Source organism: Clytia hemisphaerica, unplaced genomic scaffold (genome assembly GCF_902728285.1).
Source record: "Clytia hemisphaerica strain Z4C2 unplaced genomic scaffold, Clytia hemisphaerica genome assembly, whole genome shotgun sequence".
In the NCBI taxonomy this organism is placed as follows: domain Eukaryota; kingdom Metazoa; phylum Cnidaria; class Hydrozoa; order Leptothecata; family Clytiidae; genus Clytia; species Clytia hemisphaerica.
Genome location: NW_027104248.1, coordinates 458277 through 600837, shown reverse-complemented (window position 1 = coordinate 600837; position 142561 = coordinate 458277). Strand labels below are relative to the sequence as shown.

Genomic DNA, 142561 nt, shown 5'->3' with positions numbered 1-142561 from the left:
TAAACCACAAGGTCTTACTACATACAAACTGTGTGCTTTTGTTTAGTTTTCGTAGATATATACACAACACATTTTTGTATAAGATAACTTGAAAATTTTAATTTGACAAAAAGACGTCTTAGCTAACTCGAAAGTTTTAATTTGGTAAAAAAATCGAGTTAGCTAAAAAATCACCAAAAAAATAGTGACCCACTCAAAAACTTTGACCCACGTCAAAAATAATGACACATGCAAAAAAATATGACCCACGCAAAAAATATGACCCACGCAAAAAAAATTGACCCACGCAAAAAATTTGACCCACGCAAAAAATATTTTGACCCACGCACCCACGCAAAAAAATGACCCACGCAAAAATATTAACCCACGCACCCACTCAACCCACGCAATTTATAGCAGACTGTCCTAAATTACAACAAGTACGGACTACTAACGAACGAAAGTTTGCGGCCGGGTTAGAAAAAAAAAATTTTTCACCCGGCCGGTTTCCGGAAACAAGAAATTTTTTTTGTTTCGCCCAATGAAATTTTTTAACTTCTTAACTTTTATTTAGCTTCAAAATGAAAAAAATTGACACCTAAAAATTTTCACACCTCTAGCATGATGACTTTTCTGCCAGTAAGGTGTCACAAAAATTGACACTTTCAATACAAATTTATTTTTTATGTCAAATATATCGTTTAAACCGTAATTTATTGAATATTTAGGATAAAATAGGCATTTTAAACTCATGCAACTTTTTTCTGAAGCCTTTGTTAGAATACAATAGCTATTTATAAGAACAAAGGAAATTTTCGGTTTTTGGGCATAAGGCATGATGAGTGACGTCATCAAAAAAAATTTTTGTCAAAAGTTACGTTATGTGGCAAGGATCTTGTGTGCCAAAAAGACCCACTAGATCAAAAGTTAAGGAGTTAAGTGGTACAGGAAAAGCCCCCCCCCCTTCTTCCCCTCTAGTTCTGAACCGCCCCTAAAAGCTTAGGTTGAATAGGGTTGAGACTCGTAAACTGGTAGAGCAGGTAAATGAACAGATTTTTGAACCTGCCACGGAGATCAAATAAATTAACTCTTGTCCGTCTGCTACCAGCTTTCCTCGGAATCACTCCATTGGTCTTTCTACCCGGTAATAACTTTGCAAACAAGGTCAGGGGTAGCAGTTGTAGTAGATTTAACAGGAGTCTCGGGTATGGTTGTATTACCTATTTTAGACCTTGATGCAGTCTCGAGAAGTTCATTTTTCTTGTTTGAAGTTTTGTCAGTTGACGATTTGGAAGCCGCATTATGGTTAGTGGTCACAGCCACTTCTTCTTAAAGTTGTAAGTTCGCTTCTTTGGAGCATAACGAGCCTTTGATCTTGCTTTTGAGCAACGACCTGCATTACCAGAGTCCTTTCTTTGTCATGTTCCAGTGATTTCCAATCAGATTTCTATAGTTACTAAGATATACAACTTGATTAGTCTACACAATAGACAGTTCCAGGCATTTAGGCCTTACTCTTACTCGAAGAGTAGGAGTTTTACGCTCGAAACGAAGGAAGATATGGCGTAGCCTAAGCTTGATCTGATTGGTGAGCTTTCCAAGAGCAAATTTTCAGAACAACTCCGTGTCAAATATCACGAAATCGAATCTACAATCAAAGGAGATATTGTGGCGTGAAATGGGCGTATGGAAAAGACCAGAGAGCGAGCTCTGCTAGAACAGACCTAAAGGCTGAAATATTTTTTTTTTCTTCAAAATTTTGATACACCATGCCTCAAAGAAATTGATTTTCCGAAAAATGCATTGAATTTCATGCACTATGAATTCGATATTCGGATTCTACGATATTCTGCTTAAGAAAGGTGTGTAATGAGTCCTGGCTTCAAAAGATTTTTTGCAAATTTTTCTTGAAATACCTTAAATACGTTCAGTCAAGGGGAATCCACCTTAATCTAATTAATTAATCTGGTCTTTAAAAGGGTCCACCGTCCTTCGAGAGTCGTTGTCCTTTCCGCCGTCCTTCGAGAGTTGTCGTTGGTCTGCCGTCCTTCGAGAGTCGTTGTTGGTCCACCGTCCTTTGAGAGTCGTCGTTGTTCCACCGTCCTTCGAGAGTCATCGGGGTTAATAAAAGGAATGTTTAATTTTTAGAGTTTTTATTATAAGAATAGTTCTACCCTTCCCGCTTTTATTTCAAACACCCGTTTATTAGGTACCCGAGAGCTCGAGAGTAAGAAGGGTTCAACTTCATGCCTGTGTATCCCAGACTTTATTTACGTTACTGTTACATGGACGCCAGAGAATACCCTGGTGTTGGCTGATCAAGTTCCCCTCTCATATATTTAGCACCATATAGTAAAGCATAAAAAAGCTGGTAATGCGCAGGGAGCGAGGTAGAGAGGGGATCAGCCTTTTCAACGGCACATCTGTAGCTTTTGGCTGTGTTCCTTAAAAGCTATACAACAAGCTGCCCCATGTACAAACGACTCCCAATGTTGGGTTTATCTCATATGTATTTACATATTTTCAAGACATACATATGACTACAGTCATACCTAGTACTAAGTAATAATAGGTACAGAACCCTTTCATTAATATGAGGGAGGGCCTTAACAACTTTCCAAAAGAAAAAAATATATATACTTTACTTTTTCAGGGTAAAAACCTTTTTCTTGATTTCAGACATGCAAATTAATAAGTAAAAAGTTTCTAAATAAGCAATTGACAAGTAAGAATAATCTCACTAATTTGAAAAAGTGGCTTTCTGGAAAATAAACACTAGTTAAACACTCTAAGTCTAAAAATGAAACATCTCTTTTTTTTTAACCCGGCGACTCTAGAAGGACGGCGGACCAACGACAACCCTCGAGGGACGGCGGACCAGCGACGACTCTCGAAAGACGGCGGACAGACGACGACTCTCGAAGGGCGCCGGACCAACGACGACTCTCGAGGGACGGCGGACCAACGACGACTTTCGAAGGACGGCGGACCCACGAATGACGATAATATTTTAAAGACCAGATCAATTAATTAGATTAAATTGAGGACGAATAAAATGAAAGAGAGGCTCCCACGATGTACCTCTCAATGACCTCTTGGTGCGACGACGACTTTCGAAGAGCGCCGCCCCGACCCACGACAACCTTTGATTTGAAAGTCGCCGACCCGACCCCACGACGACTAGTCCGGACCGGCATTATGAGCCGAACCCCCCTAATAATTTTTCGTCGGAGTTTTGACAAGCTGACGATGATTTTGCCTCTGTTATAATTCTTATTTCTATGACGTCATCAAAATGATGAAAATTGGCTAAAAAATTAGTTTTTTTTCTCGAAATGTTTCGATTTTTCAGCAATTGAGCCATCATTTTTTTGCTTAGTATTTGATCATGTGACTATAAATAAATGAACCAATCCCAAGAGTCGAAAATGGTAACGGGATCAAAAAGTATACAAATCGCAACTTGTCTTTTTATTTACAACAAAGGAAAAGTTGACAATAAAGCTAAAACAAACAATACATTAACAGACCAGGGTTTTTTATAATGACTATGATCTGACCATGCCCCATCTCATTTTCTATATCGAAACGCTTCGAAAGAACCTAAAAAAACATTTTCGTTAAGGGGCGGCACCTCATGAGGCCATTGGGGAGTGCTTTAGCAAGAACCCCGAGGTTGGAGATTCGCTTCTATTAGCACCACCCTCACATGATAAACACATTCGATAAAGAAGACCTCGTTGACTTTTTATCACTGGTCACCTTAATGAGCGAAATAAATACAGTATGAAATTGAGATACAAATGTTTGTCAACTGTTTGAAGCAAGATACAAGGTATAAAATTTGGCAAAAATTTGCGCAGTCCGCGGCAGGCAGTATTCCATGATCAAAATCTTGTTGTTGAAAGTTGTTGAAAGTTTTCTCGAACTTCACATTTTTTAAGAAAAAAGTTTTGACATCGTGCTAGAGAATTCTAAGCATTGAAGATCTATGCATTCTCGTCATTTCAATTTTTGCCACTTTTAGATATAGACAATAAATATTCCATATGAAAATCTATCTTGTATATTATAAAAATTCGTTACGAAAAGATGTCTTTGACACATGCATAAATTTCATCATTGAATTTAAAGATCAGAAATGGATTGATGAAAGCATTCGAAAACAAAATCGTATCAAAAACAAAGCTTAGTGTGTATGTAGCGTTATCCACGGTGACGTCATAAGCGACTAGAATATTTTTGACGATGGTCAGCAGGTAGATGACAAACATGCAAAGATACAACTTGTTGAAGAAAGATGCAATTTTGATGTTCTTTTGAAATTTTTGTTGTTCGTCTGCAGTGCGCTCGACCGGATGCTCCTCCCTGATAATATACGCTCCCTGGATCTTGGCGGTCGTTCGCACGAACTGCTGCTTGAAGTCTTGATACATGGAGATGTAACAGTAAGAGCAAATGGCAAGTGAGACGAGGATCAGAGCTATGACGATGCGACCGCCGACAATGGTTTTGCCACTGATGAAAGGAACTACGAAACATATGGATGAGATACTCCACACCAGTAGCAAAATCCCTGCAACAAATCTCGAACTGAAAATCTTCTCGTAATTCTTCACGTAGTGGATGCTGCAATATCTTTCCAACGCAGAGACTGCATGAGTTACCATGGTAACGAGAATGAGAACAGGGACGATGTAAATCATGAAATTGGATAATGGGCATTGATGATCAGCTGCACTGATCTGGAGAATGTGCGTTCCAAATATGGGTTGCGCGACAGCTCCGGTGATGAGGTCTGCCAGACAAATACTAAAGAGGAGTTTGTACGGGGTGATCTGAAGATGTTCGTTTTTGATGATAGCAAAGATGACGAGAAGGTTTGTGAAAGCGCAAGGGATGGCCATCACGAAATTCAGGATAGCAATGAAAGTTGATGAAGCGACGAAAGATGCAGAGAGATGATAAGTGTATACTTTCGATTGATCATCATGCGGTACTTCACACGACATGTTGTGGATGAGCGGATCCAATGTGGTGGAGAGTGGCGCCATAGTGGTGGTTGTGGAGAGTGACGCCATGGTTGTGATGGTGGTGGAAAGATTCATAATTCACTCAAATTAAGTTATCTGTTGGTGTTCTAAAATGAAAGAAACTATGAATTGATTCCAGCAATTAACCTTCGAAAATCCACTGCTATATATTAATACTTACAAATTCTTAAAAGTTATCATACCTTCAAGTTGACTTCTGAAAAAAGAAGCTGAAAAATTAGAAAAAATGTTTAAAAATTTGTTTAATTCCACAGAGTTGTCAGGGAAAACAAACGTCGTAAAATATTCATCAATGAGTTATTGATGAAACAAAATCAAAGCTTGATTTAAATGTTGAATATTGGCCCCTGGTTTTTACTTACGAAAGACTAGAGTTTTTATCTAAATCAAATTCCTCATTCATCGAAGCGTCAATTCCCCAAAACAGAGCATTTCCACGAAGAAAAGAAAAACAACAAAACGGGTTAAAAATTGATCTTCTATTTACATTAAAACAAAGAGCACGTTGAAAGATTTGAATATTTTACAATTTTTAAGGAGAAATTCTAATAAACACTTTAATTTTAATTTTTATCATTATGTACGAAAGATAATTATATAATTGCAAAATCCAATATTTTTCCATTTTCACGTCATAAAAGCAGTATTAAAATCTTTGTCCAGAAATAATGCATATATAATTTGAAAAAAAAGTCCTGAAAAAACTTTTCTCAATATAGGAGGGGAAGGGAAAAATTTACATGGTCGGTCAAGAAGTTCTACACAGTTTCGAATGCAACAATGATTAATATGATGATCACTTCTTCTTCTCTTTTTTAAATAAGGCAAGACAAATTTGTTCTACGGGCAAACCTCCAGAAAAATATCGGACGGATGGTATAGTAAAAATAAAATTGTCAAATACCATCAACCTTATGTATTTAGACCAACCTTGAGTTTTGCAAATTCTAAATCATTTTTTTTCGAATATTAAATAAACAGGGTCGGTCGGGCCCGTAGAACAATAAATTAATTTATTCTCGCCCAAAGGAGAGCTCAGAAAATTAAAAGGTTTGAAATGTATATAATGTGTGCGTAAAAACATTTTCAACCGTTAAGTGCATCCCAGAGTGCTGAAAATTAGCAAAACAGAAAATCAACATCTATTAAAATTACTTCTTTCCATAAACATTACACTAACGAAAATGCGAGGACCCATTTCTGCAGCCGCCGTGGCTGGTTTGTCCTCGATAACAAAAAATGTCTTTTTTATCGATTAATTTGATTGAATAGCAAAAACATGAGATGCAAAAATATAGCCCCAAAAATCACTTGTCTCCATTGAACGGAGATATAGAGTTCGTTTTAGCCGGTCTGTAATGTACACTCTTTTCGAGAATCCCATTGTGAATGACGTTTCTTTTCACCTGGAAATTTCGTTTCTCTTACTAGCAAAAGAGGCCCATTTAAGAGACTTGAGCTTTGGGTTCAACAATTGTTACTGTAAATCTAACAGATAATTGCGATTGGATTGCGAGTCGAAGTCCTTTCATAGTAACTTGCGTCCAATCACTCACTCATCCATGATAACACAATCGTCATCATCTTCCATCCGGCGCGGGCTATCCACCGAGCTGCTACTCATAGCGGTAGTTTCGGAACTGGTACCTGGTGGCGCTTTTAAAAGTTCGTGTAGCGACGTCGAGATTTGTTGTTTGTGAAGTAAGAAAGCGGCCGCTTGTTGTTGTGGCGTTGGTTGTGCAGAGTTTTGTTGCTGTGAGAGTTGTTTGTTTAGCAGGAGTTGTGTGAGTTGAGGAGAAGCGGCCGAGGAGAGATCAGGCTCAGGTAATGTGGTGGTAATGTTCGAAGCACGAAGGATGAGTTCCAATTCCTGAAAAAACCAAAACAATTAAGTGGTATGAGATAAAGGATTGATACGATTGATGATTCAATTGCGCCTAGTATCAACAAAAATTTGCACATTTCGACACAAGCGAAGGGTTGGCTTTTCTCCTTACCTGTACCCTCAGCAACAATTTTTTGTTCATATCTTCAAGACTTTGTGATCGATGTTCTACGTTTCTCAATCGTTCACGATCTTTCTTCAAACGGCGAATATAATCCACAGATGATTTCAAGATGGTACCTTTGTTTTGTTTCATGTCACTGGAAAGAAGAAGAATTTACAACTATTTGCCTGGAGAGTGAAAATAAATTTCCTATTAAGCCAGATTGACCAATGGGAGAAGAGTACTGATCAAAGATATTCATCTTTTGAAAAGTCAAGATCACTAAGGCATGAAATATTTGGATGGTTTCAATATAGATACCAGAATTTTCACAGAGGTTATCAACTTACTTATCGAGTTTGGGCACCAATGTTCCTAATTCCTTGATTCGATCATTGATGTTGTATCTCCTTCGACGCTCAACTGAAGACAAGTAAGAAGAACGTTTTGAAAACTTTGAAATTAAGAAAATATCTTTTACTTTAGCTTGGGGAGAAAGGGCCCCCCAGCGGTTTGCGTGAATGCGTGAATGGGCTTTTTCACTTGCGTGAATGCGAGAAAAGTAAAGAAAAATTACGTGAATGCGTGAATTGGAAAGCTTTTGCGTAGAACAAAAATTGCGTGAATTGCGAAAAAATATTGCGTGAATGCGTGAATTTGGGGAAAAAATTTGCGTGATTGCGTGAATTGAAGGTCCGCTGGGGGGGAGGGGGACTCGAGAAATGATTCTGTTAGCCAACGAATCATCAAACACAAAAAGATATCAATGCGTCGAAAAAAGGTCAGAGAGGTAACTCACTCATATTATGATTATCTTTCTTTTGGCGTTCTTTGTTGAAAAAAGTGTCCGGTTCTTCTTGCTTCACGTTTGCCGGACACGAGGACGAAATCGAAATCTGATTCGCCTGTAAACAAAATCAACAAAGAGAAAATTCTCAGAAGGTGAACATGTTAAATCAAGTTTGAGTGGTTTGAGACTTTTGAGAATGGAATGTTCCAAAAGACACTTCTTAGTAATCAGAGGGATGTAGAAATAAAACCTCGTTTATTTGTTCCGTAAACATGTGTCGGGCGTAGTTTAGGAGTGATGAATTCAATTAAATTGTTTTAAACAATTTAAAGGTTTTGTTTTTAAATAAGAGTGATATCGTTTGCTTACTCATCAATTTTAATTTCCAAGTTTTTTCACATTGAATTGACACATTATGTGGAGCAAGATTGGTTAGAAAAAGGGAAAGAAAAACATTTTTTTGCTTGTATCAGCATAATAAAACAATAGGGAGACACTGATGACTCGAACCTACACAACCATTCGGATTAATCCAAAAAACTAAGGGCTTCAAGCTTTCGGGTAGTTTTAACTAATCATATCTAAATGAAGAGTTTTACAAATGATATGACAACCCACGCTTAACAAGAAAGGTTAGCGTGAAAAGAATTAGACACGAGTTGAATTCTACACGCAATTATCGGTCACAGCCTTTCAACACTCAAGTGTAACAGGAGAGACGGGAAAATCCTAAGTTCTGAATGAATTGAAATATACTAGGGCCACCCTTGAAGAACCTTCCAATAAACGTTAATGGGGTGAAAACTAAGATGTGTGTTATGAGCGATGCGACTTATACTTTTTTAAGAACTCTTAGAGACCCTCACCTCATTTTTCTGTGTAGGATTATTCACGTAGGTATCGAGCAAGTTGTTATTGGTTGGCAGCTAAAAATAAACAAAGCAGAAAAAAAATGATTTGCGAGAAATTTTTTTTTTCACGACAAAAAAAAAGAAGTGTGTGGTTGAGAAAACAGGAAGCTCGTTTATTTGCACGGAATGGGAGAGTAGAAAAAAAGACTGCTCTTCATCAAGGAAGATATTGGAAGAGGCCGCACCAACTCAAAGCGACCACAAAATTACTTTTTCCCTTATCACCTTCAGTCAAGATAATCTTCAGTCTAAGGCAAGAAGTTCAACTTGATTTTTCTAAAAAAAGCGATGTTTTGTGAAATTGTTTCGGGAGTATTACAATAGAAATCTCTTAGGAATTCCTCGAGGAAATCATATTGTAATACTTCAGAAACAATCCCAAATACATCGCTTTTTTAGAAAAATTAAAAACTCCGATAAGATTAATTGAAAATTGAAATTCGTGAAAAAAGATGGCTTACCGTTGCCGAAAAAATGTTCAGGTCTTCGCTAGAAACAAAAGAGAATAAAGACAATCAGTCAATTTGATACAGTATGTAAATCGATGACACGAAAATAGAGAGGGGTGTGCGAACATGAACACACATAATCGCTTGACATGGTTGAGATGTTCAAATTGAACAGAACATAAAGTGTTAGATTTCAAAATCTGTAATGACAATTGCACATTACTGAAACTCTCAAAAATTGGTTGAGAGAACAAGTCCATCATAATATTTTCTAAGAAGTTGACTGCTGATAGTTCTTTCATTAAAACAACTGGTTTATCGTATCAGTAATCTCAATGCTAACCAAAAGCCTATTAAAAATAATATAAAAGCATATAAACTATAAAGAGCCGTCATAAAACAAATTTCAAATTTTTTAAGTAACTGAAACTCACCTAAATAGATCTTCGAAGAAATCATTGGACTAAAAAAAACACAATAACAAAAAGTTAATTAGAAATGTGACCTAGAGGTTGGTCTGAAAGGATACCCTAATCCAGCTTGATTTTTTAAAGGATGACGTTAATTAGAAAAAAGAGAGGCGCTAAGGAAAGTTAATGACGTACAGAAGCAGCGCACATTAAAACCATCTCGATCCACCTTGGTTACACCTTCCCTTTAAATATCTTTCAAAGACGCGTGTTCACCATTAAAACGTTTTGAAAGTCAGATTAAGAAACGCAAACCGGCCCCCCTTTCCTTCGTTCATGAACAAAATGTTTTAAAATGTCTTCTCAGGTTACATTTATATTGTTCAAATTACGAAATTATTTCTTTCAATGCCTCTCTCTTCATGGTATATGAAACTCAATTGGTCTCTGCTTCTTTCATTTTAAAGGCGACCCAAAAACACTCAAGTTTTATGTAACCGCAACATTCAACAAGGTTCGCAATTTTTAACGTTATAACCGACTTGGAAACCCAAACACAAATCACATCATTCAGGCCACATCAAAAGATAAATTGATCATCAAGTTCCATCGACTAACAATCCAATCAATTATGATTAAAACTACGAGTATCAGTTTCTCGTTGGAAAAGCTTTCAAGGGAAATTAAAAAGATTAAATTATCAAACATAGACATTCTTCTTATGCAACAAGTGCTTTTTGATAATTCAAGATATAGGCAAAAAAAGTGGTGAGTGTTATAAAAAGTAGCAGTGCACTTAAGCTGTCTACATAACATTGATAAAGGATTCTTTAGAAAAAGCCTTATGATGCTTATTATAAGTTAGGTAGAAAACGTAAAAATAAGACCACATACAAAATCAAAAACCCTTACCTCTCCACCGCTAGCGACGGAACTTGCGGCATCCGGGCTGTTCGGTGACATTGGATTACCACCAAAACTGTTCATGAAGCTTGGTGAGGAGAACTCGGATGAGAAGTTGTAGTTCTGTTGAAGAGCGGTGGGTACGGAGACGGGCATGTTGGTGCTGAGTTGGGTGTTCTGCTCTAAATATTCGCGAACTTGTCTCTTCTGTTGTTGCTTCAGGTAATAGCTGGTTGGGTTCTGAAGCTTCGTTTCAACCTTCACAATGAAAAGCACCATTTAGTAAAACTTTCTGATCACAATCCGTTTAAAATAATTTTTATTATATTGTGGTAGTACTAACACGCAGTATAGTAGGTTTCATCGAAAAACCGTAATGAAGCAATTGTATGATCGCGACAAGTTTGCAATCAAAACAATGCGGTTTTGGTGCTTGGCTTTGTTCAGGCGTGCTAATTTTGAATCCTTCTTTCTTTCTATGTGCTTTATTTGTGTTTTCCGATGTGTATACAAACCAACTCCGATCAATCAACTACTGTACACTATGCTTTGTGGCTTGTGTGAACGATTCAATACAAAATGTTCGTGCAGAGGTAGCTTGAAACCTGACTACCTGTACAAAGTCTCATATAGCAAGACGACTCGAAAAATATTTGTAAAAAAAGTGAACTTTTATACAAAAACAAGACAAACAAAACGTAGAAAAAATTTGATCCAAAGATAGCCAGGCATGCTTCAACAAGTGACACGCATTGAAAGTATAGTATGCCAAAAGTTACTCTCTCTTTTTGAAAAAAAGGACTTAATTAGTTTTTTTGATTTTCCTTGATATTCCCTACAGAGTTTTCCTCTTTTCTTAGAGCTGCTTTTTTATTACGTCTGACCAGGTCATTGGAAATACCTTTTTCTGAACATATAAAAACGCAAGCCTAAGGTTCCATCCATGCAATAAAACTAAAGGTAGTCTTTTATCAATTTCTTATAGTAAAACACTACATAGCACATGAAATAAAGGTATAAGTCGGTAGATTATGGAATTAAGATACAAGCTTTTCCTCTTCGTGACCTGATCCAGGAAGTCATTGCATTGAACGCACCCAAAACAATTGATTAAAAGAAAAATCCTCGAATGAACAAAGGCATGTCCTTAATGAAAAAGAAAGTATTCTGTGTGGATGCAGGTTCAAATTTAACTTTTCGACCCTCTGCTGCAGCCTTTGACCGAAAGTTGTTCAGCTTACAACACAGTATTGTGATCACAGAACAAAATTTATTATAATCATCATCTGTTGAAGAAGTGGAAGAAAACCATGTGAACCATATTGTTATAAGAGAAAGGGATGAAAATCTTACCTTCAAAACACTGCTTGGTAAACTCATCGCTGGCATGTTAGCCTTGATGCCTTTGTTTTGATTGTTGACAGTTCTTTGTGTTTGGAAGCTGACAGGGTTAGAGTTGTTAAAGAATCTTTGTTGCTGCTGTTGTGGTTGTTGTTGCTGTTGTTGCTGCTGGATGTTTTGTTGTAAATGTGCAGTGTTTTGTTGCTTCATGAGGAAAGTTTGTTGTTGTGGAAGTTGCGAACCCTTCATTTGCTCCTTGCGCTCTACTTCCATGATGCGCTCTCGTTCAAGAGCTTGTTTGAAGTTGGTGCGATTCATGATTTCCATGGTTTGCATATTCATGGCTTGGTCGTCCGGATCTGGCTTGATCTTCACATCTGGGTCCATCAAAAAGGACGGATTCTCACTACAGAAGAAAACCAAAAGAAAAGTCGAAAAATCCCAAGTTTACAAGTTGTAAGATAATAAATGTCTAGATAGATTTCGAGCACCATGCTAGATACCCATTCTATGGAGTTAGGATTGATCAAAATTCACAGATTTTAACGTGTTTCTAAATTTAAAAACATACCCTGGATAAAATGCTGAATAATAAAAATATCCTCACTACTGGATAAATATATTTACGTACATAGTGAATGTTTGTCGAAGTGTATAACTGTAATTTAACATGTTTTCTTTTATGTAAAAATTGCATATAGATCCTTTCTCTCTCAAAAAAAGTATAATTTCAAATGTTTTCGACTATTTTTATCAAAATGTAAAAATAGAGAGAAGGAATATTTATAAGCATAATCAAACATATTTCATGTTTTTAATCTGATAAAATCAGTTAAGCAAGCTGCTTAAAAGTCTTACTCTGACATCAAATAGAAATATTATTTTTACCATTGACTCCACGTTATACACGAATATGAATTCATTTTTAATTTGATACAAACAAATAATCACAACAAGGAAAAGGATTTCATTATCGTAGCCAAGTAATAATATTTAAAAATCAAACCAAATACTAGTCAATTAAAATGTTTAAATGCTGTATCCCTTTGCTTTTCTTGATTTAAGAATATGTAAGAGTAATTAATTTCGGAATTCACATTGAAAATTCATTTTGATTTAAGAGCACTTTTCTTTTCGACTGAATTAATTGGCTACTTCCAATTCGTAATACAATTGGATCTTTTGTTGCAGTAATGAGTTTAACAGGTTAACGCATTAAAATTTTTGTTTTACTATGATGAAGTGAGAGAGGCGAAGTTGATTATAAGGCTAGAAGATTGTATGTCCTGACAGCCATTGTAAAATACACTTGCAAAATAAAATTAAAAGATTTTGCATAATAAAAAACTCATGAAAGAGATCTTCACTGGTCACAGTATTTGATAAAAATATTATTGTAATAGACAAAGTAGATTTTATTTGAGGAACAAGAATCAGGTGACTCGGTTATCTTGATCACATGTGAGGTTTAAAGAAGTTCAGTTTAAATGCGAGAAAACACTTCAGTTTTAGTTGTGCCTGTAAATTGGATGGATGGTGGGATTGCACTTGTAACGTTTCTGTTTAGCGTAAGCAAAGATTTTTATGAGTTAAACACGAGTTTAGTTGATGATTATTTTAAGGTTTTGTCATTTTTGTATTACATATTGTATTATGAAAATATTACTGTTACACATCCACAATGGAAACACATTTTACAGAGTTATTGCGAGAAGTAATAAGTTTCTAATTTTAGAATATCTTAAATGTTTAGAATTTTTAGAAATGTTATTTACTTTAATTAGGATTTTAAAAGTCTTACTTCCATAGGCAAGTCATTATCTTTACTTGGATGAGTTTATCTAAAAAAAATTATGTAATATAAAGATTAGTGTTTATGTCAAATTCGTAAAATGGATATAAAATTTTTTTATCACCTTCATCACTCAAAATGACTTTAAAAGTCACCCCACCCCTTTGTAAATTTGGGAATTTTAAAAGGCCAGTTAAATCAGGTTAAATAGAGAATTTAACATTTTTAATATTGAAATTGAAAATATTACAAAGTTTTTAGTGGTTTGATAAGTTTCTTATGTAAGGAAACTCTATGATATGAAGATGAGAGTCCATTAAGTTACTATAAACACTACGCATGGGCGATATTTGTAAGGTGGTGAAATGTGTAAAAAGAGAGACACATAAATAAGGATTTATAATTTAAATGTCAATAGTAAATTTCTAGGTCAATATACACGTTTAAAAAAGCAGTGCATTCAAACCAACGGAGCAATCCAATTAAATTTAGCCCCTAATGTCTAGCCAAAGAGGCAGAGTTTTAGTTATATAGAAAATTGTAGAATTGCTCTTATTTCCAGATCAATATCACTTTTTAGTAACTTTAGTGGGTAGGGCTTTTTGTCAGAATACAAATGTTGGTTTGATATTCTTTGTGGCAACATAAATATCCAATGCTTTACTTTGATGAAAGGAAGAAATGCAGTTGATACAGTTGGCATGGGTTCTATACCAGGATAATTGTCCATTCTAGGACAGGAAATTCACTGCACATGCTATTGAAAAAAAGCCATTGTCTATTGGTTGGTGACAAAGTAGGGAGAACAATCAAGATGATATATTGTATCATTATAGGTTGGTTCCCCCCTTGAAAAGTAAGCCTAAGAACCTCTTCAAACATTTCAAAAAGTTGCTTTTTAAAATATCAACTTTTGTTTAAAAAAACTGAGATTTTAGGCTGATAGATTTGCTGTGCTGAGAGCAAGAGTTTATAAAAGCGCACCCGAAAGTACTCATTTTCAAATTTTGAGATAACAAGATAATTGATCTTTATTTTTTAATTATTTTGCAATAGAAAGTTGAATATGAAAGTTAGAAAAATCATTTATGCTAAAACGTTTCCTTCCTGGAAATATAAAAGTTTGAAGAATTATTTTTTTCAAAAATCCTGTTTTGTTACTGCATCACACACGAGTCTGTGCCACTAACTGGATCGGGAAGATTCTTCTGAAATGGGAAGAACCTTCCCGAACGGTTCTATAAAACCTGTTGCCTGTGCCCCATTTGGCAGTGTCAGGGAAACACAACAATGACAGAGGGGAAGGGGGGGGGAGATAAAATTCGGATATTTCTTCTGTTCTTCCTGAATAATTTTAAATTGTGTTAAATAGAGGTTTTTTGCAAAAAAAAGGAGAAATACAAAAGTTGTATTTGTGACTGCTATAATTCACATACTTCCAGAAATGAAAATAAAGGGATAATAATAGTTGAATACTATCCACTGATGATCCGCGGCACTATCGTAAAGCTAGAATCGCTTAGCATACTCTTCACTTGAGAAAATGATTGACAGATTAAAAATTTTTCACCCGTGAGGGTTTTGCTGGTTTTCTGTAGGGGTGGCTTTTTTCAACTCAGCTTAAACCTCAAACTGCGCAAAATGGTAGATCTTAGCTGTAACAGATCATTTCAATGGAAGTTGTTGGAATGTTTACAAGGTTTTTGGCAAAAAGTCCATTGTTTGATTGCCAAAGGATGAAAGTGTTGTCATTAATTTTGTTAGATCTGACAAATTGATGTTTGTGAGTGCACTTTATAGTTTTGATTCCCATTGAAGAATAATATTCTGGTTTTCATGTTACTGGATACTGTTCTAGAGCTTTAAGCTAGCCTGTCAGTCATTTTGTTTTATTTCATTTCCTCAATAATGAAAGTAACCCCAATTGACCGCAGTTTTGAAAAAGATGAAAAAGATAGTGTGGTTTCAAAAAGATAGTATCCTTTTAGCAAAGATAGCTGAGAAATTCAGCCTACACTGCACTGTTTACATAAAAAAATTCCACTAGTGTACCAGACTTAACGTAAAAACAGAATAGAGACAATATAGGTTGGGTATTAATTAAGATACAGGATCCTGGCACAAAATTCTATTGACTGTTAAACAATTGTTGAAATCACATAATATTATTGTTATGATATTGGAAGTGCGCAATCTGATTGGCTATCTTATCAACAGCTTTTTTGGCAAGAAATTCAAACCAAATATAAACAAATTCAAACTGGGTCATAAATACCAAACCCTCACTGAGTAGCTTCTGATGGGATTATTGCTTAGGCGGTGTAAGTTTTGGTTCTTAGGAGTATGGATCTCCAGATTATAACAAAGATAGTATCGTTTTGGGAAAGATAGTATCATTTTATCAGACGGTGTCAATCAATACACCTTTCGCGTAATTCAAACTTCTCAGAAATGTCCTGAGAAAATGTGCGCTCCACCGTTGTGTATAAAATTGTTTGGGAGGTAAACAAACTTTTTCAGCTTCTAACTTTTGATAGCTATCTTCTTTTGGCAAAAGATTTTCAGGGTGGTGTAATATCATGAATAGATTAAACATACTAAAATTTGGACGCAACCCTGCCTTTCTAAAATATGGTTTGCATTCGCTCACATTAATAGATGTTTTAGTGAAGACGACAGTCTTTTGAATAACTTATTACTACACATACATTACTTATGACTACACATGCATTACTTATTTCCCACAGCCAATAAAAACATGATAAATCATCTTGTATTTAGGTAAACCTACGTAACTGCTGTGAAGTAATTAGTTATTCAAAAGACCACCGGTGCGTTCGGCAAAACAACTATCCCTCTCGCCTCATAATATACTTCCGTGCTTAGCTCTACGTGATTTTCCAATGACGTATTGGCATCTGTCCACGCTAAAGCTCTAAGAGGAGTGGGCTAATTTATTGTAATATCAATCTTATCAAATATTATTGTGATAATTGAATCTCAATCTAACGTAATTTGAATGCAATCGAACACAATCAAATTTTACCCAGTAAAAAAGTATCCTTTTACGGGGCCCCCCAGCGGTTTGCGTGAATGCGTGAATGGGCTTTTTTGGTTGCGTGAATGGGCTTTTTTGGTTGCGTGAATGCGTGAAAATCGAAAAAAAATTGCGTGAATGCGTGAATTGAAAAAACTTGCGTGAACGTGAAAATCCATATTTCTATTGCGTGAATGCGTGAATCTGCCCTGTTTTTTGCGTGAACGCGTGAATTTTTCCTTTTCACAGTTTGTAGAAAACCCCAAGGTGCGCACCTATCCCGTAATTCAAGGGATGCCAGGTGAAGGTGCACAAAAAAATCAGTAACTTTCAAATTCTCTATCTTATATAACGATTCATGATTTAGATGCGCTTTCTAGCAATCTAGACACCTTTTTTTGCTCCGGCCAAACATGTATTGGCCCTCGAATCTTAAATAACTCTAATTTGCCCCCTTGAAAGTGTTTGTTTAAGATAAAACCATGGTTATGCATGATGAGTGATCCAGGGCCAGGGCCAGCCAGGGCTAGAGCCACTGGGGGCAGGAGGCGGCCATGACTTCACCACGTTTTTGCAAATAAAAAGAAACTTATTTCAAAGAAATTTTTACCCATGATGTAGACTTTCGTTTAACCTGATTTCTTGGCAAAATTAGTCTGAAATGGAGTCGTATTTAAGCACATCAGAGGGTTAAAATAGAAATTTTCTCCTGTCGGCGCAAAACATGGTTGCGCCTCCTTAGTCACTGTGTTTTCGGCCCCTCCACGTTAGGAAATTAATTCGCGAGCCCTGATTAAAACCTTTCTTTTTAAATTCTTTTGATCGCTTTGCTCGCAACAAATGTTCATTCTTTTACCTTATTTTAAGCTATCAAGCAATCGTACCTTGCCTCTAACGAATTTAGACTACATTCTTTTTCAATGGTTTTAAAGAGAGCATTTTTAGCCAAACGCGAGTGACAAAAATGCTAAAATTTCCTCTCTGCGTAAATCATGGTTGCGCCTCCTTACCCCTGAGCAAAGCATCATGGTGTCATCCTCGAGTTTGTTTAAGCTATTTTATGTACAAAAATTTGCCTGCGGCGCATATCTTTTCACTTACTATCGCGATACGTTAACTGCAGAAGCTTCACCTTTTCCAAACGATCGTGACAAGTTAGAAGAATCAAATATTTTGCGTGATGGCATGTAATTAAAGTTGAAAAATTACGTAACGCTTTCTATTTGGGGGCTTCTTATGACGCTACCAAAAAACACGGTGTTTTATAGTCAGGTCTACAGGAAAAAATCACTACTTAGCTAAGTTTTTCTCAAGTGCATGACCAGATCCGGTCGAATAATATCTCGAGTACAGCCTTGTCATACTTTTTTATGCACATCGAACGTTTTACTCCATAATGGCGGAAATTACGTAAATTACGTAACTTAGCGAAATGTGCAAGACCTCTATTTTTGACATTTTCTCCGATTTTTTCTGAAAATTTCCCCGATTTCCCAAAAAATTGGGTTTGCGTGAATTTCGAGAAAAACTTGCGTGAATGCGTGAATTGCGAAAAAATTTTGCGTGAATGCGTGAAATTTGAGTCTGCTGGGGGGGCCTCTTTTACAAAAGAAAGTGTTGTTTTAAACATAGTATCTGTTTCTGCTTTGGTGCGTGTGCCATAATGAAGATCCTTTTTACTGTATTTAGGGGCTTGGTTTTAGCTACATTTCATTTCCAGTTTTCAGAGCATGTCATGGCTGCCCCCCAAGGAAAAATTATAGGATTGAAATCCTGCCCTTAAACTTTGTGTACCCACCCAGAAAGGCTGCTAAAAAACCAGATAGAAAAAGTAACAAAATTGGCCAACTTTCAGTGATTTTGCCCCTGACACCAGAAAATTATCAAAAATTTGCCCCTGCCCTTGAAACTGATACACACTCTGCCCCCGAGATCTCAATGATTTCTGCCATACTCTGCAAACTGGTTTCATTTAATCACAAAATGGCATGGGAAGACTGGCATTCTAGCTAGTTTGATTTGTGTTGAAAGAAGATTCCTTACCTAGATCTTGTCAAACTTTTGGCTTTAATTTCGTATCCCTGTTGCTGATGATCGTTTTCTACTTCTTCAAAAATGTCAAAATTGTCAGAATTGTCAAAGTCAAGATCAATCCCAGATTCTGATAACATTTTTAGACTGCATTAGATGGTGGCGACAAAAATATTCTGTTCTATGTATTAACCAGAAAAAAATGTACAAATCCCTAAACATCCAGTGATCTACAACAAAAGTTAGCTGCAAGAGTTAAGCGTTTTCAGTGTTGTATTTTTCTTCCCACTTTTCAAACCACGCTCCGAAGCATTGTCCGTCCTTTTGGTTCTTAGAATGTTTATCGAAATGCATTATGGACATATAACATTACGTCATAACGCTATCACAAATTTTCCCGTAAAAAAGACTTACCTGGTTTCTACGACATTGCGACGGTTTCCATAATAGTCTATGAACATCTTTTCGATTTTTTTCGTTCTTCCTCAAGCAAGTCTTTGAACGATCCCTTTGGAGATTCTATTGACAGTAAATTTATCTAAAAATATTTCAATGTTTAAATATTGGTAATGCTGAGTCTAGAAACTCTGCAAAAGTGAGAGAGTTGCGAAACCTCTTTGAGAAAGTCCGCGTCTAAAGTTCGCTAGTAAACGCTGATGACCAAATAAGGAAACCGTATCCGGGTAACTAAGAAAACGATTAGTGGTTAGCAACGAAAGTCGTTGAAGGTATGAGTCACTAATTATGCAAGTAATTTGATGCAAGGTTTGTCTGCATGCTAAAGTTTTACTTCTGTTTGTACGATCCAAAAGGAGAGGTAAATATATTCAGAAATAAATTTGTTTTTGATACTCAAAACTTTTAAATGGAATTCCTTTTTTAAGCACATCAGACATACAACGGTCAATATTCTAGCTTTGGGTATAAAATGAGTTTTGATTGCCCGAAAGCCACTGTAGGAGAGTATTAATGTTTTTTAAAATAAAACGCAGCACAGAATTCGATTCATAAATTAGTGTGGCTTATCACTTTTTTCTTTTGGTAATAAAAATCAATATTTACAGCGTGTGGAAACATATATGTACAATATCCCTTATTACATAATAAAATCAATGCTATAAAACAGATTCTGAATAAACTGATTCGTCAAAAAGGTCCAACCGAGTTGATAAATAGCTGAAAATAAAAACACAATCGTTCAAATAATATACCCTATAAAATGTTCACAATAAAACACGATGTTTCTTTTACTCAATGCAAGAGCTAATACAACTCGAAGACGAAAAGTCGTATAACTTAGTGATAAAGGATTATAGATCGAAGCAATATTTCACGCAGGGTTAAGTATCCGGTGTGAGAAAAGTAATATCATAAACATTGAATTATAACAACAGGTCATCTCACAAAAGAAGGAATTGAAATAACTGGTTCATGTTGCTTTAATCCGCTGCTTTCCATTAAAAGTGTATTCGTCTATGGGTAACCACCCAAGTCATGGCATACTACTATTCATTTCTGAATCGCTGAGAACATGAAACGTAAAACTTACTCTAGAAGCTTTGAGACGTTCCGCAAAATAACAGAGAGCTTCGGTTGTTCGATGCTGGAAGAGGCGAGGAGTACAGGTAGTTTTACTGAAATTTAAAGAAAGAGAAAGTTTTAACCTAGCCCAAAATCTGGAGGGAACGTTTTACATTACTCAGGCAAGGGTCATAAACACGAGACCAAAAAAATCTTCAAAATACCCTTCACAAAGTCCGTGTTTAAACAGAACAACTCCCCCTCATTAGACAATGAGTGATTTCGCACAGAAGGAGTGGAACTTGAAACTTGTTGTTGTTATTTTTGTTGTGAAAAAAATGCTGATCTCATTCATTAGATGAATTTTTGTGGCCTGATTTTTCCAATTCTAAGAACCGTTGGGCTGAGAATCACGAGCCCAGAAACTAAGACTAAAAATCGATATAATTTAATATCAAGTCAAACAGACGACCTAAAAAGGTCTTAAAACAACATCACCATCTATTTCGCAAAGACTTGTTAAAAAAATAGAGGGTCTTTCCCTTAGACCTGTTTAATGATATTACCATAGTATTTTTGATTAGTTACTCTACAATAGATGTCAGTGGTAATCAGCTTAAAATCTAAGAAGAACACTCTTACCAAACAAGCGTAAAAAGTGTTCGGGTCCGTAAACTTGCATGGGCGTGGTCTTTTTGTCGGTTCCGATGGGATACATCATAAAAGAATGGTCTTTAAATGGTGGTTGAACAGGAGGGTGTGGCATGTCTGTTTGCACGGTTAAGGGCTTCAACAGGTCCTGTATAAGGTAAATAAACGATTTTCATAAGAAGGGAATAGTCCGATTCAGCCTTGATAGCTATTTCATACACATCTGTACACATGTTTTTTTATAAGCATAACGTTTATAAGCATATACAGGCTCAGTTTTGGGTACCTAAACAATGGCTCTATTGTTTGAGAACAAGAGAATGGTAAGCATAATGCGAGCCTGATATAGGGGCAGACACTTGCTTATAAAAAAAACATGTAAGTAAGTTGAAAGGTCAACGGGTCAAGTTTGTTTAATTCAAACTTAAGCGCTGTAATATCTACTTATACTGTATTGCACAATCCCTCTCTTTGAAACTACAAAATCTGGTGGAAAATAAATGAAAATCGTACTGGCTGTGGTTCTTCTTTGACCACTTCGTTGTTTTTAGGAGGAAGCGACCACGGTGTAATTGAATCGTCAATGATTCGTTTCAATGCTGGTGCAGATGGCGGTGGCGGAGGTGGCGTATTGATGATTTTAGGTACACGTGTTGATCGTCGCAGACGACTTGCGGAGCCTGATAAAAAGAGAAAAGCATTGTCAATTTTCACCATCGGATTGTATAGTAACAAAACAAAAATCCTGTTAAAGAAATCAAATTTATTTTCCATGGTTGAAAACAATGAATTCAATGCCGTAGGGAATTAATGATAAATATCTAACCAGTGTCGTCATCCAATGATATCAGACGGACTTTAATAACGATTTGAAGGATCCAGATATCTAATTTCTGAGGTTGATACGTACAGAATCTTCTGGCAATTTAAAAGCAAACATATCAACCTCAGAAATTAGATATCTGGATCCTTCAAATTAATGAATGAATTTATACCAGAACCCTGCTCATCAGCCGATTCTTTTTGTTCGATCTTAATCTCTGTTTTTATCATTTCTTCTTTGACCTCTTGAGAGCGTGAAAGACTGTTCTGTCGCAATGACCTGGTTTCTCTCTTCGTTGGTCGTTCTGACGAGTTTTCACGTAGAGGGGTGGGAGGGTCTACAGGAGACATTGGTGAAAGCGGTGTTTTACTTGAACCAGAGTCTGTGCGTTTCCGTTTGGCTGAGTCCTGTTCTATGTTCGATTTTCGACGACTTGGGCGGCCGCGCGGCCTTGGGACCACTTTTTCACCGACCAATGATAGAGGTGCATCTTCACTGAAAGAACTTGAGCGAGAGTTAGAGCGAGATGATTCTTTTGAAGTCGTCGCTTTTTCCATGGCAACAATTGATGAAAGTTTCGGGGATAGCAAAGGGGTTACGGGCGGTGTTGCGGTGTGAAGGGCGATCAAATGAGGCGGTGGCTTTTGAAGCGGAAAAAACTTCAAATATTGTTCGCGTTCAAAGTTATACAACAACAGCGTGTTCAAGTAGAAGTTAAAATAGGTGGTTAGACCGTCGATCAGTTCCTCAACGATGGTCAAACTGAAGAAAGAAAAAATCAGACGAGTTCAGCAGAAATCTATTTTCCTCTGGAATGACGTCACTCACCTAAATGGGTGATTACTTAATTCAAAACTATCAAGGTTGTTTTAATTGTTAAAGACATCAAGCAATCAAAATAGAATAGCTATTAAAAATTAAATCTTATAGCTGGCACAGTGACAAGATGATTTGTCTACATTTAGCTCTTAATTGGTTTGATAACTCATTAAAACGAAGCTTCAAGCGGAAGCTTAAAACTGACAACATTTTTGCAAGAATTTGCAATTGCGGACGAAAGAGAGCAATCATGAAAAAAGAGATTTGGAACTAACTTATGATTCATTACATTTAATTACTTTTAGTTTTGGTATGATTCAGCACAGTTCAGCATGATTTTAAAAAAGCAAAGTACTATTTTTAGAGCAAAGTCCAATACAACTCCGGAAAACTTCTCCTTCTAAGAATTGCAATTAGAACATGGCGTCTAGATTACGAACGCCATGAAGTAAGAAGCTTAACAAAATGTCCTTTAGAGTAGAGTCACTACCACACTTCTCTGTACCAAAGTGTATCTCACGTTTATCGCTTCGTAGAAAAGACAATGACAACAGACCCTCCACGGCAATGAATTTTGAAATAAGCCGTAGATACTGGGTTTGTGTACAGACAACTACCATACCAAATCATTAAAATACAGTTTCTATAAGAATTAGTAATCTTAATAATTTAAGAATCGCAAGGCTCGAATTTGCAAAAAAAGATAAAACCTCAAATATTTCTTTCTTCATTTAGAATCTTTCAGTTTTCCATTTTATCTTATAATTATCTTATTATATCTTTCAATGGCTTAGCCATTTTTGGGATTTGAAACTATTATTCTTTTTCCTTCCGGTTAAAATATATTCTGACTATATTCTGATTTATGTAAATCTTGTAATTATGCTAGTAGTCGTTATTCGACCGCAAACAGGACTTATTGAACGATCGTTTTCATCCACGAGAAATTACCAGGAAAATCTGGGAAATTTGATTTAAATAGTTTTTACCTAGTATCCTTTTCTTCAGGTTTTTTGATGATCTTTTTACAATGTTCGTAATAATCGGACAAAATGGTAGCCACTGAAGGAGTCCGGGGTAAGTGGATGAGCTAGAAGAAAGAAGAAAAAATAAGGTTCGACATAAAATTGATCATTTTGAAGGGTCGATAATTTGGACTAGTATAGATATCAGGATAACTCTTTTGCAATAAATATCCAAAGCTATCAAGTATAGAAACACTTCAAAATGCTTCGTAGGATTCCATCAGTACCGAAAGAAATACATCCGGCACATTACCTTGGTAATGAGATCCGATAATTTTTTTATACCTTTTTCTTGCGTTTGATGTTATAGCAATCATCTTCTAGCTTATTTGCCAACACTTTGGGAATATCCAATGAAACAGGTGGCAACTGGATCACCTTGATCTCTTCCTGAAAACGATGAACGTGTAGGTAAAAAGTGTGGCTGTCACTTTTCCTGAATTCACTAAAAAAATTTGGGGTGAGACTTCTGGAACATATTTTGCCCGTGGGTTAGCAAGGGGATACTATAGCGTCTCTTAGGGAAAATTGTTATTAATTGCTATTACTCCCGTTTAAATAAAAGATTACATAAGATTATGTAATGGTAAATGGTACTTGAAAATGCTTCATATTTCAGAACCAAAGCAAAACAAATTAGGGTCGCTCAGTGAGTGGTTTCTATATGCCTCTGTCAGAAATGACAAAAGTTAAATTTTCGTGTGATGCATTTTATTCACATGGCAATGGTAGCAGAAAATTTGGGTGGTTTTATGGTTACATGTTAACAAAATGGGAAAAAGTGAGATCGTTGATCAATATTGGTCTAAATGTGGTTTCAACTCCCCCCTCAGAGGCGCTTTTCATATTACCATCTAATTCCGTTAGAAAACAATGTTTTGAAGTACCTATAAAAATCGATTCTTCTTGCGAGTTAAATTAACATGAAAGAAGCTTGACTTATCTGATATTTCGATGGCGGTTAGCTAAAGCTCTAAAGGAGTTGGCTAATTTTCAATCAGAGAGGACGGAATGAAGAATGTTATTTGCATCCCCAGTCTGGCTCAAACAGCCCTTGAGCGTAAGTCTGATTGAAGATATGTTGGTTTGACCCGACAAATCCCAAAAACGAGGGCTAGGGTCCTCGAAAATGTCGACCAAAAAAAAAATTTTTTTTTTTTAAACATTATTATTTCCTTGATCTCCAAAAATATTGGTTCTTCTTACAAGAAAAGTGTTAATGCATATGCTGTGTGTATAAAATACCGGGTGCGCCACAAAAAGTGAATTTTCTCAAAGTCTGAAAATTTAAAGATAACCAATCTTTTTTCATTGGAAAGAAGAAAGATAAACTTAAATTTTGATGGGTCATTTATAGAATTTGGTTCATTAGATCAAAAGTTATGCTCAATTGAAAAAAAAAGTTACTTTCAGAAAGTGCTCGAAAACGTTAAAAATCGACGTATTAAATTTTTAGTTTAAATTTGGCAATCGCAATAGCCTTTACATGATTAAGAGCATTTTTGAGTAACTTAACACATGAATTTTGAAATTGAAGGGTCGAAAGGGTTTTAAATCTTCATCAAAATCAATTTAATTTATTTTTACCGAAATTTTCCTCAGATTTTTGGTTCTAGACTGGATAAAGTCTATGTAAGGCTGGATCTACCTCGAAACCCATATTTGATGTATTTTTATGAATTTCATCAGATTTGTTGGCCTTTTTCGACGAATTTTCTTCTTTTCATTGAAATTCAACCTTCCTTTATATAACAAAAGGTCATTTAGAGAGCTAATTATCATTTTTAATGACTGAAATGAAAATACTGATGTACTTACTGATTTTTAACGTTTTTGAGCACTTTCCGAAAGTAACTTTTTTATTCAATTGAGCATAACTTTTGATCTAATGAATCAAATTTAATAAATGACCCATCAAAATTTAAGTTTATCTTTTTTCTTTCCAATAAAATAGGAATGGTTCTTTTAACGTTTTTAGATTTTGAGAAAATCAGTTTCAAAGAGAGAAACTTTTTTGTGGCGCACCCGGTATATAAATAACTAACAACTCGAACAGATACGGGAAAAATAGCCGAAATAGTGGTCCTTCTAGGTAAAATTCAAATGACATTGACGGGGTCAAAGGGATGTATTTGAAGTATTTATGATGATGATTGATGGTATTTTAGGTATCGTGTTACAAAGAGGGCTTATATTTATCCCGCTCAAGTATCAAGGTCACGCAAGGCGTCTCTGAAATAAACGAGAACAATAATTGATAAAGAGGTTAACTTAGCCAGCTAGCTTACAGGTTTTTTTGTGGATAGCTAGTCACTTTAACAAAAAAAATTCTCCCGTCGTGGAAGTTGAGCAAAGGTGACTTTAACCTCTAAACAAAGCGTGCAAAGAGAAGTAGTTTTTTAACAATGTGATGGTGACGTCAACTAGAAAACCTTGTTGCAGCATGAAAGGCTTATTAATAGAAAATTCACTGTTACAAATCTTGTGAAGGGTTCTGACACCCACACTACTTCTCAAGAAGGTGACTAAAGACGTTCTGCATGCTTACTAAAATCGCTAAAAATTGACCAAAGTATACAATTAGGATAATCCTCATTTTCGAGTTTGACTCACAAATGGTTTCGTATCTTGAATTAAGAAATACAATGTAAAACTAGTGAATTATCAAACTGTCGTTCACAATGTTTTAGTAAAGAAGCAGTGTTTTGTTGTAGATTAATAGTCATCAGAGAAACAAAAAATGCGGTCAAACAAAACGACATTCATGTAATTGATTACCTCTTTCTAGAAGATTGACCAGACAAAATCTCATAGTTTCCTTCCGAGTCTGGTCATTACCCCCATACCCTTCATTTCCCACCCCCTTCCCCTTCAGTTATCCACTCACTTCTTTCCTGACCTTTTGGTATAGGGAAACGGAGACTGTTACTTTATTTGCAGACTTTAAGTGAAGGTTTGTGTGCAAGACTGTAGTTTATTGTAGATCTCAATGCAACTATTAATGACTAAATTGACATCCGATGCACCCAAGATAAAGTTATTACTGAGTCCAATTTTCAGCAAAATCGGAAAAATTTCAATGGTATTTAATATTGATAGACCACAAAAACCATATGCAATGTGAGCTTGAAAGAATTATGGACTTTGATCAGCGCAGAATAGATCTCATCGGTATCAAAACTAAACATTTCACGACAAGTTCTTCCTGTACATGAGATATTATCCGATCTTAAGTAGATTGAATTCACGGACGAATTCCTCAAAGTCAAGATGCATCCAAATCAGACCAGGAATGCGAGTATGAAGATCTCATTTCGAAAATTTGGCCATTCTTCAGCTGTAATGATATTCTCAATAGAGTCTTGCAGCTCTTCTCTCCAACCATTCTAAATAGCCACTCCAAAATTGGCATTTCAGAAACTGACACTGACTGTTACGTATCGTCGTCAACTTGAAAACAATCTCTCTGCTCTTAAACCGATTTTTGACGTCAAAAAACAAATCATGGTATGAAATTGAATTCAAAATATTGAATTCAAATCTCTTATTTTCAATTGTCTGTCTTGTCAGAAATGGTGCTATGTGTGGGAATGCCCCAGCCATAGTTCGTCCTAATTGCAGACATCATTTATAACGGAGAACTCTAAAATGCATGATAGACCTTTTATTCCTCGCCTCAATTTCAAATCCCAAATTGCAGCTTTTGGGCAGCTGTTATAAAGAACTTCGGATCTTGGTCTATCATCTTTTTGTTTTGCAAATCATCTCATGTCATGGCATGATATTTTTTTTCTATATTTATATTGTATTAATATCGTTTCAATTATATATTTTGACTTCATGTGTAACCTCTCAAAACGCACACTTGTAGTCTCGCGGATAAGGCATTTCCAAATTTTCATTGGGACTTTCGTGGATAACACCCACATTTGCGAAATTTAATCTTCACGAAAATTTAACCCATTAAAGTGTACAATGAATGCAAGAAACCAGACTAAATTAAATTTCAGACATTGCTGATATGCATCTTTGAGCCAAAAAATCAGAAAAGACTTTCCCGGGATATTTCCTCCAGATTAGGTTTTCTCACATTTTATTGTTGCTTTATATCAGTAGGGAAGCAAGAACAGCTCAAGAACTTAAATAAAACATGGTTTCATCCATGTTTTCCCGTCTCCCCTTAAACAGTAAACTACCCCATTTCTCCCCACTCAATTTGGAATTAATTTTTTACTGTGCCCTTATTTCCTAATCCCCCCTTAAATCTTCTTTTTCTATTCTAAAGTGCCCCTTAAATTTTTTGAATAAAATACACATGGAATTTATTACAGACATGACCCCTGGCATGCGAATCAGATAGAAAGAACTAAAAACCAACACGCTTTGTATTACAAAAAGCTGACGCACTTTATAATGGAGGGAAATTTCCATTCAAAACAAAACTTAGAGATTTTTCTAAGATTTCAAAACCGTTAAGACAAGAAATATAACAGAATGCAAAGGTTTTAGTTATATACATGTATGTGAAGTTGTCTGACATACCTGGAAAATCAGTAAGATGAGACATTTGAATCTCTTTTTGGGGCAATGGGTTTTTAATTTTCCTTTTTACTATGAAAGTTAAAACATTCCATGTCTAATCTTCTTTTCATAGCTGATTTATACAATATTTAAAAATTTCGTTGGTTAAAAAAGTCAATTGATTATTTTTTCAGCCATGTAAAGTTTTTCATTTGTTTGTATCAGGGAGATTACCAAAAGCAGGGTTATGGTTTCTCATAGTCATAACCCTGGTTTTAATGATAAATATTAAGCGACCCATGATTAGGACATTCATTAATTTTCAATTTTAAGTGTTTAGAACTGAACCCAGTTTATTTTATTTATTTTAGGAAATTTTGGATCTAAATCTCAAAATTTCTCTGTTTTAAATGTATAGTGAAGCAATTTACAGGGCTTTTTACGAACCCCTTTTCATGGCATTTAAATTTACATTTTATTACAAAGTGTGTCAGCTTTTGGTATTACAAAGTGCAGCAGGTATTGCAACTGTGGCATTTATTACAGAGTGTGTCATTACAGGGGCCAAAAAATCACCCAACATTATTGGGCGACAGAGAAAATTTTCGAATTTTCACTCTTAGTTTACTATCTTAAACGGTATATTAGGTATATTTAAGAAGAAAAAAAACTTTGCAAGAGTATGAAAAGAGATTTGGATTCACATGAATTACTCCCCCCTTAAATTCAAAATTACTTTTTCTTTGGTCCCCTTAAACATGAATCCCCCCTCATTTCTGAAAATTTCAAGAATTTTCCCCTTAAAATTTTGCCCAAAATTCAAGGCTGAAACCATGAAAAACCCCTCCCCCCATTATCATTGGTTGTTCCAGTCATTTTTAGATAGTTCTGGCTTACAAAAACTAATTCATCCCAGAGTTTAACCCTTCCAAATCTTGAAGCCTCAATACGTTGAAAATTATGTACACCCCACTAACCTCGACCTCAGGAGTCTGTTTGTCAGATTCTTCTTTCTCTTCAGAAGGGCCGTTGGAGTTTTCACCCTTGGTAATTTTTCTCTTCCTCTTCTTTGGTCTATGAACAGAAAGAAATGAAAATTCTTATTCAATAAAAATAATTCCCACTTTGAAGAAAACAGAAATTAACTCACAATTTATTGCCTCTTTAGGCTGGAATTTAATTAACGGAAAACTTTTATGGACCTACCTGGCTGATCAACAGAAAATATTAAATTCAAAATAAACAAAACGACAGAAAAAACTAATGAGAAAATCTCAGGGAATTCCCCCCAAAAAAAACAAAGCGAGCCTGTCAGAACACCAAAGTCCAGATGAAAGTAACTTTTTTTTTATTTTCTAAATATAAAGCAACCCTCTGCGTAATATTAGTCTTTAAGTAGACAATTTACATATTGGGATGCTTAAATTAATTCAAAGTCAAGTTTCAAGTAAATAGTTAAAATGTATACTTGATTGCTTCTTTCAAGAGTTTGCTTTGCATCCCTCGACCTGCTTCATTATCTTTCAATATTTTGTCTTCAAGAATCCATCGATCCCAACTGAAAATAGAAGCAAAAGCTTTATTTCTTTATTTTCTCGAGCTATGAAGTACTTTCGTTTTCAAAACTTAGAACTTTTCTAAACTTGATAACGAAATTTTCAGACCATGGTTCTGACCTTTTTCTTAATCAGCATAAAATTTCTGATCGATTGGTATATAATATGCAGGGTTTTAAGCTCAAAAATATTTTTCTTAGGCTAGCAGAGCCTAAGAGCCCATGTGACGAAAGAAAATTTTGAATCCGCCATTATGGATTTCGAAATTCATGTAGACTAAAAACTTTTCCTGAATTTTATTATTTGAACGGTAGGCAAGACCCTCCGAAAATTTCAAGTAAACTAAGTAAGCCAATCAAATGTTACAGCCACGCAAATCTGGAACCAAAAGTAGTCATTTCAAAAAATCGAAATCGAAAGTGCTTCATATCTCCAGATAACGAAATTTTCAGACCATGATTCTGACCTTTTTCTTAATCAGCATAAAATTTGTGATCGATTGGTATATAATATGTCTATGTTTAAAGTCAAAAGAAAATTTTTTTCAAGCAAGAGGGCTAAAAAGGGTTGAAAATCTAAAATCCGCCATTATGGAAATTTGTGCCTGATCCAAATAACGCCACACACGTTTTCTGACTCTTCAAGGACTATACTTTCATGATCAAAAGAAAAAATGACTATACGCCGATGCGCATACGGGACCTAACTCAGCCCCTAGAGTACATGGTTTGTCACTGATATTTAAACTTATTTATCTGATTTGCATGTTTTGCACAGTTACAAGTAGTGAGAGTAAAATGATTAATTTTTTTAAACAAGCTTACCTTTTATTCCATCCTTGGAAATGAATGTAATACTCGTTGACTTTTTTCCCTTTATCATCTTTTGTCAAATCGATATCCAATACCTACAAAGACACAGAAAAATTATTAAAGTTGAAAATGGAAATTATTTTTTAAAATAAACTAAAATCATATACCTTAGTCCTCTTAGTCCCATTAATATTTGTGTGCTTCTTATTTTTGCACAAAGTATGTAATCAAAAGGCGTAGAATATGTAGAAGTATTTTGAGCGCTCTTTTTAAGAATAAAGTCCTCTATATCCAGAGTGTCAGGCGTGATGTTTAACCTCCATTAAAAAAAAGTTTCAAACATCTGATTGCAAAGAAAATCTACTTGCTGCTTGTTTTATTGCACCCAAACAGATTTATGGTTTCTGATTGTTTTGATAAAATAATGCGTTCCAAACAAAAACAAAAAGCTTATAATTTTTCAATTGCTCTTGGAATAAGGTAGATGTTATTATTTTTTTCCTTTAATAACAAAATGTTTTCATTGCCTTGCCTGGGAATACAAGAAAAGTCTTTGGCAAAAGTTTTTATTGAGTCTTTTTGCAACAAGCTAATAGTGTACATCTTTTTAAATCATACTAGTAGCTTAGAACCTTGGCTAGTCCTCCATTAAGGTTCTTGGGTGTAAGCTATATTTTAAATAAAAGTAAGATAAATTCAAATAGTTTGCTCCTACCTTTGCATCATAAAGCACCTTGGCTTTCATCGGGTCTGGTTCATAGCATAGCACCAACTCATCAATAGTAAATTTCCCTTTTTCTTTCATTGACCTTTTGTCATCCATTTATACTGTTTGTTTTGCCTCTAGATTATCAGATGATCAATAATCAATAATAAATGTGGCCTAAACGGGCTCAGAATTTATAGTGCATTGAAGGTAAAATTCTAGTTCACTTTTTACTTTAAACTGCAAAACTTAAATCATGTCAGACATTTTTTGAAAGAACAGTTTTTTAAGAACGTGGTACCTTAATTTTTACCAAAAAACAATCAAAAATAAAAGATAATAAAACAATGGGTTATGTAAAAGAAAATCTGTATGAATAGTGACACTAGGCAGTGTATTTAGTTTCAATATTGCTAAGTGTGAAAACTACAAAAGGTGCATGTACAAAACAATATAATCTGATGCAAAATAAAAAATAATATAAAAATGTTTACATAACACAATATTTCTATCTTCTCTTTTTTTAATTAGTAAGCCTTCTCTTTAAATTATATTCCTTTCTTTTTTAATCAACAACATCATCTATCACCATCAGTAATACTTCTTATCACCATGTGAGTTTTGATACCAACTTTTCCCGGTATGGTTATCTTTGTAAAAACCTGTTTGTGAGTTGTTTCCAGTTGGTGCATAATAGGAGGTTTTATAAGACTGTCCAGTGTTTGAATCTGTTTTGTTGTTGCTATAGTAATAGCTACCATCATTATATGAGGTGTATTGATTCCCTTGAGGATTAAAACCTTGGTTGGTTATTTGTCTTTTGCCATTGCTTGACATTTTGAATTTTAACCTTTAAAATATGATTCTAAAATATAATAGAGCTTGAATTATGAATATTTTGAGCACCCTGAGACTCTTCTGTATCTATGCACTAAAGAGCTTTTTAGGAAAAAAGATCAACCCCACCAAATTCTTTTTTCCTTTATTTACAGCAGAACAAAAGTGATTGAGAATCTCTGCAAACCTTTCTCAAAACAATAATGTCATGTTAAATAATTAATTGTTTTTTGAAGTCTATTTGTTGGTCATGCCATTATTAGTTTCTTGATTTGAAAATTTTACTTAACATTTCTCAAAATTGAGAAAAATTTGCCCACTGGCAAATTTAAAAGAGGCCTAGCACACCAAATTTATGTATTAATAGCCGTAGTCTGTATGTCACTTTGTCTGTCTGTCTGTCTGTCTGTCTGTCTGTCTGTCTGTCTGTCTGTTACCTTCGTTTTTGCAGTGTTTTTGTTGATAGAGCCTGGTTTAGACTTTGTTCGGTCTATGTTGGCCCAGCTAGCTTTAGCGTACTGGACCTTTCATTAGCATTCTGCCCGGTGTCAAGTGTGTAACAAATTACTAGGCGATACGCGTTTTCAATTCAAGCACAGGCTACATATAGTCGAACGTGCGCAACGCACTGGGCTCAACTTCAGTGGCTTCAAATCATTCATAGGACCAATTGTAGAACCCCAGATATTCACCCAATGAACAAGTGTGCCAAACTTCAACCAAATCCGATCATTTTGGAGGCCTGTAGACTGCTCCAAAGCTTTAGCCTCGTTTTGGCAAAAAACTCGTTCCCAGGCCCCAAAAATCTAAATTTTTGAAAAATGCAAAAATCACCCCCAGATATTCACCCAAGGAACAAGTGTGCAAAATTTCAGCCAAATCCAAGCATTTTTGAAGTCTCCAGGCTGCCCTAAAGTTTTAGCCTCGTTTTGGCGAAAAACTCGTCCCTAGACCCCAAAAATCAAAATTTTCAAAAAAAGAAAAAAACACCCCCAGATATTCACCCAAGGAACAAGTGTGCAAAATTTCAGCCAAATCCAAGCATTTTTGAAGTCTCCAGGCTGCCCTAAAGTTTTAGCCTCGTTTTGGCGAAAAACTCGTCCCTAGACCCCAAAAATCAAAATTTTCAAAAAAAGAAAAAAACACCCCCAGATATTTACCCAAGGAACAAGTGTGCAAAATTTCAGCCAAAGCCAAGCATTTTTGAAGTCTCCAGGCTGCCCTAAAGTTTTAGCCTCATTTTGGCGAAAAACTCGTCCCCAGGCCCCAAAAATCAAAATTTTCAAAAAAAGAAAAAAAAAAACACCCCCCAGATATTCACCCAAGGAACAAGTGTGCAAAATTTCAGCCAAATCCAAGCATTTTTGAAGTCTACAGGCTGCCCTAAAGTTTTTGTGACAGACAGACAGACAGACACACACACACACAGACAGACATTGTCAGATTGTAGCTCAACTGAAGTTGAGAATTGTGAAAAACTTGATTGGCTGAAACATATCTCTTTAGAACATGATTGACAGAATAAAAAACAATTGCAATCGTCTTCATTGGTTAAAAACATAAAAGGAGAAAATACAATTAACTACTAAAACTATAAGAATATAACAGATGTAGTACGTTTTAGGAATTAAACATTGTGATTTACACAGAAATAACCATAACAAATCTTCTCTTTAGGAAGATGTTCTTTTAAAAAAGTTGTTTTTTACATTTCTCTATCATGTGAACAGTTCAGTTGTTCACGTCTTAGGAACAAAACATCTCTGTATATAACATTAAATATTTTAGATTGTTTCTCATTGATGCAAATAAGAGATAACCGAGTGGTCTAAGGCGTCTATGGCTTGTACTAGTGACTCCAGGTTCAAACCCCCTCTGCTACTGAAGTCTTGTTCAGTTCATATTTTTATTTGCTGGGCCTTCATGCCTTCTGGGCTTCTTGTTTTGAAATTAAACACCCATCTACATTAGGCAATTTCTGACCTGACTTTTTTCTCTTTTCCTTTTTGAATGTAATTCAAATTCTTTTCAAAACAAAACAAAATCGTTTTATACAAAATTGAGAAAAGAACAAATCTAAAACAAAACTTTAAAGATCAAAAAGTTATGAATAAGGCTAAAAAAGAAAAACTTGAAATTCACAGTCTTAATTATTTTTTGAATTTGCTAAAATTACCTTCTGGTAAATCAAATATTGTAGTTTTTTATAATTGTAAAGAAATTTCACTCAAAGATCACTTTCATCTCGGCCCTGTTTAATTTCTAAAATTGGCTCACAAAATTTTGATGATTTTCATACAGTACAAGTAGGTGTTGACTCCTTTGTACGAGTGAGAGTAGATTTTTGTTATTCAATCCCGGGTGAAAATTGTTTATGTTGGTTAGGGTCAGGATCAGTTAGGGTCAGGGTTGGAGTTCGAGAGCCAAAATAGGGTTGGGAGTAGCACTCTAGGACCTAGTAAGGATATCCCTAGGGTTGGGGCTAGCCCTGGTATGTCAATATATCGCTGTGTCAATTCAAGACTGACTTAAGTTCATTTTTTTGAAAATTGACTTAAAGACATATCTTTTAACCCCCTATTTCAGCATGCAGGCTTTCCAATTCAAACAAGCAACATGCTGAATGGACCTACCTGATGATGAAACTTAAATAGCAATAAGGAGAAAAACAATCATTAAGAAAATATAGCGGTTAGCGAAAATGCATTAAATTTCATCATTGATTATTGATGGGGGGGGGAGGGGTTTAGGGAAAAAAGAAATAGAAAGTTCCGGTTGCAAAATTGCAAAAGTTTTATTGACAATTGAATCATGCTTGATGGTGGCATTGTTATCAATAATTTTTTTAAGTGAAAAAACAAAGAAATATATGGAAAAAGCCCAATTCAAATCTGCAAAAACAGCGATTTTCGGCATACTTCCGGCATTTTCGGCCGGAAAAACATGATTCTCAAAAATCCGAATCGGCCACACTTAGGGCATTGCTGATACACATCTTTGTGCAAATATCGAGAAAAACGATTAATGAAATCTCGATACTATCGACATTTTTGGCCGAAATTTTTTTTCTTCAAAACTAATGATAAAATCTCGAGAAAATGCGAAAAAAAACAGTTTTTCCTGCATATTTTCGGCATTTTCGGCCGGAAAATTTTTCTTCGAAAATCGGGCTCTGTCACATTTAAGGCATTGCTATTTTGCATCATTGTGCCAACAATTAGAAATAACTAATGAGCCAATCCTGGTAAGCCAAAGCTGGTAACAGATGGACAAACGGACGAACGCACGGACGGACATCGGTGAATTTATAGGACCTCCAAGGTAGGTCCAAAAAGATAATTTAGAATGTTCCATAATATCAACCATAAACAGCCTTAAGCCCTGAATTTTAGGGTAAAAAGAAGCCTTGTGTCCAAATTTTATTTTTCTATGGAGCATCAACATGAAATGTGTAGCCTTTTAAGGCCAACACATCTGGTTGATGGACTTGAAAGCTTGATTTTAATTATCAAAAAAGAAGGAAAGGTTTAGGAATATTTTGTAATTTTGGGCTTATCTCTAAGTATTTAAGGGTGAAAGGTTGATGGCAAAGTTGTTTTATGGGGTTGGTAAAGTTCACCTTTGAAGATTTGAGAGTTTAGAAGCACATTTTGACAGACTTGATCCTTAAATGGTAGATCAGGAGGTAAAGATCTTGATGAATGTTTGTACTATCCCCATGAAACTTTCCAAAAACCAAGATTTCATTATCTTAGTGGGCTCATTTTCTCTTCAATCTTGAGCAAAAATTGTTGTTTGGAGCAACATTGTCAAGATTTTTAGGATTTTAGAGCTAAGACTGACTTTGAGCTAGCCCTAATCTTTAAAAGAAAGGAAAAGGTTCCAACTTCTGATAAATTCTTGAACTATATCTATAGGATGCTTTAACAAAATAAAGAATCAAGTATCAACGGGTACTCATTTTGGGCAAAAATTTCAGCCAAAAATGTACTTTTAAGTCAATTTTACAAAATTAAGGGGGTCAGGGGAGTTAGAAGCCGCCTTTGAGTGAAATTTCAGCCTCTATAAGCTTTCGAAGAGTACCATATTTGATTTTCCTAGAAACCTTTCTGGAATATGTGATGAGGAATCATGATTTTTAGATAAAATTTACTTTCTAACTGCCAATTACTGGCTGCAATAGAATGACCTCAGCTCTGGTCAAAAATTTGAAAAAAAAGCCTTTTTGGCCCAAAAAAGCACATTTGACAACTTTTTTCACGTGGCTTCGTGGCCTAGTGGTATAGTACAAAGCTTCTGAACCGAAGGAACTTTTCATATGTGGGTTCCAATCCAATAGAAATAGAAACACCCGTACGAAGAAGCCACGACCGTACAAGTACCCCTATTGGAAAGTGAAGTGAAGGAATTTTGGCAAATTAGGTGAATATACATACCTAGAAAATCTGCAAAAAAATTACTTTTTATCATTCCCGCTTGAAGGCGAAATTAAACTACTCTTGCCAAATTTGATTATTTTTAATCTGTCTCACCCTTTTGTTTTCGTCCCTGTGTATTCCAGGCTTTATTTACATTAGTCATTAGACCGCAATCACAAATATATCTTCATTTTGCGCCCTCGTTTGGTCTAAAAAGTGAGTCGGTCGGTCGTAAAAATTTTCAAGTTTTCTTAAATTTGGTCTGTGAGGTGGTTAAAAAAAGGCGTTAATTGAGGCGAAGAAAAAAATGTTCGATAGCCAGCCAGCCAGCCAAAACGACCACGTGTTTTAGATGGTTTCAATAGACCTTTTTGCCTTTCCACCCGCCGTATTGAATTGTGTGCAAAAATTATGGTGGCCGAAAATTATTATATATTAAGTGTAATCTTGTAGAACAAAGATTAAATTTGCTTCTTTTGAAAACTAACAATAATCAAATTCACTCAACTCTTAGAACAAGCACTTCAAAAAACCATAACATTAGACATAAACTGAAGCTTAAAAATCACCCGCGAAGGTACAAAAATATTTTTCTCCTGGGAATAGAACCGCCAAACGATCAAATCAAAACATTGATCTAAACCCGCTGAATGTGTGACGTCATAATTACTGCTTTCAGTTCGCGTGTTTTGAAAGTTTCAGTGTGTACTCGTCTTGATGGAATTTTTTTTGTCTTTTTAAAAGAACAAATTTCTAAAAGGCTTTTGTTGTTCTGTGAATATTTCTTTTTGGATTAAGAAATTCCATCTTTTATTGTTCTAATGATTATAATATTTCTTTATAAGATGCTTTGTTGCCTTTTTAATCTTTGTGTAAACTTGCATATGTTTTGCATATTTTATTTTTCCAACTAAATCCAAATGCGCTAGAAATCGCTCGCAAATTATTGGCAATGATAACATTTTTGAGCAAAGGAAACATCAACGCAAAAAATCCAACAAATTTACTGACTCTCCAACTCAATACTACCGTAAGTTGGCCTAATATCGACATCCCTCGTCTAATTCCGACACCCTTTTTTAGAGACAGGAATAATATGAAAGCTTGAATCACTGATTGAAAAAGAATAATTTCTCTCTAACCATTAAGCAAGGAAAAACAGTTTCAACCATTCTATCAATTTCAGCTGATAAAAAAGGTGTCGAAATTAGAGGAGGGATGTCGACATTAGACCAAGTTACGGTACTCAATTTTCAAGAGTCGGTCAGGTGACTCGAAATAAAGATATTTGTAATTGCCGCCTTACTGATATGATAGACACCAGAGAATACCCTGGTGAAGGCTGATGCAAGCTCCCCCTCTCCTCAAGGGGGAAACTTCACAAAACATCAAAACAATACGTCACAAAGCATTCTGACGTTACAAAAGTTACACTGGACTTTTTTTTTTTCTTTTTTTTTCTCAAAATATCATAACATCTATTACAAAATAACCTATCGCCTGGCAATGTAACCTGTAGGAGGTTTTCAAAGCCGCCAGGGAAATATTATATGTTTGGTAACTATGTACATGTTTTTAAGGATATGAACAATAAAAATAGCTTTTTAACAGCTACAACTGATAGATAATGTTGGATAAAAAGCGTCATACGACGAAAAAACGAAAACAAAATATACGAATATGTTAAGTTTGAACATAAAGAACACAATGAAAGTGTTACGGTAGTAAAAGTTTAGAGCTCGGATACTTGGTAAAAAAGTAAAAGTAAAAGTTTACTAGCTATCATCAGAGTTTTGAAGATTGCGTTTTAAATGTGTAGTAAAGGATTCAATTCAATGGAAAAGGTATCACGAGTGAGGTGACAGAAATTGTTCCAAAACTGCGGAGCATAGAAGGAGATTGGTAAATTAGCATTACAAAGATGAATATTATTAAAGAGACCATGATTGTCTGCGTGTCTAGTCCCATGCATGTGGTCTGGACGATTAAATAAGCAATGCAATGAGGTTGGGAGTGTTTTATCTTTGACATACGAGTAAATGAGTTTACAACATTGCATGATATAGTTTGTTTAGATTTAGAGGTTTAAAGTCATCAATTCCATCAGGATTATGTTTATTTATATTATGTATTATTTTTTCGATTATATTAGATATAGGAGCTGTTCCCTTCGTTGAAGGTGACCCCCGTGAAGACAGTCCATACTGAATTTGTGATTGAATGAAGCTGAAATATAAAACACGGTTGATAGAGTTCGAAACCAAATAGTTTACCTGCAATGCAACGGCTTTAAAAAATGAACAAATGAATTTTTGACGTTTTGTTTTTGGATTATGTTATCTTATGTCTTAAATGGACAACGCCAGGGTATTATCTAGCGCTATAAGCAAGCATAACAAAAGCTGATAACACACAGGGAACGAGGTTGAGCCTGCAGCCTGGCCCTGGGATACAACAGGAATGATTAAAAAAAACACCTTGTTAAAAAAAATTCATGTTAGCAGAATGGCACTCACGCCTAAATCATGGGTATTTGAAGTTCTGGAATGGTCAAAAGAAATCAGTTTACCTTTCCTTTCCTCTTTATCATGTTGGACATTGAGCTGAAAGTGAAGAGTCTGCAAGTGAAGCTTCGGCTTCGGCTTCGCGGCACCACACAGAGAAGTGATTTGATTAATGGCTTTTATCACTTGAAGGTCAAAGTGTATAAATTCTAGACTTTGAATGGCAAAATGCTGAGTTTTTTCAACAAGATCTTTTATGAAAGATGTAAAAAGGGTGAAAATCTGCTGTGATGTTTGAGATTTTTATTCTTTTGAAGATAAAAAATGTAAAAATTGTCAAAAAGTCAAAAGTAATCACCAAAAGTGGAAATTAAGTTTACTATGCTCTAAAGTCAGAATCCCGATTATTGAAGCCATACATCAGCACTACCCACGAGTTTCAGGTGAAGATTTTTATTTTTCTTGTTCGAAGATTCCCACACCATTTTTCTTATCAAATTTATCACGGCAGTGGACCATGTTTAAGAAGTAAGTAGAAATGTCTTTTCTTTGGTCTTTATGTCCTTATTATATTTATTCATATCTTACAGTAGGAAAAACCTGGCGCCGCCGCCGGACCGCAACAAAAACCTGTTTTCTGGAAATCCTATCCTATTCTTTTTTTTATGATGGGGATCAAGGCTCGAAATAACGATTTCAAGTGGGTCGGACAAAATGTCCAATCAGGGTTGCTTTAGCTTGAAAATTTTGATTTTTGGGTCGAACATGAAGCTATTTGGGTCGGACAATGTCCGATGTCCAACCGTGTTATTTCGAGCCCTGGGGGATGGATGGCTTCAAAAACATATAAATGCATAGCTGTGAACTCTCCTTTAATAGTCAAGACAAGACTCCTGAATCTGGAAACTTTTTCGTGAATGTAAAATTTGCTCCAAAATCTCCTGGATTTTTGAGATTTTTAATCATGGTTTTCTGAAAAAATCTGGAAATTTTCCCTGATGATTTTTGAATATTATTTGGTCAGTGACCACCTATCGATTTTATCAGTGGTCAAATACCGTAAGTTGGTCTAATATCGACATCCCTCGTCTAATTTCGACACCCTTCTTTAGAGACGGGAATAATATGAAAGCTTGAATCAGTCAGGCGGCAATCAAAAATATGTTGCGTTCGGGTCGTCCGACCGACTGTTTATTTACAAGAAAACCCGATTCGGAAAGTCGGTAAAATCGTCGGGTTTTTTTGGCACTGTTCGCAGGTTCGGATCTTTCCCATAATGGCGGGCACGGGCGAACGGAGCATGTCTTTGAATCATTTTTTTTTTACTTAACCCACATTGAGTCCCGTTCAAGTTTTTTCATGTACCCTTATTGAAAATTTCATGTCAAAATTCAGCAACGCGGTAGGGCCAATACCCTGGGGGCCAAAAATAAGGGCCACTTTAAGGTTAATACATGCGCGCGCACATTTAGTTTGGCAAATTAAAGATGGCGGCATAAGATTCTGTTGATTGCCGACTTGATTCATCGGGATTTACTAGATCTTAAAAATTCGACAAAATTTACTAACCGACCGACCGACCGACTGGATTTGAAGATGTTTTAGGGCCCGAATGGAACATATTATTGATTGCCGCCTGAGGCTGGAACTTCGATTTTTGAGGATTACGATTTTACCAGCTTTTTAGCGATTTTTGCCTCGCTAACCCAAATCTTGCAACCTCTTTACCTTAAAGAAGATCAAAATTAGAGTTTTTCAGCAATCCGAAAAAAATGCATAGCAGAAATTTTTTCATTTTCACAGGATCGATTGTCAACAACAAAATACATCTTTTGGTCTTTGGGTTTGTTTCTGACGTTTTTCCTTCAAAGAATATTAATCACTTTCCTTTTCCCCTTGAGCGTGCGAGGAAAAAATGATTAGCTCGCGTTCTCGCGCGGACGAATAAAAATGAGGCGGCAATCTTGCAATGAGGGTGCTACTTAGTTTTCGCCCTATTTTGCGCCCACGATAGAATGGTCCAAATACGGGGGTATTCTAAATGATAAACTATGTCGTTCTGTAAGTGTTTATTTTCTGAGAGATACAAATAGTGTATTGAATAATTATTAACTTATTGTTTTAAGTATTTTTGAGTGCAAATTTAAATATATAGTTAAATAAAAAACAAATGATAGCAGTTCTGTTTTTTCCTCAAACCTCCGGGAAAAGTTTTTTTGCCGACTTAGCTATTTTACAAATCTCGGAAAAGAACTCCATTAGGAATTCGGATACAGAACCTGATTGGTTAATTTCGGAACGGCTTCAAGAAAGTCATAATGGCAGATAATTTTAAAAGTTTCTGAGGAAATGTGTGTAATTTATCAATGTTGATGGCTTGTTGATTCCTTAAAGAAAAAAGATAACAGGTATAGCTTTTTCTAATCCTGGAATATCGAGGTTCCAGCTACACTGTGAATCATTGATTGAAAAACAAAGATCAATCTCTTAGCACTAAGCAAAGAAAACAGTTTTAACTTTTCTATCAATTTCAGCTGATAAAAAGGATGTAGAGATTAGAGGAGGGATGTCGACATTAGACCAAGTTACGGTAGTCACTTGGCTCCAAATTATGGCATTTTCTTCAACCATTTTTTATTTGTTCAGTCATTTCGATTACTTTTCGATTACTTTTGTGATCATTACCGTGAAGTTGGGTAACTTGCATCAGTGGAGGGAAACTTGCATAGCCCTCAAATGAATGACCTGGCTGGTCATTAAAATACAAATCAAAATAAAATGGTAGAATAGAGCTGCGAGCGGAGCTGCATAATTCAATTGTTTTGACATTTTGCTGCTTTGGTTGGTCAGTCATTTGATGGCTATGCAAGTTTCCCTCCACTGATGCAAGTTACCCGACTTCACGGTATTGAAATACAGACTGCATGAGAGATAAAAATTTCCAAGTGAAATCCGAAATCTTAGCCCGGTTTTCTGATTTTCCTAAATCAGAAAATCAGGGAAACTTCTTTCCAAAAACCAGGATATCAGCAAAACATTTTTGCCGAAATCGGAGAATCGAGGAAATATTTTTTATATTTCAAAAATGCGTGAGATAGCGTGAGAGATCAAGTTTTTTTTTAATTGCGTGAGACAATGTTGAAAGTTGGTCTAATATCAACATCCCTCATCTTATTTTGACACCCTTCTTTAGAGATGGGAATAATATGAAAGTTGGAATCACTGATTGAAAAAGGATTTTTCCTCTCTTATCACTAAAGCAAAGAAAAAAGGTTTCCGCCTTTATTATTTTCAGCTCAAAAAACTTCCAAAAAAAACCCAGCATTTTTTAATGAAATTAACATTTTCAAAAAACTATGAGAAATTGATAGCTAAAAATAAAAACTGCATTTTTGAAAGAATGAAACATTTTTTATATTATGTATTGTATATTAGTTTTCTCAGTCCATTTTCTTTTTCGTTCTTTACCGTGCGGACATCTGCACAGCATTTCAGACTTTAGGTGTCAAACCAGGTTCTGAGTGTACTTTTTGAAAATTTGTGTTTTTTGGTACAACATATTGATACTTGCCTTTTGTCGTTTGTCTTGTTCTTGTCTCTTTGAACAGGCTAGCTCTAAAGCTCTAAAACAGCATCTAATAACATGAAAACCAGAAAATGATTCTTTGATGGGAATCAAAACTATAAAGTGTACTTACAAACATCAAGATGTCAGATCTAAGAAAATTAATAACGGCACAGTCATCATTGACAATAAAAAAAAGGATTTTCCGTCAAGGAGTCTTGTAAACATTCCAACAACTTCCATCGAAATGATCTGTCACAGCTGAGTCTACCATTTTTAACACGGTCCGAGGATTGAGCTGAGGACGCTCGCAGAACACCCGCGAGCTCCCGCGCTGGTGAAAGATTTAATCTGGCAATCATTTTCTCAAGCGAAGAGTACGCGAAGCAATTCTAGCTTCACGATAGTGCTGCGGATCATCAGTGGATATTATTCAATCATCATTATCCCTTTATTTTCATTCCTAGAACTTTTGCAAAAAAAGAAAAAATAGAAAAGTTGTATTTTTTACTGCTCTATTCACATACTGAATTTGAAAGATCTTCTATGTGGCGTTTTTTTGCAAACTTCAAAAAACTGATTTTTGTCCCGTCTTTGCAGGACTTTCGCTTAAGTGCTTGTGTGCATAGGGTACAAAGTCCAAATATGCGTTTCCCGTAATTTTTGTATGAAGAGTTAGGTCCATACTGTTGAACTTATTTGTTTTGTCTGTTGTTTAACCTTTTTTGTTTTTTTTGTATTTGAATGCAAGTTTTTGTATATTTTTTTATGTTTGTTAGTTTGTTTGGACTGCGGGTCTGTTCAGGGTTCCGGAATCTGGGGAGGCTGAGTGTTGGACGTCCTTAAAACATGTTTAAAGCCGCTGGCCCACCTGTCGCAAGTCGGGGCTGGTTGGGGACTCCAGATTACATTATAATTTTTGTTGGGCTTTTGGGTAGTTTTTAGTGTTTGTATTTGTGTGATTGCTGTGTTTATATTTCTACTTAGCTATTTAAACTAAGTCCCTTTTTATGTTTCATTTTAATTTTATTTAGTATTTTCAACATTTAATCTCCTTTAGGTCAGATCTCTGATCTTTATATGAAAAAATTTGATCTGAGCCAGTTTTGAAAACTAATTTGATGATCAACTTCCCAAGAAAAAGATCTAGGTGGAGAGTGCAACCCCGGTTAGGCTATTTTTCTGGACCTCAAACACTGACTCATTTACATGTGCTGAATTATTTTTACTTTAGCATTTAGTTAAGTCCTAAGAAATCGAAGTGCTATCTTGGGAATTTGGTAATTGGTCATTTTGGTCATTTCTAGTTTTAATAATTGTCTTGGGATCTTGAATTTGATTCAGGTAACTCTCATCCTTGTTGTTGCAAATACATACTGTAGATGATTGATGTCGTTTTTTCTGAAAGCTTGATTTCTTAGTGTGACTGACTTGAGGAAACCCAGGGCAAACGCACACAAAATGGCCGGGTAATTACTTAAGGTCATTCTTATGGTTGGCGCTTCTTTTTGTGGTTTAAGGTCAATGTTTTTGGTTTTTCTTAAAGATATCTATATGTAATCAATTGGTTATCTAGGTAATCAATGGTCCCTTCTTGGCATCCCCCCAACCTTTAAAAATACCTATCCCCCAAAGATTTTGGACAAAAATAGCTAACAAATATATGTAAAATATCTTTAGAGGGAGAAAGCGAAATAATAAACTTCTTTCTTATTTTTGTCTCAGACTACTCATAACAGAAAACTTCCTTTCATGAAAACCAAATTTCATAACTGGAAAATAATCTACAATATATATGTAAGCCCCCCTTTAAACTATCCCCCCTTCCTTGCTATCCCCCCTTTTCATGAAAATTTCTGACCCCCCTTCTTCATTTTTTCGGAAGGTGTCATCCCCCCTTAAGAAAGTGGGGTCCGAACAATGGGCTAAAGAAGTCACATGCTATTTTTAGAAAGGCATCGCAGTGTCCGTTGGTGGCCAAAAAGGGCATTTTTTCTTGTGTTTTTCCACTAAAAAGGCTTTTTTGACCAAAGTTTTAGTGATTTTAGGAGAAGCGCCTAATAGCTGGATACTAAAAGGGCTGAAAAAAGCTTGAAAAATGGCCTGAGTCATGCAAATTGTTTGTTGACTTCAAACCAAATGTTTCATTTTTCCATGAACTTTGAACGCTTCTGATTTTTATTATTCTACTGTGTTACTCTGGTTAGCCTGCAATCTTGGCTTTCCAGCAACACTGAGACTTGGGCTAGACGGCAAATTAGTAAATGCTGAACGTTTATTTAAAATTTATTGATAATTGAACTTCTGTAAAAACCAGGAAGAATAAAATTGGCAGCCAAACAATGGAGTATATACATGAAAAAGTTCACCATCAATGTTCTTTATGTTCTGAAATACATAATGTAAATTGGCCTAATAGACCTTTTGTAGGACACAATGTCATGTTGAATATAATTAAAAACTCCACTGACTCCAGCATCAAAACAACGATAAGAAAATATTAAGTACATGCATTTACTAATCATGCTCTCGATTGTTTTTTTTCAGCTTGAATTTAAATAAAAAGTTTGGGTTTTAGGGTCAAGGTGAAGTGCTTCAACAAGTCTGATTTTTTTTGTCATAGATTTGTTGCGAAAGATGAAATCTCTGGAACAAGTCAGTTGAAGTCATCAGTACAACGTGGCATCAGAACAAAACTTCAAGAACACTACCCAAACATACAACCTTATATTGATGAAATCCTCCCAAAAAAAGAAAGCATTGTCCTTGTTAAATGGTATGCAATTAGAAATTGATCAAAAAGTTTTTTCCTGAAAGATTTTTATCTAACTCTGATAAACCTGAATTTGAGGCAAAATTCAGAAAAGATCTTTTTTGTTGGACCTACCCCGGTGGAGGTCCTATAAATTAACCGTTGTCCGTTCGTTCGTTCGTTCGTTCGTTCGTTCGTTCGTTCGTTCGTTCGTTCGTTCGTTCGTTCGTTCGTTCGTTCGTTCGTTCTTGAGCTTTTCTCGAGATTGGCTCATTCATTATTTATGATTTTTTGCACAAAGGTGCTTAACTATAAACCCTCGAATGTGACAAAGCCCAATTTTGGGAGAAAAAAATTCGGGGGCAAATTCCAGCCAAAAAACGGCTAAAAAAAGGGTTTTTTGGACTTTGTTGAAAACTGGATCATTAATCTTTCCTGATTTTTTGCATGAAAGTAGGGTATTACCATCGGTAAAAGATGGTTGAAGCAGATTTTCACTAAAACATTTTCTCGCCTCAATAATTGAATCTATATTCATAAAAATCACTATTTATAAGCATGCATCAATGTTCTTAGCCAAATTTTTCAATTTTTAGATGAGATAGATATTCTTTTCCTTCCAATTCCCTTCCTTAATACAACCCCAATGGGCACGGGGTACAATTAATGATGAAAACAAACGACAAATTTTAATAAATCGTCACTATTTGTGTTCCGAATGATTGTTTTAACGATATGTGTTAAACCTTTAAGTGCTGATCTTTTTTTTTCACAACTCGACCTATTTGGTTAAAGGGTTGAATGCATAATCAGGTAGGTCCATAAAACCGTCTGTTACCAGCTTTTCTCAGGATTGGCTCATTAGTTTTTTCTGATTTTTTGCACAATGATGCAAAATCGCAATGCCCAGAACGTGACGGAGCTCGATTTTTGAGAAAAAATTTATTTGGGCAAATTTGGGCCAAAAACTACCTAAAAATAGGGTTTTTTGGACTTTGTGCAAAATCCTGTCATTACTTTTTTCTGATTTTTTGTACAAAGATGGAGGGCAAGATTCTCTAAAGAATGGCTGAAGTGGTTTTTCCTGGAAAATTCTTATTCGCCTTAAAAAACGGATTTTCGTATTTTTGGGGAAATTCCCTTAAACCAAATAAGAAAATATAGCTTTTCTCAATGTTGACTCGTTATTTTTTTCTGATTTTTTGCACAACGATGCAAAATGGCAATGCCTAAAATGTGTCGGAGCCCGATTTTTGAGAAAAAATATATATTTTGGCAAATTTGGGCCAAAAACTGCCTAAAAATAGGGTTTTTTGGACTTTGTGCAAAATCCTGTCATAACTTTTTTCTGATTTTTTGTACAAAGATGGAGGGCAAGATTCTCTAAAGAATGGCTGAAGTGGTTTTTCCCGGAAAATTCTTATTCGCCTTAAAAAACGGATTTTCGTATTTTTGGGGAAATTCCCTTAAACCAAATAAGAAAATATAGCTTTTCTCAATGTTGACTCGTTATTTTTTTCTGATTTTTTGCACAATGATGCAAAATGGCAATTCCCAAAATGTGAAGGAGCCAGATTTTTAAGGAAAATCTTTTTGGGCAAATTTGGGCCAAAAACAACTTAAAAGGTTTTTTGGGCCTGAATGGTTTAAGTGATTTTCGTATTTGGGGAAATTCCTTTTTACCATTTTACATTATTCAACACACAAGCTTTATTTTTCCATTCTGAATTTCTGAATTTTTGTACAATTATTGTCACTTTTTTCTTATTTTCATCTGATGTTTATCATTAGGTAGGTCCATTCAGCATGTTGCTTGTTTTATATTATTTTTGTTTATCTTTTTATTCAATGTCATTTATCCTTTTTTCTCCAATGTCAGTCTTACTATAGTCTAGCAAGCTAGACGACTAATTCAGACATATTAGAAATAAAGCAAAAAAGTAAATTTTAGTCGTCTAGAAACCTTTTGTGCACTAACTCCAAACAAAAAAAAAGTGTCAATATCGCAATTAAAATTTTTTCCCGCTCAAAAAAAGTTCTTGAAAATAAAATGTGTGTGGATTTGTGTGTTAAAAATATTTCATTTGAGTTGATTTTATTTTGAGAGTTTGTTGTTGCTTGATAAATTGTTTTTTCGCTACGCAAGTTTCTGCGTAGCTAGGCCCGGTATCTATAAGGCTGGAACACCGGATTCTTCCAGTCGTTTATACAAACTAAATCCCGTATCATTATTTGTGTTTATTATTAGTATTACATGCATTATAAACGACTCCAGTCTAGTCTTACTATGCTTACATGCTTTATGCCTGTAAAATTTGTTTAAATATGAAAAGAAATCTCTAGGTGCATTTTTCAAGAGACAAAATTCTCGGCGGGACAAACTTCCTAGAAACATTATTATCAACACCCCTTGGCCTTGGATATCGGCTACCTACCGACAGCCAAGAAAAACAAAGGCTGAGTTATCGGTCAATTACTTTAATTGGATAAACTTTCGCGGGATTAAATTTCGCGGATTTCGCGAATTTGTTTGTCAAATAAATACTATTTGAATGGTCACTTGCATCAAAGAGGCGCAAATGTGTACTTCAACAACCAGCATGTATGATCACAAAATCGTGAAAATATTGCTACCCAATAGTGCCACCCGCAAAATTAAGTCCCCGCAAAAGTTTTGATTTTCGCCGATAGGCCCAACCGCGAAATTTAATCCCCGCGAAAGTTTATCCCATCTCAAAAAGACTTACAAGGAGTTTTAAAAATTCACTCTTCCTTTTGTTTTTAGTAAAGAACACATCGAAATATTAGCAGTAAAATCACAGCTGGTGTTTTTCAGACAGCGTGATGGTCCTTGGATACCAACTTTAAGACTTCTTCATAAATGTATGTGAGTGTTTTCTTTTTGGATGTATCCAACAATTTCACTTTTGTTATAAATCAAAATGCCACTTTTCTCATGTCTTTTGTCTCCTTGTCAAGGCTTTGGTATCAAATTTTTTTTTTAGCAAACCACACGACTGCAAGTACCTCAAAGGGTGTTTTAATGTTTCATCACGAATAAATTTATCTCTTTATCTCCGTTATTATTCTTTTTTTAGATCCATTCTTACTAACACATGAACAAGTGGATAAAGGGGCAATCCGCTTCATATTGAGTGGAGCAAATATTATGTGTCCGGGCTTGACGTCACCTGGTGCGAAAATGACACCAGTTGAAAAAGACACAGTAGTTGTATCCTTTCATCATTCCACATAAAATTAGTTTCTGACATTGAAATTTTCAATAGTGTCTTGAAGTTAGTCAAAGTTTAGCCATACGAATTTGAAGTCGGTGGGGCAATTAGAACGCTCTACATCAAAATTTGAAAGTTATGGAAACTTTTTTTGGACCACCCGGTTTATTTCTTGTTTTGAACATTTTATGAAGAATTTTTGCTTTACTTTTTACACTCTTAAAATTGTTTTAAAACATCTATGTTACAAGCACTTTATGAATTTCCTTAACTTTCGTTCATTAAAACTGAAGGCCATAATGGCAGAGGGAAAAAAACACGCTGTCTGCATTGGCTCGACCAAAATGAGCACGCAAGAAATGTAAGAATCTTTTTGACGCATTGTATCAGTTCAGCTCTAGACAGGAAACCCGTCCTGTATTTTCATATACAGGACGGGTACGAGTTGTGAGGCAGATTTCTGCCTCGAAAAACTTTACAGTTGGAAATTCGAACTTAGCGCCGTCCTCACTTACTAAAATAAAAACCAAATTTCAGAACTTGCGATTTCTCTAAGAAAGTGTGACCAGTAAAAGAATAACAAAATTTGATTGGCTATGTTTTCAACCGTCATTAGGATCTGGGAAATTCAAACTCAGTCCAAACCATGCTATATATTTTGCCATCAGTATATAAAATAAGCAATCATAGCATTGATCTCCAGGCTAGTTCAGTGGATTAGTTTTTTCGGTTCTTCGAAGGAAAAACGCGCTATCTGTTGATATTTATCAGTTTTATTTCTTTTTACAGAGCGGAAAAGAATAAAGGCATAGGGGTGGATAACGTCCATTATCTTAATGATGGATTATGGGTAATGAAAAACCTGGACAAATAGAAGAAGTATCAAATTTCGTTTTATTTATTTTTCAAACAATAATTTTTTTGTACATTCTTATTTGAAATTTACAAATACTTACAAAAAACCTAACCGAATTCTTTCTCTTTCATTATGTTACTGTATTCACGTGCATTCCACCTACTTCCACATCTACAGTGCGTCCATAGAAAAGGGAAATAGAATTCGATATAAGAGAAAAGCTTTGCTAATTTGCAGATAATTCAACAGAGCCTCGATGCCTTGAACCTGCATTCGAATTAAACAGTGTGTTAGGGAAAGGTAATTTGTTGTGGAGATTCTTCTCAAAGTAATGGTTTCTTTAAAAAAAACATAGCTTTGGGAATTAAAAATGTAATAGTACTTATTACACTGATGGCTCTAATACACGACTATCTCACAGACCTTTTTTCCCCAGTGGGATAAAGATTTCTATGGAAATCTCAATGGGGATTGGAATTCTATATTCTCCAAGCTAAAAATATCCAGTGGGAATGGTTTTCGAGTGCAATTTTTTATATTGAATCTCAAATGGGGATGAAATGCAAGTCAATTTCCCATTGGGTTGAAATTGTAGGATCAAGGATAATGACCTACCTACGAATTCCTTTCCTTTTTATAATACGCACTATCTAAAGGCATCTCCAAAAATATCCGTTATATAGGCTGATTCTCAAGGACTTAAATGTGTACATTTCGACGAAAAAAACGAAAAGAAATTTCATAAGAACCGTTTAGAATCTTCATTGAATTTAAACAAAAATTTTTTTTATTTTTCTCGAAGCTTTTCGGTGTTCATACCATCATCAGGATCCTAAGAATCTGTACATAATGTCATAAAAATCTTCATTGCTTTTGTAGGAGTCTGAGTCCAAAGTTTGAACACGAACATAATTAAAACTTCACTTTTGAGGGATGATGTCTGAAGTAGAACTCACTTTTTTTTATTGTCTACCCTTGTTATCATGTAACCAACATCAAGGAATACATAAGAAGCTCCCCACACAGTTTTAATTCTCTTCGAAGCTTTCCTATTTCAGAGTATAATACAAAAATGTCACCAATGATTAGTCGCTGGATCAAGAGCTGCTTCAAAACTATTTCCAATTTGATCCGCAACTCAACGAAGGGTTAAGAGGTGAGTGAATAAAATACTCTTTTTAAGAACCAGCAAATTTTTTTTGAGGATCGGCCGTTCTTATTTCTGTCACACTTTTAGCCTTTTTAGCCCTATGTTCTTATTCTGTTCAAATTAAAGGCAAATTTGGGTTATTTGTGGCTTAATTTGCCGTTTGTCCCTTAATTTATCGAAAATGCAACCATTCTATACTTAGGGTTTTTCTTAAATTGTTCTTATTTTTTGGCATTTTTGAGCCTCACTGTTCTTATAAAATTGTTCTAAAAAGAAGAAGAGTGCATTCAAAATAATTTTCATTTTATTTAGTCTCTGACCTTCTCAAAGCATGCTACAAATTCTTCAAGAATTTATACAGTAACTATATTATGAGCAACACATATATTTGCAATAAGAATTGGTTATTTTGATATATGACGTAGGCAAGTCAGTAAGTATTACTAACTTTTCACTGATATTTTTCATTTCTTCTTCTCTTCTGATTGAAGCGTCGTGATTTGTTCTCTTCTTATTTAGCTCTCATACGTAAATTGTTGAAAAATACAACTTTTACTAAAGTACGGTAATCAAAAGCCTTAAAACAAAATTCACAAATAAAATCTTTTTTTCAAAGAATAAATTTCCTTTTTTTATAGAGACGGGCTCTTATCTGATCAGAAAAAAAAACGAAGAAAAACGGGACAATCTCATGAAGTTTCATCTGAGGAAGGAATTCGAGATGAACATTTTATGCGTTAAATTGTCAATTTTTATTTTGTGAGATTTTTTCTTTTGTAAGAGGTCTGGTGACGAGGTTTGTTACTTTAGTACTAGCCTATACTAGACGTCACCCGCGTTTTTTTTACGCAATTAACGTCTATTCCACTTTGCGACTTTTTCGAATGTTTTGAGCCCGGGTTTTCGGGCTCTAAACATTCGATTTTTTGACGTCACTTTTAACTATCGAAGCTCCTGCAGTAGCAAAATAATCGAATTTGCGTCAAAGCACTTGAAAGGCTTCTATTTTTCGAAAATCGTCAAAGTGGAACTCACTAAGAAACGAGATAAAAAATCCCGGTTTTTAGTGAGGTGCTCGCTACTTTAGTACTATCTTTTCGTTGGATTGCGCAAATTCCATCTCTTTATTTACTCAACAAGAAACTTTATCTGGTCGTAAAATTTTAACCAACTGTGAATTATTTGATCATATCTGTATACATATTATACGAGTGAGAGAAAGTGTACTTTTGGGGGGCTTTTGTATATATTGGCACTCTTTGTTTGCTGTTGTACGTTTTAGTTCAAATTTGCCAAAAATTCTTGATGAAAAGTATTACCAGTTTGTTAACAAGGAGAATTGTTACGAGGTTGATTTAAAATTTGGTTGATTTGTTTTAGAAATCATTAAGGATTTCTTGACGAGCTATATATTTATTGCACTTTGTTGTCCTTAAATGAAGGAGACCGGCGAATTGCCGTTTGGGAAACTCCAAAATCTTGAATCAAAAACGACGCGGTGGAGACCATCCAATCTTTCGTTTTCGTGGCCCAATTAAACTAGAAAGTCTTTCGTACCGATGTACTATTTGATATTTTAGTAAACACCCATGGTAATTTTAGTATTCGGTACCCTTTCAACCAGGGGGTGTTAACACCCCCTGTTTCAACACAATGGTACATTTTTTGCTATTTTACAATACTGTTAATAAACACCCTTGTATCAGATGAGATTTTAGTACTGATCGCTCTGCCACCCCTGTTTGATAGAGACTATTTTATTTATTTCGTTCGTTTTGGTGTCCCGTGTATTTTGATTAGGTGGAACATTTAGTCACCTATTAGTACCTTTGTTGGTTCAAAAACATTTTAATAAATGTCTAGCCTTTATTATTGCTTTTCCCCATTCTGAACTTTCGACTGTACAAAATGGCCTTGATGACGTCATTATTTATTCAACTGTTGTTTTAGAACGATACTGTAAATTTTCTTGAAATTTGATTTTCATGTTAACGTCAGTTTGGTCAATACAAAGCTTTTCTTTGAAAGGTGTTGATACATTTTTTGTATTCAGGTTGCAAACGTCTGAGAAAAGAGTAATGACAAAGAAATCTTTTGAAAAACAGTTTCAGAAGTTCCTGAATTCAAACTTGGTAGGACCCCTTTTGTTCCACGGATTTAAGAAAACAAAAATGGTTTATCACTCAAACATTGAAAAATTTGAACAGGAAGTTTCAAATGTAACAATTTTTATTTTGTTGAACGTGGTGTTGAGTTTCAAATTCTTGAAAAAAAGTCCTCGGTGAGGAGGATTTCTATTTCATGTTTTGTTGATGTACCTTTTGTACCTTTGACCATAGGTCTGTTTCACATCAAGCTGTACACGCTGTATAATAAGTTATTGAACATTTGAACATTAAAGCGCTGCATGTTTTATCGTGACAATATCAATATGGGATAAAATTTCATGGTCATATATCGTTCACCAAACAATTTCAGCGATTTTGTAAATTTTATTAAAAGTTTGACGTGATGTTTGAGACGTGCTTTCGCCATTTCACTGTGAGGATCAAATTTTCTTCCAGCCAAAATTTGAGATTAAGATGTAGTTTAATGCCTCTCTATTACTAATACTTAAAGAATCGTCCAAGGTATTAGCCAGGGATCATGTTCTTTCGTTGGACAGGCACTGTCAGTTTGTATTTTGAAACAAAACAACACGAGTGGTCTGTTTTAATCACTCTAAGGTCACTGTTATGGCACTTGGGACAATTTTTCTTTTTATTTCTTCTGAAATTGTCATCTAGAACTGACAGTTTGGATTGATCCACACAATTTCTTGTATGTTTCTTGCTAGAAACTTTCGATTTAGTTAGTGCCAAAGAAGTTGGGTTGTTTTCACTGCAGTAGATTTGAGTTAGTATTTTCGGTCTCTTATTCACTTGGTTTCTTTGTTCACTTTTTTTGGGATTCCACATAATCTCGAGGAGATAGAAGTGGAAGGATTGGATATAAAGAGAATGGATGGTGTCAGTCTCACGTGATGACGTGATAGAGACTTTTTTGCAGCGTGATTACGTGATTTGGTAATTTTTTCTTCGTGATTGCGTGATGAGAGGTCAATTTTATCGTGATTTGAAAGATTTTTGAGTCGTGATACGTGATTTTGACTTTTTCAAAAGGATGCGTGATTGTCCAATTTTTTTGTTGATTTGCGTGATCGTGATTGAAGACAAAAAATTGCGTGATATCGTAATCAGAGTTACCGCTGGGGGACCTCCTATAGGGTAAAGTTATAGTTTTGTTTTAGTTGTTCGATAAAACATAAGAATGATAATTTTTGTTGTCGCCAAGCGGATGTTTTATGTTGCAAATCGGTGGTTTTTTAATTCTGCCCCTTTTGGAGGCCGTTTTGACCACAGCTCTGTTGAATGCAGTTTGTTTGCTTGGTTTGAGTAAACGAAGTTTGTAGCACACTCAACTGAGGATGGAAGTAGACGCGATTACCATCTTTATGTCTCTATTCATGAGATTCCACTCCTTTCCACACGCCCTTATTTACTTTTTGGTGCTTGGTGTTCGGATAGTGGTTTTGATGTTTGTTCTTGTGAACAGTGTAAGTAAAAGACACTCGTTTCCTTCTCAGATTGACTGTGTGTGTTTTTGTTTTTCTGTATAATCGTTTCCGAGAGGAGACTTGGATAATTGTCGCTGGTAGTGGTAAGCTCTTTTCTGATGATTTCTGATGAGTGGTAAAAAGGATAGATATACCACGAGGATTGGTTGTGATTGTTCCTACCTTTTTGATAAAAAGATCATCAGTCACATACTCACAATTTCATTGATAAAAAATCTGCACTTTTGCCGACGAATATTTTCAGCAAATTTTTCTGATAAAGTACACTTTTCTTTGAGCCAATAAAATTTTTCTAAGACTCGGCTGTTCTTATTTTTTTTGGAACTTTGAGCCTAAAATTGTTCTTATCCTGTTCTTATTTCCAATTTTTTTTTTACTTGAAAGGGTGTATTTTAGGTCGTTATACCCAATTTTACTACTTTCACCTGCTTTCCACCCCTAAATTGCTTGAAATTGAGTAATTTAAGGCTCAGTTTTTTAATTGTTCTTATTTTTTGGTGATTTTGAGCCTCATTGTTCTTATGAAACTGCTCTTATAAAAGAAAACAGTGTCTGATACACGAGTATGAATGCGACGGTTTTTGTTTTGAATTGCGAAGAAATGAGACATGTGATGGTGATAAAATTTTACCTTAACGAGGTGAAAGATATAATATATCGTTATATTTTTGTTAAGTGGACTTTTTTTCTCTTGTTGTTTTTATCGATATTTTTTGGCATTTAATTGATGGCATTTTCGAAAGTATCACATTTTTGAGATGTTTTTCTTTAAAAGTCTCTGACCAGTTCTAAATGATGAATCACACAGTTTATTTGGAATTGCGAAGAAATGAGAGAAGAATTTTTTGAAAATTTCGTCGAGTTTTCTAACTTGATTATGATTATTATTTTGTTTTGAAAGAAAAAGGGTAAGTATTTTGAGAAATAGCAGGGTTGAAATGGCCAATCATGCTGCTTGGAATTAAATATCTCACAATTCTCTTCTTTTCAGAATAAAAAAAATGCTGTATTGCAATTCGGTTAGATGATTCCGAAATTGCTGGCCAGTGAATTTTCTCCTAAAGTGAAAGCTTACAATCTGATTGAAGAAAATATTTTGAAACAAAGACTTGATGTTTATCGTCGCCAAGAGAAAAACAACTTGAGAATGATCGAGAAAGATTCGAAACGATTTCAAGAAAAACTTTTACAAACTTCCCTTAAAACGAGTGAAGGGTTCGAGTACGGCGAATTGACAGACGAACTTTTAATGGAGGAGAAAATCACAGAAGCGTCGAACCATCAACATCATAAACAGAAAAACGGAAAATTGAAAAAACGACGCAAAAAGAAATCGAAAACGCGAGACACTGCAATAACACACGAGACTTTTATTTATAAAAGCGAGCAAGAAATGGAAAATTCAGTAAACGAAAAACGATATCGTAATTCGCATGGATTTTTACCAAAATTGAACAATATTAGCGTCAACGCTGAGCCAACGAAACCAGCTAAATCTTCAGACAATTTATCGCTGCCACCAATATTGGGGGCTTCTCTGACTTCCAGTGTTTCATTGCCAAGTTTGAATAAATTCAACAAATATGGGAAACTCCAATGACAGAAATACGTTTGACTTTAATTGTTGGTGGAGATGACATTTTTTTAAATTGCGGAATGCAGTTTTGGAAGTTTTTAAACCTCATCCCGTAGCTTGTCATTTGCAAAATCTCCAAAGAAATGCCTCCATTAGCGAAAAAAGCGTTTGATAGTTGGCTTTTACTCTCGGCTGCCTAGTAATTAAGGGAGGAGGGTAAAGAAGAAGAATACAGGTGCCAAATAAACGGCCCCCCCCCGCTTGTTAATTTTTAGATTTTTTTCCAACCCCCCGGACGTTATTAGGACCCCCCCGTTTATCAATTTTTGAAAAAATTCCCAGCTCCCAAAAGAAAAGTTTCTTGTTTTACTCTAAAAAGCCTAAATTTAGTCCATTTTGACCCTTTTTAGGGTTTTTCAAAGTCCATTTTCCACCCCCCACCCCCCCCCCCCCCCCCCCCCCCCCCCCCCCCCCCCCCCCCGGTAATTAGGTCCCCCCCGTTTATTTGATTTGAAAATTTTTTCGAAACCCCCCCCCGTTTATTCGAACCCCCCCGTTTATTTGGCACCTAAGAGTAAATGCACAAAAAGGAACTTTTAAAAACGTTTTCCCAGGAATTAAATGGAAAATTTCAAAAAATCTACGGGGACGCTTATTTCATTAGAACCCTAGAGTGGATGTCAAATTACGAGAAGTGGAGCTTATCATTGAAAACCAGTTTTTGGTTTATTTTGAAAACTTTAGGCGTACAAACTTTCGCGAGTAAAAACAAAAGATTTTTTCGTCAAATTGGCGAGAGAAAAAAATGTCGTAAATTTCGCGATTTTTTGACTTCGCGAAAGTTTCTGTTCGCGTAAGTTTGTACACCTAAATTGATGATTTTAATTGGAATATGTTCTTGAGAAAAGTTCGCGGCCCAAACAGTATGATACTTTTGTAAATAGGATATTATGAATTTTCTCTCAAACTTTCTCTCAAAGAGAGGGAAAATAAGTAGGAGGTGTAAATAGATGTAATGAAATCTTGTACGAAATGAAACGACTCCTCTAAACGGTTGAAAAGGAATTTCACAAAGCGTCGACCTTTTGTTTGAAAACGAGATGATATCAGCAAAGGATCAGCTTAACATTTTAACCTTCCCTTGTTACAAAGAGTGTCTTTGCCATCCAATTTCATAACAATTTCGTTCTCAGTCCCTAGTTTTAAAGGGTTTTCCACTGACTCGAGGAAAAACTTTAATGTGAAGTTTTTCGTAATAAAAAAAAACAGCTGACACGTGAAATCTCTTGCAATTTCAATAATATTGAAACCGGCTCGACAATATGCTAATTATCATTCATCCCAGTATAAAGAGCTCGAGCTCAGCCCAAAAAATCTAGTCTTAAAAAAACTGAAACGCCCAAGAATTCTGGCAAATCGGACCATGCTTGAAGTATTTGAAGTTGACAGGGGATCAAATTCCACTTGAAATCAGTTGAAATTAAACCCGCTGTCGGACCATTCCGTATCCACAACTTTGAGCTCTCGTAGCTATTTTACTTACAATAAAACTCAGAATCTTAATTTTTGAATCAATCTGATTGGTTTTTGATTGAGCAAAATCAATCAATCAATGATCAGAAATAGAAAGAAGAAATTAAGTACAGTACCGTTGGTCAGTGCTTCTCTACCACATTTATCTTATACTTGCAACTAAACCTGGGCGGGGGAGGGGTACTTTGGCGAAAATAGGTTCTGGGTAAAATTAAAGCCCGAAGGGTTTCGAAATCAAAGTTACATGAATTTTGAGTTCACACAGGAAAAAGTCATCAAATCACACCAGTGTGAAAGTGAAAATCACACCGTGTGAAAGTATACATTTCACACTGCTATCCCCACGCGTGGGAATCGGTTCGTTTTTACGCCGGTGGGAAACGCAAAATCACACCCCTCAAAATCACACGTGTATAATTGAATTTCCGACGTGGTTAACGCAGGATCACATGATTTAAACATTGTGTGCTGAATCGAACAATACACGTGTTAAATCGAAAATCCCATGTCGAATTTCGTACTTCAGGCCCTCTCTCCTCGCGTGTTAAATTGAAAACCCCACGTCGGATTTAGCATTTTACACTCGCTTATCTTATCGAAAACCACACGCCGAAATTTTGATTCCCCAAGTCTTTGGAAAAATAAATGGCTTTTATTTGTATTTGATAAATTGTTAAATGTATTCGATCATTCGTGAGCATTGGCTCAATAGCTCCCATTCGTTCTGTCATGTACTTGCGCTACTTTGAGAATCCCGGCACTTTTTTCACAACAGTGGAGTTGCACTAGAGAGCCAATTTAATGACCTCGAACCTAGGCTGCTGGCATCCACTAACGGATTCATGCTCCTTATAGAGGATGCTTGATAAGCGATATTTCCTTTGTCCAGAGATTTGCCGCCTTTAGCCGATATACGGCTAAAGACATTTTTAGCTGGCGAGTGTCTACAAATATAACATTACGTAATGTTTACATTTTCTGTGAGGCAATGAATCATAGACTGGAAAATATATTTGGATTTCGAAAAAAAAGTAGGCGGAAGGAAGTTTGCTTCTTTTTCTTCCCCTTTCTTGTTTAATGTGGAGATTTTGTAAAAGATTAGAAATTAAATTTATTGAATTTAAGTGCCCTGATGTATCTGCTGTCTCCACGGGAATAAGGCGGGTTCGTGGAGGTCAAAATTCTTGCAACGTTACAAATCATTTTCAGAAGCTCGTTTTGGGCTCAAACGAAGCGAATAACTTATTAGAATAAGATTCAGTCTAGGCAGATGTTTTTTCATTTTGAAATTTTGCGTAATTCGCAAAAATCCTCAATTTTGCGCTATTTTGATGACGTCATAAAAATTGAAATTCAAATAAGTTTTGATAGAATCATCAAAATAATTTCAAACTTTCACCAAAGATGCATTGCAATGCAAATTTTCAAAAAATTTTCAAAAACTTTCAAAACCTTGATGAAGTCAGCATTTTTTAAGGATTTTGATTTTTTGCCTTAAAAGTGATGACGTCATCAAATTTTATAAATTTTTTTATTTAATTCTGAAAACATTAATAATATGCATCTTTGGTCAAAATTTGAAATTATTTTGATAATTGTATCAAAAGTTATTGGGATTTCAATTTTTATGACGTCATCAAAATAGCGCAAAATTGAGGATTTTTGCGAATTACGCTAAATTTCAAAATGAAAAAAACATCTTCCTAGACTTAATCCTATTCTACTTAGTCATACGCTTTGTTTGAGCCCAAAATGAGCTTCGGAAAATGATTTGTAACGTTGCAAGCATTTTGACCCCGCCTTAATCCCCCGGAGGTGTGCACCAACAAAATTTTGCTTCATAAAACTACATTTTGATGCTTGAATTTGGACTTGTATGAGTGTATATTTTTTTAACAAACTGGATTCTTTGATCACTTTGGCTCCAGATAATTGTTTTGTCAGTTCTACAGATATGTTGCAGATTATTTCAAGGTATTTTAGTTATGTATATACAGTACATTTTGGGGGTTGTATTGAATATTTCTGACATTACTTCTTTATGATTCTACAAAAGGGAGTGTTGTTGTTCCCTTGTTAAATGTTAAAACAAACAAAAAACTTTTCTTCAGCTTTGGCATTCCACTTTTCGATACTGTGTGGCCTTTGTGTTTAACTTTTTCATGTACTTAGCTTCAATCCTTTTGAATAGATTGGAGTGTTTTTGGTTGTTTTCTTTCACTTTTTTGTTCATATTTGTATTTTTGAGCTTCGACCGAAGAGCTGAAGGAAAAGTTTTGATAAATTTACAGACCAGATATCTTATAAAAGCAAAAGTCAAAAATAAATCTACAGACTGTACAAAATGCGCGCATCAAATTGTTTTTTATCTTTCTTTCTGTTTTGTTTTTCTGGTCTGGGATTCGAATTTCGAATGTAAAAATTCTATTGAAAACGTTCGAAACGGTCGTCTTTGCGTGCACATCAATGTCAATCAAATTATTTACTCGCTAAGATTCTGTAAAATACATCGAATTAAAAAAAACCGAATCGGAAAGCGGTTGGTAGATCATTAAGCAGACCTATACTACCAGGGGTTTTGTAGAGGTCTGCGATTCAGACTACCTCGAACCCGTCTCACCGATCCACTGAGCCCTTGCGACGCAAGTCCATTGCGAACGAATGAGGCCGCCCTTGCGGGACGCCTCACCTTTAGCGTTGTGTTCGCACTGATCGAATACACTCTTATAATGTTATAATTTGAATGCAAACTGAACAGTTTCGGCCCAATTTTCACTAGTGGTTTTCTTTACGCATGCGTAGTACAAGGGTGGGAATTGTACCTTCCCACCGTGTTAATTTGACTTTCCCACCCGTGGGAACTAATGACTGCGATTTCTTGTTTCTATCTTGTCCTTCTACGTTTTTAGAGTTTTGTAGTGTAAGTTTTATACTTCTTGGACTATAGTTGCCAGTGTTTGACAAAGTGTTAAATTGGATTTCACACGCCGAAAATTTATAGTGTATAACATACTGAAAATTTTTATTTGCCTGCGGAAATTAGAATTCACACGTGTGATTTTGATAAAGCCTTTTCAGTGAAGTTTAAAAGTGTTAAATTGGATTTCACACGCCGAATTTAAAAAAATAAAAATAACTATTTGAAAAATTCCGCGGTGTGATATCGGAAATCACACTGCCAAAACAATCACACCTTATCAGTTAATAAAATCACACGCAAAAATTGATTTTTGAAAATTACGGCGTCGGAATTTAAGTTTTCCCACCCGTGTGATCTGATGACTTTTTCCTGTGTCATGCGGAGGTGTTGCTCCTAAAAGGGTCGAGGTATAATTTGCAAAAATTTATCCGATTAGAGTTACTCCAAAGACAATTTCATGTGCGATAATAAAGCTTAAACTTTGTATCAGATGTTATTCGTGTATCATAGAAACGAGGACTATTAAATATAAAGTAAAACAACAAGCAATTACTTCTCAGTTTAGTTTACAAAGTTTAAGCTTTATGGCACAGTGTGCGAGGTTTGTTCCCGTTGCTTTCCTATACCAACGAACAGCTCAAGCAGAGACAACACCTACAGGATGAGAGAGCAAAAGAACAAATAAAATGTTACGCAATCATTTTCTCAAAAAGAAACTCGCAAAGATAAGACTTGAAATTTTAATTTCATTTGCCAGAATATATCAAATATTAATGTTATACATATAAGTCGTTAATATTTATTTATTAGCTTTCTCTCATTGAAAATGTCTGACGTGAAAATATTTTTCATAATCGCAGTTTGAGCAAAGACCGAAAAAAAATCAATTCAAGATTTCGCGAGAAACAGGAATCGCACCGAAAAGTACCTTCGTGAATATATAAAGCAAATTAAAGGTATAGATTGTTGGTGGAATCGAAATTTGCCATTTCTGAATTCGGTAAATGTTTCGAGCAAACGTGCAAAATTAAAATGTTTAACTCAACGAAAAAAACCGTTTTTGTTCAATGTTACAAACTAGAGTACAAGTTCATTCTGGAAGGTTGGCATTACACTGCATTTTTCACAATTTCAGTTCTGTATATCTTATTGGCCATCCCAACAGTAATTGTCAATTTGGCGACACTCAGCGTTTTTTCATCAAAGAGATATCGCAAATTACCCTCAACTATTTTTATAATAAACAATACTGTTGCTGATCTTCTGACTGGGATTTTAGCGATGCCGCTTGGTGGCTCCAATCTGTTCGTCATCGTGTTGGAGAAAAAAGTTATTTGCGTTTTCTACGCCGCTACAATTTTCGTGGGATTCGTTTTTTGTGTTTTCTCTTTCTTAACAGTTTTTTATATTACCGTGGATCGATTTTATGCAATTTTCTACCCGTTCAAGTATTCGAGTAAAGATTGGAACTCACTTTTTCTCTGGATCAATTTATTTTCCTGGATTATGACGGTCTGCCTCGTGGCTTCGAGTTTCCTATTCAAAGGATTTCGACCAACTATATTATTTCTATCAGTACAACCCATTATTGTGACCATAAATGCTATTTTATTGCTGCTTGTTTGGCGAACTATAAAACGAATTCGAAAATCGGACCTCGGAAAACCACACCAGGGCATCGAAACCCAGGACGACACGACTAACGTCAGCCCAGAGCGAACAGCAGTAAAGAGGGAACGTTTAAAAGCTCAACAAGAGGATCGGAGAGCGACAGTAATGACAATTTTAATGCTAGTTTCAGTCGTGGTATGTTATCTCCCTTACTTCACGATCGCCATGTGGTGGGCGGTGGATGAAAACTCTCCCAAAATGACTTACACTTTGGGCGGCATCGCCCAATTTTTGGCGCCCGTTAAAGCATTGGTTAACCCGCTTCTTTACGTTTACACTATGAAATCTGTGAGATTGAAAATTAAGAAAGCAATATTAAGGTCGAGAATTGGTACCTTGGAAGATGGAAACACAATAAATTTCACTCGACCAAACAGTAATTTGTAACATTTTGTCAAAAAAAATCATTTCTTTGAAAAAGAATGTTTGAATTTTAATTTTGATATTGTTGTTAGAACGTTAAAAAAACTAAGCGATGTCAATAGTCTTATAAAAAATCAGTGTAATCTGAAATTTATGATGAAAAAAGGAAGATATCTTAAAAAAAACAAGAGGATATAAATACAAGTGGGGAGAAAGTTATTTACAATAAAATACCATTCAAGTGAAAGCTAAAGTCCCATTTTTTCTCGCACTGCTTTCCAGTTGAAATCTTCTGGTAAATTATCGAAATAATTCATCAGTTCATAAGCCTCATTATAATCCGCCTGTTTCGCACCTGAAAGAGGAATAAAAAAACCGAATTATTCCCTCAAAAACCTTTACATCCCCTTGAAACCTTACTTAGCTAAATCCTTCGTGTTGAAACATTTAACATGCTTCGATTCTAACGAATTACACACCCATAAACTTTTTAGCCTACTGTACTGTACACGTTTTTTATGAGTACAAACTATTTAAGATCATATAAGGCTTCGGTGGCCAAAATATCAAATATCAAGAACAGGTTAAGAACATTTGAAGGCTTTGCGGACTTTAAAACACCCGCTTTTTTTAAGAAAATTGACAGAAATGCTTACAAAATGGTCAATAAGAACATGCTAAAACATTTTTAGGCTTAAAATTCAAAAGGACGAACAAAAGCTTCAAAATTGTTGGATGTTCTTATAAAAAACGTGTACAAAGAAAAGAAGAATCTTTTTAACTTTTGACCCTAGAAATTTTACTTCTGGTATAAAGGTACTTTGATGGAACTATTTGATGGAAATTTACAGTACATTTATAGCGGAAATAAAGTTTCTAGGATAAAAGGATAAAACGTTCAACTTCATTTTTCAAAAATCTTTTGAATTTATTTTTCTCTAAAATTAGAGTGTTATGAATTGTCTTTTTGGTTTACACCTTGATTTTTAGCGGGAAAACTTACATGTGCAAGGTTTGATGTTGAATTCATGAGGTTCTTCTGGCGATAAGAGCTTTTTCTGTTTCCTCTTTTTCTTCTTCTTCTTAGCTTTCTTAACGACCGGTGAAAGATCAACTTCGTTATTTTGACTTTGCACGGCTTCTTTCCCTGAGGTATTCTGTAAGTTTTCAATATCTATCTCATTCTCAGTTTGACTGTTCTCTGATTGGCTGCATCTCAATCTACTGGTGGACGATGATTGGCTGGTTTGACTTCCATTTGCAGCAGCAACAAGTTGTTGATCGAAATCATCGAAACTATTTTCGTCATCCTCATCCTCAGGGAAAGGATACACGATGTTTGATTGATTGATCTGTGATTGGCTGTTCTGTGATTGGCTGTTACATGATTGGCTGTTCTGTGATTGGCTGTTACTCGGTTGGCTAATCTGTGATTGGCTTTCGTTCTCATTCGTGCTTTGCGAGTTTTCTTTATCACACGTGGAAGTTAAGATGGGTTGCAATGTGTTACTTGGTGAATAAATGATCGAGTCATTATCATTATCATCATCATCATCATCTTCGGAAAGACTTTGAGTCGCATCTTCGTCTAACAGGAGATTTTCTTGTGAAGAAGGTTCTTCCTTGATTGCTTTTTCCAATTCCTTTGTTTCCCCATCACCTAAAAAAGTAAGCTTTTTTTATCACCGAAAGCTCACACAAGAATGAAGGGGACGAGATGGAGTTTTTACAAGCTCTTATTTGATTTGGTTGGTCGTTAACCAGTAATAATAATTCAATTTTGTTGCTTTTTCTAAAGAACGCGTCATTGTTATTACTTTAAATGACCAATTATTAAAGTATCTTATATAAACTCCATATCATCTGAAATAAAGAGGGAAAGACAGGATAATCAGCTGAGAGTTTTCAAATTTTTCAATAATTCATTTAAAAAAAATTCTCGTACTAAAAAGATGGAGGTCGAAATACCGTGACAAAAATCTTTTCATCGACTAATTTCAGCACTAATACATTATCAACGCTTTGGCCTAATGTCTAAAACCACTGCTTTGGCAAACTCAGACAAAGTTCAACCCTTGGAAACTCAAGCCCAACCCTCTTGTTGCGTTAGGGATTTATTAATGTATTGAAAAAATTACCGTCCGACTTATTACTCGAACTTCCACCAATCGATTTGCCATCTGAAAGAATAAAATATTTACACAAGCAAAATAAAAAAGTACCGCACCTGATCTCAGACTTCATCTTTCCATACTTTTTCCATTTTCTTTCGGTTTCGATCTCTTTTCATTTTAATATTGGGTTCCTATTCGCTAAATCTGTTTTAATTGTTCTAGTAATGTGTCTCTAGTGAAATTGGTTTGTTTTGACTTTTGTCTTTTCGGATTTTGGGTTGTTAAAATTCATTGGTCATTTGATTGTTGTCATATGATGTGGGAAAAGTTTTGTAGCATTTTCTAAAATTTGATTACCTCCTTCAGATATTAGGTTTCAAATTAAGGCCAGTAATATGAGTAACAGTACAATTTAATTCAGTTTAGAAGAAGAAAAAAAACGAGATATGAATATACCGATGGAATTCCTTGGTGATTGGTCGAAAGGATCAACAGATGAGGAAGAATACAATTTCTTTAAAGTCCTTTTCTTCGTCTGCTCCTCAAACTTCTTCTTTGGTTTGAGTGGAGGTGGTGCTTTTACCAAGTCTATTGGTGAATCTGAAGGACGAGAAAAAATATCATATATATTATAAGAAGTGTTTTGAGTTTAACTTGCGAAGAAAGGACTTCGAACGGAAAATAAGATGTGTACCTCTGCTAACGGCATAAGCAACTGTCGAATTTCCTGAAAGTGCAAAAAAAAAAAAACTTTTAAAAGTGAAGAAATGTTTCCAAAACAACTTGTCGAGATCAATTTAAGCAAGAGAAGGGCCAACTAGAGTTCCAATGAGGGGACAATGAGGAACTTTTCCGAAAAGAAAATAGTGGGAAGATAAAGGTTTTGTTTTGTTACCAGAACTGCGAGTGATGATAGTTGGTCGATGTGTAACTCGATGTTCCAAATGGGAATGAAAGCGACTCTTCATTGATTGCCACGTGTGTGACGTGATCTAGAACAATCAAAAGCTGGTGTTGAAAGAATGGTATTCCATTCAGATGAGCGATTTCTGATATTCATTATAAAGGAGAGTAGAAGTAAACATACATAGTGGGCAGAGGGGTATCAGGCCCCCTTAAAAATGGCACCCCCTCTTTTAGCTCACCCCCTCTCAAAAATGAAAATTCCTCGACCCCCTCTTTTTATTTAACCCCCCTCTTTTTCCCAGGTTTAAGTTCAACCCCCTCTTTTTTCGACCTTTTACGCACAAACTCTTACAATCTCTAACTATAATTTCAAGGTTATTAAATTCAAATGAATGGAAATATAATGATTGTTGAGAAATTTAAAAATGAATGGAAAATACTCTTTTGCAAATTGCCAAATCTTCCAAGTCCCCCCTTAAAAATCAACCCCCCTTTTTTGTCCAAGCCACCCCTTTGATTTGAAATTTTCACAAGCCCCTCCTTCTTTTAAATTCAGCGAAATTCTCAACCCCTTTTTCAAGGGGCCCACTATGATATTTGTAATTTGGAGGGAGTCACTGCAATTAGGCTTTCCAAACCATTGCACATTTTCGTTTGACTTTGGATTCAAGCAGACCTTTTTCTCCTCCATTTGTTTCCAAATGAGGTTTCCACCGGTGGATCCATCGGAGCCATACTCTGTTTGATGTGACGTCACGTATTCAATGATCGCTTCGTCCTCTTCTTTCGTGTACGCCTGCCGCCTAGTGGTGGAAGGGCGGGTAAACTATTCTTTAAACTATGTTGTGTAATTTTCAAACTTGACGAATAAAACCTTTCCCTTTTTAACCAACGAATGGAAAAGCTTTAAAGAGTAAAGTGTAGTTAAAAAAGACTTACGCTTTTCCGAAGAGGTTTTTGTCAACTTTCATTTTGCTGGATGAATTTGCTGGTCTGGACAAACTAAAAAAGAACGAAATACCAGTGTTTAGTATGGGTTTTGAAATTCCAAAAAGTAAATGACGACAGCTTGTCAAAACAGGATTCAAGCAGAGAAAACTTGGCTTTATCTTACTCATAAGTTTCGATGTGTTGCAATGTTTTCCGCTCGATCGACAGTTGAATAAAATCTGTGTGAATTCCACTTTGACCGTTCTTAACATCTGTTAAACTAAAAACAAAGAAGACATAATGTCAACATTTTGAGGAAAGCTACTCTTAGGTTCCAAATAAACGGGGGGGGGGGGAGGTTGGAAAAATTTTCTAGATTTTAATAAACGGGGGGGGGGGGGGGGGACCTAATTGCCGGGGGGGTTGGAAATTGTACTTCTGAAACCCAAAAATAAGGTAAAAATAGGCTAAAATCAGGCTATGTAGAGCAAAATAAGGGACCTTCTCTTTGACAGCTGAAAATATTCTTAGAGATTAATAAACGGGGGGGGGGGGGGTCCTAATAAGGTCCGGGGGGGTTGGAAAATTTTCGAAAAATTAACATGCGGGGGGGGGGGCCCGTTTATTTGGAACCTAAGAGTAATGAAGATGTTGCTGCTGTATCATGAAAAATAATTGATGAACACACCCCCTTCTCACAGACCCACAGGAAAAATAGGCCAAAATATCGTCCCCAGTGGAAAGTTTTCCTCCAATTTTTGTCCCCATTTAAAAAAATCAAATAAACCAATCCCCACTGCAAAATATTTACTATTTTTTCCATCCCCACTGAATTTACTGACTTGAAAACAAAATAATTGAAATCCCAAGCCATGAAAAATATGAGAACATCAATCCCCATCGAGATTCACTACACGTTTTTTTTTTTTTAAGAAACTAGTTTTACCAAGCAGCCTCAATGTTTCTTAAGAAATCGGCCTTTTGAGTCTTAAATGTTTCTTACATGTTTCTAAACTGTGTCAAGCTTAAAGGACGCATGTCGATAATACAATAGTCTAATTGACTAATTTACGGTACTTTCATATCTTCTATATTGATTTTCTGACTTTCCCAAGTGTTTCTAACTGTTATGTATGTATATTTCTAACCTTGATTGGAAGGTAATTTTAAAAAAACCGAATTAAAAAATGTTATTTTCTCATTCTCAGGCTCAGCATGTTTCTTAGATGTTTCTTAGTTTTTAGGCATTCTGAGCCTCATGTTTCTTAAAAGTGTGTTTCTTAAAAAAAAAAAAACGTGTACGTTATTTTTATCCCCACTGGCTAGAAAAATCCTACCGGGTCTGTGAGAAGGGGGTGTACGAACTAACATTTGTCATGCTTTGTTGCTCAATTTGTGGAAGGATTGAATGTTAGTCCAAGCAATGACGTTGCATGAATTGAAGTACATTGGAGTAGGAAAAAATAAATAAAAACGTTTCAAAAAGATTACTTGATGTGTTCGACTTTTTCCCCAGCTCTACAAAATCGTCCACCATTGTCCTGTAGAGAAAAAGAAATTTGGAAAACTTTAAGTTTTAAATTTACAGATTAAAAATCTCTCTGAACTCTTGGGAACAAGCAACCGAGTAAGCAACCATACCAGAATGAGTTTCTTGATCATGGCTTTGTTTGGTCCTGGTTGCATCCGAAAGACAAGTCCATCGAATAATTTGTTTACAGTTTTGTCTGACATTTTTAACTTTTTCTTTGTTTTGCACTAAGAAGAAAAAGGGATAGACATAAGTATTTACCTATTTTCAATCCTCAATGGGCTGTTCCATTAAAAAACCATACAGGGCATGGAGGAACCTTTTCAAGGCAAAAAACCCCTTGGAAATTTTAAAATAACTTGGAAAAATGAAAAAACACCCCCTGGAACCTTTTCTCAGATTACACTCTGGAGATGTTCGTCCTCCCCCCCCTGTATGGATATAAAATGAAATGGCCCAATCCCGCCTCGAAATTGATTGATTTACCATTTAAATAATAGGTAGTTTAAGTTAAAATTGTTTATTTCTTTGAATTCAGTGATCATAATGATATATCTCATACCCTAAATATTTTACGTAAAATCATAAATTAAAAGGACCCTAACTTCCTAAGTTAAAAAGTGAAATAAAAACATTTACAAATTTGGTTATAAAAGTGCTTTAACAACTGAACGAAAAAATGTACATATTATCCATAAGAAATACATAACGCCTGTACCCTAGTCTGAATCTACAAAACCTCTATAAGGAGCACGAATCCGTTAGTGGATAAAAGCAGCCTACCTGTACAAGTATTACATTACAATGTTAAGCGCAAAATGGAATAGCACTTATTGAATGCATTTGCGGCGTAATTAACAAAATATAAATTCTTTATGGCTACGTATGATTATAATTTATCAAAAATTTTAATATTTTTCATTTTTCTTTATATTACATTTCTTAAAAATCTTGCGTAAAAATCATTGATCGATCATCTGGACATTTTGTTGGAGTCACGACTCAGCGGCTTCAAACCTAAAAGAATATAACATGAGTGATCATAATTACCGTAAATCCTCGAATAAGCGCCCCCCGCGCCCCCTCTAGGGCAGGGAGGGGCGCTTATTCGAATATTGTTATTGATTGAATAAGATATTGAGTAGATACTTGTGTCTTAAAAAGAAAGAAAGCGATTAAGAATAAAATGTTAGAAATTGTCAATTGGATTTTTCCAATTTTTCTTTTATTCACCCTTTTTTGAAAAATCACCTCTTTGAAACAGTTAAGTTTAAGCAGATTCCGAATTTGTTGATATACAAATTTCTGAAATAAAAAATATAAGCGCCCCGCTTGAATAAGCGCCCTGCTTGAAAAAGCACCCCTTAGAGCCTGAAAAATCAAATAAGCACCCGGGAGCTTATTCCAGGATTTACGTGGACAGACAAGGCACGTGACTAGTTTAGAAGACTAAAGACCAGCGTTAACAAGTCGACACAAACATACCGACAGAAACATGCAAAAAATACAAAACAAAATTTTCAGGAGGTATTCGTGAAAATAAGTACCTTTACTACTATCCGGTCTCGAGGGTGAAATCGATCGCGTTAAGGGCGGAACGCCTTCATTTGAAGAGGCAGTCGAGCGTGCTGATGAAGGATTAGAGTGAACCTCAGGTGTTCGAGGGATTTTCGGGCGTGACGAGAAGCCTTTCATATATGTTTTCCTGCAAAATAAAGTGGTGCAGCACAGTTTTAAGATTCAATAATAAAACCAAACGCATGCCAGCACATCCTGTTAAATCATCGTATTAAATCGATGTATAATGTACAGTATGAAAAATTTGAAAAAAAATCAGACTTACTGCCCTTTCTTGGGTTTATCCTGAAAAAAAGAACAAAATATAAAAAGGTTGTAGTAATTTAAATGGAGATTAAAAATCATTCGAAACAGAAGAAGGGTATTTTCTTGCGTTATGAATCAAACTTTTGAAAGCAAAAAAAAGTAGTATTTTCTGTTCTATCGAAGGAATTAACTTACCGAAGATTTTTCTCTTGAGCCAGATCTTGGCGATGCTTCGTCTAAAAAGCCAAAAATGAATTCACTTATAGTCACTCTCTGTACAGGTAATTCAGCTTTTCTAAATACACCTTTTCGACCGTAGCCGCCAATTGCCGCGCGGGCATTTTTTCCCATTAAGGGCTCTGACCATAGAGATAATAAAAAATAGATGGAGTAACAACTTTTCTGTAATAGCCAGAGAAGTCATAAACTCTTTAGAAATTTCTTTCAAATCGGCCTCCTTTGATTACCAATCCTTGATAGCAAAAATCAGTCAAGATATAGATTATAAGAACTAAAGTAAAGTTATTCTGTCCAACGAAACCTCGTACTTTTAGGTAAAATGCGAATTTTTTTCGAGTAATAATTTCTTTATAGTTTTAAAAGAAGTTTTTATTTTATCGGGAAACTTTCGAGAGGTAAACTTCTTCAAATTTTGCGAATTCTTTGTTGTTTGTGGAAGGTTCTTTGCTATAAATATCTTTAGATCTAAAAGAGCAGCTGTCTCAAAATTTTGATAGAATATAGTTAAAAGATTGGCATTAGTAAATATGTAAAAATTGACAAAACTTGCCGAGGATTCCCTGAGCAGCGAACATTTTAAATTCGATGTTCTGTGCTTATCTTGCAAGGTTTTTGGCCCAGCGCTAGCGATAGGGCCTTTCATTTGCAACTCTGTCCGTCCTTCCGTCCTTCCTTCCGTGTGTCTGTCTGTCCTTTTTTAGAGAACCGGCGCTTAATACCAGTACCACACTTTTTGCCGTCTGGACAGGGAAAAGCTTGCTAAAGTCGGGTACTGGCTAAAAAAGATATATTTTCTGATTTCGCGCTCCTTAAACAACAAATGTTTTCAAACAAAACAAGATGGCGGTCGAAGCGAGGAAATTGATTCGTGTTGATTCATACTTTCTTGAACATTTTCTTTGCTTTAGAGACTTTCAAACCAAAGAAACCTTCTAGTGATTTTTCTTTGTAAACCTTTTTCAACATTCTGTCATATCTTATAGTTTTTGCTCAAGTTTTCATAAAGCTTTAGGGCTGAAAATTCTTCCTTAAATCACTGTCATTTTAAGTTTCTTGTTTTCAAAAAGACTTTATTTTTAGGAAATAATGGCTTCTAATATAGAAATAAATAAACTGAAATGTGTAAATTCAAATAAGACACAATGTTGCTTCTGGATCTGTCGCTGTTAAACAACGGTCAGTACAGTGACAGTGGGACGTGGCATGATTTTCAAACTCGACAACGTACTCGACACAGAATTATTTCAAGTAAACTGATTCTGGAATTTGTTAATGGACACTAAAATGGAGTTAATGTGTAAATTGGAACAAGATTGGAACTTTTTCCATGATGCTACGTGTGAAAATGGTTATTTCTGGATCTGTCTCGTTTAACGATTGGTGGCTTGATTTTTTAAACTCGCAACACAGAATTATTTCAAATACCGATTATTAATGGATTATGGCAATGGAGACTAAAACGCAGCTCATGTGTAAATTTGAACAAGATTGGAACTTTTTCCATGATGCTACGTTTCCCTGTTCTAAGAAATGAAGAAAGGGAGAATTATCCTTGTTGACTTATTTTTCATTGTGTTTTGTTCGACGCAGTAAAATTTTAAATCTTTTGGCCATCCCTTTCCTGGGGGAAATTTGAAATCTTGTTAAACATTTTTTGGAATTTTTAGAAATTCCGAAATTCGCGAAAGTCGCGCGCAAAAATTTCACTTTTGCTGGGCCTTCACGCCCAACGGGCTTCTTGTCTTATGTTTTATAAACAAAACTGTCATCACACAATGAACAAATTAAAAATGTAGCGTGATTCTATTCAAATTCTCTTCGACTCAAGTATTCCCATGAGCGAAAGCAAAATTAATGGCTTTTTCCCAAAGCAACAAAGCAACAGTTTGCTATCAACGATACAATACAATAGAATAGTAGGAGTGGTATCTTCATCTATATTTTTATTACCTCCATGCTCTGACCATAGTCGGAAAATTGATTTTAGTATTTGGACATAAAAGTTATGTTATAGGTTCTTTATTAACACTTTTAACAAAGGTCGTGTTCACACTGCAAACCTTACTTAATTAAATCCATTACCAACAAACAAAGAGATTTATGATGGATGAATACACTGGTTTATTACAGTTCTTTGTAGGTTCACGAGATCTATTATAACACGGTAATTGATCTTGCTTAAGGCTTCTCATTGGTCGATTTTTATTGAGAGTTTCGATTTCACCTGTGATTGGTTGATATTGGTATCCATACATCACTTGAAATCCGCAAACATATTTTTTCTAATGGTTTTACTCATTAACTGCATTCATCTTAGACATCAACAACACCGTTTGCACTATTTCTAATTTTTTCCTCAGTTCATTCGTTTTTGAAATCGTAAAACTTTTTGTTCACTACACACATTCTTTGTTTATGCTTCCTTAATAAAATCTTTTGTTTTAAGGGAAGCCTCTACCCTACCCTTAAGACAATAGAGCCTACGACTCTTAATTAAGGAAGATCGATTAAAAATTACAATACTACGCGTTCGACTCTTTGTTAAATGCACGTTCTGTATTGTAGTCAACAAAAGATTCTCCTAACTACATTTTTATTAAGGAAGGTCTGTAGTGTGAACACGACCAAAGACTTGCCTTATAAATCGCTTTTTAATCAAATCCCTTAAGAGTAATTAAGAATTTAATTGCAAAAATAACGCTATGAACTTTAAAAAGACGTTAATAATATGTGGCATTCTTTTATAAAAATTGCTAAGTTTTAATGGGTAATTAACCTTTTTGTTTTGAAGTTTTTTCAAGCTGTTTGCAAAGAATTGAACTGTTTTAAATTTTTCGGAAAAAAATTCTAAATTAATGCATTAAAAGTTATGGCTGTTTTTCTATAAATAATTGGGATGAAAAATTGGTCAAAAAGCACTATTTTCAAGAATTTGAAGCAAATAAGCTTTTAGAAAAATTTTCCGAAAAAATAATTTTAGTTCGATAAAAGATACACCATTTACCGCAAAAATTTTCTCAAAATGTTTTTTCTTCGCCGAAACTAAGCTCTTCAAAGTTGAAATACTCTTCTTCGCGAAAGTCTTCATTTTCTTCTTCATCAAATTTTCTCATTGTGAATTTTCAGACTTGAGAATAATTGGCCTAACATAATATGTATAACATGTCACAGTTTTGTTAGCTACATCAAGTAGAAATTTATATTTTGTAAGTGGCAAATATTAAAAGTTCACTATGGTCAGCGTCCTTAAACTCGATCCAATCCATTTTTGACACCTTTTTCTATTGTCTATAGGTGCGAAAAAAGACTGGGACGATTTTAGGGTGGTAACACGGACAAAAAATACTCGCGCGGCATTGGCGGCTACGGTCGAAAAGGTGTATTCTAAACACCTAAAATTAAACTTGTAAATAAATAATTTCTCACCAGCAGGAGTAGTTTTTCGCGCTCCCTTCCCTGAGGACGTTCGTGGTCTTTCAAACGAGATAGTCGGATTCATATCCGCACCTCCGACGTAAGATACTTAAACGAAAAATGAAATAAGGATTGATTGAAGCGAATTCTATCCGTTGTAGCAATGCTAACGTCCGTGTAATATACTATTATGATATTGTGATATGACATTGTTGTATATTATAAAACGTAATATGTTGCGCGGCGCAAAATAGAGTCTGTGTTTAAGACATTGAGCCCCTCCGACTATTTTTCGCCCGAGCGGACAGATTTTCCGTCCGACTGCTAATTTGCGTGTTTGAGGTTATTCTTTATTAAACTATAGCATAGTCTATATCTGTTGTAGTGTGTGGCAATTTCTCCCGAACTCCTGAAAAACGTACACATTTCTAAAACCTTACTTTGATGAATTCCAATTTATTAAGGTGCAGCAAAATTTGATCTATTAATCGACTTACTAGATTGGTTATTGATTGAAGATCTGTTTTGAGCTCTGGATGCAGGTGTGAGCGGTCGCGTGTACGGTAAATCGGGATCTAAAGACTGAAAGGCAAAAACCCGGTGGGAATCACTTAGGAAAAAGGAGGGTACGGGTATGCGCCACCCTTAAGGGCAACCTTTTCGACCTTCAAAATTTCAAGCAAAATAGTCCCAAGAAGGGTCATATGATTTAAAAAAAATTCGGGTTTTCCTTTAGTTCGATCCCTTTAAGGATCAGGTTTAGTCCCTCCAAGGTCCCACCGCCAAAAGTCAGGTGGCACATACCCGTCATCTCGTAAACCTAGTATCTCACCCTGGGGAGAAAACATGCTGTTGGTTGCTTCTTATAGAATAAAGTTTAAAATTTGGCATTGTCGAAAGCCAACCTTTTCAATAGGTGCTGTGTTGAACAAAGACAATTTCACACAAAAAAGAATGAATGAATAAAAAAATAAACGAATAAAAAAATTACGCTTTTGATCTTCTTCGGCTTCTTGCTTGGAGAATTCGATGAAATGGACTGAAAAAATTATTTAATAAATTATTATTAGATTATTAGATTTTATATTTTATTGTTGTTAACAGGTCACCTCACACCTAGGGGCTGGTTTCTTAAAAGTACAATAAAATTCGTTTTCCAACAAATATTCACAGGTAAAAAAAAGGACAGGTTGCTGTTACGTTAGTGTATCTTTGTTGGAGGAGATCTTCACCACTCTGTTCATTTTTCATGGCGCTGATGGTTTCTGGTTTGTCCAGTTCGGCTTCCACAGCGTCCCCTTCCTGTAGAGAATTGAATGAAACAAGTCGACTTAGAGTCGAAAATTTCGCACATTGCACGATTATTCATAGATGATAGATAGATCATAGAATGAAACAATAATATTAAACGACTGAAGTTGGTTATTCTTGCTATTTTTGGTCATTTTTGGCTGTCTTTTAGGCCTATTTTTATCCAAGAAAGATACGAAAATCTGAAAAATATTAAGACACTGGATATGGATGGAAATGCAAAAAGATCAAAAAGACCAGCCAGAAAATATCTGAAGTGACTCGGGGACAAAAAACTCTGACTGGCGAAAAAACACACATGGACTACACAAAAAGTGAAAATCAAGTCGTATCGAAAATGACCATAAAGTGAAAGTTTTCCTAAATTTTAAAAGCTCAAAGTATATATTTTGCTATATTTTGGTCATTTTTGGGTGTTATCGTCCTACTCCACAGGGCTCGTAACTTTTTATCTCAATATAACATACGTAAAATTTGTGCAGAGATTCAAAATCCTCTATGTTCAAACGGTCATAGCAAGCAAGAAGTAAGAATCTTCCTTTTTCAACCTTCTTTCACTTTTCTTCATATAATTTCTCAATACACGTTTTTTTTTTTTATAAGGAACACGTTTATAAGGAACTCGAGGCTGAAAGTAGTCCAAAAAATAAGGAATTGTTAAGGAACTGCTCAGGCTAAGAATAAGAAAATAAGTTCTAAGGAACAGTAAAAGTAAGAGTTTTCACTTGAACTAGCTATGTAAATAAGGAACTCAAAAGGAACTTTGAGGCTGAAATTTTCTGTAAAAATAAGGAACTCCAGGCTCAGAGCAAAGTTAAGGTTCCTTATATAAAAAAAAACGTGTACTTAAAAAACTTTTAATCTTCTAGATTATTCAACCCTAATAATTATCTTTCCAACGATGATGAATAACTTTTTACTTTATAAATGGGTCCTGAGAAGATGATTAAAAAGTAAAGTATCCACATACCTTAATGACATTAGATACAATACTACCTCAATCGAACAAAATCAAATACAATCAACTTTGGCTAACCTGATAGCAGCTGTGGAGTTTTCTTAACGCGACACGCTGAAGCTCTAAAGATCGCTAAAAACTCTGTATAACTGTATATTTTCGCCCACGTCTTTAGAGCTTCAGCGTACTGGGCCAGAAAAGACACAATCTGTTATCAGGTTAACTTTGCAGGCATTTATTTTGGCTGTTACATTGAAAAAAAAATATGAAACAGGAGTTTGATTTTGCCAGTAAGGGGTATTTTTGGCAATATATTACTAAATAAGAAAAATGACTCAAAAAAGCACAAATTTGAAAAAATAAATGAAATATTTTTGATTGGCTGTAAATGGGTGGGAATTAAGTTGGGATTTCAGGACAATTTTAAAGGGGTTTATCAGATGATTTTTTATATTTGGCTTAGAGATACCTTTTATGGTCCAGAGAGACACCTCTAAATCTTTTGAACCGATTTTTTCCCAAGCTGAGATATTTGACTTTGAAATGTGTAAAAATGAGTCTTTACACAGTCTTTACCTTGAATTTTTATTGTTTTCAAGTAAAAATTTGAAAATTCAAAGTCAAATATTTCAGCTTTGGAAAATAATTGGGTCAAAAACTTTGAAGGTGTTTCTTAGAACCATAAAAGGTATCTCTAATCCAAATATCAAAAATCATCTAATAATCCCTTTAAGGTTAATTTTCTTTCTGCCTAAAAATTCCTTCCCTTAAAGCTAAAACTTTTTTATTGCTGTTGCTTGCCCTGGATTCATATCGTTGTTTTGTATAAGATTGAAAGCGGTTCTAAAGATAATGATAATCTTTAATGAAATTGCTTAACTTTCAGAAGTTTGTTTTTCAACAACCCTAAGTGCTGGTCTATTTTCGCTAGAACAGTTGCAAAGGGATCTTAGTGCAGAAAAAATCTTATACAAAACGACAGGTACATTTCTACATCAATGACCATAATCAATTGGTTCCCATAATCGATACCGTAAATTTGTCTAATGTTGACATCCATCATCTAATTCCAATATCTTAAACCTGGGAATAATAAAGTAATAAAAGATCGAAATCGCTGATAAAGGGTCAGAGAGGAAAACATTAAGTTCGATTGATCCTGGCCTGGTCCTGCCTGGTCTGGTTTTTAATGTCATTAGATTATCGATACCTATTGATTATTGCCCAAGTAAGTACCCCCCAGATAACCCCTGCCATAGAATCCTCTTCGAAATACTTAATAACTGATAGTTTGTCATACACAACTTAATCCCACACCTATTTCTACCTGTAAAAAAGATCATCTGCTGTCTGTGTTGTTGTAGTGATATGCATATATGGTGATGTTCAAGAGCAACTCTTTAATTGTAAGATTCATATCACTTTATTGGTGCATTTACTAACTACACAAACATAAAATACTATGCTAAAAGAGATAAAAGCGTTTTAAATAACTCTAAAAAGCACAAAAAATACAAACAAGCAGCAGCTGACAGCATGCTGAAAACCACCATATTTAAAAACGAGCAATGTTTACAAATGCTTGGTTGCGTCTACCTGGACTTGCAGACTGACAAAACCTTAAATTTTATCTTAGCGAGTGAGTCAATCTTTAAGATATTCGAGAATGTTCGAGAAGGTTCTAAAGCACTTTCGTTTTCTAAATTTTTTATTACACCGCCGCAAAAGGCTATCGTAATACTTTTGCTATGCGAAATTAAAAATATTAAGAGCCCTTTAAAAAGAAAACACCTGGAAAAATCTGGTTGTTGACCAGAATACTTGGTACCAGAGAGTGTCTTTCTTATGTTATGTGCAAGATAAACGAATGGGAAATTACAAACAGGTTACAAACCAAGTTGTCAGAAAATAAAAAACTGACCTCGTCATCATCGTCGTCATCTTCTCCGTCAGTTTGAACGTCGTCGTCCGACGTTGGTGTAGCTGGAAGAAGAAGAAGAGAGAGAGAGAGAGAGATTCAATTCATTTGTGACGAATTACAGATTGCTGCTTTTCCTAACGTTAAATAAACCAGCTGCGCTGGAAGGTCAGCCCAATAAGCTTAAAACGATTAGAAGGAAGTACAACCAAGAAACCTAATTCGATGTTAAAGCCAAAGAGGTTAAAAAGCTCGGTTGAACTTCAGACAAGAAAAAGTTTCACACAAAGTTGAATTTGTCCAAAGCAGACAGAGATGCGATAGATTATTTCATCCTTGGAATTTCACATAAATCTTTTCGTTAGAATGTCTTAAAGTTAAACCTGCTCTTTATTCTCTGAGAAAGTATCCGAGGCGGCCGCTTTATAATATGCATTTTTATGTTGATTTATTTATTTTTTCTCCAGTTAAGGCCGCCTCTCGTTTATAGTTGAGTGGTTGAGTGTGCACGGTCCGGGGGGGGGGGCATTGACCTTGACGGCCGACGGAAACGTGCCGCAGGGGTTTGAAAAGTGGATCCTGTCAGATATGAATTTTTAAAATAATAAAAAATCGACCCTGTCAGATACACATCCTGAAAATTAGTAAATTTGGGAACCTGTCAGATATCTTCAGAGCCTAAAAAAGGAATCCTGACAAGCGGCACGTCCCCGTACCCTATTTTGCCTCCCCGGGGGCACGGTTTGCTGTCTAGTAATATTAATCACATAGTCAATTGATTCAGATTGATTTAAATGGCATGTTGAACCTAGTATAATGTGAATGAATGGGGGCGCATTTTATATTGAGGAAGCTGCTTAGGAAATTCCGTCCAGTTTCGATAACTCAATCAAAAGTTATGACGATTCTAAGTTTATGTTACACCACACTTAGACGTTCCTTTCTTACACACAAAAAATCTCCAGACAAGAAAGGCTCACTTTCAAAACCAATCATAAAAAACTTTCTTTTACACTCTCTATTTATTGGTCAGCCTAAGCTGAGCATTCAAATAGGTAAAATTTTCTTCCATCATCATAAGACGGCAAAAAAAAAAAATCCGATTTCCCGATCTCACTTTGATTTCTAAACTTTCTTCCGATCGGGTTAACTTTATGGGTACTTTTAGCGTATGTTGTTTTTACAGATCATAATGTGGTGTTTCAAGATGGCGGCTCAAGCGATAAGTCGATAAAGTGTTGTTCCAAAGTATTTCCAGTGTGAATCTGTTGCAAGCTTCAATTTCTGTCATTTATTTTTTTAACTCGGCAAATCAAACACATGATTTTCATCAAGGGGATTCTTTTTCTACATCTTATGAAGGTTTAAATCCGTTTTGCTCAAGTTTTTGTTTATGTTGAATTTTCTGATACTTTTTATTGTTGCTTTTTATTACAGTAGTTTTTGCAATAAAAACATATTTTTCTTGTTTGCCTCTAGAGGGGGGATTGATGGTGTTATAATGTTATTGGAATTTGATAAAGTATACAAAAGTACATACAGCTACTGTCTAAATTTGTTTGACGTGTTTGTCTTCATACGACCCTGCCGATACACCGGACATTCCGGCGTTATTTTTTGTCTGGTGTTTTCTTCATTAAATTTTCAAAAGTGCACACCGGACTACACCGGACTGTCTAGTACCGTCAACTGCTCCAACTTGGGACGAGTGTACGCAACATGGGACTTGTTGATATTTTCACTTACTGTTAAATCTCTTTGACAACAAATTTGTTTTATAATTCCACCAAGTTTATCAATCATACTTTCTGTCATAACATGTCACGATAACTTTCACTGATAGCGCACCCTTTTTAACTTTTGTTTCCATTTAAAATGACCGGACGCCGAATGGAGAATTATTAGAGAATGCCCGTCGCCTAACCACCCGATGAGATAATAAGTATTCCCGTTGATGGCTTCTTCCCGTTGATATTTAGGTTGTATATTTTCAATTGGGATTCTTCGCACCCCGTCCAATTTTTTTGTGACCTCAGCTGCCCGTCTATAACAAATACAAATATATCACATTCGCTCGTGTTCCACTACGGATTTTTTTCATATTTCGATTAAAAAGCCTATTTGGTGCGAAAGAGAATTTGTGTATTTTTTAATACACGGTTCATTAAACTCAATGCAAATGACTTTGGAGGTTCGGTGAAATTGTGGTGGAATGGCCGTCCCATGTTGCGTAAGATATAGTCCCAAGTTGGAGCAGTTGACAGTACATTTTTCTCTCGGAAACAAAGTACACCAGACACTACACCGGACTTTTGTTCAGTGATTTATCCATATATTTGCGCACCTGACAAACTGCACCGGAATGTCCTGTGTATCGGCAAGGTTGTGGCTTCAGTCATATTATATAAGGCGGATCGCAAAAAATTGTTTGGTTCCCATCATTTCTACTTTAAAAAGGTGGGTCGTTCGGTCGGTCGGTCGAAAATATTTTTCTGTTAATGAAGCAGCTACATCTTGTTGAAAGGGAATCCGCGTGGACTGGTCCGAATTAGAAATTGAGAAACCGTCAACCGTGGATAAAGTAGTTTTCGGTTTACTCTCCATTAGCACGCAGCTCGTTACTTCGATTTGAAGACTTGTAAACACAGAGAGTGCAGAGGTTGACAGTGGGAATCCAGCAAAGGAGCGGAAACGCTTTCAGACTTACAGACTATACCTGCTGACCGTAAATCAGGGTCGGTCAGATGACGGTAACCAAATGATGACGATCACATCTCCTATTATTGGACTTGGAAAATTATGACAAATGGTCTTTGGAATTTGATCAATTATATTGATATATATACAGTTTTCATTCATGTGCGATACTGGACGTTTTGGGGGACCGTTATTCTAGTCTTATGCTCCAAGTGCTCTCCTAGCTCTTTTTGTTTATTTTTCTTTTTGTTATCAATTATTTTCTGTAGTTAGTTTTTGTTGTTTTTTGCTCCGGCCTAGGAGCCTTAAATTCTCTCTCGTCCGACGACGACGGTCAAGACATTTTTTGTTTGTTTATCTAATCCGATGATCTATCCCGATTTAATAAAAACGGATTATCTGATTCCAAATCCAATGATAATGTGATTTGATTGGCCGAAAGTATTTAAGAAAAAGATGGCTGCCGAAAGTGGACTAGCTGACTGTGTAGCAAATACTGGCAAATCTCAGTGAAAATTGATCAATTTCATCATTATTCATGATGTTTTGGACATGATTTATGTGAAGTTTGATGCATACTGCACTGGCTCTCTAACAATGTGGAAAGACTTTGGAGAAATTTTGGCCATGAATCGTCAGCTGATCGAGTGCTTAAATCTTGCATATGGCTAACAAAACCATAAAACCCTGTAGGTATTCTAACTTGACAATGAAACTTTCAAACACCCATCCATTGGAATTTAAAAGAGAATACTAAAATTACAACGTTACAGTGCAAATTTGAAAACGATCTGAGTAGTTTTTGTGGTGTTATGTGTGCGGCTGAAAATGATGTAAAATGATCCTGTTTTGTATTCATCATTGTTGACTAGCGACCGTTCCTTTTGATTCTTCAAACCCGACACATATTTTTTGCAAACATATCACTATGAGAATAGACCTTTTTTTAATGAGGCCACCCTGTTGAATAATTATGTAGTCCAGCAAAAAAAACAATGATTATAATTATTATAATATGCATGAAACAGTAATTATGCATGGCTGTATCATTGTTTTTATGCTGGACTACATAATTATTCAACAGGGTTGCCTCTTTAAAAAAAGGTCTATTCAATAAAGGATACTGAAACACAATTCCTGTGTAAATTTGAACAAGAATGGAGAAATTTTCACAGTATTATGGCTGAAAATGATTGTTTTTGGACTTTGTCGTAATTTCATCGCGGCTTGCAACCGTTCCTTTTAATTTTTCAAACCCGACACAGATTTTTTACAAACATATCACTATGAGAATTCAGTAAAGGATACTAAAACACAATTCCTGTGAAAATTTGAACAAGATTGGAGAAATTTTCACAGTGTTATGGCTGAAAATGATCGTTTTTGGACTTTGTCGTAATTTCATCGCGGCTGGCGACCGTTCCTTTTGATTTTTCAAACCTGACACATATTTTTTACAAACATATCACTATGAGAATTCAGTAAAGGATACTAAAACACAATTCCTGTGAAAATTTGAACAAGATTGGAGAAATTTTCACAGTGTTATAGCTGAAAATGATCGTTTTTATTTGGACTTTGTCGTAATTTCATCGCGGCTGGCGACCGTTCCTTTTGATTTTTCAAACCCGACACAGATGTTTTACAAACATATCACTATGAGAATTCAGTAAAGGATACTAAAACACAATTCCTGTGTAAATTTGAACAAGATCAGAGAAATTTTCACAGCGTTATAACTGAAAATTATATTTTTTGGACTTTATCGTAATTTCATTGGCTGGGGCGACCATTTCTTTTAAAGATTTTTCAAACCCGAAACAGGTTTTTTTCCAAATATACCACTATTTATTACATACACACTATTGTACCATTTTATTTGGTTTATCCTACTCTCCTCCAAGTATTATCCCAACAGAAAAAATAATGCTTAGCTAAAAGCCGTGGCCTCTAATTTAGGCTATTTTTCTCCCCAAAATTTTATCCGGACAATCAAATCAACGGCGCATCATGGCTTTGCTATTGGCAAGTTTAGAAAAAAAAAATTTATAACAACTTGGAAATATTCACTTTTAAATGTTTATCTCCTTTAGCTCCAATTTTGAACTTTTTAAGCTCATCTTTCACATCTTTTAATCTCTTAAGCCGGAGCTTCCAGCGCAGCTGGTTTATTTTCTTTTTATATATATTTCATTTCTTAGTCTTTATTGCTCATTTTGTAAGCTCATTTGGGGTTCCTTCCTCCTGGCGGTATGATCTGGTGGTCCTTTTGCGGGAGGATAGGAACCTTTAGATTTGTACTATTTGTTCGTGTTACTATACTATAGATAAAAAAAAAAAAAAAAAAAAAAAAAAAAATTGTATCGAACGCTGATCGAACATTTGCTCGCATCTCATCAAAATTATCCCTTTCACCCCTTTGACCCTCTAACCCCATCTAACTCTCTTAGCTCTTTTGGCTGACCTTCCAGCCTCGGCTGGTTTATTTACAATGCAATAGCTTCTTTCAATTTATTGAATAAACAAAAAAATCATTTTTCACTTTCTTCTTTTTAATTATAGTGTTCTTTTATTATTATGCGCAAATCTTTTAATGAAGTCATGTGTTTCTTTTCTCTTCCAAGAATATTATTCGCGCCAAAGTTTTCCCGATAACTTATTTTCCGAAAATAATCCGAAATCGGATTCAAACTTGAAAGTCTTGACGACGACCACCGGGAAAAAAATCGTGAAAGGGATTTGAAGGGTCACCGGGGCTTACCAATAAATACACGAAAAATGTCTTACATGTATTGAGTTGTTTGATGATGAAATTGAGTTGCCTCTCGTCGTGTGATTGGTCAAATAAATACTCCTTCAGAATGTCTTCATAACCCTGGTGAGAGAAAGTAAAGGAGAACAGGAATGAATAAGTAAACAACCAATTCTCAAGAAATTATTTCACGTTAAGGTCTGGTCGTTTGAGCTTTTTACATGATCATGTACATTCATAAAAAACGTAGCAACTTGATAACCTTACCATAGAAATAGCAGTTTCACGCAATGATGGCAAAGATAAGATGCTGTATAATGTCCCATTGATATAAGGGCGAATCTGAAAATGAAAAAGAGAATGCCGGGAATGAGAACGTTGATTTTCTAAGAAAATATCTAAGGTAGACTGGGACGTGTTGACCAGTTTTTTAAATATCCTTGACGGAATGTTATTAAAACACTTCTTACTCATGAATATCCGAGCCCACTTTTTCATAGTCTGAATCACAGACCTCTACAAAACCTCAGGTAGTATATCTATGAGGAGCACGAATCCGTTAGTGGATGCAAGCAGCCTAACTTTGTCACTCAATAACTAGATATAATCCAGGAAAGAAAGCCATGGAGAAATTACCTCAACGTTATCGAAGCCGAGCAAATCGGATAACAATTTGAGGACTTTTTTCGGTTGAAAACAGCATCTCTTCTTTCCTGTGAAACAGAAAAAACAAGCTATATGCTGAATGGACCTACCTGATGATGAAAGTTAGATAGCAATGTGAAAAGAAAAATGAAAAAAAATAATTGAATCATGGTGAGCATTGTTATCAATAATGTTTTTGTGTAGTGAAAAATATAGAAATATAAGGAAAAAATCCAATGAAAATCTGCAAAAATAAAGAAATTCAAGAAATACTGTCTTTCCGGCGAAAAAAGGTTGTTCCGGCGATTTTTAAAATAGTTCCGGCTTCAAAAATCAATTTTATTGAAAATTGAAACATGCTCGATGGTGGGCATTGCTATCAATAATGTTTTTGAATGAAAAAACAACCAATTATAAGGAAAAAGTCCAATGAAAATCTAGAAAAACGGCGATTTCCGGCATATTTCAGGCATTTTCCACCGGAAAAAAATTTTTCTGAAAAATCGGACTCGGCCATGTTTAGGGCATTGTTAACACGCATCTTTGAGCAAAAAATCAGAAAAAACTAATGATAAAATCTCGAGAAAATGCCAAAAAACCGGTTTTTCCGGTGTGCAAAAAATCAGAAAAAACTAATGAGCCAATCTCGAGAAAAGCTGGTAACAGACGAACGAACGAACGAACGGACGAACAGACAGAGGTTAATTCATAGGACCTCCACCGGGGCACCCGGAGGTAGGTCCAAAAAGAAAGTGAAGATCTCAAGTCTCAAGTTCACCAAAATATTTTCTGTTGAAATTCTGTTGACCTTATGAAATCATCTTGTGAAGAAAGCTGTAATGGAAAGAGGCCAAGTTTTGTAACAAGTTGTTCATAAAAGATCTTTTGGAAGTATGCAGCTATGAATGTTTCGCTCAAGACATGAAACCGAACATTAACAGCCATCTCCGTCTCATTTACTTTTTAGTTATAGTTCACTGAATATAATTAGTGCGAAACTATTCACATTTCATAACTACAATCGGCATGGCATATTGAGGTCTCAGAACCAAGAAAATGTGAAACTTTTACAAAACGAAAAATTGTTATATACAAACTAGCCGGTACCCGGCGTCGCACGCCGGTTAAGCTGTAGCTGAACGCACTAAAAGTCCTTTGGATGTTGAAGCTGGCTTAAAAAAAAATGAATAAATGAATAAAAAGAGATCTTCAAAGTCCTCCCCCGGAGGTCTTTTTCTCGCTTTGCTCGCATTAAATACGCCGTCCAGTTTTCGACAATATTTTGAGAAAATGTCATGGTAAAGAGGAGTGAAATGTAGAAATGACAATTCGGGAAAAAGCGGGAAAGCCACAAAGAATAGTGCAACTTTGTTTTTATCAGATTTAAAAAGATAAATAATAATTCAATTCTAAATTGCTTTTTTTAAACAGTTGTCATAACTTTTCGAATTTAAACATGTAAAATGACGTACACAGTTTTTAACAGTATCAACCACTTGAATGTTTTTATATGAAGAAAGAGATGGACTAATTTCTTCTCTTGCTTTTTATCGCCCTTTGAATGCTGTTATCGTTCGACAAACTATTTAATTTTTATGTTTTGATTTACATTTAAAATGTTCTTTTCTATAAAAGAGACTTGTTTTGTTTTGAAAAGAATTCGAACGTCATTAATAAATACGATCGTTAAATACATACGAAAACATTTCAAACAAAAGAAATGAGATAACAATTAGCCTGTGATCCAAGATATTCAAATGAGATCCGATTCCGTAAAAACGCCCTATTTCGTTTCCGTCTAAAAACGCGACTGCACGAAGAAGAAGAGGCAAATGAAAAAACAGATGATAAGATAAGTATATATCTAAAATATTGTGTGTTTTCCCTTAGAAAGTTTGTTTTTAGAAAGATAAAATATGATAAACTCAGAGTTGGATCCACTCTTGAGTAAAGCTGGAATGAATAACAGCGGAGAGGACTTGTTGTTAAGGAGACAACAAGCACCAGCAGGAATGGCAACGCCTTTTGATATAGACTTGTCACAAATAACTAACACCTTGAGAGATGAAATCAGACAGGCTCAAGAACCACAACAACAACAAATCAATGAGCTAGTGAAAATAGTGAACATGCTTGTTCATCGGCCCAATGCCAATATGGCCCCGCCACCAGTAGAAAATAATGTTTCAGAAACAGGCCCTAATGTCATAAAATTGACTCCGCCTGCTGAAGACACCATATCCATAGCCGGATCAAATAGATGGTTTGGATCTGTGGACCTTGGTGACAAAAGTTATCCTTCTACTGAAACATCTACTATTACCAAATCAAACCAACAATCCAGTTCTCATGGTGGAAATGGATCAACAAAAAGTGGTAAGTCTCCCTCAAAAGCATCCGATACAGAGGAGCCTAGTCAAATGTACTGGAACGAGGCGACAGATGATTATGTTGCCACAAACCAGGCTACTGGCCCGGAAATCACCTCATCAATTGCTGGTGCAGCAAAAATATTCTGGAGTCGTCCTCTAAAGCAGGAAAGTTTGAAAAAGAAATTGGAACAGGCAGTAATACCATCAAACTGCGAATTCCTGATGTCCAAGAAAGTGAATAGTGAAATCTGGTCAAAAATGGGGACATTCAATAGGTCAACTGATTTCAAGCTCCAACATGCTCAAAGTATTCATTCAGCAGCAACAACAAAAATGCTAAGAGCAGCCTCAACCCTAACAGGACTTTTCAAAGAAAAGATGCCAAAGGAAATAAAGGAGGCCTTGACTGAGCTGAAAGATTCAATGACACTTGCTGGTAATGTTTCACAACAACTAAACCAGGTCAGGAGAGACTTTATCAAACCTACCCTCCCAAGAGAATACAAAAAGTTGGCATCAGAGGCTGATGAAACATCAGAACTGTTATTTGGGTCTGGTCTTTGTGAAAAGTTGGAAAAGTTGAAGAAGGAAAACAACTTATGTGCCTTACTGAGCACAAAAAGAAAGTTTGAGGAACCAAAAAACTTCCATTCCTCTTCAAAGACCCAGAAGAGGACATACGGGCAAAGAAATGTGGAATACAAGGAGAACAAGCCGCAAGAACATTACAAAGACAAGAAGAAATACCCAAACCAGAAGTACCAACAGGACAAGAAATACCGCACCAAGAAGAATTAACAAGAACACAGGTAAGAAAAATTGAACAAGTAAAGTCATACTTAACATTTAAAGTGAAACAGTTTAAAGCAGGACAATTGAAAGATCACATGCAGTCCTGGAAAAATATTACCTCTGATAAAGAGGTACTCGAGACTGTGTCAGGCATGCCAATACCGATTGATGAAATGCCAAATACCAGTGTGACCTACCCAATAGACAAAAAGAATGATCACCAAAAAGAAGACGAAGTCAAAAAACTTGTGTCGAAGGGAGTATTAATAGAGTGCGAGCATGAACCTGGGGAGGTTATTTCTCCTACATTCTTAACCCCAAAAAGTGATGGGGGACATCGGTTTATTCTGAACCTTAAGAGGTTAAATTTCTCAATTGAAAAGAGGAAATTTAAAATGCATACATTATCATCAATACTGTGTATGATAAGACCAAACATGTACATGTCAAAATTAGACATTAAAGATGCATACTACAGTATACCAATTCAAAATCAACATCAGAAATACCTAAAGTTGAAGAATAATAACAAATTATTCAAGTATACAGTTCTACCTGATGGATATACCGAAGGGCCACGTAAGTTTACAAAGGTGATGAAACCACCTTTAGCAACATTGCGTAAGGAAAAGATTACCATCGCAGATTACATTGATGACTTGATAACTATGAATAAAAGCTTTAACCAATGTCTATTAAATATTGATCGAATAGTTACACTCTTAGATGAATTGGGATTTGTCATCCACCCAGAAAAGTCAGTATTTGTCCCGACTACGTCGCTAGAATTTCTTGGACATATCATTGATAGTGAGTCAATGACAGTGTCACTAACCAAAGCTAAGAAAGAAAAGATCAAGGTGTTCTGTGATTACTTACTTCAACAGGGGGAGGTCACAATAAGAGAAGTGGCTAGGCTTCTTGGTATTTTTGCCAGTAGTTTTCTTGCTGTTCCTTGTGGAAGATTGGGCTATTTCAGAAAAAATTTGTACCCCCTATGTTGAGGAGGTCTTTTTCGGGGAAAGTGACACCCTGGATTTTTTTTCAAATTTTCAAGACCTCCCTGGATTTTTTCTCATTTTTTAGACTACCCTGGATTTTACCTCCTCAACATATAGTTCTGCAGTCCCACAACCCCTTGGATTTTTCTAACACTAGACAGCTTTCTTCTCAATTTTTTAGACTACCCTGGATTTTTCTCCTCAACATATAGTTCTGCAGTCCCACAGTCAGACTAGGATCTTGGATTTTCAACCTTTTTCTACTGACCATGCTGGATTTTTGAGCTCATTTTACTGACCACCCTGGATTTTTTACCTCGTTTTACTGACCAACCTGGATTTTTGAGTTTATTTTACTGACCACCCTGGATTTTTTACCTCATTTTACTGACCCCTTTGGATTTTTACCTCGTTTTACTGACCACCCTGGATTTTTTACCTCGTTTTACTGACCACCCTGGATTTTTGACCTCATTTTACTGACTTCCCTGGATTTTTTACCTCGTTTTACTGACCACCCTGGATTTTTGAGTTTATTTTAATGACCACCCTGGATTTTTTACCTTGTTTTAATAACCACCCTGGATTTTTCCTCCTCAATAGATGGTAACCACCCTGGATTTTTACACTCAAAAAACCAGACCACCCTGGATTTTTACACTCGAAAAACTGGACCACCCTGGATTTTTTATTTTCCATACCACCCTGGACGTCACACCTCCTCAACATAGGGGGTACAGACTATTTTTGGAATAGCCCATTACATTATAGGAAGATAGAGCGTTTTAAAACTAGAGCCTTAAAAGAAAACTATGGCAGATTTGATAAAAAAGTAGTAATACCAGTAGATGTCTGTGTTGATATTGAATGGTGGAGAGACAACATTATGAATAGTTATGCACCAATTCATAGGGGAAACCCAGATTTCATGATGACATCAGATGCTTCATCTATAGGATGGGGTGCATTTGATAATGGAATAGCGACAGGGGGGCAATTTTCAGAAGAAGAGCAGGAAGAACACATTAATGTTCTAGAGTTAAAAGCAGCCTTGTTTGCTCTTCAATCACTGTGCCCTGGTACCAAAGATGTTCATATCTTACTAAAAGTTGATAATACATCAGCAGTATCAAGTATAAACAAGATGGGAAGTGTGAAATCCATTAAAATGGATGAAGTAACACAAGATATTTGGGATTGGGCACTCAATCGAAATAATTGGTTAACCTCTGCGCACATTCCAGGTATCTTGAATGTTGAAGCAGATCGAGAGTCCAGGGAGTGTGCAGAGAGGACCGAATGGCAGCTTAATCCAAAATATTTTGTACAAATCATTAGCGAATTGGAAACTACACCAACAGTTGACCTTTTTGCAAGCAGGTTGAATAAGCAAGTGCAAAAATTTTGCTCTTATAGACCTGACCCTGAATGTATTCTGGTCAATGCTTTTACTGTTAACTGGGGAGGTGAAGTAATGTATGCATTTCCTCCATTTAACTGCATATCTAAAGTTTTCCAAAAGATGTGTTTTGACAAAGCACATGGTATCCTGGTAGTACCTGATTGGCCAAATCAGCCTTGGTATAACCAAGTTATGGAAGCTGCATTTAAAGTAATAAGACTGGAACCAAGTTCAGACTTACTTTTGCTTCCTGTAAAACCAAAGAGACATCCTTTATGGAAAACACTTGCCTTAGTAGCAGTGCTTCTCTAAACATGATAAAAGAATTTCCTGATTTACTACAACTACTGTTCATTTTAGGCTACCAGCAAGGAGAATTGCCTATTAAAGGCAGTGCAGAAGATTGGTGTGACACCTGAAGTTTGTGACGTCATGCTAGCATCTTGGGCAAAGAGTACACAATCGAGTTATAATGTTTACCTATCCAAGTGGATGGATTTCTGCCATAAACGTAAAATTGATCCATATAATTGCAAATATGACAACGGTGTCGAATTCTTGTCACAATTGTATAAAAAGGGAGAGAAGTATGGATATATTGCAGCTGCAAGATCTGCTCTATCTGCAGTGCTCCAGAAAGAGGAAGGCACAACGTTTGGGAAGGACCCCAGGGTAACAAAGTTTCTCAAAGGAGTATTTCGTCTGAAACCGCAATTACCAAGGTACACAGAAATTTATGATCCTGATGTTATATTGACATTCTTGGAGACGTTTCCTGAAAATAAACACCTGATGCTAGAGACACTTGTCAAAAAGGTGGCAACATTGATGATGCTCCTCAGTGGCCAACGTGGCCAAACTATGCCAATGTTACGTCTAGACTGTATGTCCTACACGAAGGATGTATACACCTTTTTCATTCCCGAAGCTCTGAAGCAAACAAAACCTGGTCATCACCAAGAACCTCTTCGGTTTGAACGTTTTAGTAACAAAAAACTATGCGTGGTTGACTGTTTGGAAGAGTATCTGGACAGAACAAAATATATCAGGGAGAACCTGGAGGGAAATCCACAGGAACTTTTTCTTTCGTATGCGTACCCTCACCAACCTGTGGGAAAATCAACCATTACGCGCTACATCAAATCGTTTATGTTGGAAGCAGGGATTGATGTAACAGTCTACGCAAACCATTCGTTACGAAAAGCATCCACCAGCAAGGCCAATAATCTGGGCTTATCTATAAAGGATATCCAAAAGGCGGCAGGTTGGAAGTCAAAAAGTATATTTAGAGAACACTATCAGCTCCCTATTAAACAAAATCTGGGGACTCAGTTATTAGAACGATAAATTGGTGTTTTTTGCTTAATATTATGTGCAAAGCGATTATCTATGTATAAAGTTGTAAAAGGACTGAGGTTCCATGTTTATAATTGGGTACATTAATTGTGTACACTAATGTTTATATTTGCAACGCTTATATTATACCATGTGGGTTATTTTAACCATAATACTGTATTTTGTTAGGACGTGATATCCTTTTATAATATACTGTTGTGTTGCCTATTTCAGGCCAACTTGACATTTATACTGTGTCACGTTTTTATTGCTCATTGAAGCAAAGATGTAGGCTTTGAAGTCTCATTTGAATATCTTGGATCACAGGCTAATTGTTATTGGTAAATTAAACAAAGAATGTAGTTTAATTGAAATAACAATTACCTGTGATCCAAGAATTCAAGTGCCCACCCACCTTCCCTGTCCTTCCATTGTGTCGGACACACACACACATTACATTTTGCTTCAATAATCTTTAAAGTAGGACGTTTTTACGGAATCGGATCTCACTTGAATTCTTGGATCACAGGTAATTGTTATTTCAATTAAACTACATTCTTTGTTTAATTTACCAAAAAACAGGATCAGGCAAAGCTGGGCAGAAATTAAAATTACTAAATGTAGATGGGACTTAAATTTCAAAACAAAGGCTGGATAAAGTCTAAACCAGGCTCTATCCGATCTGTCAATCAATACAAACTTATCGAGAACAAAACATTGCTTGCGAAATCTTTTGCAAATGGCGCGAATCCAATAGAACAAATTTGTGGATCAAGAGTATGCCGGCCATTCTGTAGCAATATTCAATCTTTCGAAATTAAAACTGTTGTTGATATTTTTGTTCAAACTGTAATTTTATCTTTGTCTGTTATTTTATTAATAACTAGCTTTATTGTTTATAGAGCTTCTTGAGCTTTAAAGACCATCATATGGTCGTAACTCGAGAAAGTCCTTCTAATAAAACAAGATACCGGCAAAGTACAAAAAAGTTGAATGTACGTACTCATTAGTAAAGTTGAATCCAAAAGTGGTTGAATGTGTTGAATGTCAATCAATGTTTTTTTTTGGTCTTCAAAATAGATTTACCTCACTTAGAGTGTTTTCACTGTTTGTTCAGTGTGGTAAATCTATTTTAAAAACCTGAAAAAAGTTTGTTTACATTCGTTTAACTTTGCATGCGCACGTTCAACTTTTTCATGCAGTTGTGATAGCCTAAATAACTTACGCTCCAGGGGTTTGGTGAAATAGCTCCAATTCTAGCTTTCCAAGTTAAGGCATTTAACGGTGGTTAGACTAGGCACACAGACAGTCATACAGGAACACCATAAAGTGAGAGTATATAGCTAAAAACTCAAAAAGTCTAGCTGCAATCATATCTTAATGGCTTCAATCCTTTCAGCTTGGAGAAAAGATTACATCATGAAAAAGTACTATGCACTTGAAAAAAAATTAGGCACATTTCAACTTTTCGACTGTACGTCTGAATGGACCACAATGGCATTCCTTTATTTTTTTTTTGACTGCAATCACAGCGTACGCAAGTGGAGCCCGGGCCTTAACTAGGATTGGTCTATTTCAGATGGCGCAAAACTTTTTGATAAATTTTATCATCTTATCATCTTACTATTGTTTATTAGGCAAAGTAACAAAGAGAATTGTTGAAATATATAGCAGCCAATGAAAAATAAACAAAGCTATTTCTGATTGGTTACCTTGTTGATTTATTCACCGCTATATATTTTGCCTACAATCTAAGATGTCTGCAGCATTATCGGAAAAGGTCTATTTAGTGAATGATCATGACATATATTGTTGTAAGAAAAAACAAACAAACAAGGAGATGTGAAAGTCAGTAAGATAATGACACCATGAATTTCGAAATATGTTTTTGAGAAGCTTTTCCAGCTTTTCCTTGAATTTTATTAAATTGTCAAGCTGCATGAATTCTTCAAGTATTTTGTTAATGGAATATGATTTTTTTTCAACCAATCAATAAATAATTAAATCAATCAATTATTCCTGATTATTTTTTATGCTTTAATTTTTAAAGCATTAAAAGCTTCATAAGTGCATGACATGACCTTTCTGTGGGGGCATTTAGTGAAATCTATGACTAGTATTAATATTAATATATATTATGTCTTAATAATACATTACAGTCAGAACCGACTAGATTCAAATTCAAGATGGCGTCAAGCAACAACAATAACAATTTACATCTCGCTGAGCTGCTTCGTGAGGCCAGCAATTTGGTTGAGTCAACGAGTTCGACAACATCATCAGGAACTTTAGAACGAGCCGTTGCGAACGCAACTAGTATGCTGAGTGCTAGCTTTAGAAATGGGACTTTCGCTAGACTGAATCAAACCGAAAGACTTAGAGCATCCGGTGGTGCTGTAGCCTAGAGTGGTGCTGGTGCTTAAATGTTAATTGCTTAAAAGCAATGTTAAAACAACAGTGCATGAGTACTCGTGCCCAGTAAGATTGAATTTAAAAAAAGATCGAATAAAAAAAAGATTGAATGAAAAATGATTGAATGGAAAAAAAGATTGAATAAAAAAAAAGATTGAATAAAAAAAAGATTGAATAAAAAAAAAAAGATTGAATAAAAAAAGGATTGAATAAAAAAAAAGATTGAATGAAAAAAAAGATTGAATAAAAATAGATTGAATGAAATATCGGGATTGGATTGAATAAAATATCGGGATTGGATTGAAAGAAATATAGGGATTGAATAAAATATCGGGATTGGATTGAACGAAATATAGGGATTGAACTAAATATGGGGATTGGATTGAACTAAATATCGGCATTAAGGATTGGATTGAACTAAATATTCGAAAGATTGAATATTGCTACAGAATGCCCGGCATACAAGAGACTAAAAGTCATAATTCTAAAACACAGACAAAGCGAAAACGAAAGTGGTGACACACAGACACACAAAGCACCGCTATTAATATATAGATGAGGAGAAGGGACACAATTTTATATGACGCCAAAGTTATTCGTCAAAGTTGGTCAAACTTCTCACGTAGGTAATCATTCAGAACAAATATTATTGCTCGAAGCAATAATAGGTCTCTAAAAAACTTGGGTTTAAGAAAAATTATTCAAAGTAATATTAGCACATTTTGTTTACTTTTAAAATTTCAACATAATTATTGAAAAGAGAATGTCGCGCGTCCAGTTCATTTTCCACTGTAATTAAAAAAAGGCATATTTTATATGTAGGGAAGGTTCAATGAAAGGTTTTTATAGGGATCACCGAAACAGAAAGTTTAGGAGTTAATAATTTTGAAGCGCAGACTCAATCACTTCTACAGAGAGGGATATGGCATCAACAAGCCCGTTAGAATGTGTTTTTCTGAACCCTAACTTCAACGCGACGTCCGAACGAAGCAGTCAAGTGAAGCGCTCAGAAATCGCACTCTTTGTCATCACAGCTTTTGTGCTCATTTCAAACTTGATGTTGATTTATGGCTTCCACAAAACGAGTCGTCCTTTCACCAACATCACAAAACTGTTCATTTTATTATCAATTTTTGATATGTTGTCAAGCAGTGGGTCCTGTTTGATGGCCGTTGTAGGTATCATTGGTCCAAACTACCCTTGCATTGTTTTCATAACAATCTTCGCCTTCAATAATTTTGCGTTCTACCTGGTTGTCATGATATTTGCTACTATTTGTACTCTCAGATTCGCGGCTTTCAAATCGCCTTTTATGGTGATCGACCACTGGAAAATTTACTTGATGGTTTGTATCGAGTTTGCCATTTCACTTGTCACTGCTCTTGCCACTTATCTTCTCTGCAGAGACAACGATCTATCTTTAATGGCTTATGGAACTTTAACGGCTATAAGCACAATGGCTTGTGTGACTATCGGTGTTTTGATCATCAACATTCTATCCTATCTACATTTAAATAAATCGATAAATCGTAAAAAAAAGACGAACAACACTTCTATAGAGCTTGACTGCCACCTGTCGGCGAGAAGCAAGTGCAACAAATATCCAGGAGATATCTCAAGTGGGGAATCAGATGAGCGAAAAAGAGAAGCTGTCAAAACTCTGATCATTATCACGGTATTTTATATCCTCTGTTACTTACCATTGACAATTTATGATGTATTGGTAGCCTATTGGGTGAACACAAGGAAACATGTCAAATTTGAAACCATGTATTACACTACAGCTTTGGCAAACGGTGGATTTAATTCGTTGATTTATATCTTGAGAAATAAAAAAATTAGAAAGTTCTACAAAAACAAGTTTGAATCGTTTTTCAAACAAACTGGTAAAACTGAAGACAATGGAAATTGAACTTTTCACATAGCTATAAACTACTCAACACAAAATTCTCACTTTGAAACCATCTAAAAGACAAGTCCTTAACTCAAGAAACTTATTTTGTGGAACGAAAGCCCCATGAAGATTTCTTTATGAGCAAAATTCATATTTAGTTTCTGTTATTACTACTTAATACTAATTTACTCTCGTACCTTAAAGATAAGCCGTATACCTTACACCACGAACGTATTTCGATCTAATGTCACCCTAGTCTGTACCACCCCACCACCACGGGCGTTTTTTATATTTTGAAAAACTTGCCGCGAGCTTCGCGTTATCTTTTCGGTCAGCGAAGAAGAGTTTGGTACAGGCTAATGTCACCCGTTTAGACCGAGTGACGACCCTTATAGTGCAGTAAAATTTCATGAAAAATCAAATACATCCTTACAGCCTTACAGTGCACCAAATTTTGAAGGTTTTACCATTCTTTTATTTTCAAATGTGAGAGTGAGGATATACCTTAAATTCGTGTCAATTTAATTTATTTTTATTTTGATTTTACTTCTGTTTGAATTTTTCATTGACATTTAGAAATCTGCACCTTTAGTGGAGTTACAGTAGACTACCGCTAATTTGAACCCCAACCCAACATATTCAAAATTCTTGCTCATCAATGTCAGGGTATGGCTTTCTCCTTAGATCTGCTTTACTCAACTCAGGCAAAAAAACCACCACTCGGTTATATTCGAAATTCAGTTAATTGGAATTCTAGTTTTTCAAAATGACTGATTCTTAATCTCCTTAGAACTAAATTTTGGATTGAATTCCTCTCAGTAATTCACACGTTTTATATTCGAAGGCTGTCGAAAGAAAAAGACATTGGGATTTTCCTCTCCTTTGATCCAGAGAACTGGCGAGTTTAAAGTTAAAACAAAATTTTCTTTGTAAAAAAGCAGCACCAAAAAGGTTAAGTAAAAGAGGTTTATAATTGATTGTTTCGGTTATAGAGCATTTTCATAGTTGGTTAAGTTATACGTAATTTCCGTCGTTATGGAAACAAACGTTCGAATCTGTAGAGGCAATCATTACGTAATTCAACAAAAATATCGAGGGCGGTTTTTAATTGCAAGAAAGGAGGAAAGGGTCATAATCAGGGAAGGACTAATATTTGAGTGATATGTTTAAACTAAATATTAAGATCTACCCATGAACCTAAAGTTTTCTGAACTAAAACTTCACAAAATGGAAAAAGTCAACATTTTCACTGCGCCCTGTTTATTTTGAAAATCAACAACAGAAAAATATATAACCAGGTTTTGATAGGAGGTTAGGGAATACCAGCGTAAACTATCAATGAATCAAGCGACAATAAACATGATACTGACAAAAAATAATAAACGAAGAAGAAAAGTTTCATGGCCAAACAAGTCTTTGGTTAAACTGCAAAAATAACTTGTTACAACTTATCGAAAGAGAATATTCATACTTTAAAATGCCACAACCAAAACCAGTGGAATGTGCTTTCAAAGAGGCTAGTGTGAACAGGACTTTCACAGCCAGCAATGGACCAAACGACTCCGAAATAAGTATCTTCATAATTACAATGTTCGTCCTCATTTCAAACTTGATGTTGATTTATGGCTTCCACAAAACGAGTCGCCCTTTTACCAATATCACGAAGCTGTTCATTTTGTTATCAATTTTTGATATGTTGTCATGCGGTGGGGCTTGGCTTGTTGTTGTGCTGGGCTTAACAAAACCGGACTACCCTTGCTTTGTGTTTATCGCCTTCTTGTCTTTCGATAACTTCTTGTTTTGCATGGTGATCTTTTTATTTGCTGACATCTGCATTTTGCGTTTCGTCGCCTTGAAATGGCCTTTCGTTAGGATAGATGGATGGAAAATCTGTGCCATCATTTTCTTACAGTCTATAGTAGCAGGTACTTATTCCTTAGCGTCTTATTATTTTTTTCGGAAAGGAGATTTCAAATCTTTGACTCAAGGTTCGCTGATTAATTTGAGTTCCTTAACATTGATTATTCTGTCAGTTCTCGTCATCAATTGCTTATCTTACGTACAATTATGTCGCTCGATCCATGGTACCTCATGCAGAAGAAATCATCAACAACAACATCCGGAAGACATTTCACGTGGAGAATCAAATGAACGAAAAAAAGAAGCTGTCAAAACTTTGATCATTATCAACCTTTTTTGCATCCTCTGTTATTTACCACTGATGATTCATTCAGCAAAAGTGGTCTATCGTTTGAGTGGTCTATCTTCAAAAAATCGAGGAAGCTTAGATGTGGAAATATTTTACTTCTATCTGGCACTTTCCAATGGAGGCTTCAATTCTCTCATCTATATTGTCAGGAATAAAAAGATTCGAAATGTTTATAAAATCAAATGTCCATCTTGAAAAGAAATATACGAGGTCAGAATTGCAACAAAGCTTAACAATGAAGGTGACAAGGCGAGAACTTTTTTCAATATCGAATCGACATCAAAGCATCGATGATTAACTGGAGGTTTCACTTCTTCCACAGGAAGGCTGATTAGCTTTAGTCAGGTCAACATGACAAGATCAAAAAATATAATCATTTTACGAAGGAATATATTTAGCAATTATACTATTTATTAATTTTGTTTTAAGAATAAAATCCCATAAGGCGAGACCAATTTGATTAGTTGTTTTATGGGCCCGACCGACCCTGAAATTCCAAAAATCGAAATAAAAATGAAATCTATTTTGGTAATACAATTTACAGACTCCCAAATTTTAGTTTTTCCAAGAATTTGAGAATTTTATGTTCAATAATGTTTCTTTTTTATCGATGAATTCGACCTTTTTGTGTCTTTTTATTTTCTATTTCGCATTTTTGGCAAGATGTAATAGTTTTTGCTGCCTTTTTAGGAGATTATATAGGTTAAATTCTACTTTTATTTTTATTTTTACGCCAACCGACCGACCCTCCTCGCTTTCCAAAAATACACATCAGGTCTCCGTTTTCTCAAGCTAAAATTTTCATTAATTTTTGACCCTATGATTTTTGCCTGAGACCGTCATTTTTGTCCGAAAATCACACCAAAGTATCCGAAAAAAAAATTGGAACCTAAGTTATTTTGATTCCCCTAGCCATTAGCTTTCCAAAAAGGTATAACAAGTGCTTTGACCAAAACAATTGAGCGACCTAGAAAAAAACGAACAAATCCCCCCTACTAAACATCCGGACAAGTTATATCGAACGAATTATCCCAGCAGTCAGCTTCTTTAATGAAACACTGAGATAGAAAGAGCGCTTTCATTTGATACTTCTGGGTTATATGTTGTACAACTTTTTGTAGCAGATTGCGTTATCGACTAACTTGATTCCGAACTCATCTCTTGTTGAGCAGGTCCATCTTCAGCGGTGTACGCCTCTACATCAATACCCGTCTGTTCAAGCACCGTCATGACTTCTTGGATAAAAGGACGTATTCCTTTTCCAATTACCTCTGAATATAAGTTGATATCTTTGTAAACCGGCTTTATTGTATCTTTATGGAGCAAATACAACTCGTATTCGTAAGAACTGAACAAATGATATGCTATCTTCTAGTTTTACCAATTGCTTTTTGCATAAAAGGATTTATTTTTTGTCATCAGTTTATTAGGAAAAATTAATGATCACGCAATTTTTTAATAGGGACTAATGAACCAATTCACCGCATTGAAGTCTCATTTCGCTGCTGAGGATTGCTACCAGGCCTAATAATACCTAATCATTTTGAAAGATTTAGGCAGCTACTATAAAAAATTCAGATATATCCTTAATAAAACAGATTTTTCTTCTATTTTAACGTCCAAAGTCATTCCCTTATTCCGGCTTACTAAGGATGACCCTCCTTTTATGATTAAATAATGCTGACTTTCGGTTCTACTAAAAAAACAAGCTACATAAATACTAAATAACAAAAGTTACAAAATTTGAAATTAACCTCTGTTTAAAACTTAAAATTTGAATAAAAATGTTCCTACACTTGACATATTTTGTGTTAATTTAAACACCACTAATATTATATATGTTATATTTTTACAGGTCGATCATGTTTGACATCAAGAGAGACAACAGATTGCTGTCCATTGTTTCAAGACCTGGTATTCGAAATCTCTTGGTTACGATGCTGGATCAATTGCAACGATGTCAGAAATCACTCAACGAGTTTTTGGATGTCAGTGATTTGATTAATTATCAAGTTCGATCAGGGTATTAGGGTATTAATCTCTTCCTAAACAGGGAAATTCATATCATTTTTTCAGCAAATTGAAGTTTTTACATCCAAGAATTCATTTTATAGTGGAGAGCTCATACTGACTATTTGAGCTATCTACCACAACATCTTTTCCCTCTTCTACATCGTTTTAACCAACCACAGTCCATTTTATTCATAATCTTGAAATACAAAAATGGATTTAACAGCGAGTTTACTACTAACGGTATCGATAAAACCGTCTCTTTTCGAGTCTGGTCAATTCTTGAGATTACATCACTAATAAACAATGTCGCAAAAATAGAGACTGGTAACCAACAAAGCGCGAAAGCTATCACAATTCCAATTGAAAGGAAGATAAAGCGCCGTTCCGTCCTTTTTCTAACAGCCTCTGTTTTCTTTGATTTAGTCTCAGTATTCAAACTTTGTTTACTTTTTCTCAAATGATACCAAATTAATAGATATGCAGCCAAAAGAAAAATGATTGTCGAATAAACTAAAATTGGCAGAATTGTATATTCAACACTTGTGTGTCTCTCTGATCGAAAGGAATCAATATTTCCATCAAGACTTCCATCTTTACTGTCAATTAAGTTAAGATCACTGAAAAAGAACGTCTCATTTTGGTCTCCTACAATATCAACTCCAGGATATCTGATTTTAAAATCTGTTATGAGAATGGTTTCAAATGTTGTTGTATATTCATAGTGGTATGCAAAACTTGACAAATTATAATGAAACAAAGATATCATTGTGCTATTTGGTTGATATTCAACTTGGTGTATATTGCCACTCCATATGCGGCCATGTTTTTGGTTGATTACAATATTGAATACAGAAAATCCAATCGATAAGACCCACATAGCTATGCATATGCCAACCACTTGTTTCTTGTGAGTATTTCGATGTCGTAGTGGTCTTAAAACACCTAACATTCTATCAATAGTCAACACAATCAATGCGAGAATAGACATGAAAAGTGTGATTCTGAAAATGCCAAGTGTGAACATAACCTGAATCTTGGATAACCATTGATTGTCTTTGTCTTCATTTTTACTTTGGTACATTGAAATTGCTGAAATTGTTGTAATCCCCGCACCTGTCATTAAATCAGATGCCGCAAGATTAAGGAGATAATATTGTGAGTTTTGAAGCTTTCTTTTCTTCGTTTTGGTAATGAATTTTATCTCCATGATATTTAAGAAAACGATAAGCAGACCTAAGACGATGAATATTGTGTCCAAGGGGTCATGAATTGTTACAATGTTCTTATGTATCACCGTCAAGGACATTTTTTTCTCGATTTATGTGGAACAAATCAGTTATATTTGGTAATATTAATCAAATTAACAGGTAGCTGCTTTCCACAATCTCAAAGCACAAATACAATAAAATGATAATCCCACTCGATTACAATACTTGAAATCAAACGTTGTATGTAGTAGTTTCTAAAAAGTGGTTTGCTGCACAATTCTGTGTTCTTCATAAAAATAATGTTTTTCTTATCCTAATTTATATGTGCTCCACAACATCATAAATTCTTAATAGCTTTCAAAACAGGAAGCCATACAAATTCTTCAAACTCATTATCGATCAGTGGGGGTGTGTTTGGCTTTGACGTAGATGAAGAATCAAGAAGAATCAATTTTTTTCTTCATATTCACAGAGTTTTAACACATTTAGAATAGCATGTTGAATAATTCATTCTTGATTTCAATCTTTATTGAGACGTTTCTCTCACCTAAACAAAAACGTTGACTAAGGCACCTGTTTATATGCACGTCTCGTTTGTAAAATCAATTTGTTATGCGAATCCTTGACATTTTTTACCTTAAACTAAAAAATTCAAAGTGTGATAACTGAAAAGTGAGGTTTGGAAATGTAACTGTCGCCGTTAGGGCTGCAAAACACATAAGTGACTCAGGTCTCAAATCTTAAGTTATTTTGTTCTCATATACGACCACCTTTTTTGACTCTCCGTAGAGACTCCTGTCGAATCTTGAGTTGAATCAAAGAAAGCCGAGATTTTAATAGTGTCCCTTGGATCCGATATCTTTCCACTTGAAATATTATTCCAAACAATACATCCATTTTTATAGAGTGATCTTTCCAGAAAATAAGGTGACGGCAAGAGAACCTGCCTTGTTAGTAAGTCTCAATGACTATAAGGTACTCTATTTCAGTTTTTACAAAATTGCATGAACTTTTTTCATATTTAAACATTAATCATTCAAAATGGCTTAATCTCGAAAAATTTAAGAAAAACCTTAAAAAATCCGCCTTTTTGACGACGTCATCGGTAGAAAAACATGAATAATTTTTTACTGAGGGAAGCTGTCATCTTCATATTTTCAAAAATAATACAAACGTTCGTCTTAGGTCCGTTTTTTTTACATCTGATTTAATGACTAGTGTGGGGATTACAATAAGCTCAGCAATTTCTATCCATCCAAATAGAAAATATTGGGGATTTACCGTCGTCCTCAGCTGGTCAGGATCTACTCAAATTAAAACCTTACCCTCTCCGTCGCTGAAAAACACACATACATAAACTCGCTAGTATAAGTACTACCCCCCCCCCCTGATTCCAAAACAGACAAACATTATATCAGAACAAGAGCATTTAAACGAAACAAGACTTGAAGCAAAAAGTGAAACCTGTACAGTTCAAAACAAGAGAAAAATTAACACTTTGGTAGTGATGCCCAAAAGCACTATTCAAACGGCGGCTTGTTTTGATTTTTTAAATAAGGACCAATGGTGAGAGCAGCAGAACAACGATTTTCGAAACGTCACTTTTCAAGTTGCTGAAAAACGAAAACAATCCCACGTCTTTGAAAAATAATAAAATTCTTACAACAAGTCCATAATATTGGGTATTGGATCTGAGTTAATATGAAATACATTCATTCTTTCAGAATAATATATTTGTTGGTTGAAGGTTTTATTTTTACATAAGTGTTTCCGTTTCATATCAGTACAGTGTCTCCCTATTGTTACATTGTGCTGATATAAGCTTTTCCTTTTTCTGACAAATCTTGCTCCACATCCGTGTCAATCCAATATGACAAAGCTTGTAAATTAAAATTGATGAGTAAGCAAACGATATGACTCTTATTTAAAAACAAAACCTTTAAAATTAGGAAACTTTGTAAAAAATATAAAGACCTGTATGATAACGAATAAAGTCAATGTTTACTTATGGAAGAAAAAACGACAAGTAGACCCTTTGAAGGAGTAAATAAAGTACGGATTTTCTGACTTCTTAAAATATAGATCAATGAATTGCAGCCACCGTTTGTCAGTGAACAATAGAAGAATATCATCTCGAAAACTTCATTTGATTGGACCAATCCGGATGAGGAGAGGAGCATGTACATTGTGAGTGGTAGATAACAAAAGATGTAAGATAACGTAATAATGATCAGAGTTTTGACAGCTTCTCTTTTTCGTTCATCGGATTCACCACGTGAGATATCTTCTGAATGTTGGTGAAGATGGTTACCGGTTGTGATTGATGGTTGGTCTAGCACTATGGAGGTGTTTTTCATCTTCTTCTTATGATTTATCTGATCGTTCAAATGTACGTAAGATAACACGTTGACCAGAAGAATGAAAAGCATGGAAATCGAAAGTGTAGTTGCTCCAAAGATATCAGTGACGTCCAACTTCTTCAGGTCATCTTGAGTGTATAAGAAGTAACACGTTGCACCGTATGCCAGAGATGTAATAAAGTTTACAAATAACAACGTGTAGATTTTGAAGGGTGAAACAATCCAAAAGGGTTTCTTTAAAGCCAGAAATCTCAGCATTGAAACGACACCAAATACACAAAACACGAATAGGAAGAGAACATGATTGATTGATATGAAGGTGCGAAAGACATCACAAGGGTAGTTTGGGACGAATATTGAAAACAAAGCGTTCATTGTGCATCCAGAACAATAAAGCATATCCAGGATTGACAGCATTATGAATAATTTAGAAGTGGTGTTGAAAGGGCGGCTGGTCTTGTGCAGTCCATAGAAGAGTAAAAGGTTGGAGGTGAAAACAAAACACAAAATCACCAAGAGAATAATTTTCCATGCAAGAATATGATTGGTCGACAGAAATGGAGTCTCATTGGTCAAGTTAGCCCCTTGATGGCCAATGTTGATAAAGCCAAGCTCCAGACAAGTCACTTCTCTATTCCTCAACATTGCTTTCGACTTGAAGTTAGTCCGAAGAAATTGTACTTACAATTAATGAGAACTCAACCCCCAGTTAGAGTTTACATATTCAATGAAGAATTTAGTTTTAGTCCTCAAACAAGTTATACGACACGCAAATATCGAATGACGTCTTAAAAAAAATTACATGATTTCAATTTTCGATAATGGAAAATTGACTGTTTGATGAAAACATTAATATCACTAATAAAGAAAGAAAGTGCAAATAGCGATTGGATCATTTCAAACATTGAGAGAAGAATTAAAGACTGCTTACCACTAGTTCTCAGACACAGATTCATGAGAAGGGCAACGGAATATTCCAAAGTGTAATCAGAAAGGTCATCCGGATCGTCAAGCACGCTGAACAGCCATTCGACTACCGCCGAATCGATCAAAATAGTCTGGACGTTACGTCTAAAACAAAAAATTCCCCTTATAACTCTGTAACAATAAAAAAATCGACTACAGTCGATATGTAAAGTGGATAGTCCTGTAATCTAGGACTTTTAGACAATCTTTTGGTTGTTTTCACGGGGTCCACAGCCAACCGGCTCGACTATCTATGAACTGTATGAAACATTGGAAGGAGCGGCAATTCGAACCGAGAATCCCTAGTTTCAGGCGCTGGCGCCTTGACCATTAGGCCATCGCTCATCAAGATATCGACCAGTAAACGGAAAAACTTTCAAGTAATACAACTAACCTTAAACTAAGTTTTTGTAAGCCACCTAGAATATTCTCACTGATAGCAGAAGACTTCTTAGTTTTCATCAACGACTTAACCAGCAGGCGAAGGAAATTTTCCGATTGTGACATATATTGTCGACCAGCCGAAAACGAGGCCGTCACGTTGACGAATCTCATCAAGTATTCGGTCGCTATGCTGTCTTTAGAGTCCATAATCTTCTCGAAGAATGGCTGAAAGCGAAAGGTAGTAGACATAGAAAATCATGTATACACGTTACAATACCGCATCAGAACACCATCAGAACAATTTAATTCGGAGCATTAAAATAACACACTGCCTTTGATGTAATGGTTTTAATGAGTTTTCAAAGAGAAAGGGAGAACGTAACTTGTAAGCCCTACAAACCGTTGCATTTATAAGAGAAAGTCAGCAAGAGGTCCAGAGATTTTGAGGATCTAGCAAAGTCAAAGTGATGCAATGGAATTGGATGAAGTGGACTTACTGACAGGTTTCCAGAGGAAAAACCTAGAAGGTCGTTGCTGATGTACAGATTCAATGCTTTGTTCCTCTGGTTTTCTGGCACTCTGATCAATCTCTAAAAAAAGAATTCAAGTTTGTAATTAGCGAGAAATTACACATCAAAATAAAAAGAAACAAGTGATACTTTTATGGACCTACCTGGTTACCAAAACTAACCAATGAACATTGAAACAATGAAACACATAAGACATAACTGGTCAAATTACAAAAATATATAAAATGAAAGCATATCTATTGGTAGAAATTATCAATACTATTGAAAAAGACTTGAAAAAGTAAAAAAGTTATTAAACGCTTTTCTTTATAAAAACAATACACTATCAGAAAAACGCACAGCTTAAGAAAGTTTTCTAGAAAATAAAAACGGCGATTTCCGGCATTTTCGGCCGGAAAAAAATTTTCTCAAAAAATCGAACTCGGTCATGTTTTGAGTATTGCGCATACGCATCTTTCTGCAAAAAATCAGAAAAAACTAAGGATGAAAATTCGAGAAAATGTCAAAAAACCGGTTTTTCCGGCATATTCCCGGCATTTTCAGCCGGAAAAAAATGTTTTTCGAAAATCGGGCTCTGTCACATTTTAGGTATTGTCATTTTGCATCAGTGTGCAAAATTTCATAAAAAAATATAAAGTACAGCTCGAGAAATTCAAGAAATACTGTCTTTCCGGCGAATATAGGTTGTTCCGGCGATTTTTTAATAGTTCCGGCTTCAAAAATCAATTTTATTGAAAATTGAAATATGCTTGATGGTGGGCATTGCTATTAATAATGTTTTTGAATGAAAAAACAACCAATTATAAGGAAAAAGTCTAATGAAAATTCAGAAAAACGGTGATTTCCGGCATATTTCAGGCATTTTCGGCTGGAAAAATTTTTTTCTCAAAAATCGGACCCGGTCATGTTTTGGGCATTGTTAATACGCATCTTTCAGCAAAAAATCAGAAAAAAACTAATGATGAAATCTCGAGAAAATGTCAAAAAACCGGTTTTTCCGGCATATTTCCGGCATTTTCGGCCGGAAAATTTTTTTTTTCGAAAATCGGGCTCTGTCACATTTTGGGCATTGCCATTTTGCATTTTTGTGCCAAAAACCAGAAAAAACTAATGAGCCAATCTCGAGAAAAGCTCGTAACAGACGGACGAACAGACGGACGGACGAACAAAGGTTAATTTATAGGACCTCCAGGTAGGTCCAAAAAGAAGATTCAAATGGAGAAGTAATTATCATACCCATATCAGAGCTTGAAGTAATAATGCTTTGTTCCGGGCGGATCCAATTCCTGATAAATCTTTCTTGATAATGTTGAAGTTCAAATTGGCCTTTTCCTTTGTTGTTAATGATGGAGGAATGTTTTGTCTTGTGTGTGTTGTTTGTTGCCTTATAAATCAAAAATTTATTTCAAAATTACTGAATTTCTTATCTGCTATTTATTGTTCACACTAAACTTCACAGACCACAAAATTAACAGAATCTCGCAGAAAACTTGATTCGTTGCATTTTTAAAAAGCATATTAATAATATTTCTCAGTGTAGCCTAAGTTCACTTGACATCCATAAATATAGATTGATCAAGATACATCTTACAAAAGATAAAAGAAGGAGGCAATATAGGGTATAGGTATAATTCAATGATAGAAACTGTGACAGGAATAACTGAAAGTTGGAGAGAATGAAGTAATAATGGACATACGTATCCATGGAAACTGAAGCTCGAAGCATTGAAGATGCCTGAACAAAAAAAGTATAGGAATCAATAAAATAAATTCACTGTGTAAAATTCAAATGTGATTTACGTATAATACTATAAAAGTTCACTTTGTTCGACTACAAATTTCATTGAATTTCCCAATCATACAAATTTTTATTTGTAAAAAACTTTTGCTCACTGTGCCAGGAACCGTTAGATCCAATTTGTCTTCTTTGGAAATGGAGCCAGCAAAAAGCCTCTCGCAAATGTGTTGCAAGTAATCCGGTGTAACCTGATAATGTCAAGAAAGAAAAGGTAGCCCAATAATATTTCATTACATAGAAAACTGAACTGAAATAAATTACATCACAATAATTAATAATAACAATGGTATATTTCCGGCATTTCCAAATTTTGCATTTGGCTTTTTCCCTGAAAAATCTGTATATAATTCCAGATAATTCATGCAATGTCTAGAAAAGTTTATGAAAAATGACTTTTTTAAACTGATATTTAATACGAAGATTTTACCATTTTTCCCCGAACACAGCTTTCAAGAGAATCAACGAGTTCGGCAGCGATTCCAATCAAATTGGTGTGATCTTCTTGCAGTTTAGCAAACTTTTGAAAGTATGAATTGGCTCGATCTTCACTTTGTTTGATTTCCTCTTTCATTACTTCTTTGTCATTTTCTCTTTCCTCTAAATCTACAAAAAGAAATTGTTTCTGGAGACTGAAGTTGAATGAGTAACGAATACCTACATACATGTAAACAAGTGGCACACACACACACTTTGGGATGAGTAACACATATGCCCCTTTTAGTTGTGATGAGTGATATAGCCACCTTATAGAGAATGAGTGGCTCCAATGAAATTTAACTTACCATGATTGCTAATAGAGGAAGCTCCTTTCTGAAATGAAAAAAGAACAACAGTGAGTTTAGCCATGCCATTAGTTTTGCAAAATATGGAAAATTTCAATCACAGTCATAATCAAAAATGTATCTTATTGGCGAAGTGGCGAAAAAGCTGAATTTAATTTTTCAAATAATAGCTATACCAACCAAAAGTTTGTAGAGATAGGGCAAAGGATCTGAGTACAATGTATCATCAAGAAATAAAGTCAAGCGTTCCTTCAAGTCTTCATTCCATTCATCCTAAAAGAAAAAAAAACAGATTGATCACTCTTGTGAGATCAAGTAGAAAAGAAGACAGCCTGTAGTTAAAAATTGACAAAAATATTGACCTCAAATAGTTTCTTGAAGGCAGGGTGATTCTTGGGATTGGGAACATAGGCTTATGCGTAAAAGCAAACAAAGTTTTACAAGATTCTCCTTCGGGAAATAGAACATAATTGCGCAATAAAAATGCAACATTTTTAGCTGACTTTTTGTTGAAAATTTGATAGGAATACTAACCTCAAAAAGTTTCTTGAAGGCAGGGTGATTCTTGGGATTTGGAACATAGGGCAATGCGTAAAAAGCAACAAATTCAGTTGTTTGACTCAAAGCTGCTCCATTGGATTCCAAATACTTCTTGAATTCCACCATTGAGGCTTCAACAGGGGATAAGCGACTCTATTAAGAAACAAAAACAATAAACTTATCAGTTCAATAAACATTTGACACTTGATAATTAATTTCATCACTGTCCATAAATTAGAATTGTTACAAAAACATCTGCTTTATACAGAAACTTGTAGGAAGGAAGGATAATCCAGCCTATGCAAACAAAATGTGCCTTTTTCTGGGATAGTTACCTTTTCTAGGATAGGGAAATAATAGTGTTTAAGGTGACTCCTTTCACACTGTGCCCGTGACACAACATGACGCATCAGATCATTACTCAAAAAGGGTCGGAGAGCAATTGTTCACGTGATTGCTTATTCGTGAGCAATGTCACCACCCCAGATACAATATCTGGCATACTTCTCCAAACTCTTATATCAGACTAAGGTACTCGATTCATATGGTTGACCCAGGTGTAGGTACATTCACTTGCCAAATCAATCTTAGCACCGAGTGGGAATCGAAGCTTGGCCACTAATATGCCATAGAACTTGCAGGTAAGAATAGAAATGGAAACAACTAATATTTCCATGTAATGAACTAGATGATAGAGAGTGTATTCATTTATAATTTTGTTGCTCTTGAAATTGATAAAGGAGAATAAAAGGATACCTCATCTTCCAGTAAGGGAAAGACTGCAAAATAAAGGTGAAGACTGAAGACTAAGCGTTGTGTATCATTTTCTTCTTGCTTCCCTTTAGGAATGTGTTGATCCCAGAGCATCCAGAAGCTTGCAGAATTACCCAGCTGAAACATCCTTGTCAGATCATCCTGAAAAATAAGCTTTTTTCAATATAGTCATCCTGCCAAAAGCATATGAAAACTACAATCAAGCCTTTCAAAAAGATAGAGAAACCCAATTTTCCAGGTAAATTGTATCTGCTCATTAGATATTAAGTAAAGTAATACATTAAGTAATTTTTATTTGTGTTATCATTCAGGGGGGCTCAAGCAGTTAATCCAAAACACTATGCCTGTTTTGACCGTGGTGGTCCATTTTCAAATTTTGAAAAATATAGTTAAATCCAAGAGTGGATTAACTGCCAAAGGGGTGGTCTCTATAAGAATTCTGGGGGAAAAAAGTGGACTAACTGCATTTTCTGTCATTCTGTAAAATTCATTTATTCTGATTCATGCTCGTTTTTGCCTCTTCTTCTGTCTTTAAAACGTCAAACTGCATCAAAGTCTTGCTTTAACTTTCTCCTGCTTTGTTTAAAAATTCCGTTTTCACTAATTTTCAAGCTGTTATAAAATCGGGTGATTCGCCCCTTTTTTTGTAAACAAAAATCTGATTAAAACAGATTAAAAATGGTAGACAATTTGCGAAATGTATTTCAGGTGGAACAGCCTGTATGCGAGCTTGTATAACCTTTTTATCAAAATGGTTTGTTTTAAACCAGCTTTTACTTAATATAGGAAGGAACCTCGTTCCTTGCTGTAACATAAAGTCAAGTGCATGGTTCCCTAGTACTCATTTCAACTAAAATTGGTCAGATTAAAGAAAAAACCCGTTTTGAAAGATTCCTTTAAGACATACCCAGAAAACCAAAAAATTCTCCACTAACAAAAGCTCTCAATATATTCAACAGAAATTGAAAAACTAAGGGAGTACTCTGCCAGGGAATTAGATCTTCTTCTCTTCAAAACAATGACAAGAGAACTAAAAATGTCAATTTGAAAAAATTATAGGGTGAGTGGGGCACCTAACCCCAAGCAAGTTCTACATCGTTGGGAACACTTAACGATAAAGATTGCGTTTGTAGCCTAGTTAAAACCACAAAATCTAACTAGATCTAACTGACTTTGAATGTTGATTTAAAAAATGAAATATTTGAATCTTTTTTGAGGTATGCAATAACGTTTGCTATATTTTGTTACTTACTGCCTTTTATTATTTTGCTGTTTTGATCTATTTTCTTACCTGTTCATACTAGATTTAGATATTTTTTCTTTAGATTTTACATTTTCATAGCTATTCATGTCTTTAAAAGAAATGCATTGAAAATTACTTAGAAAGTCGACCAACATCAATAAAAATAACTTAATGCATGCCAAAATGCCCCGGTGGACTGTTTTAGGGGGTGGTATACAAAGATTGTGACTTAAAAACAGTAAATCCAGTGTGGATTAAGTGTCAGAATGGGTGGGTGGTCCTAAATATCATCCAAAATCAGTTACTACAGATGATGTTCGGGATTAACTGATTGACCCCCCCTGTATCATTCTGCTTTGTTTCCAATCCAAACTATGTATAACTAAAATTTGACATTTTTTATTTACAAATGATTCTGCGCTTGAAAAGATTTTTGCAACTAGAAGAATTTCCAAGTATTACTTACCTTATTTTTGATACAGCTTTCATCTTGGGGAGAAGGGAGTTGATTGCTATCTGGTTCAACATTTTTCTCAGTCAATTCTTCTTCGTAGGCTTCAAGAGTGTCAGTGTAGTCTTGAATTTCTAAAAACTAAAAAGTGGCACAATATTTTTTATTGAAAGTTTAATTGAAGAAATGAAGAAAAAATCTTTCTTTGAAAGCCTAATTTAATTATTTCTCATTTCTTTTTCATTCTCAATCAGGGGAAGATGATTGGGATTTAAAGAAATATCTTGCATTACCATTAGAAATTAAGTCAATAATACTATAACGAAAAATTATGAAGTTTGTTGCTGGAAGTTTTCTTTATACCTCTTTTACAATAGCATGTAGATAATGTTCTTTCTCCCTCAAGTCATTCATTATTTGTATATTTTTTTCTGTACTATAGCTTAAAAATAAAGATGCATATATACTTGTGGCAAGAGCCGTTGATTGTTGTTACCAGAAACTTCTCATAACTGGGAAGGTGAAGATAAATTGACGGTCAATCAAGCTTTCAGAAAAAACAACATCAGTCATCTGCAGGATGTATTTGCAACAAGGATGAGAGTTACCTGAAACAAGTTCACGTTCTCAAGACAATAATCAAAACTTGAAAACTTTAAACGAGACAAAATGACTGATTGCAAACATGCAGCATCAATCAACCAAATGTTGTCATTCAATTCCCATTCGATTTTTAAGGCCTTGTTTATACGCTATTTATACGCTAAAGTAAAAATAATTCTGCACATGGGTTAGTGCAGATCTAGGTGGGTTCTGTCTCCCCCCGTAGATCTTTTTCTTGGGAAGTTGATCTTCAAATTAGTTTTCAAATTAGTTTTCAAGGTTTGCTTGGCTCAATTATTTTGCAGCTGTTTATCAAATTTCCACCAATGAGATTGCCGCATTTCACACGGTCCTTCTTTTTGGCACCCGTGGCCTCTCAGTGCCTTGCAGGACGGACGGCTGTAAAATCCCAACCTTCATAAATTTGTTTCAATTCGTGAGTCTAAGGCTTAGGTTTTTTCTCATCTTCAATTTACTGAAGAAAGTGAGAATTTGATGCAAGAGTTAGATTGTCAGCAAAGTGCCTTAAAAAATCATTGAATAAAAGAAGAACTTTAAATCTTAAATATTTTCATTTTGAAGAATTGGTGCAAAAAAGTGAAACATTTTTTATTGGTTCAATCAATATTCATTATTCATTAACTCAAATCAAATGACTCTCTGAAATGGTGGCCGACTTGTCGTCTCATGTTTTGTCAGATAGTCCCAAGTTTTAGAGCAGTTGACGGTACCAAACATTGAATATTTGAATATCAATCAAATTATTACCCAATAATATCTTGATTTTATTAAGATTCAATTGTTCTTGATTATATGTTAAATTGTGTTAAATGAGGCCCCCCAGTCGACCCTCAATTCATGTATTCACGCACAAAATTTTGCCAATTCATGTATTCACACGCAAATAAAACCATTTTCACGTTCACACGACAATTTTGCTTTTAAATCTTTGGTTAAAACGATTGTGACCTTATTGGGTTTATAAATATAGACCTTTTTATGGTTTCTTTAAGCAGTTTGACCTATTCTTATGCCAAACATTTTCGCCAATATGAACTTTTCTGCAGTTTTGTGACCTAATTCTTGATAGCGTTGACCTTTTAAGGCATCTTTTACAGCTATTTGAGCTTTATAACAAAGCAATTTTTTAGGTCTGCCGCACCAAAAGTTACAAAGAACTACCCCTCTGGCGTAGGGTGGGCTTTTGGTGTGGGATTTGCTTCCTCGCAAACCCGTAAGAAGATTTTTTTAATTTCAAATCGAGGTTGTGCCAATCATATGGTTTGAGAAGCTGTAGACTTAAACACAATATCCAGGTGGAGCAGTAGTACAAGCAGAGGATTGATTTTAACACTGACCATTTGTTACCCTGAGTATCAGAGGTTGAGAATATTTCAACCTCTGTAGACCAATAATAGAAATTTTATTGCGCATGTGTCAATCTAATCACTGTAGAAAAAATCAAAGATGAAGAGCAAATATTACCATAATGATGTCTAGCAGACTGTATCAGTATGCAGTTTACTATTTACGAATTCCCCAGAAACCTCCAAGTGTAATTGAAATGAGTTTCTTTTAAAAGAAATCTTTTACATGATCCCCAAATGTATAACAGTAATTACTAAACTTTTAATTATTGAAATGTCACTTTAATTGAATCGAAATAATAGACAGACGTTATGTTATGATTCTCTATCACTGACTCTTTTTAAAAAGCATTGATGACATTTTTGATTTGTGTTTTCAACGACGGGAATAAAAATATCAACTTTGAACTTCATCATGGTTACTTTTCTCTGCGTTGATTGCGCGCTGAATAGAATCTGGATTGGTTGGCACAGCGTCGATATATGATTTCAACCTGTGCTTTTCACGGTAACTATTTGTTGCCAAAAATCTGGTACGGCGAGCAACGTACCTGCCGTACCCGGCGCGACGTTCCAAGAATTTTGCCAAAGAGAAAACCTTTAAAATTTAGAATGCCTAGATTGTTTGAAAACGCATCAGGTGTATCATTATCTATGAGAATTATTTTTTCATTGTTTGATGCTGCATGCATACAAGATGTTTAGAACTACCCTGAACTACCTACAAATTATTAAATGAGCAAAAATCCTCTAAAGTCTCTAAGTTAACATGGTATCATTTTGTGTATTGTATTGTAGTAACAATATAAGTGACTACAGAGAGACAACCATTATTAAACGCTAACGGAGAAAATTTTCTCTAGACTCTTTTGTTTTGGCTAAAGACGCTCTCGTTGGATGCAGTATTTGCATCACAAATATCAATTGTCATTAAAAATGCAAAAAAACATGCCCACAAAAAAATAACGAAAATATTTGTTTAGACATCTTTGAGAATTTTAATGTTATAAAGTTTTGATTATTTTGAATGACTTTACCATGACAATAACTAATCCAAGAATATGCGAGCAAAGCGAGCAAGAAAACTTTACAGATTTAGGTATTGAGGTCTTACAGTTAGGTAAACCATCCAGGATCCTGCCATTCTATAAGCCAGCAAAAACTAAATGACACTTGTCACAAAAAACTAAATGACACTTGTAAACTTAAGTTTCTTACCATTTTCCATCGAAAACAACGGCTAGTACGAAAGTCACAAGTTTCAGGGTCGGGGTCAGGGTTCAGGGTTCAGTGCCAGGGTTCAGGTTTCAGGACCAGAGTTCAGGGTTCAGTGCCAGGGTTAAGGTTTCAGAGCCAAGTTTAGGTTTCAGGGTTCATGTTAAAATTGTCTACATTCCAGACCAGAAGGTTCCGAGGTATATTTATTTATTCTGCAGACCATTTGCTAGAGTTCGTGTTATATATAATACAAGTGTGAGTGTGTTTTCTTTTTAAACTTTTAATAGTTTGGTGGTGAACAATACTTTTCAAAATACGAGACAGCAGGTACTACTACTACTACTTTCAGCGTCACTTTGAAAATATTTCATAATTCAATTGACGTAGTAGAAATTATCTTTCTGTTACAAAACTAGTCGAATAAATAATAATTAAGATTATTGAAATTAAAATATTCTACTACAAGCAGAATTACAAATCAAAGCATTGACGAAGAACTAATACTACTATTATATTCTATTATTCCTCCTGTAGTAAAAAGAAATATGGCAAACGCTTATTGTTTTTTGTAAGAGTAAGATCAGAACCAGTGGAAATCATCCATATCATTAATTTTTTCTTTCAAAGCAAGAAAGTAATCAAAATCACCCACCCATTTTTTGAAAATAAATAGTTTTTTATAAGACTTATTTGGTATGATGAAATTGGCTGGAATAGAAGACAACGGTTTTTTTTTTCTTTTCTGTAAAACCTGGTAAAACTAACTTAATTTTTTGTTGAATTTGTGTTCTTAAAAGAAAAATTTCATCGTTGTTCGTAACAACGCCATTCCATTCAACCCTAGCTTTTTTGTTTGAATCCCCCTACACAAAGAGAGTAAAGAGAAAAGAGAAGTAAAGAGGTTAGTAATTTGAAAAAGGCAAGTCTGTATTGTAGACAATTTTAACCTGAACTCTGAACCCTGAACCCTGGCCCTGAAACCTGAACCCTGGCCCTGAAACCTGTAACCCTGGCCCTGAAACCTGTAACCTAAACCTGCGTTTTGTACTAGCCGCAAAAAAAACTAATAACATTGCTACTTCCCAAAGCCGGCGACCAAAACAAATTATTTTCCAAGATTATGGCGCCCTTTTGGATCTATTGTTAACGCCATCTAAAATGGTGGAAAGAGTTGCGGAAAGCGCCAAAACGCCCGCAATATGATCTTCCAACAGAAGGCGAGTTACATCAAGTTACATCATGCACTCCACCGCAGCGCACAACGAAGCCTGTTTCAACGAATATCAGTAATTATAAGGATATCTTATGTGCTTACCTTCAGTAAACTTCGAGTGCTTCATTGAAAATGAAGAAGGTAAGAAGATAAAAAATGCGCTGGATAATTTTCATTGTAACAGTTTGGTCTATCATCGCTGAAAGTTTGAAAAAGTTTTTCCGACGCAAAAAAAAATTTCAGCCAATTAAAAGCACAGTGTGCTTATACTTACTATGTTTGCTACAATGTCTAGGCTAAAAAAAGTGCGAAAAGACACGAACACTATAATGAGTGATGTTATGATTTTTTTGATTGCGGCCGCGTATAGGAACTCGCCAAATGTTCCTAACTGTCTTAGATATATTTTTAGAGTTTCCTTGTGTTTTAGACAATGATTTGCTTTTCACGTTCACGCTAAAAATCTCGATTCACGAATTCACGGTGGAAAAATCTTATTTTCATGTTCCCGCTGATATCTCAATTCACGTATTCACATGCTAAAAAAGTCCAATTCACGTCCCAGAAAAAAGGCTCATTCACGTGTCACGCCAGCCCCTAGGGGAGCCCCTTAAATGTAACCTGAGATCAGATCGTGAATGTTTTCTGCACACCACGCTGAAGCTCTAAAGGGATGTGTGAAAACAAACAATCTGACGAATATGCAATCTCGAAATCGTAAGGACCGCGTTCGTCTAAAAGGACTGGGAATGACAACAAAGTTGCGCGATTGTGTTTATGAATAAGGCGCCGTATTAGTTTTTATTTTTCCGGCGCACAACAAGATTCTTGTTGTAGAATTTTCCGCGGGAGGACTATTTTCCTCAGATGTATAATTTTCAAGTGCCTTTAGAGGTTTACCGTGCGCGTAAGAAAATTATGAACATCTGTTATCAGGTTACTTAAATGGGGCCTGGAACTTCTCTGTCAGTTACATCAAAATGCCTCGAAAATGTCAATATGAAAATTGCGTAATCAGAGAACGTATGTCTCGCTCATTATAAAAAGGCCGAGACAAACTTTCAATAATTGGATTGTAACATCGAGTTAAGTCTCTTTTGTTAAGTCACCAGGGGGTAAATAAAACAGACCTTGATACATTTATCGTTCGTTTCAACTTCACGATTCGTTTAAAACTCAGCGTCCTAAATATTTGGGGTAGGTAAAATATGTACAAAGAAATTCATACTTTTCCAACCCGGCGAATCTTTAAAAAAGAAGCGAACAATAAAATATAATTACCCTTTCCAAATAAACCTCTTCGGTGGCAAGCGTAGTCTACTCTGACGTAATTGTAAAATTTATGTGATGGGAGTTTGACATAGTAATGTAATGTTGTTTGGGGAATTATGAAGTTCTCTGGAATTTCGATTGCATTTATTCAGGTTGATTTTTTATGACTTCTAATGGTACTTTTTCTAACGAGTTTGATTACTCTGTTCTCACACTTATGTCTTTTTTTTTCGTGTCCTTTTCCGTGATTACTTTTATTTATATTTTTAAAGACAGGTAAAAAGGCATATTGATGTAACTGTCTGTGTCTATTCAGCATTGAAATAAGTACTTGATATTTGTCCCTTATTTTTTTTTGGGACAGAAATATTTATACTCAATGTGTACTCCTCCTGTTGTTGATGAAAACTAATTCAAATTCCCATGAAGTTAGAGAGCATGAAAAGCGTAATCATCCTAAGGGCTTTTGATGCGCAAGCTGAACCAGCATTTGTGTCTGGTGATGACGTAGGAATGAACACCAGTGCCATCTCTACTACATATACACTCTAACTCTATCTAGCAGTAGCCATGGCTGCGCAGGAGGACCCTGCCGACGCACCAGACTTAACGAACACTGGTCACGCGAAAGTCCGGTGTAAAATGAGAATTTTTTTTACCACCGGACAATTTCTTCACCGGACTTAAGGAAGTCTGATGTCCGGTGTCAGAGAATGATATTTTTTCCCACCGGACATGACCAGTCGGGTGTTTAAGATAAAAACTGCAATTATTGCTCTTTTCGGAAATTATTGCCGAAAACGGCAATTTTTTTAACGATGAAATGCTGAATCAGCAAAATGTGTTGTCCTTTTAAGGGCAAAGATGTCAGAGGTGTTTGAAAATAGTAAAATTGCATCGAGAAAATGGTTTTTCGGATTTTTAAAAGTGATTTTTTCAATTTTTCGTTGCTCAATAACATGAAAAGTTCAAAAATAATATGTTAAAAGATCCTGCATCGATGCCGAAACAAAGCCAGAAAGAGATAACAAAACCCCCGTTGTAAATTTGTTTACATATGACTCGATTTTGCTATCTGCATTTCCAACAAAAACCAGTTGAAAACAAAACTAAACGAGGCACAGTGGGCCTACTTATCGCGAGGGTGTCAAATACCACGTGTTCAATAATAAAGTCAACTTTTATTTGCAAAAACGGCAATAATTACCGAAAACGGCAATTTTCATTTATTTACTTTTTTATTTTTCTGCCGATTCAGCATTTCATCGTTAAAAAAATTGCCGTTTTCGGCAATAATTTCCGAAAAGAGCAATAATTGCAGTTTTTATCTTAAACACCCGACTGATGACCAGTCAGTCATGCGCCCGATGTTTCTTAATTTTTTGTTTCATAAATGTCCGGCGTCCAAAATTCCCTGTATGCAACACCAGACTGACACCAGACTTATTGCGTACGGTGTAGCGAAAGGATACTCTTTGCCACCGGACAGTCCGGTGCGGTGCGTCGGGAAGGGTCCCTTATAAGGCAGGCCAAATGCAATGGAAAGCCTTTCACAGATAAAAATATAAAAAGAACCTCTTACTTAAGGATAACCCTTATCAAAGGATATTTAATATATGACAAATATTCAATCAATCTGAGAAACACAATCGAAAAACAAAAAAGATGAAAAATAATTGAAAGAAACCAGTTGCAACTTGACATTTATTTACATCACCACTGTCATGGCTACCATTTTTAAAAGCGAAAGTCGAGATTTCGCCCGCGGAAACAAGAGTCTTTTCCATTTAAGCTAGGGTCAGACCATCAAGAAGAGAACCCCCCCCCCCCCGAGGCGTGCGTGTAAAAAAAAGCTGCTGCTGCTGGTTTGTTGCAAGGTTTGATGGCGGAAGAGACTGCGCCCGGGGGTAGAACCCCCTACTCTTGCCGACTAATGGGGGTGTGCCGCTAAAGTTCGAGGAATTGACCCTATACGGGACTGAAATTCCAAACTATGTTCCGTCATTTTTCAAAATTCCCGTAAACAAAAAGGACTTTTCTATTTTGGTGTTTATGTGACCCTACTCTACCCCGTCATCCTCCACCCCCATGTGCGAAGATTTTCCGGAAGAGCCCTTTCTGAGCTGGGATCAAGTAAGACGAGGGTCCATGTCGTTCTAAAAATGACACCTTTTTCTTGACCATGAAATGACCATGAAGATAAAGGATATATCCAAAGCAAAAGAATCAAAAATACTCTTTTTAGAAGAACGATATGGCTTTGAAAATAATAAAAAACGAAAAGAATTTAAAAAGATGAGTACTTCTAGTGAAAAAGCAAAGAAAACCCTTAATTTCGCCATTGTTACCTTATAATACTTACCTGATGAAATGAAAAAAAGTCTAAAAATCATCGTCCTTATTACACAATTTGAAAAATTCATAAAGGTCAATCTTAATAAAATACGCATTCTTCTATTTTTTGTCAACAACATTTTCTGTCATAAAACATTATAAACAACCGTATTTACAAATAAAAATATTTGAACTCTACTATCTTATTGGGTGGAACTTTTTGAATCAATAACCAAAAAATCATCATTATGTTATATATATATTAAAAAATTAAGGAATATTTGTATTTAAATTGTTTCAAATGTACAGAATAATTAAGTCCCGATAAACATGTCATAAAGATTAAGAAAAAAGGAACAAGAAATGAATATAAATCCAGCTTGAGGTCTTCCGAGTTAGTTAAAGTGACGATGAACGTTTCTAATGAAAAATTTATTTAAACTTTGAATTTCCAATTCTACTAAATTTAAGTTTTTGATGGATGAAGTTTCAAGGGAAGTGATCTTTGAAGGACGATTTGTATCTATATTCGTTATCAAAATCGCTTTTTGATTTGAAGGAAGCGATTGGTCGAAGAGGCTCCGGTGAAAGCCCGTTCAATTTCATCTCTAACAAACCATTATTGTCCTCCAGTCTAGACTCTGTTCGCGATTTCGCGTAACGTCGCACAGGCTGTAAATTTTCAGGAGCATGAAATATTTGCTCGGGCGGGATGCTATCGTATGATCCTTTCTTCGAAGCCCTTGGACTGATATCTTGATGGGCACCGAAACGCCCTGAGTCACCACTCATGTGATATTGAGTTGGCGCGTTAGTATTTCGACCGCCCACATTTACTTGACCTTTGGATGACTTCTTTTGCAGAGGGTTCAACCGGAGTTCACCAATAGAAAGCCGCTGAACTAATGGATCCTAAATGATCGAGAAAACTAACATCATTAAAAATTTTTTGATTATCAAGTCTCCAAAATGAACATCAATATGGCAACTTAACTAAAAAATTGATGGTGTGCAAACCTTTCGCAACAACAAGCATATTGATTAAACGTCAATTACCAACACGAACAAATGACATTTTTGACCACCGATTTTTTCAATCGTACGAAGAATTTTTTTAAACTTCAATTCCATTTTTAATAAACCAGCTGCGCTGGAAGGTCAGCCTAAATTGCTTAATATGATTAGAAAGATATGTTGTTAAAAATTGATATGATTTACTAAGACGAGAGTAAAAAAATCATCAAATTTACGTTTGTACACAATATGGATTAACGAAAATATGCCATGTTACAATCTGTATGACAGAATAATTATTCGTCTCTTAATTAGGATAGATATTTAGATATACAGATGAACAGCAACAAAAGACTACATCAACAACAGATTCAAGAAAATAAAAATCCTTGCAAGGAAGTTAAATGCAAGTACTTATCAAAAATCACAAAAAATTTATACACTTATTATTTTTTACTAAGCTTAGACTTATAATTATATTCAAGCTCAAGCTGGACAAAAAAAAGATGCTGTAAATCAGTAAAAGTTAAAATGGTGTCATTCTTATTCATCTTAACTGCAGAAAAATAGTTTAGCTTAAAACTACATGTTTTTCAAAATTCAAAATAAGGTTTACACTGACATCTAAAATTTATTCAAATTTAAAGTTTTATGATTAGCATACCCGCTGTCGTAGCCTGGATATCCAAGCTCAAAATTTTAGAAAAAATAAGTTTTACCTCAGCCAGACAAAGTTCTAAAATTATAGAGCTTGGTTCACCTAGAAATCAGGTGAACCCCTGTTGACAGATTTTCCTGCATGAACCCCATGGCTGCAAATAAATATATGCACATAATGACATGCATAATTTCAAGATGGTACCCCAGCAGTGATAAATCAATTTAGAATGGCAGCCTTCACCATAAAATATAGACAGTGTGGTGGAAAGTCTGTTAGACAGAAAGTGCAAAGTAAATTTTGGAGAAAAAATGTTTCAAAATATCCAACCAAAAACAGCAATACAAAATTGGCAAACAGAAAAGAAGAATTGAAGCAAAAGAAAGATATACCTTTAGTTCTTTACACGATGCAACCAAGTCATTAAGAAGATTAAAACAAGAATATCTAAGCAAGTAATCGAAAAGAAAACAACCAGAACATCAAAAATTCCCATGTTTTGATCTTCACACTTCTTCCCTACCATTATTGTTATTTTTATTTGGATGCGTGGTCAAACACCCAAGGGAGATAATTAGATATTCTATTGTTGTTTACTTCGAAGAAGAAAAGTCAGGGAGATTTGCAAAGCAGCGTATGCGCCTTGCTGATCGCCCGCGCGGTCCACCTAAATATTTAGGCGAACACTTCAAGTCGGCTCGCATAATTTCTTATACGCGCGCCACCATTCAGATCTCTGATTCGCTTGGACCAACCAATCAGAATATCCGCATAATCATCCTCAGATGAGAATGCAGACGATCTAGGTAAACCAGACCGTAAACATAAGAAATATCAAAATCAGAAAAAGTTTACGGGCTGGATATCCAGGCTACCGCTGTCGTCCCAGAAAGACTGTAATTATTGTACTGTATTTTCCCTAACCTGAGCCTAAATATATATGCTTAAACGTGCAATATTTATCTATTAAAAAATATTTAATCCATTTATATACATTTATTATTTATCATTATTAGTCCAGAATGTATAAATGTCCGCCATCAAATCACAGTGGAAAAATGCAAGTCTAGAAAAACATAATTTTTGTCAATAATTTGATGAAGAATACATACTTCAGCCTTTCTGAAATTTACACAGGAGCTGCACTTTAAATATATACTTGATTAATTTCCATTTACGCTTGATCCTAATTATCTCCAATTCAAAAAGAACAAATGCAAGTGTCTGCTTTCAAATCGCAGTGAAAACTTAAGTCTAGAAAAAATCATTTTTGCGTCAATATAATTTGATGAAGAACTTCGGTCTTTCTCGATTCACATAGGAGCGGTACTTTAATATACTTGATCAATTTCCATTTACGCTTTATAATAATTATCTCCAAGTCGGTCCAAAAAATTAAACGTAACTTCCAGTGAAAAACGCAAGTCTAGAAAAAAATCATATTTGCGTCAATATAATTTGATGAAGAACTTCGGTCTTTCTCGATTCACATAGGAGCGGTACTTTAAATATACTTGATCAATTTCCATTTACGCTTTATAATAATTATCTCCAAGTCGGTCCAAAAAAACAAACGTAAACTGCCAGTGAAAAACGCAAGTCTAGAAAAAATCATTTTTGCGTCAATATAATTTGATAAAGAACTTCGTTCCTTCTCAAATTTACATAGGAGCTGTACTTTAATATACTTGAACAATTTCCATTTACGCTTTATCAATATTATCTCCAATTGTCCAGAAGAACAAGCATATAAAATGTCTATAAATGTATCAAATAAAAAAAACACTCAATTTCGAGAAAACATTATTTTTGTGAATAATCAGATAATTAAGCTGTGAACTGTAATATATATACACTCCATCAAATTCCAGCAATTGTTGGTGGTTATTCTATATTCAAGTCCAAAATGAAAAACTATGTTTTCATGCTACAAAATAATGAGGTCTAGCATAGGTAAAAGAATAACTCACAATTCAGGAAAAAACTTGAGCAAATAAGTTAAAATCTTCATACTTTAAAGAAAAGAACATCCTAATAATCTAACTCCAGTGTTGTATCTTCCTTAGTTATAAGTTTAAAAGCCACTTCAACAAAATATAATGATTGTATATAAAATAAAAGCTGGCAAGAGATAAACAACGAACGTACCCGAACGAACGAAAAAGCACCGCTTTGGCAGCCATATTGAATTGTTTTTAACACATATCGGGAAACCAAACTTAGCCCGATTGGATGAATTGAAAGCGTATCCCAACCGGAACACTGCCCTAAAAAAGCTTGAGAGTAAATACACAGATCGGGAGACCAAACTAAACCCGATCGGATAAAAACTTTAGAAATCGGAATAAAAAAACCAAACTCTTAAGCGTCGGCTGGAAAAAAGGGATTTGAAGGGTCATCGGGGCTGACCAATTAGAGATTGCATTCTCTCCCTAATTAGAATAACCTTTTACCTTTTCAGCCGTTCTCGATTCAGAAGGCGTGATACCTCCCCCGTAATACGAAAAATTGCTCATCTTTGTACGCCGACCTTCCGAATGCTGTCGGAAAAGAAAGGAGTAATGTTGACTGTAGTGTAGAGAATCTGAAGAGCAACGTAAATGGACTGTTGGTGAAAAGTAGCCTATACACCTTTTCGACCGTAGCCGCCAATTGACGCACGGGCATTTTTTTCCGCTTTATCCCACTAAAACCATCCCAGTCCTTTTTTCGCACCTATAGACAATAGAAATATGTGTCAAAAAAGGATTGGATCGAGTTTAATGGGATAAAGCGGTCAAAAAAATGCCCGTGCGGTAATTGGCGGCTACGGTCGAAAAGGTGTATTCCCAAGGGTCTTCAATTACATTATCGAGGAATAAACAATTCGGGTGAAAGTGACTTAATTTTTCCGTGGCGAAAGTTATTTCCCTTCCCCGGATAATTTTTACTAGGTATTATTTATATAAAAATTGTTTGGTTAGCTCACCTGATCGCCATACTTATCTTGACCTCCATCACTGAAAAACAAACAAGAAAATTTAAAAAATCTATTAAAAAAGGGTTTTTAAAATTGATCAACCATTTTCCACGAAACTTACATTAATACATTAGTACCAAGGAAAAGTGATCAAGTTAAGAGGATAATTGATCAATGATTTACCTGGCCTCGTATAAATCTTGAGTTCGTTGTCTTGATTTCGGAAGCGAAGGGTCTTTCTATAAGTTCAAGGTAAAAGAAAGTTTAAGTTATGCGGCCTTTTCAGGTAAAATGAGCACACGTATCTACCACAAAATAACAAAATTTAAAGCCTCTTCTCCTCTTCATCGATTGGCTATTGATAAACTTTCTGAAGAATTGAATATTTTAAAACCAGAGTCTTATATCCTTGAAATAAGAAAACTTACCTTGTTTTTACGTCGTTTCTTGTTGACGGCGTCATAACGCGTCAGAATTTGATTCTCCGTCATCTTCTCACGTCTGGAAATGAGAAATACGAAAAACTTTTAATTTCGAGGATTGGGTAAGAGCCTCCTATATTTGTAAATTTTGTGAATATTTCCCATACAATGGTTTACAACTATGTCCAAAAACAGTCTTTGTTGCAAGGTGTTGTAGCTTTTACCCTCTCTTTTTAGAGGGTCTTAGATTTTGAAAAACCATGAGTAATAATGATGGAGCCATTTAGAGAGGGTTTCTCACAAATATCATTATAGTGTTCTCATTCATTACTTTTATGATTTGGAGACTCAAAATTATATTATCGATTCTCAGCATTGGTTTAGAAGAAAATCCACACAGAATGGGAACTAGTCTACACAATAGACAGCTCAAGGCTTTTAGGCCTTACTTTACGAAGAGTAGGAAGTTTACCCTTGAAACGGAGAAAGATACGACGTAACCTAAGTGGAAACAAGCAACTAACCCAACTTTAGGGGAGAGTGTTGGTTTGTGGATAACTTCAGGAATACCATCATCTGTGCGGTATCGTGATGACGTCATCGATATTTCATGTTGGCTGGTGGTCGAGATTACATCTATTGAGGAAACAGTAAAAGGTGATTCAACTTGATGAAACTGGTAAGTAGAGTAGGCAATTGATTTCACACGAAAAGTATATTTATCATGTTATGGAAGCTTGACAAAGACAAACCTCGAAACGTCGAACACGACTGTGTTTTATATATGTTCAACTATAATAATGTTTAACGAAAATCTATATCGACTTTTACGTCCTATAAGAGATATTATGAACATAACTATTTTAATGAAACAAAAAGCTTACCATTTTGTCTCATCGATTTTAATTGCGTTAATTCATTTCTTTTACTGGTCTAAAAATGAAAGCGATAAAAACTCAAAGAATGACTTTTTCATAATGCTCAGAAAAAAAATTGCTGTCTCGCCAAAATTAAGTTCCTCGTCCAATTTAAAATTATTGAGATTCTTTCTGCTCGCCACAATCGGTTCCGTTAGAAAACCCACCTTCTTAGATTTCTTGATTTTATCGGAGGATTTTGCTTTCGGATTTGAGACGGTGGGTAGATTGTTGAGAAGGTCTGGTTTAGCCTGGTAGTATGTTTGATGTGAGCTTGAAGCTGGTGAAGCAAAATTGGAAGTGATTGACTGTTTCGGTTTTTGATGAGGTTGTTTCTGACTTCGCTTCTCTTTGCTAGGTGTCTCTACTTTGTTGCTATTGTAACTATTGATCGGTTTAGAGGGCTGGGAATGAACGGGACTTCGGCTGTCGTAATCGTCATCTTCGACAGAGGAATGGGACGAGCGCGGTGAAGACGTTGAATTGCTGTATTTGTCGATTTTATCTCCATCTTCATTCTTGGTGCTGTGGAAAGCGAAAGAATATTGTTGGATAAGAGAAGAAGATTGCTGTTGTTGTTGTGCTTTGTTTGAATGTTTCATAGCTTTCGGTTTGGCAGTGACTTTTGGTGAGGAAATTTTATGTGAAGTGTCTTTGAGAAGAGATTTTGTTTTATGTTTTGTGGGTTTAGTTTCAAGCCATTCTTCTTCGTGGATGGATTCATCTTCGATGTTGCTTCCACTGTCAACGTCTGTTGGTTCTGATGGCGCTTTCTTCTTCTGCCCTCCTCCACCGCCTCCTCCGTCAGTGAAGGCATAATGGTCGACACATTGTGAAATATTCAAACGTTTCTGAGGTTCCAATTGCAGCACTTTCTCCATGTAATCCAAAAGGTCTGTACTGAGGATTCCGGAATATCGTTTCTTGAGCGTGAGAGGGTTCGTGATGGCAGGGAATTTCAATCCACGAAAACGATGGTTGATGTTGAACAGATGCATTTGTGCTGGTGGTAATGGTCCAATCAACTTCTGAATAACATACAGTTGGTCAATCTCGCTTTCTCCAGGAAAGACAGGTTGTCCATCACTCAACTCACCAAGAATACAACCGATAGACCAAATGTCGACTGCTTTACCATAACCACCACTATAATGAAGGTTTTATGGAGAATTATTCGATGAATTGTCCGAAAAAAGTTTAAAAATTTCAAATTCTTTTTTTTCCAAAACAAAACTGATACGTCAAGGTGTTTTTATAAATTTACCATCTCAAAGCGCTCAAAGTTAAGAATGTCCCTCCTACCTCAGTTTTATAAAGGGGACTGACATGGAATTTGAAGTAGCCAATCAGGGCAGGATTTTTTTCTCTATAACCTCGAGATAAAAAGGAAGGGGTAACAAACAAGCACAGATTTCAAGTACAAAACAAACTCACCCCAAAAGGAGTTCGGGCGAACGATACCATCTGGTGGCCACGTAATCTGTGTATTGACCTGTCCCTGAATCTGTGATACTTCGAGCAAAACCTAAAGTTGGTCAAAGAGAAATTATATCTCTTGAAAAGCTTATTATGAGTGTAAAAATGAGAAAATAGTAAATTCTTACTGTTGGCCATAGATTTTTCTTGTTGAGTATAATAACAAATAATTATGCAAAGAAAAACCTTCAATGTTCCAAACTCACCAAAATCACAAAGCTTCAATAATCCAGTGTTGCTGATCAGAAGATTTTCCGGTTTGATGTCTGGAAATGAAATGAAAATAATTTGAGGAATCATCTATTGTTAACTAACACTGTGGCTGAAGAGGGAAATGGAGGGCTGAAGGACACAATGCACATAATCATTGATACGAGTGGAATTATACCTCTGTGTATGACGTCATTCTGATGACACCATTGAACAGCTTTGTTCAATTGCTTTATGTAACTCCTGAAAAAGCAAATCGGAAAAAGTGATGGTGAAACAATAGAAATTTTCTTTTCTTGTGACTAACGATGAACATTCGCTCAACCAAGGGGGGGGGGGTCGGTCGGTAGTAAAATCTCAGACATATATGAGTAGTAAAAGGATTTTTACGAATTTTTACATACCACCACCCAGACTCTTGGAAGAGGTATTTTACTACCCTGGTAGCTAGTAAAAGTTTTTGGGACAATTTGTCATGGAGACCACCTTTTTTTTTTGGTTGCTATTCGGACTGATTTTACAAAAAAAGCTAAAAAATGATTATTTCTGTGACACATTTTTCACTTAGTGCAAAAATTAATGTTTTGCCCTTAGAATTAAAGTCTTTTTTTATATTGACAAAAAATTTCGAGAATTTATTGTTTGTAGAACAACCTTCCAACAGAGAATTTTTTCAAAAATATAAAAATATATAAAAATTTTCAGATTTTTTCAGAAAAGTCACCCGAAAAGTTAATAGAATTACAAAAATAGCTAAAATTTGCTTATTTTACCAGTTTTAACTACCCGGGTAGTAAAATCTTTTCAACATTTAACACATAGATACCACCACCGTAGTAAACGTCATTAGGTCTGAGATTTTACTACCGACCTCCCCCCCCTGGCTGAACAGTTCTGATTTGTTGACTATAAAAGTATGAGAGGACCTGGAAGGGATATAAACCTTCCATTGAGGTATGCCATGAATGTTAAATAATGCGGAATAGAAAAAGAGTACGACTCAAATACTGTGTTTACTTTAATTGAGGTATGGGTACACCATTGGGCGTTCGTTCCAATAACTCCAACATATTCTGTAAGAATAAAAAAAGAGAAAAGTTTTACGGAGATTTGGAATCTGGTCTTTTTTTATTGTTTGATAGCCTTTAAAGAAGAAAGAAAAATTATCAAGGAATCAAGATGTAACTATTGACTCTAGGATTCTATTTGCTGTTGGTATTAATTCTATTATATTTTTATTATATTTTTATTATTGTTATTAAAAATAACATTTGATGTGAAATCAGACTGATGTAAATAAATGTTTTGTTTTAATATTTTTAGTGCCAAGTTTTTACAGAAGAAAATCCACTCTGTTTTTTGTAGAATTTACGGCAATCATTTATTGAAACATTTTCAGTTTTATACCAGTTTTACTCGAGTTTTCTGCAAGTTTTGATTGGAGGAAAGGATCGCAACACTTTCTTTACCTTTTCAACATACTCAAATACCAAGTAGAGTTTTCCACGTTTTCGAAACGCTTCCCTAAAATGAAGGCAATCAAGGAAAGTCAGTATATTACCAATACTAACCACCTACAGTTACCAAGGTCTTTAAAAATCAAGTGAGCACATTACACATTACATTATTTCTAACTGTACAATGTAATGATAGTTGACGTAGTGAATTTATCATTTTAATACTACTGAACGGTTTCTTGTCTTATTCAAACAATCTTCAGTCGAAATAAAATTTACCTCAATTGTACAATATTTTCTTGCTTCAACATTCGAAGAACTTTAAGTTCACGTAATGTTGTTCTTTTCATATCTTCATTGTCTGAAAATTCGAAAAGATTTTTTTTTTCAATGATAATCCATGCTCTCATTCATACTATGGGCTAAAATGAATTAGAATGGTCTACTATCCTGTGTTTGAGTCTTTCTAACCTAATATGGACACCAACACATCTTTTCTGATATTTTATTATAAGGAGAGACTTTTATAAAGGAGAGAACAACTAACCTTCACCATCTTTGAATTTCTTTATCGCCACAATGTCGTTGGTCTCCTGTAAAAGATATTAAAAAATGTGTACAGCACTTAGCTCACCTTTATTATTTTTCCAACTATTTGAAAACCTTATTGTATGTAGATGTACATAAACCCATCCCCATGCCCTAAAATCTTTTGAAAAATGAAAAAATCGAGGATACCTAATCAGGTGACAAAACTTATGCTTAAATCCCATTATTTTAAGGTATCTAGACAGTTTTGAACTTCTAGCCTCGTTTGGTAACAAAATTTTCCAGCAAAATGGGAAAACGAAAGGTTGATCTTTTCGGAAATGTAAATTTATACTGACGTAGAAATTGGTAAAAGAAATTGAGGATGCAAGAGAAATGGCCTCTCTATGCTCAAATTTCATACCTTATGCCGACATTTCATAACTACGCCATAGGCACCTGGAATAACAAAAAGAAAGATTTATGTATAAATACAAACAACAAGCATCAAGGATACACCAAATTAAGCAGAAGATAAATGAAACAGGTAAATTTATGTGTGAGAGTAGATACTTGCATCTTAAAAGAAAGTTTGGTTTATTCTTACCTTCCCCTACAATACCAATGACTTCGTATTTATTCATTTTCTTTTTGTGTGTGGAAAGAAATACGATCCCTAACTTTCTTTACTGTAAAGTGTTCTCAAGTGATAGCCATTTTATCCTGTTGATCATATCAAACTTTCAATGTATCTATGGTTGCTATGTCAATTCATTCCTTCTTCTTCAAATGAAAAGTATTATTGATCACAGTTTTCAAGATCTTCTTTTTCTTTATTTTTCCATACTAAATGAAATAGAAATTAGAATATCAAAGTAAGTAAGATTTATCATCCCATGGATTCAATTGAAGAAATTAGATTTTATGCATTATTAAATTAAAACAAACTTTTTGTATTGAGATTGTGTGGAGAGATATGTTGAATTCGTTGAATAGAATCAAATTTCTAATTTCCTGGGATTGAGCTACATATCCTTAAAAACTCTCAGTTTATAAATAAATTTGAGCATTTTGAATTAGCATATACATGTTAAGATTAAAACATAATTGGAAATGAATAGAGAGCCTTATATAATTTTCTCAAAACTCTTCTCTCCAAAAAGTAAAAATTGGAAAAAAACTCACATATATTTCAATGACTGAACTCCTCTTGGAAAGAAATTGACAAGACAATTCAAATCAAACCAAAATAAACCAGCCGAGGCTGGAAGGTCAGCCAATAGAGCTTAGCTAAGTAGCTTTAATAAGTGGGTTAACAGATGTAAGAGATGTACAGAAACAGAGTAGACTAAAAATGTTGAATAATGTACAAAATGTGAAACACTTGATAACTTGATTTAAAATTATTCAAAACAAGCCTGAGAGCTCCTCCAAGCCCCCCCCCCACGAGAAGATCAAAGTATGGAGACAATATCCATATGTCAGATATTCAAAGTGTTATCTAGTAGAAATAAATAAGAAAATTGCCAAAACGTCAGAACCAAAATAAAGATATCCATCAAATATACATAGAAACTGTACTTTTTGTTTTACTTGATAAAACTCCAATAACACTTTAAACTAACAAGCTACAAACTTTAAGTCACAAAGCGCAAACTCCAGAAAAACACAATTTGCATCAAAATCTTGGTAAAACGTAGTTCATTTTTATACTTTAATGGGATAAATTTTCGCGGGGATTAAATTTCGCGGTTGAGCTCATCCGCGAAATTTTAAGATTTCGCGGGGATTAATTTTCGCGGATGAGGGATTTCCTGATTTTTCGCGGGGATTTAATTTCGCGGATTGGGGTACAAATTAAAGTTTTTGAAAAGGGTCAAAACATTGAAATAAAATTTTTCCAGGAAAATTAAGAATTTATTTTTCAAGTAATAAGAGGTTGTTTTGGAATAGGGCGAGGAGATATGTATTACAACTATTAAAAGTTGATAAAAATAGAAATTTCGCGGATTGCAAAAAAAATTCAATTTTTTCGCGGAAACTAATTTTCGCGGATGGGCCTTTTCCAAATTTCCAATGGGACTTATTTTCGCGGATAACACCCAAATCCGCGAAATCCGCGAAAATTAATCCCCGCGAAAATTTATCCCATTAAAGTAACATTTCAACAGGAACTGTATTTTGGTAGACTTGGTCAAATTACAGAAACCATTTGTCAGTTGTCTGCAAGGCCAATGAGGTACGTAAAAACTGACTGCTATTCAGTGAAAGCCAAAATTTGGCAAGGTCAGAAAAACATAATTTACATCCAGTCTTCGTAAATAAATTTTGTAGTTTAGTACCGTCAAGTTACACAACATGCACACAACCATCTTGAAGACTTTGCTGGTCGCAAATGATAATCGAAAGCAAAACTTAAAATTCATAACTATGCAGGGAAGCTCATTTTCCCCCTATTTTGCTTTAAACTCCCTTTTGAATGGTCTATGAATTTGGGCGATCGCTTTACCGCCTTGGCGGAATAAACACACGACCATAATAAATAAATTCAACAGGGCAACGGAGTAGCAATTAATTTCAACTGGGATTCCTCTCTTCTGTGCCAAGCACTGTAGTGTTTTTTAAACTTTAAAACAATGTTAAATGAAGACCAGATGGATCTGTTTGTTATGACTGTGCAAGTTGTGACAAGAGTGTGCATGTTGTGTAACTTGACGGTATAATTAATTAAATTCTAGAAACCATTTTTCATAACTTTCTGCAGTCCGCTTTCTGCAAGTCTGATAAGAGATATGTATAAACTGTTATCGCCATTCATTCCATTCCATCATTCAGTCAAAACGTGCGCCAAGGTTAAAAAATGTTAGAAAAACACTATCTGCGTCCGGAACTGCGTGAAAAATAGTTTGATCAATTTCAACAAGAACTGTATATATTAATATTAATATAATTGATCAAACTCCAAAGACCATTTGTCATAATTTTGCAAGTCCAATAATAGGAGATGTGATGTCATCATTTGGTTCCCGTCATCTGACCGCCCCTGATTTACGGTCAGCAGGTAGAGTTGGAGAGTCGGAAAGCTTTTCCGCTGCTTTGCTGGATTTCCACTGTCGACCTCTGCACGCTCTGTGTTTACAAGTTTTCAAATCGAAGTAGCGAGCCGCATGCTAATGGAGAGTAAACCGAAAACCAGTTTATCCACGGTTTCTCAATTTCTTAATTCAGATCAGTCCACACGGGTACGGATTCCCTTTCAACAAGATGTATATAGCTGCTTCTTGAAAGAAAAATATTTTCGACAAACTGACCCCACTTTTTAAAGTAGAAATGACGGGAACCAAACAATTTTTTGCGATTCGCCTTATCAAAACACGTCCAAGCAAACCAAGTCCAAAAAAGCACGATTGCATCCAGTCTCTATCAAATTTAGACAGTAGCTGTACTTTTGTAAACTTTATCAAATTCCAATAACATTATAACACCATCAATCCCACCTAGAGGCAAACAAGAAAAATATGTTTTTATTGCAAAAACTAATAAAAAGCAGCAATAAAAAGTATCAGAAAATTCAACATAAACAAAAACTTGAGCAAACGGCTTTAAACCTTCAAAAGGTGTAGAAAAAGAATCCCCTTGATGAAAATCATGTGTTTGATTTGCCGAGTTAAAAAAATAAATGACAGAAATTGAAGCTTGCAACAGATTTACACTGGAAATACTTTGGTACAACACTGACTTATCACATCTGACTTATCGCTTGAGCCGCCATCTTGAAACACCACATTATGATCTGTAAAAACAACGCACGCTAAAAGTACCCAAAAAGTTAACCCGATCGGAACAACACTGACTTATCACATCTGACTTATCGCTTGAGCCGCCATCTTGAAACACCACATTATGATCTGTAAAAACAACGCACGCTAAAAGTACCCAAAAAGTTAACCCGATCGGAAGAAAGTTTAAAAATCAAAGTGATTTCGGGAAATCGGATTTTTTTTTTGCCGTCTTATGATGATGATGGAAGAAATGAATTTTACGGATTTGAATGCTCAGCTTAGGCTGACCAAAAAGATAAAGTTTTTGAAGAATTTGGCATCTGGGATTAAATTTAGATTTTTTTCAGAAATTTTGTGACCTTGTGTGTCATATGTGGTATTTTCCAAGTACTTTTCCTTACCAGCGTTTTGGTCTGAAAAATTGAGTTTCAATGCAGTGGTTAAATGTCACCCGCCATGGTTGGGAACCGGGGGTACTTAGGCAAAATGGGTGCCGGGTATGTGCGAGCCATAAGGGTACCTTTTCTCATTCCTCAAAAGTCTCTCAAAGGGGTACAAATTCAAAAGTTAGTCTCTGAAAGGGTCCCAAAATCACGAAAATCAAAAATTTCTCTCTCAAAGGGTCACGATTTCCAAATATTTTGACCAAAATTTGGTGACAATCAGACCAAAATTTGGAAAAAATGGACCAAAATTTAGGAAAAAGTCTCTCGAAGGGTCCCAAAATCACCAAAATTTTGTCTCTCAAAGGGTCGATTTTCGATTTTCGGCTCGGACGTACCCGTCACCTCGCAAACCTAGTACCCCCCCCTGGGTTGGGAACTTAATTTTACCTTCGAAAACTGCTTGTTAGACTCTTTTGCAACAAATTGTGTTGATTTTGTACCGTCATTCTTCTACTTTTCATCATTTACCCTTAACATTTTTTTCTTCAAAAAATTGAGTTTGAAAACTGAATTTGAAATTGAGTTTTGCCACCGAATAATGGTGGTAAAAAAGTGCTTGAAAAATACCCTGTATGTGGTGCCAAAGGCCACCACAGAATGATACAAATCCAAAAATTGTGTGTTTAGATACAAAATCACTCAAAAAGCAGCATTCTGCAGCTCCAAAGAGCCTCAAACTGAAATCATTAGAATTCAAAAAAATTTCAAACTCATTTCAGACAATATCATGTATACCATTGAAATGCTCTCAAAAGACTATATAGAAGACTTTTAAATGGTTTTAATGGTTATAATTTAATGGTTATATATATTTTAGGCGAAAGTTCCACATTTCACCACATTTTGGTCTAAAATTGACCATAAATTGCATCTTCTGCGTGAATTATCTCGAGTTAGGTAATGAAATCGGCTATACCCGTTTGCAATTTTTTTGGCCCAATTCTTTTTTATATCTTTGCTGTGCAAAAAGAGTGGAGAAACTTGAGATTTCTGGAGTACGTCCAACCCCTTCTATATTGATTTCATCATAGAGATTCAGACCTCAGTTCAAATATACCGGGTGACCCACGAAAAAGTTCACACGTTTCCCGACATCTTGAGGCCGAACAAATGTCCCAAAGTGCTTGGAGTTTTGATATTTAGAAAGTAGATATCCTAACTTAAAATTTGAGCTATCACTTTTTAAATTTGACTAACTTGTTCTCTACTTATAAGCTTTTAAAGTCAAAATTCACTTTTCGGAAAGTGTAAAAAACACGTAAAAAAGAGGTATTAAATTTATGCAATCAATTAGAAAATCATTTACAAATTGACTTATTTAACGAGTTTTATGACATTAATAATTAATAAAAACACCTTTAAAAGTAATTTTTGTTTAAAACAAGACTAGTTTTTATAAAAATTGGCGCTTTTGTAGATTTTTCAGATTTTTTTCAAAAACTGTATATCAAAAACGTCTAAAAATACCAAATTTGATACCCCTTTTTTACGTGTTTTTTACACTTTCTGAAAAGTGAATTTTGACTTTAAAAGCTCATAAGTAGAGAACAAATTGGTCAAATTTAAAAAGTGATAGCTCAAATTTTAAGATAGGATATCTACTTTCTAAATATTTAAACTCCAAGCACTTTGGGACATTTATTCGGCCTCAAGAAGTCGAGAAACGTCTGAACTTTTTCGTGGGTCACCCGGTATGTTTAGGTGATCACAATAACAGTCTCTTGAATAACTACCGTGAGAGTGGGTAACTTGCATCAGTGGAGGCTAACATGCATAGCTCTCAAATGAATGACCTGGCTGGCCATTAAAATAAACTATATTCAGATCCGCTCATAGCTATACTCTACCATTTTTGTTTTGATTTAACTTTGTACTTTAATGACCAGCCAGGTCATTCATTTTAGGGCTATGCATGTTAGCCTCCACTGATGCAAGTTACCCGATCCACGGTAACTACTACAACATAAATTCTTTAAATGATAACTTCACCTATAATTGACAGCTCTGTTGACAAAAAGTACTGGCAGGGGGGAATTAATGTATGGTATGCTGTAGTAATTTGTTATTGCAACTTGTTTGGTAAAAAGTATGTGTAGTCTACTAAAACAGTAGCTCTAAAGCTCTAAAACAGCATCTAATAACATGAAAACCAGAATAGGATTCTTCAATGGGAATCAAAACTTTAAATTGCACTTACAAACATCAATATATCAGATCTAACAAAATTAATAACGGCACTGTCATCATTGACAATAAAACAAAGGATTTTCTGTCAAGAGTCTTGTAAACATTTCAACAACTTCCATCAGAATGATGCATCTGTCAATCATTTTCTCAAGCGAAGAATATGCGAAGTGATTCTAGCTTTACGATGGCTCCGTGGATCATCAGCGGATAGTATTCAATTATCATTATCCTTTTATTTTCATTCCTAGAACTTTTGCAAAAAAAGGAAAAATAGAAAAGTTGTATTTTTTACTGCTCTATTCACATTACTGAATTTGAAAGATCTTCTATGTGGCGTTTTTTTGCAAACTGCAAAAACCTGATTTTTATCCTGCTTTTATGGGACTTTAGCTTAAGTGCTTGCGTGCAGCATAGGGCATAAAGTCCAAATATGGGTGCGAGCGAAAAAATTGAGTTTTTATGTTTTAAATAATATTGTTGTTAGCAAATTGGTCTTGGGGCGCAGTTAGGTTTTCATTCAATAAAGCTACATTTTACACAAAAAAAACTTGTAAATTAGCAAGATTTCAAAGAAATTACCAAATAACTAGATTGTGCTAGGGAAGCGACCAAGAAAAATTTTAAGTAACTTAAAATGATTTTAGTAAAATTGGTCATGGACAGCAATTAAGGGAGCCATGCACAAAGTATAATTTTTAAGATTGGGGCGTTTTAAAAACCTCCTTTAGTGCCCCTTGCTCTTTAGCGCCCCCTTTAAAAAGCTCTGTTGGGTGGTCGTGGCCTCTTTTCCTGCTAGAACGCCACTGATTTCGAGTTTTTGAAAAAGAATGAGTAAATGGAAACATGATATTAGAGTAAAGAAATGTGGGAGCGAAGCGAGCAAAAGATTTTGCATGTTATTCTTGAAAATCAACTTTCGAAACATCTTTCAAAGGCCAGCGATAGTACCTTGAATGTTTTTTTATTTTTGATCAAATTTAATTGAGGAGATTTGAAGAGGAGATTTGAAGAAAATATTGGAGAAATTTGAGAAAAAGTAGGAGATTTGAGGAGAATTGAGGAGACATTTGAAATTTAAGGAGAATTGAGTAGATTTGAGGAGCTGTGGGAGCCCTGTATAACCTGCATTTGCGATATACTTTTCAATCACAGTATAATCATTGCATTTACAGAATATTGGTGTCTGAGTTTTTTAATTGTGGCATATTTAACTTTGATCATAGTATATGGGTATTTTAGGATTTTTTTCAATCACAGTTTACCTGCTTGCTATATAAAAATGGCGTATTAAAGTATTTGACGTTGTGGTATAGTGGTCATTGACCTTGGTTGCTGCACAGGCGACTGAGGTTTGATTCCCACTCGCAGCGGTTCATTTGGCAAGTGAATGAACCTTCTCCCAGTTCAACGCATTACTTTACAATAATACAATGCTGACAAGTTGACACTTTGTGTACATGTGTACATGTACATTGAAAAGTAATCACTGAGAGAAGTTTTTATAGAAATCTGCAACAAAAACAAAAGTGGTCTTCTACTGATTGTTTTCCAGCGCTCCTTCTCGTCAGCTGTTTATCAAATTTCCACCAATTTTTTCAAACGGCCCTTCTTTTTGGCACCCGTGGTCTTTCAGTGCCTTGCACGACGGGCGGCTGTAAAATCCCACCCTTCATATATTTGTTTCAATCCGTGATCCGTGGCTTAGGTTTTTTCTCATCTTCAATTTACTGAAGAAAGCGGGAATTTGATGCGAGAGTTAGATTATCAACAAAGTGCCGTAAAAAATCATTGAATAAAAGAAGAACTTGAAATCTTAAATATTTTCATTTTGAAGAATAGGTGCAAAAAGTGAAACATAGAAAAGTTTCATTTTTCATTGCATTAATCGAAATGGGGGATTTGGAAAATTTTCTATGTTTAGTTTTTTGCACAAACCCCTGTAACTATGGGCGAGCACCCTGTTGCTAAGATGTTGGCTTGAAATCAATAAATGAAACCACTCAAAACGAAAGTAAAATCGGTCCGTACTCGAAATCCCGTAATCTTGATATACAAGTTTAAAAAGTCTATACTGCCATGCTATGTGAGGGGAATTGGGTAGTCAGTCCAAGGTGCTGATGGGGCGCTCATTAAAAGCATCTATTGTATAGTTGCGAAAATAATAGGCCTCAAAGCCTCCTGCAACTAAACCAAATAGAAATAGAAATAGAAAAAAAGATCCAAACCAAGCTACAATTTTGATATATCTTTGTAATATTGTAGTTACATACCGTGAGATTGGATAACTTGCATCAGTGGAGGCTAACATGCATAGCCCTCAAATGAATGACCCGTCTGGTCATTAAAATACAAAGTTAAATCAGAAAAAAAATGGTAGAGTAGAGCCGCGAGCAGAGCTGAATATAGTTTATTTTAATGACCAGCCAGGTCATTCATTTGAAGGCTATGATGCATGTTAGCCTCCACTGATGCAAGTTACCCATTCTCACGGTATTTTTTACCATGATTTAGTTCGGGAAATTGCATAGATCCGCAACGTTGCGTAATTTCGCATTTTTTGCATTGTAATATTCCGCAACGCTGCGAAATTCCGAAGCTTTATCGCTGCATAATTTCACAGCCCTAGTAGTCTATGGACCAAAACAGGCATCGCAGGGCCTGGACCGGGGTCCCAAAATAATGTGCATTTTGAAGAACAACTCAAAGTAAACTTTTCACCCTGTAATTTCCTACCTAGCGATTATTCACAATCATTCTTGGAAGAAATGCTACTTTGTTCAAATATGCCAGATTTTGCCTAATTTTGCTTCTGTTTGCTAAAATTGGTTGTCATAGTTGGTGTTCATCTATGCAATTTGCCGAACTGGATTGCAGACCTTATAGACCTTTTGCGAGACAGGATACTAATTACTATAAGGACACGATCAATAATATGAGACCAATTTTGGCCTACTTGTGGACATTGATACCATGTGTTAAACTTTTATCAATTATTTGAACATAGTGAATATTGACAAATATCAGTGGATATGTTATCTTCAAAAATTGATAAATCTTTAACACTGTTGAGATCCTGTGTCACAATGATCAAATCAAGACAACTTATTAACACCTAAAGTGATGACAAAAAAATGATAAAAAATTAACAAGGTCTATTTTTGGAAATGATAAAAAATAGTCTAAAACTTTAATTTGACCTTGAAATTGAAAATCCTTTGGACAGACCAAAAATATGATAATTTTTTATCAAATTTGACAGGTTTCAGGCTCAAAAACAATGAAATGATAATTTTTTAACAGATTGAAGTTCAAAACTTGGTAATTTTTATCATAAATTTGTGGGAAACTGCCAAAATTTGGGTCGTTTATTTTTAACTCTTTGTTTTGATACATATCTCTTTAAACTATACGCAGAACTACAATTTCGAATAACTTGAACAAAAATAGATAAAAACTTAACCAAAACTAGTATGTACTTGTAAATATTACACTAATTAAGTAGTGTGTTAAAATATTATCAAAATTGACATAAATGGTTAAAAAATGACCAATTGTTTGCATATTAACAAAATCTTGAGTTTCAATGGAGCGAAATCAGAAAAAGATAGAATTCAAATGATAAAATGTTAACAGACAATATTTTAACAATATACTTTCTGTTATAGTTTTATTCGTCTTTGCCAATTAAAGATACTCAATTAAGACTTTCAAAATGCTCAAGAAGCTGATCTACAACCTAATTAAAAACACCCTAGAATAAATCAAACACTAATGTTAACAAAAATACTGATAAAATATTAACAAAATACTAAACAGAACTAACGTGAAACACCATAACAGCCAGTAACAGCGTTTTCTCCAAATCTAGAGTACTTACAAATTACGAATTTTCATACTCTATTATCCTGAAACGTTGCATGCGCATATCTTTAACTGGTCAGATTTAAAGATTGGTTATCTGTAAATACATTTCTGCAATTTAGTTTCACTAATTTAAGTTTTGGAACCCTGATTTGAAACCTAAAAATTGCCCCAAACTGACTTAAAACTTGATATCTTATATTTTTTCCTTGCTAAGATTAAGTTCAATTTTTGCCAAAATTGTTAAAAATTTATCATTTTTGTGTCCAAAATGCATGCAACAATCGTTATTTCTATCTGATAGATTCACTTTCTCATGAAATTGTCTAAAATCTAATTTACTAGGTTCCAAGGGCAGCAAACCATTTTCGTAATTTTCTGAGTGTATATGTACCATTTTAATATATGGCTAAATTAAACATAGTAATAAATTATTTTTCATTTGGGGGATTTCAGACTTTTTAGACTTTCATTGAATTGATAAAAAGTAAACAATGTTAATTTTTTATCATATCTTTGTCAAAAATGAAGTTTTTAATATTTTGAAAAAATATATTTAAAGAACGTAGTAATATCTAACTTCTGTTAAATTTTCAACCCATGACAATTAAAATTCAGAAACTTATTAACAAAACAAATTTTTGGACAATTTTATGATGTCCTCAATGGTGTCTCATATTATTGATCGTGTCCCTACAGTAAGAGGGTTTCAGCTTTTCATTGTTAAAATTTGTTTTTAGCTATCATTTCCAGCTCATTAGCGATAGGCTAAAGTTTAACAGTCATCGGGCTGATTTTCAGACAGCGCCAGCAAAACTCCTCACGCCCCGCCACACGGAAGACTAGATTTAATCCACCATTTTTGGCGCGATTTTGGTGCTTCCGAAAATTACTTCTTGCTGGCGTGGTGTAAGGAGGCGATTCATAGAAAAGGTGGTTTTTTTGTGGTTTGAAAATGGAATAACTTTGGAACTACTTAACCAATTTTAACAAATGACCCCTCATTTTTCTCACAAAGGTAACGACTTTCAAATAAAATTAGTTTGGTTTTCAAAATTTGAGGGGAAAATTTTGGCCTCTGACCACCCTAAAATTAAGAAAAGATACTCAGGATTATTTGACATTTTCTTGTACAGCAGCCTTGATAAAAAAACTGTGGTGTGACAACTAACACTGACCATTGTCATGACAAGAAATAATTTTTTACAAAAAGATATTGAAGATAGACGACACAAAAATGTTAGACAATCAACCAGCAAGCTGTAAAAAAATGTTTTACATAAGCAGAATAAATAAAGAAAGCAGAAGCAAAAAAGGTTTTCAACGTTACTAAGATCGATCCAACCGATATTACAAATCCTAATCAAAGCACGTATCACAAAGCACGATTTTCTTTGTGACTGCTCGTGCAACTCCTCGGTACTTTGACACCATTTTGCATTTCCCGCGCTTGGCGTTCGCGTCGCCGGGATGGATTGTTGTTGTCGAAATCGGGGAAAATCGGAAGAATTTAAGCGTGAAGAACGAAGAACGAGTTACCGGCCTGGGGATAGGTCATCTGGATGACCTTTTAGGCGTGAATAGAAGGGACATACCGCTGGAGTTCGAAAAATGGACCCGATCAGAAACACGAAACCAAATTTTGTCAAAACTATCAGCAGACAAAATTTGGTCCTGGCCATACAAATCTTGACAAAGTTTTAGGAAGTTGATATTTATTAATTATACAAAGAGAAGATAAAAACATGTTTTAAAGCGCGGGGCCTTCATATTCTCTTTGATTTTTTTAATAACTATTCCTGCACATTTAGGTATTCGATGAGCGAATCCCTTGATTGTACGCTCACGGTAATAAAAAGTCATCTGTTCTATATATAACGTCTTTTGTGCCGGAGTTCTAGGCAGAAAAATTACAGGTTTAACTGTAGCATAAATACAAAGAAAGTAGTTTAGTTTATTAAAGCAAGTTAACCAAAGGATACATTGCAACGAATGAAATACTTACGCCTTGCTTTCACATGGTCCGCCATAAACAGAAGAAGACTCAAAACGATGAAAAAAGTTGCAGAAAAAGCCATTGAAAATGCCATTCTCTTCATTCGTCCTCACGCTGTCAGCCTTGTTAGCAAATTACGTTTTCAAAATGCATAAGGTGTACACTATCAAACAAGGCTAGTTAAAGTACTTGTAAACACATGTATTTTTATGACCCCCGTCATATTCTATAATTACCCATAAATCATTATATTATCAAAGAAGATCAGGAGGTAATGAAACGGTGAATCAATTAGATCACTTGAGAATTTAACAGTGAAAAGCTTTAGATTTATTTAATGACTTATGTCCCTCAAAAGGCGGTATTATATTAATCACTTATTTACAAACAGTTATTTGTTTGTTGAGCCTATGAAGATCGCCATAACACTTTTTTCTTATTGTGTGTTTATGAATTAATAAGCACTTGAACAAGCAATGGGAATGTTTTTGTTCCATGTGACCTGGCCTTAAAACACTGAAAACGAGAACGGCATTCTAACAAATCTAAATTTTAGCTTCAAAATGTTTTTTTTTTCTTAATATTAATATTTAAATTTTCAATTCAAGGTTCTATTTCTACAAAAAAATAATTTTAGGAACTAAAACAAAACACAACGACCAAGCAGTCCTGCTATTTTACATTGTGGTCTTCGACGTTTTCACTTCAATAATTTTCAACCTCGAACATTTCAGCTAGAGGTGTGGCTTTGTCCGGTAGCTTATTCAAAACACTATCCAAATAGAACATGGTAAATTGTGTTTCTCTTACCTCGTCTTTAGTGATTGGTCTGGTTCAGCTACGAAAAATCTCAAAAGTCAGCCGCCATCCTAACCAGGTATTTACTTCCATTAGTATATCGAACAAAAACAAAATCAAATCGTTTTACTTCGTACTCAATGAAAGTGAACCAAAAAGGTCAAAAGCAGATCGTTAGCAAAAAGAAGACCTTTTTGTGACATTGCCATAGCACAGTCCAACCAAAAAACCATCGATAAAGCAACATTAAAACGACATTTTCATCACCTTTGATTCATTGGATTATCTGGAGATTTTTGCCATTCTTTTCTTAACATTTGTTTCAACTGCGAAAGTCTCATGTTCGAATATTCAGCCTTCAATCTAGGTAATTCTCTTTCCTCAAATTCTAAATATGCAGCTTTCATACGTTTTTCTGGATGTCGGTCAACTGCATCTTTGTCACTGATACTGAGTACACCAATAGCATCATTCATACTACGCGCTTCAACCGCTCCTAAGATTAGAAGAACCATAATAGTAAAGTAAAAGTAAGTAGCAAACGAAGGCTCCCTTTTCATAAAGCTGTCTATCAGAGGGTAGGAAAGGGCGCCAATCCTTTCCTTGGAGTGCCCAATTAACTTTGACCGTTAATTGCTTAGCGTCAAGCAAAGCGTTTGTTTATTAACAATGATACTTTGCCGGTTTCTCAAAGTAGCACTCTTGTTTCTCTAAGATTTTATACTTTTTTCTCTTCCAAAAAAGACAAAAAATAGAAAGATTTTCTAATTTCAACCCTGAAAATTGTCCAGAATAACCAAAAGTCGACCCTGTCAGATACACATCCGAAAAATTAGTAAATTTGGGACCCTGTAAGATATCTTCAGAGTCTAAAAAAAGGGACCCTGCTCAGCAACATGTCCCCGCACCCAATTCCCCCAGGGTGTGACATCATTTTGAAAGTATCATTTTTTATCGAAGTGTTGTTCAAAACATGAATGCCCTTATTTCTAACTCTGTACTTTATATTCCTATTGCTTGATCCTTGTGAGAGTTCAAGACTAATCCGAAAGATTTTTTTTCGCAAAAATTTACCTTCAGCAGCTAACATTTGGGCCATCTTGATGTTAGGGTTTTCCTCTTCCATTTCGGGGTTTTCACTCAGTTTTTTTTGTTCCTTTTCTTTTTCTTGTGCCAACAATTCTTGTTGTCGTTTCTCCTTTTCCTTGACCTTGTCAATTTCAGATTGAGTCACCTTTTTGGTTGCACCTATTATTTGAAAAATACGTAGATCACGATTCCTAACCGCCCCTGCTACCTCCATAACATGTTACACCGTTTTACAGGAATCTACGTTTCTTGTTTCTTTCAAGTGTGATCAGCATTGTTTCATTTCAATTATGAAATTGTTTAAGAATGGCATTAATTTAAAAAATGACAATAATTTTAAAAATACTACATGTTTTTTTTACAAGCAAGTGTCTATCCCTATATCAGGCTCGCATTATGCTTAGCGGCATTCTATTGTTCTCAAACAATAATAGAGTCATTGTTTAGGTACCAAAAACTGAGTCTGCATATGCCTATAAACGTTATGCTTATAAAAGAAAAAAACATGTATTATTCAGCTAAAGATACAAAATCGAAATAAAAAAGGAAAGTTACAACTCGTGAAGGCTCATATCAAATTCCTATCAAATATTTACTTTGAATCACAAACATAGTATGAATTGGACTGTTCCATTTTAAAAACCATACAGGGGTTGGAAAATGGCAAAATTTGGAAAAAAAACCATGGAAATATTCTTCTCATACATTAAGGTGAGGGTGGACTAAAATCAGTGTTTTACCCCCTGGAAATTTTAAAACAACTTTTTACCTCCTTTGAAAAATGAAAAACACCCTCTGGAAATTTTTCTCGGGTTACTCTCTGGAAATGTTCGTCCAGCCCCCTGCCTGTATGGATATAAAATCAAATGGCCCATTGAAGGGGAAAGAAAATTGAGACTGACCTGAAGGAATCTTTTTACTGGTACCACCCAACT

The 142561-nt window shown here is 35.2% G+C and overlaps 11 protein-coding genes across 19 annotated transcripts in view; 3 read left to right on the top strand and 8 right to left on the bottom strand.

Moving 5' to 3' along the window:
• Nucleotides 1-3921: 3921 nt before the first annotated feature.
• Nucleotides 3922-5249, bottom strand: LOC136816473 (beta-2 adrenergic receptor-like). Of its 2 annotated transcripts, none has more exons than XM_067072808.1 (2): nt 5216-5249; nt 3922-5119 (listed from the first exon to the last, which is right to left on the bottom strand). In XM_067072808.1, exon 2 carries the CDS (start codon nt 5085-5087, stop codon nt 4062-4064), a length of 1026 nt encoding a protein of 341 aa, XP_066928909.1. In that variant the 5' UTR covers nt 5088-5119; nt 5216-5249; the 3' UTR covers nt 3922-4061. The 2 variants fall into 2 exon arrangements, with proteins under 2 accessions (XP_066928909.1, XP_066928910.1); XM_067072809.1 differs by having other exon boundaries at nt 3922-5134; nt 5216-5238.
• Nucleotides 5250-5499: 250 nt separating this feature from the next.
• On the bottom strand, nt 5500-19207 carry LOC136816451 (transcription factor EC-like). Of its 5 annotated transcripts, XM_067072778.1 has the most exons (11): nt 18698-18991; nt 13627-13666; nt 11838-12231; nt 10494-10742; nt 9606-9634; nt 9184-9211; nt 8678-8737; nt 7821-7926; nt 7372-7444; nt 7031-7178; nt 5500-6903 (listed from the first exon to the last, which is right to left on the bottom strand). In XM_067072778.1, exons 2-11 carry the CDS (start codon nt 13641-13643, stop codon nt 6586-6588), a joined length of 1422 nt encoding a protein of 473 aa, XP_066928879.1. In that variant the 5' UTR covers nt 13644-13666; nt 18698-18991; the 3' UTR covers nt 5500-6585. The 5 variants fall into 5 exon arrangements, with proteins under 5 accessions (XP_066928879.1, XP_066928877.1, XP_066928876.1 ...); XM_067072776.1 differs by lacking the exons at nt 13627-13666; nt 18698-18991 and adding an exon at nt 19100-19207; XM_067072775.1 differs by lacking the exon at nt 13627-13666 and having other exon boundaries at nt 18698-19011.
• Nucleotides 19208-19684: 477 nt separating this feature from the next.
• On the bottom strand, nt 19685-31261 carry LOC136816450 (MSL complex subunit 3-like). Of its 2 annotated transcripts, none has more exons than XM_067072773.1 (11): nt 31129-31261; nt 30426-30508; nt 29514-29603; nt 29023-29119; nt 23810-23914; nt 23489-23589; nt 21853-22442; nt 21371-21537; nt 20849-21005; nt 20235-20319; nt 19685-19861 (listed from the first exon to the last, which is right to left on the bottom strand). In XM_067072773.1, the coding sequence occupies exons 1-11, from the start codon at nt 31234-31236 to the stop codon at nt 19801-19803; spliced, it is 1644 nt and encodes a 547-aa protein (XP_066928874.1). In that variant the 5' UTR covers nt 31237-31261; the 3' UTR covers nt 19685-19800. The 2 variants fall into 2 exon arrangements, with proteins under 2 accessions (XP_066928874.1, XP_066928875.1); XM_067072774.1 differs by having other exon boundaries at nt 29029-29119.
• A 7996-nt stretch (nt 31262-39257) lies between these two features.
• Nucleotides 39258-49395, top strand: LOC136816449 (malignant T-cell-amplified sequence 1-like). The gene is made up of 6 exons (XM_067072772.1): nt 39258-39406; nt 45067-45219; nt 47981-48078; nt 48294-48427; nt 48722-48789; nt 49218-49395. Exons 1-6 carry the CDS (start codon nt 39396-39398, stop codon nt 49300-49302), a joined length of 549 nt encoding a protein of 182 aa, XP_066928873.1. The 5' UTR covers nt 39258-39395; the 3' UTR covers nt 49303-49395.
• An 11454-nt stretch (nt 49396-60849) lies between these two features.
• LOC136816447 (D(4) dopamine receptor-like) lies at nt 60850-62189 on the top strand. Its single transcript, XM_067072771.1, has one exon. The coding sequence runs from the start codon at nt 61112-61114 to the stop codon at nt 62135-62137; it is 1026 nt and encodes a 341-aa protein (XP_066928872.1). The 5' UTR covers nt 60850-61111; the 3' UTR covers nt 62138-62189.
• A 74-nt stretch (nt 62190-62263) lies between these two features.
• Nucleotides 62264-67821, bottom strand: LOC136816446 (telomeric repeat-binding factor 2-interacting protein 1-like). Its single transcript, XM_067072770.1, has 11 exons — nt 67705-67821; nt 67555-67604; nt 66248-66343; nt 66073-66135; nt 65810-65936; nt 65123-65219; nt 64922-64954; nt 64684-64827; nt 64252-64293; nt 63117-63773; nt 62264-62468 (listed from the first exon to the last, which is right to left on the bottom strand). Exons 1-11 carry the CDS (start codon nt 67795-67797, stop codon nt 62362-62364), a joined length of 1509 nt encoding a protein of 502 aa, XP_066928871.1. The 5' UTR covers nt 67798-67821; the 3' UTR covers nt 62264-62361.
• Nucleotides 67822-68098: 277 nt separating this feature from the next.
• Nucleotides 68099-110601, bottom strand: LOC136816445 (lisH domain-containing protein ARMC9-like). 2 transcript variants are annotated; one of them, XM_067072769.1, is made up of 25 exons: nt 110287-110601; nt 109835-109960; nt 108108-108266; nt 107346-107504; nt 106992-107084; nt 106812-106839; nt 106457-106632; nt 106125-106217; nt 105929-105966; nt 105468-105615; nt 104199-104291; nt 103712-103926; nt 103283-103422; nt 83345-83421; nt 82976-83050; nt 82744-82831; nt 77263-77324; nt 74273-74374; nt 74064-74111; nt 73570-73654; nt 73085-73180; nt 69614-69654; nt 69438-69457; nt 69142-69299; nt 68099-68611 (listed from the first exon to the last, which is right to left on the bottom strand). In XM_067072769.1, the coding sequence occupies exons 3-25, from the start codon at nt 108249-108251 to the stop codon at nt 68568-68570; spliced, it is 2223 nt and encodes a 740-aa protein (XP_066928870.1). In that variant the 5' UTR covers nt 108252-108266; nt 109835-109960; nt 110287-110601; the 3' UTR covers nt 68099-68567. The 2 variants fall into 2 exon arrangements, with proteins under 2 accessions (XP_066928870.1, XP_066928869.1); XM_067072768.1 differs by lacking the exon at nt 110287-110601 and adding an exon at nt 110183-110261.
• On the top strand, nt 85333-87479 carry LOC136816444 (uncharacterized). The gene has a single exon (XM_067072767.1). The coding sequence runs from the start codon at nt 85366-85368 to the stop codon at nt 86521-86523; it is 1158 nt and encodes a 385-aa protein (XP_066928868.1). The 5' UTR covers nt 85333-85365; the 3' UTR covers nt 86524-87479.
• LOC136816526 (neuropeptide Y receptor type 1-like) lies at nt 98462-100230 on the bottom strand. The gene has a single exon (XM_067072867.1). It carries the CDS (start codon nt 100087-100089, stop codon nt 98911-98913), a length of 1179 nt encoding a protein of 392 aa, XP_066928968.1. The 5' UTR covers nt 100090-100230; the 3' UTR covers nt 98462-98910.
• Nucleotides 110602-117960: 7359 nt separating the features above from the next.
• LOC136816467 (cyclin-dependent kinase-like 5) lies at nt 117961-128316 on the bottom strand. 2 transcript variants are annotated; one of them, XM_067072794.1, is made up of 17 exons: nt 128075-128316; nt 127892-127926; nt 127487-127532; nt 127219-127300; nt 126952-127006; nt 126500-126555; nt 125661-125725; nt 125479-125538; nt 125231-125321; nt 123964-124942; nt 123764-123812; nt 123404-123515; nt 122886-122958; nt 122641-122696; nt 122467-122497; nt 121952-122038; nt 117961-118738 (listed from the first exon to the last, which is right to left on the bottom strand). In XM_067072794.1, the coding sequence occupies exons 1-17, from the start codon at nt 128109-128111 to the stop codon at nt 118316-118318; spliced, it is 2337 nt and encodes a 778-aa protein (XP_066928895.1). In that variant the 5' UTR covers nt 128112-128316; the 3' UTR covers nt 117961-118315. The 2 variants fall into 2 exon arrangements, with proteins under 2 accessions (XP_066928895.1, XP_066928896.1); XM_067072795.1 differs by lacking the exon at nt 127892-127926 and having other exon boundaries at nt 117972-118738.
• An 11969-nt stretch (nt 128317-140285) lies between these two features.
• LOC136816443 (coiled-coil domain-containing protein 124-like) overlaps nt 140286-142561 on the bottom strand; it is a 16612-nt gene continuing 14336 nt past the window's right edge. Inside the window, exons 3-5 of the mRNA XM_067072766.1 lie at nt 142529-142561; nt 141612-141785; nt 140286-141033 (exon numbers count right to left, since the gene is read on the bottom strand). The exon at nt 142529-142561 is cut by the window's right edge and continues 79 nt beyond it. Coding sequence (XP_066928867.1) covers nt 140801-141033; nt 141612-141785; nt 142529-142561 — 440 coding nt within the window. The 3' untranslated portion in view covers nt 140286-140800. The remainder of the gene's footprint in view (nt 141034-141611; nt 141786-142528) is intronic.

What these genes read in the sequence shown, in the direction of transcription:
- LOC136816451 (XM_067072775.1), bottom strand. Translation starts at nt 18,825, where the DNA reads ATGTTATCAGAATCTGGGATTGATCTTGACTTTGACAATTCTGACAAT. An exon ending in GAAAGATAATCATAATATGA is followed by an intron (nt 7,445 to 7,820) that starts GTGAGTTACCTC and finishes ACTTGTCTTCAG; the next exon opens with TTGAGCGTCGAAGGAGATAC. An exon ending in AATTGTTGCTGAGGGTACAG is followed by an intron (nt 6,904 to 7,030) that starts GTAAGGAGAAAA and finishes TGGTTTTTTCAG; the next exon opens with GAATTGGAACTCATCCTTCG.
- LOC136816445 (XM_067072768.1), bottom strand. Translation starts at nt 110,233, where the DNA reads ATGAATGACTTGAGGGAGAAAGAACATTATCTACATGCTATTGTAAAA. An exon ending in TACTTCAAGCTCTGATATGG is followed by an intron (nt 104,292 to 105,467) that starts GTATGATAATTA and finishes TTCTTTTTTTAG; the next exon opens with AGATTGATCAGAGTGCCAGA. An exon ending in GCGAAAAACTACTCCTGCTG is followed by an intron (nt 69,655 to 73,084) that starts GTGAGAAATTAT and finishes TTGGCTTTTTAG; the next exon opens with ACGAAGCATCGCCAAGATCT.
- LOC136816473 (XM_067072808.1), bottom strand. Translation starts at nt 5,087, where the DNA reads ATGAATCTTTCCACCACCATCACAACCATGGCGTCACTCTCCACAACC.
- LOC136816446 (XM_067072770.1), bottom strand. Translation starts at nt 67,797, where the DNA reads ATGTCAGACAAAACTGTAAACAAATTATTCGATGGACTTGTCTTTCGG. An exon ending in AAAAACCTCTTCGGAAAAGC is followed by an intron (nt 65,937 to 66,072) that starts GTAAGTCTTTTT and finishes TTCCACCACTAG; the next exon opens with GCGGCAGGCGTACACGAAAG. An exon ending in AACAAATGGAGGAGAAAAAG is followed by an intron (nt 65,220 to 65,809) that starts GTCTGCTTGAAT and finishes TGATTGTTCTAG; the next exon opens with ATCACGTCACACACGTGGCA.
- LOC136816447 (XM_067072771.1), top strand. Translation starts at nt 61,112, where the DNA reads ATGTTTAACTCAACGAAAAAAACCGTTTTTGTTCAATGTTACAAACTA.
- LOC136816449 (XM_067072772.1), top strand. An exon ending in AGCATTGTCCTTGTTAAATG is followed by an intron (nt 45,220 to 47,980) that starts GTATGCAATTAG and finishes TTTTGTTTTTAG; the next exon opens with TAAAGAACACATCGAAATAT. An exon ending in AAAATGAGCACGCAAGAAAT is followed by an intron (nt 48,790 to 49,217) that starts GTAAGAATCTTT and finishes TTCTTTTTACAG; the next exon opens with AGCGGAAAAGAATAAAGGCA.
- LOC136816450 (XM_067072773.1), bottom strand. Translation starts at nt 31,236, where the DNA reads ATGGATGACAAAAGGTCAATGAAAGAAAAAGGGAAATTTACTATTGAT. An exon ending in AACAGACTCCTGAGGTCGAG is followed by an intron (nt 23,915 to 29,022) that starts GTTAGTGGGGTG and finishes CATCGTTTTCAG; the next exon opens with GAAGAGATCAAGGTGATCCA. An exon ending in CCTGAAGAAAAGGATACTAG is followed by an intron (nt 22,443 to 23,488) that starts GTAAAAACTATT and finishes TTCTTTCTTCAG; the next exon opens with TTTGACCATCGTTGAGGAAC.
- LOC136816444 (XM_067072767.1), top strand. Translation starts at nt 85,366, where the DNA reads ATGGCAACGCCTTTTGATATAGACTTGTCACAAATAACTAACACCTTG.
- LOC136816526 (XM_067072867.1), bottom strand. Translation starts at nt 100,089, where the DNA reads ATGTCCTTGACGGTGATACATAAGAACATTGTAACAATTCATGACCCC.
- LOC136816467 (XM_067072794.1), bottom strand. Translation starts at nt 128,111, where the DNA reads ATGAATAAATACGAAGTCATTGGTATTGTAGGGGAAG. An exon ending in GAAAATATTGTACAATTGAG is followed by an intron (nt 127,007 to 127,218) that starts GTAAATTTTATT and finishes CCTTCATTTTAG; the next exon opens with GGAAGCGTTTCGAAAACGTG. An exon ending in TATTTGAGTATGTTGAAAAG is followed by an intron (nt 126,556 to 126,951) that starts GTAAAGAAAGTG and finishes TTATTCTTACAG; the next exon opens with AATATGTTGGAGTTATTGGA.